General features: G+C 48.0%; 6 protein-coding genes across 11 annotated transcripts; 3 read left to right on the forward strand and 3 right to left on the reverse strand.

Moving 5' to 3' along the window:
- The first annotated feature begins 16,281 nt into the window (after positions 1-16,281).
- Positions 16,282-33,282, forward strand: IL17RA (interleukin 17 receptor A). Of its 2 annotated transcripts, XM_083180873.1 has the most exons (12): positions 16,282-16,586; positions 17,526-17,550; positions 17,889-18,035; positions 18,122-18,246; positions 20,376-20,511; positions 21,060-21,107; positions 21,358-21,521; positions 21,625-21,699; positions 26,452-26,536; positions 26,997-27,095; positions 29,073-29,093; positions 30,051-33,282. In XM_083180873.1, exons 1-12 carry the CDS (start codon positions 16,455-16,457, stop codon positions 31,451-31,453), a joined length of 2,460 nt encoding a protein of 819 aa, XP_083036999.1. In that variant the 5' UTR covers positions 16,282-16,454; the 3' UTR covers positions 31,454-33,282. The 2 variants fall into 2 exon arrangements, with proteins under 2 accessions (XP_083036999.1, XP_083037000.1); XM_083180874.1 differs by lacking the exons at positions 16,282-16,586; positions 17,526-17,550 and having other exon boundaries at positions 17,896-18,035; positions 18,126-18,246.
- A 5,660-nt stretch (positions 33,283-38,942) lies between these two features.
- TMEM121B (transmembrane protein 121B) lies at positions 38,943-40,990 on the reverse strand. Its single transcript, XM_083180875.1, is given in 3 exon segments — positions 38,943-40,042; positions 40,045-40,158; positions 40,161-40,990. Coding segments are annotated over 3 exon segments (993 nt in total). The 5' UTR covers positions 40,648-40,990; the 3' UTR covers positions 38,943-39,650.
- Positions 40,991-43,935: 2,945 nt separating this feature from the next.
- On the reverse strand, positions 43,936-51,349 carry HDHD5 (haloacid dehalogenase like hydrolase domain containing 5). The gene is made up of 8 exons (XM_083180883.1): positions 50,058-51,349; positions 49,723-49,926; positions 49,047-49,159; positions 48,814-48,907; positions 48,625-48,658; positions 47,044-47,218; positions 46,132-46,320; positions 43,936-45,846 (listed from the first exon to the last, which is right to left on the reverse strand). The coding sequence occupies exons 1-8, from the start codon at positions 50,169-50,171 to the stop codon at positions 45,531-45,533; spliced, it is 1,239 nt and encodes a 412-aa protein (XP_083037009.1). The 5' UTR covers positions 50,172-51,349; the 3' UTR covers positions 43,936-45,530.
- An 81-nt stretch (positions 51,350-51,430) lies between these two features.
- Positions 51,431-64,101, forward strand: LOC146073599 (E3 ubiquitin/ISG15 ligase TRIM25-like). Its single transcript, XM_083180878.1, has 3 exons — positions 51,431-51,775; positions 52,453-52,658; positions 61,310-64,101. Exon 3 carries the CDS (start codon positions 61,312-61,314, stop codon positions 62,902-62,904), a length of 1,593 nt encoding a protein of 530 aa, XP_083037004.1. The 5' UTR covers positions 51,431-51,775; positions 52,453-52,658; positions 61,310-61,311; the 3' UTR covers positions 62,905-64,101.
- Positions 64,102-66,574: 2,473 nt separating this feature from the next.
- LOC146073598 (E3 ubiquitin/ISG15 ligase TRIM25-like) lies at positions 66,575-78,422 on the forward strand. Of its 2 annotated transcripts, none has more exons than XM_083180876.1 (2): positions 66,575-66,640; positions 74,001-78,422. In XM_083180876.1, the coding sequence occupies exon 2, from the start codon at positions 74,003-74,005 to the stop codon at positions 75,650-75,652; it is 1,650 nt and encodes a 549-aa protein (XP_083037002.1). In that variant the 5' UTR covers positions 66,575-66,640; positions 74,001-74,002; the 3' UTR covers positions 75,653-78,422. The 2 variants fall into 2 exon arrangements, with proteins under 2 accessions (XP_083037002.1, XP_083037003.1); XM_083180877.1 differs by having other exon boundaries at positions 66,581-66,636.
- Positions 77,573-119,528, reverse strand: ADA2 (adenosine deaminase 2). 4 transcript variants are annotated; one of them, XM_083180880.1, is made up of 11 exons: positions 119,404-119,514; positions 111,345-111,457; positions 95,286-95,590; positions 84,814-85,039; positions 84,515-84,725; positions 84,268-84,395; positions 82,540-82,630; positions 81,753-81,861; positions 81,161-81,318; positions 80,847-81,049; positions 77,573-80,424 (listed from the first exon to the last, which is right to left on the reverse strand). In XM_083180880.1, exons 3-11 carry the CDS (start codon positions 95,581-95,583, stop codon positions 80,313-80,315), a joined length of 1,536 nt encoding a protein of 511 aa, XP_083037006.1. In that variant the 5' UTR covers positions 95,584-95,590; positions 111,345-111,457; positions 119,404-119,514; the 3' UTR covers positions 77,573-80,312. The 4 variants fall into 4 exon arrangements, with proteins under 4 accessions (XP_083037006.1, XP_083037005.1, XP_083037007.1 ...); XM_083180879.1 differs by lacking the exon at positions 111,345-111,457 and having other exon boundaries at positions 119,404-119,528; XM_083180881.1 differs by lacking the exons at positions 111,345-111,457; positions 119,404-119,514 and adding an exon at positions 97,462-97,600.
- Between the last annotated feature and the right edge of the window lie 24,651 nt (positions 119,529-144,179).

Raw genomic sequence — 144,179 nt, forward strand, 5'->3', positions numbered from 1 at the left:
CTCTGTACAGACACCTAGAAGAGAGCCGGTATGCCTCTGTACAGACACCTAGAGCAGAGCCGGTATGCCTCTGTACAGACACCTAGAAGAGAGCCGGTATACCTCTGTACAGACACCTAGAGCAGACACTGCCATTGTAACAATTCAACAAACAGTAAAAAGTTTTATGCAAATTAGTAGTAGCATCCCACCAACCAGTCCCTACAGAAGGAAGTGTGGTGGTTATTTAATTACTTGAAATGTAATAAATTCTTTCTACGGTTGGTTGGATGGGTGGGTGTTGGTGGTATAATAGCCCCTCGGTTTGGAGACAGAGTTGCCCCAGGACACTATCTATTTGCTTCCATTATTCCAGCCGTCCTGACAGGCCCCTAAACGTACCCAGAGACATTTGGGGACATTTAGCTCCTGGGTGGTAAATGTAACACCCCTCCCCCCCTTCCTCTCACCCTCCTTGCACGTGGCATCCAGTCTCCGTCAGAATGGGCTCTGAAATAAAAGATATTTAAAGGTTGATCTTTGGGACAAATGTATATTTATGTAAGATTGCATTTTTACCTAAGGAATGATGTTGTAAAAATGGCTAAGAAATAAAATTTATTTAAAAAATACTGCGTCCTATGTTTCTTGCTCAGCGCATGAATATCATGTGTCTGGCGGTTCCTGATGTCATTGGTAAGAGAGGGAGCCAGTATTAAAGAATATAACACCTATTGTGCATGCACAGGTCTCCAGAAACATAGCGCCAACCATGTTTTGGAGACACTGTGCCGTGGGACACCAGTGTGCCTTGAGGTGTTCTCAAGTGTGCCCCCAGATCTAGAGATGCCCAAACCAGTTTACAGCCACCACCACCAGTTCTACTGTTATTCACTCTTGTGTTCATGTGAGGGACAATGTATTTTTTTTTCCTGTTACCTGTGAGGGCCAGCGTGATTGTTTATCATATGGGGGCCAATGAGTTCGTTTTTTTTCCTGTGAGGGCCATTATTATTTTCCCTGTGGGGGTCTGATGGTGTGCCGTGGCGATTTTAATATCTTGTTTGGTGTGCCAAGAGTTGAAAAAGGTTGAAAAGCATTGCTATAGATCAGGGGTGGGGAACCTCAGGCCCTGGGGCCGTATGCGGCCCCCGTAGCCGGTTTGAGTGGCCCTCCCACCTGTTCCCAGGAGTCAAGTACAGGGGAATTCTCGCAAGAAGTAGGTAGTTATTGCGAGATTCCTCTTAATTAACCGCAGCCAGAGACTGTCAGTCCTATTCAGTGGCAGCCGCCAGAGCGTCAAATGGCTGCAGCAGGACAATTTGTAAGAGAAATTGTCACGACCCTAGTCGGCGATTCCCCAGATACGACAATCTGAGAATCGCGGCCACGTGACACTTCTACTGAGTATCCCAAGCGTGTGCGTATTTCACCACGATTCCGCTTGCCACCAATCAAAGTAAGCTTTTTGGACTTAGTCCGCGACAGCTTTGATTCTGCCGACACACCAAATTATGAGTTACAGGGTAGCGCCCTGGCAAATTCGTCAGAGGCTTGGGCTGGAAAACAGCAGATACCAGAACTAATTATGACTTTTTAATTAAGTGAAAACACTACAAGGCTTACAGTATATTACAGAAAACATAAGTTACAAGATATATGATTAATAGGTAAGTCAAACGTAAAAAACAATTTCAAAATAAAAGAAAATGGGAATAAAGAAACAAACCACTTCAAGGACACACAGCATGAAGCGGGGTTTGGAGTGGAAATCTCTCCGGATATTGGATCATTTCAGAGACAGGTATCGGACCCGTATCATCCCAAGGAAAATGAACGCCATGTCTTGTGAGACACACACTTTTAAGATTTTCAAAACACACACAATCACAGCCCCCACCTCAGGAATTTCCCTGTCCAGGGGTTTCCCTAGGATATAACCAGGGGCTGGCTAATTGACTTCCCTTTTGAAGATGAGCAATGTAGCCATTCAATCACCCCCCTGGGCCTCCTAATTCTTATCTCAAATAAGGTGTCCTTCTAGAGTTATAAGGGAATTGCTTTCCTGACATCTCTCTGGTCTGGGAAGACATTTGCCAGAGACCCTGGACTTCAATACAAGATTTATAGATGCAGGGGGGAAGGAGATAACCTCTTCTTTCCTGTTGAGGTTTCAAACAGATGAGCAAGGGTTGTTGGAATAACCTTTTTACCCACATAAAAATACAGGATGAGTAGATTGCACACCATATCAGAAACAGTATTGTAAACAGAGCATGGACTTCAAAGGAAAGAGATCCCATCTGCCTTCCTGCTTCACCCCCCAGTCCTCCCAACCATCCAGGGCAAAGGCAGGTCACTTTCTCCATTACATTTACAATTAGGGCAGAATGGCGTGGTACAATTACGCTCCTTCTGGCGTAAAAATGGCGGTCGCTCATGACAAGATGGCATCCAATCATGACACCTCCCCCTTTAAAGATCAGCATGGGAGCAGTAGCCAAACCGGCCACAGTATCCCATGCTGAGCCCTGACACTTGTCAGTGCCCTGCCCGACAGACTGCTGCAGTTTCCAGGTTAGGACCAGCGCTATGGGCGGGGTCTCCGAACTACCGGATTCTTGCTCCTCTTCCAGGAGACAGTAAGCTGCGGGCAAACAGGTGTCCCTGCCCAAGCCATCTGTGGGCACACTGATACAGTGGAAGCTGTGTCCCCTTGTGCCATCCTTGCTGGCAAGGACACAGCCCACCCCAGCTGTGCGTTGGACTCCTGGGCATAGATTCTCACCTGCAGCCGGCAGTTCCGTTTGCCATCCTGGGGTCAGAACCAACCTCTTCTGCCACACCCCACACAGACATTCCCCTGAGGTGTAGGCATTCCAGAGCCTCTGCTTGGCTGGGGCAGCCTTAAGAGGACTGTGGGACAATGCTATCAGGTGTTGTAAAGCACCTTGACATGACATGAGGTTAACAACAATAAATATGATACAAATCATATTGGCTATGGCCTTTCCTGTGTTTACCTCAGCACTACATACCATGGGACAGGTAATCCTGTCACCTTCCAAGAATCTCTTGTCCTGCTCTCTTGCCTGAGCTGACTGATCCCCCCTCCCTTTCACTGGGGGGAAAGTACACTCCCTCAAAGCCTTTGTGTGTGTGAATTGTGAAGGGGGGCAGGTTTCTGCAGGGGGGAAAACCAACAGGTCATTGTCCCCTGTGTTGGAAACATCCAATTCCAGCCTTTCAGAGGTTAATGGAGCTGAGTTTATCTGTGCTCCGTGGGCCCTCAGACCCTTCTGGTTACACACAGCACTTGCCACTGGCTCTATTACTGAAGCAACCCTCTCACTATACCCATGTGTATCTTTCACACTTCCCAGGTACGGGGCAGCCGCAGTGGGAGGCGGCTCACCTGGCATTTGCAGGCTTGCAGCCTCCATGGCTGTGGTTTGGTCACAGAATCTCTCCGTGATTGGAGGGGACCCCTTCTGGGTTCCTGTGTTCGTCAATATCTCCCTGGGGAACCATACCCAGGAGAATGTGGGGACAAGGACATCGACCACTTTGTCGGCCCTAATGGATAAAAGGGCTACACCTTCTGGGTAATGGGTGGCGTAATCTACCCCTATTGAAATGTACTCTGTTCTGGAGCTACTGGGCACTGCAAGGGGCCCTAACATATCTACAGCCACCCGCTCAAAGTGTTCTGATACCACAGGGAAAGAAATGAGGGGGGCCTTGCCCACCTCCCCAGGCTTCCCCACTATCTGACAGGTATGGCAGGTCCGACAGTACCAGTCCACCTCTTTCATCATACCTGGCCAGTGGAACTTAGGCAGGCGAGCCCCGGTCTTTTGAACCGTAAGGTGTCCAGAGAGGGGAATTTCATGAGCTACCTTAAGCAGACCCTCCCTATACCTTTGGGGTATGACCAGCTGACGTTCCGTAACTTGCCCTGGTGGAGTGTTGTGGACTCCATACTCTCTATGCAAACAACCATTCTCCCAGTACAGCCTGCGAGTACCCTGGGAGCCATCTGACTCCTGAGCTGCTGCTGCAGCCCTGAGACTCGTTATCAATTCAGTTTTGAAAGATCCACTTTCTATTGAGCCCTCAGGGTGTGCAGGGACCTCCTGCTGTGTGACTGTGTCCTGACAAGAAGAAGGGGGGTCTGTGGGGGAAGCTGCAGCAAGGGACACTCTCTCCCTATTTTGGGAGCGAGTAGTGACTACAGCTGCCCACACAGACCCTCCCCTATCTGACAGGTCTGCAGTGCACCCAGGACCCACCGGGTCACTTATTATACTTGGTACCACATTTCCCACAGTAGTGCAAGACATCACATTGTCAACATTAACATCAATCTCATAACCTGGGAAGGCATCCTGCACTACCTGCAAATTAGCCTGTGCATCTTCCACAACACATGGGACCCATCCTGCTGGCTTACAATTGGCCAGTGGTAAAACCTCTATAGCCTCAGGTCCCTGGGGAAGAATAGGGTTAGCTTCTAGCACCGCAACCTGAATGACATCACCAGCAGCACTCCTACCATTGGTGAGTGAGGGTGTCTCATTCCCAAGTAGATTAGGGCATTCGTTTAACCCCACAAACTGGCAAGGATTACCCACTATATCTGTCTTTAACTCACCCTCCCTTACCTCTACAGAAGGTACGGCACTATCACAGATCATCCCAGGAGTTTCACAAGAAATCACAACATTGCAATGTTCAGCATGGTTACATACTACCTGAGATGCATCATATGGTTCAGAAGGGTTAGCGACAGTGTGGACAATATTGACAGATATGTGTGGAGTGAATAAAAGTCCCACATCAGTAGTCCCACACACATTTGTGTGCATGCAGTCAGAAAGTCCCATTCCTCTTTCCGACATTGTCTCTTCCCTGCATACTTTCACTATGCAGGCAGCCTCTTTTTCCGGCAACAAATCTGGAGCAACGGATGGGAACATGCTGCTCACATCTTCCAGCAGTTTAAACTGGGCCTTGTGATGTGAGGTCTCCTGAGCAGGTTCCATGACGACTGTAGTAGGCAGAGTTACCTTGTCCTGGTAGGGCATTCCTGGTGAGAGCAAGCTGCTGACATCCTCAGCTTCTGCTTCTCCCAGCAGTTTAAACTGGGACTTTGCTTCCAGAGCTGGTAACAGCAGCTGTTCTAGGCGATGCCACTCCGCATCTACCCGGCGGCACTGATCTCTCCAAAATGGGGTATCCAGCTTTCTCCAAGCAGCGACCTCCTGCTGCGCGAATTGGTAACATTCTCCCAGCTCTCTCAGCAGCACCTCAGGAGACGCAGATGGACCCCAGACACGAAATGCTGCACGATACTGGCTGAAGGCATTGCACTCATCGTCCCTTGCCCTGGTGAGCTGCGTGATCATCTCCCCACGAGTATGGTTGTGGCAGGAGATACCTTGCAGCTGGCATTCTTCCGTTAGTTCCTCTGTGCTCATTAGGGTAAACACATCATCATCCTCCTCTGGGTCAATATACCCACTGGACTCCTCCGGTACCATAGGGGATTGGTACTCCGCAGCCTCTGTGACTGCCATGCACCCTCCAGTCTCCCTGGTACTAGCAGAAATGCCAGTCCCCTGAGTAAATTCCAGGTCCAGCTGGTTATCCACAACCAAGCCGGCATTTACTTTGCTCTCCCTGTGTGTTTCAAAGACAGGGAAATCCTTGTGATGCAGTCCATTGAAATTTGCATCCACTGACACAGGCTGCCAGCTGAGCTTAGCTAGTTCCAGCTGAAGCTTGCGATCTGCTGCTTCCTTTGCAGCAGTGGACTCCCTTTTATTAAACTGCATTATCAGTTTCAGCACCACGGCATTATCTGGCTCTTTCACATACTTCAGAGCCTCTTGCATATACAGATCCAAGGCAGAGCAGTAATTGGAGGCATCCAATCCACAGTGTGTGGGGCCTGCAATCTTCATTGTCCGCTTCTCCTCTTCCTCTGTTCTGGAACCAGAATGATTCCCAACCTCAGACCTGGAATTCGCTTGATTCCCCCCAGCTACCTGCTGGTCCGCATCTCTGAGGACTTGGATCATCTGTTCCCTGGTCTGCCCCTTGGCAGGCTCCACTCGGTTGATACCAGAGACCACATCACGATCCAACTTCACACTATTAATTTCCGCAGAAAGTAAAAGTTCTGTACGAAGTCCACCTCTTGCTACCTCAGTAGCCCTGGCTGGTGAACTCTCACGCACAAGTCCGCCATCGTGATGCTCTGTATCTTCCTCCATAGAGTCACAGGTCAATCTCCACTTAATCTGTGCCTCCTTATAAGTAGCTGCCATTCTGCTGCAGTTACTTCTCCAAAATAATAAAACAGGGATGGGGAACAGAAAATGCTTTTACAGTGACTTACACTACTACATAAGCCTTGAGTTTTGGTATCTGGTGAAATGTATTCACTTAAGTTATCCAAATAAAAAAACAAAAATTGCTTTTTGAAATATCCCACCGCTGGCCACCAGTTTGTCACGACCCTAGTCGGCGATTCCCCAGATACGACAATCTGAGAATCGCGGCCACGTGACACTTCTACTGAGTATCCCAAGCGTGTGCGTATTTCACCACGATTCCGCTTGCCACCAATCAAAGTAAGCTTTTTGGACTTAGTCCGCGACAGCTTTGATTCTGCCGACACACCAAATTATGAGTTACAGGGTAGCGCCCTGGCAAATTCGTCAGAGGCTTGGGCTGGAAAACAGCAGATACCAGAACTAATTATGACTTTTTAATTAAGTGAAAACACTACAAGGCTTACAGTATATTACAGAAAACATAAGTTACAAGATATATGATTAATAGGTAAGTCAAACGTAAAAAACAATTTCAAAATAAAAGAAAATGGGAATAAAGAAACAAACCACTTCAAGGACACACAGCATGAAGCGGGGTTTGGAGTGGAAATCTCTCCGGATATTGGATCATTTCAGAGACAGGTATCGGACCCGTATCATCCCAAGGAAAATGAACGCCATGTCTTGTGAGACACACACTTTTAAGATTTTCAAAACACACACAATCACAGCCCCCACCTCAGGAATTTCCCTGTCCAGGGGTTTCCCTAGGATATAACCAGGGGCTGGCTAATTGACTTCCCTTTTGAAGATGAGCAATGTAGCCATTCAATCACCCCCCTGGGCCTCCTAATTCTTATCTCAAATAAGGTGTCCTTCTAGAGTTATAAGGGAATTGCTTTCCTGACATCTCTCTGGTCTGGGAAGACATTTGCCAGAGACCCTGGACTTCAATACAAGATTTATAGATGCAGGGGGGAAGGAGATAACCTCTTCTTTCCTGTTGAGGTTTCAAACAGATGAGCAAGGGTTGTTGGAATAACCTTTTTACCCACATAAAAATACAGGATGAGTAGATTGCACACCATATCAGAAACAGTATTGTAAACAGAGCATGGACTTCAAAGGAAAGAGATCCCATCTGCCTTCCTGCTTCACCCCCCAGTCCTCCCAACCATCCAGGGCAAAGGCAGGTCACTTTCTCCATTACATTTACAATTAGGGCAGAATGGCGTGGTACAATTACGCTCCTTCTGGCGTAAAAATGGCGGTCGCTCATGACAAGATGGCATCCAATCATGACAGAAATTTTTACATATGGCCCCCAAAGGATTTTTTCCCCATACAAACGGCCCTTGGCACAAAAAAGGTTCCTCACCCCTGCTATAGATGGTCTATAGCAGAGGTGGCCAACCTGTGGCTCTTTGCTAAATGAAATGTGGCTCCTGCAGCAGTGGCACTGCTGCTTGCCTCCTCTGATGCTACATTGCTGTGTGCTCGATGTGATGTTATGACATCACGTTGTGGGAGGAGCATGCTATACCCAGCATTAGGGAGAGGGAACAGAGACCACAAGGGTTGAGAGGCTGTTTGCGGCGACTGTGCGGCAGAGAGGTTGCGGTGGCCAGACTGCGGATTAGGTATGCGGCTGCAAATGGGGTGTGGAGGCTGTCTGCTTAATTTTGTGAGTCATTTTTTTAACAATAAAATAAGTGAAATCAAACATTGATCTGTTCTGCAAGGATTACTGCAAGTAGCTTCACATAGAAGCCAGAATTGTAAAAAATTACTGAAAACAGGGATTGTCAAATGTCCCACTAAAAAAAAATTACAGCAATGAGAAAAGGTAATAAAGTTTTTTTTTATTGGGAAGATTACGTAATTGTGTATTTTCAATGTGCTTGTCTAACAAAAAACTGGTTTGACTCAAGGTCATGCTCTTACAAATGTAATTTCAAAGACACAAATATGGGGTATGGCCTTGTGCCAGCTAGGCCACGCCCATTTTCTACATGGTATCGGCTCTTTGTCTTACGATAACATATTTTTTGGCTCAATACCTCTGATTGGTTGGCCACCCCTGGTCTATAGCATAGGCCAGGGGTCTGAAACTATTTTGCTCTGGGACCCCATCAGACAATAAAATAATTACAGGAACCCAGCAAGTTAGTGCAGATGGTCATCACATCACACGTGTAGTCAGCAGACAGCACATACATGCCAGCATTGTGGAGGCACAGAGTGATGGGAGGAGTCTAATATACCATAACCCATCACACGTGTAGTAAGCAGACAGCACATACATGGCAGCATTGTGGAGGCACAGAGTGATGGGAGGAGTCTGATATACCATAACCCTTCACATCACACGTGTAGTCAGCAGGCAGCACATACATGGCAGCATTGTGGAGGCACAGAGTGATGGGAGGAGTCTGATATACCATAACCCATTACATCACATGTGTAGTCAGAAGACACCACATACATGGCAGCACTGTGGAGGCACAGAGTGATGGGAGGAGTCTGATATACCGTAACCCATCACATCACATGTGTAGTCAGCAGACAGCACATACATGGCAGCATTGTGGAGGAACAGAGTGATGGGAGGAGTCTGATATACCATAACCCATCACATCACACGTGTAGTCAGCAGACAGCACATACATGGCAGCATTGTGGAGGAACAGAGTGATGGGAGGAGTCTAATATACCATAACCCATCACACGTGTAGTAAGCAGACAGCACATACATGGCAGCATTGTGGAGGCACAGAGTGATGGGAGGAGTCTGATAAACCATAACAGCACATACATGGCAGCATTGTGGAGGCACAGAGTGATGGGAGGAGCCTGATATACCATAACCCTTCACATCACACGTGTAGTCAGCAGGCAGCACATACATGGCAGCATTGTGGAGGCACAGAGTGATGGGAGGAGTCTAATATACCATAACCCTTAACATCACACGTGTAGTCAGCAGGCAGCACATACATGGCAGCATTGTGGAGGCACAGAGTGATGGGAGGAGTCTGATAAACCATAACAGCACATACATTGCAGCATTGTGGAGGCACAGAGTGATGGGAGGAGCCTGATATACCATAACCCTTCACATCACACGTGTAGTCAGCAGGCAGCACATACATGGCCGCATTGTGGAGGCACAGAGTGATGGGAGGAGTCTAATATACCATAACCCTTCACATCACATGTGTAGTCAGCAGACAGCACACACATGGCAGCATTGTGGAGGCACAGAGTGATGGGAGGAGTCTGATATACCATAACCCATCACACCACACGTGTAGTCAGCAGACAGCACATACATGGCAGCATTGTGGAGGCACAGAGTGATGGGAGGAGTCTGATATACCATAACCCATCATATCGCACATGTGGTCAGCAGACAGCACATACATGGCAGCATTGTGGAGGCACAGAGTGATGGGAGGAGTCTGATATACCATAACACATCACACATGTAGTTATCAGACAGCACATACATGGCCGCATTGTGGAGGCACAGAGTGATGGGAGGAGTCTAATATACCATAACCCTTCACATCACATGTGTAGTCAGCAGACAGCACACACATGGAAGCATTGTGGGGGCACAGAGTGATGGGAGGAGTCTGATATACCATAACCCATCATATCGCACATGTAGTCAGCAGACAGCACGTACATGGCAGCATTGTGGAGGCACAGAGTGATGGGAGGAGTCTGATATACCATAACACATCACACATGTAGTTAGCAGACAGCAAATACATGGCCGCATTGTGGACGCACAGAGTGATGGGAGGAGTCTGATATACCATAACCCTTCACATCACATGTGTAGTCAGCAGACAGCACACACATGGCAGCATTGTGGAGGCACAGAGTGATGGGAGGAGTCTGATATACCATAACCCATCACACCACACGTGTAGTCAGCAGACAGCACATACATGGCAGCATTGTGGAGGCACAGAGTAATGGGAGGAGTCTAATATACCATAACCCATCACATCACAGGTGTAGTCAGCAGACAGCACATACATGGCAGCATTGTGGAGGCACAGAGTAATGGGAGGAGTCTAATATACCATAACCCATCACATCACACGTGTAGTCAGCAGACAGCACACACATGGCAGCATTGTGGAGGCACAGAGTAATGGGAGGAGTCTAATATACCATAACCCATCACATCACAGGTGTAGTCAGCAGACAGCACATACATGGCAGCACTGTGGAGGCACAGAGTGATGGGAGGAGTCTGATATACCATAACCCAGCACATCACATGTGTAGTCAGCAGACAGCACATACATGGCAGCATTGTGGAGGCACAGAGTGATGGGAGGAGTCTGATATACCATAGCCCATTACATCACACGTGTAGTCAGCAGACAGCACATACATGGCCGCATTGTGGAGGCACAGAGCGATGGGAGGAGTCTGATATACCATAACCCATCACATCACATGTGTAGTCAGCAGACAGCACACACATGGCAGCATTGTGGAGGCACAGAGTGATGGGAGGAGTGTAATATACCATAACCCATCACATCACACGTGTAGTCAGCAGACAGCACATACATGGCAGTATTGTGGAGGCACAGAGTGATGGGAGGAGTCTAATATACCATAACCCATCACATCACATGTGTAGTCAGCAGACAGCACATACATGGCAGCATTGTGGAGGCACAGAGTGATGGGAGGAGTGTAATATACCATAACCCATCACATCACACGTGTAGTCAGCAGACAGCACATACATGGCAGCATTGTGGAGGCACAGAGTTATCGGAGGAGTCTGATATACCATAACCCATCATATCGCACATGTAGTCAGCAGACAGCACATACATGGCAGCATTGTGGAGGCACAGAGTGATGGGAGGAGTCTGATATACCATAACCCATCATATCTCACATGTAGTCAGCAGACAGCACATACATGGCAGCATTGTGGAGGCACAGAGTGATGGGAGGAGTCTGATATACCATAACCCATCACATCACATGTGTAGCCAGCAGACAGCACATACATGGCAGCAGTGTGGGGGCACAGATGATGGGAGGAGTCTGATATACCATAACCCATCACATCACACGTGTAGTCAGCAGACAGCACAAACATGGCAGCATTGTGGAGGCACAGAGTGATGGGAGGAGTCTAATATACCATAACCCATCACATCACACGTGTAGTCAGCAGACAGCACATACATGGCAGCATTGTGGGGGCACAGAGTGATGTGAGGAGTCTAATATACCATAACCCATCACATCACAGGTGTAGTCAGCAGACAGCACATACATGGCAGCACTGTGGAGGCACAGAGTGATGGGAGGAGTCTAATATACCATAACCCATCACATCACAGGTGTAGTCAGCAGACAGCACAAACATAGCAGCAATGTGGAGGCACAGAGTGATGGGAGGAGTCTGATATACCATAACCCATCACATCACATGTGTAGTCAGCAGACAGCACATACATGGCAGCATTGTGGAGGCACAGAGTGATGGGAGGAGTCTGATATACCATAACCCATCATATCGCACATGTAGTCAGCAGACAGCACATACATGGCGGCATTGTGGAGGCAGAGTGATGGGAGGAGTCTAATATACCATATCTAGGGTTGCAACCTCTCCCGGATTTCCGTGATTCTCCCGTTTTTGGTGGCAACCCTCCAGGAGGCTTGTCCAGTCTCCCGGATTCCGGGATTCTCCTGGAATACAGGTGTCTAAAAAAGCCTCCAGCGCCTCTCCCCAGTGGCCAGTACCATACTGTCCCGCCCGCCCATGCCTGCCTCCGCTCTGCAGTCTGCCTGAAGCTCGGGAGATGATGTCATCATCTCGCGTCTTCGTTCTGCAGGGGCAGGAAGCATGGCGAGGGCATTGGGGGAGGGGAATGCCTCCCTGTGTGTGTGTGCTAGGTGTATGTGTGCGGGGAGCCGGGGGATGGGATGTGCTCAGTGCTGGGTGTTCTGGTGTCTTTTCCCTGCAGTGTCCACATCATTGCTGGTACATGTGTGTTCTCAGTGTGTTACATGTATCCTTTATGACTGGAGGCAGCATCCCTGTACCCCATTCAGCAATGTGTGCAGCCATTCATTATAGTATGTGTACATATGTGTGGCTTGTACATGTATGTTGGGCTGTAACAGAGATCAGGTACCAGTGGCTGTGCAGGGACTGTGGCACTACAAGTCCCAGATTGCCTTGATCATCTGGCCACCCCTTATACCATCACACTGAGTGCTGCCCACTGCAATGTACAGGGTCACACACTGCTGGTACTGTATAGAGGGATGTATAGGGCACATCCATATTCTGCGTCTACTGACAGTATTGTGATGCTAAGGTGTAACAGTGCAAGGGGTACAAGCCCAAGAGATTGTTCCCCTACACGTCATTTCTGGCTATGGCCGTCTTCCGACTTCCGGGTCCAGGCGTTTTCAGCGGGCGGGGACGGGACACGCTGCAGGATGCATACCTCCCAACTGTCACGATTTTAGAGGGACAGTCCCGATTTTCGGGTCCTGTCCCGCTGTCCCACCCGCGGCAGGCATTGTCCCGCTGCGGGGGGTGGCAGTTGGGAGACCCCCCAATCTAGTAGAATAGACGCTGTGCGCATGCGCACAGCGTCTATTCTCGTATGAAAATGAGGTCGCGGCTAATTAGCATAAGCCGCGCCCTCATTTGCATACGACACGCCCCTTTTCGGGCGCTCGCACGGCTTCACCGCGCGAGTGTCCCTATTTCTTCAGATGAAAAGTTGGGAGGTATGAGGATGGAGGGCACCTTATTTAAGGTAAGGCTACACCATTACACACTGCTGTTTCAACCGGGTTACTGAACGGTTTTCCTGAGGAAAACCGGTCAGCAACCCGGTGGAAACGGCTGTCGAGTCAGCCCTGTTGTATCTTTCTGTGATGACACTTTGAAATACAAAACCTTTTTTTTCACCATACGAGTGCTGGTCTGCTCCTGTCCTAGGTTTTAGGTTGGGTAAGTGCAACTAATAAATATATATATATATATATATATATATATATATATATATACGAGGAAATGAACAACGGCACTCAGAGGTCTTTTTTTCAGGTTTGTATTAGGTGATACAAGCTGCTGACGTTTCGGAGCTCTCGCTCCTTTATCAAAGCATGTACTGTAGGTGAGACAGTGTGTAAGTGAACAATCTTACCTTAAATAGGGTGTCTTCCCGCCTGTGTCCCGTCCAGGTCCCCGCCCGCTGCTCCCGCTGTTTTCCGGAAGTCGGAAGTTAGCTGCGGCCGGATCTCACATGGGGGGAACTGTACAGACTGCTGTGCGTGACCCGCAAGCGTCTTGGTCTCCTAGGTGATTTCCCCAGCATTACTGGTCTACTATGCGTCTCAGCTGGCGGAGGACCTAAAACGGATCCACAGGATTTGAAAAACACTTACATGTGCAAACCAATGTACAAATATACTTTGCAATGAGAATTAAATACTTTTTTGTGCAATAAAAACCGTATTAAAAAACGGCAGACTTTCTCTCCTAAAAATACTGTGGTGCACAAACCAAAACATAAAACGTGACTCCTCTATAGTGAATGAATGTACGGGAGAGTAAATGTCTTCTTTGTGTTATTTACATTTGGTACTTGTTTCCTAGCACGGCCACACCGATTTACATCGGGGTGGTCGTGTCGGAAAAATCGCGTCGATCGCATCGCATGCGATTTGGACGCATGCGATGCGATCGACGCAACCGACCCGATTTTTTGATTGAATGAAATGTAAATCGGGTCCCTGGGACCCGATTTTACATTGGATTCAATGTGAAATATTCCCTAGACCCCCAAATTTTACGCCGTAAACCCCACCCCACGATAGACGCCAACCCGAAGCGTGGCGAGCGCAGCGAGCCCGCGAGGGGCGGCGGTGCGCGTCCTCCGACCTTTTCATTCCCCTACTATCCACGTCGGCGTGGAGTTGAGAATAGAATAGTGTGGCGAGCGGACGCGTATACCGAAGATAGTTTATATGCTCTTCATTTGTTTGCAAACTTTATGTGCAGATTTAATATTAGATCTGTGTTGTGTCCCTGATCTTGGAGGTGTTGGCAAACCTGCATGGATCCAGGATGTCTATCCCTAATGGTTCTACTTGGCATTACTATGTCTCATGTGCTACACATTGGGAGTGTAATCTCTCTAGGTTGTACTTTGTACATCACTACATCAACTATGATAATTCGTTGTAATTCTTGACATCATTCCAACTCATAATAAAGTCCCCAATGGTAGTCTCTCGTTCAATCCATTGGGTTTTGTGGCCTCCAGGCGAAATATCCACTTTGTTTCCAATCTTAATAAATTGCCTCCCCTGTCACCGCCTCTGATGGATTCTGGAACTTGGTCTAGGGCCATGTGTCTCAAGTCACTCTGTTTGTGTTTGAGCAAGGCGAAGTGCTTAGCGACAGGCTGCTCATTGTCCGTGCCCTCCAGGGCTGCCTTTATCGCAGACTTGTGCATGGCCATTCTCTCTCTCTCATGCTCCTGACCGTTTTCCCCCTCCACCACCTATTATACCCTCATTTATATTTCATTTCTTCTTCAGGGTTTTGCTCTCCTCAGCCAAAATATTTTCCGAACTCCAGTGCCAAAACAGTGCCGTAACTAGGCGCAGGCAGCTCCGAGGGCACACCCTCACCCGCCGGAATGGCAGGCACCCCACATTTGGTTGCAACACAATGTTTGCATCGGAATAACCGTTGGTGCAGTGGTTAGCAGTGTAGCCTCATTGGAGTCAATTACCGGTCTATGGGGAGTTTGTATGTTCTCTCCGTGTTCCCGTGTGTACAGCGCTACCACACACGGTGTGTGCTATATAAATAACTGCGGAATAAATACTTGGACACAATTCAGCACAAACCGCGTCATCAAGCATCTGCGAGGCATGGCGGTCAGTGCCACCAGCGCGGAGGTGGGTCTAAATCCAAGCGGGCTAAAGGACATGAGCAGTGGCATAAGTTCGTCCCAGTTGCCCGGAGGCAATAAAGATATTGTTGCCCCCCCCCCCCCCCCACACACACACACACCACCTTAAATAAATACATGTTATGTATATTATGTTTAAAATTAAGACAGTTTGACATCTATGGTCCTGCTAGGTGGGGGAGTAAGCCACTTAACCGTTATCAACGACTTTCAATTAAGTGATTTGAATGTGCAGGGGAGGAGAGGTGCCCCCTTGGGAGCAGGAGCCCGGCGGCAGATGACTCCATTGCCTCCCAGAGTTCTGCCACTGGACATGAGGGGTCCAGGAGACCCACCCGAGATTTGGGAGACTAGACGGGCATGTACTAAACCCAGAGAGCAAGAATGGAGGACGATATTAATAATAATAAGCGACACCAGCCCGGGAACACCGCCACTGACTGAGGCCGAGGCTGCTGTGCTACTTGTGCTGTCAGCTGTAGAGATGGGTCGCCCGCGGACGAAGCGGGTCTTTTGAACGGATCCCATAAAAGACTGAGGGAGTCGCCGATCCCAAAAAGGTGACCCGTCGTTCCTTTACTTTCAGTTTCGTTTTCCATTACAATGCATTTGCCTGAGCTCAGCACTGCCACCTGTGGCAGCTGAGATGTACTACCTCTGGGGACTGACTGAGTTCAGTGCTGCGACTGCAAGTGAGAGAAGGAATAACAAGGCTGCTGCTGCTAGGGATGGCCATCGGTGCAGACGCCATCGATGGTTGCCATCGATGGCGATTCTGCAAACAGCCATCGATCAGGGTTTTACTCGGTCATGTGTGTTCTTATTTGTTCAGCTCACTGTTTGTTGAGCTGTGCCACTGGGCGGGAACTGGAAGCCCTCGCTTATATAGCAGCCCCGCCCATACCCCTGATTTGCATAGCTGCCGATCCGCCCGACACTAGATTTGCATACTTGCGGGATTTCCCCGGCAGCCTGTTCCCGGAATCCCCGCCCTCTCACACGCCCGCTTACCTGGCCTGAGTGGCAAGCTGATTGGTCAGGTTGGCGTGTGTGATTTGCATATCTCCGCCCCCTGGTTGAGAAGGAAGGAAGCGAAGCGGCAGGGAAAGGTGTCACTGCTGCCCGGGATAAGAGCATGGGTCCGGGCAGCCCGGGCTCCGTGTCCCCCCGCCGGGCCCTGCCCTTGCTCCTGCACCTCTCACTGCTGCTGGCGGGAGCCCTGGGGCTCCAGTTCATCACAGAGCCGCCGTACAACTGCTCGCAGCCGGTAAGTGTCCGGGACCGGCGGGGGGTGTAATAGGGGGGAAACTACCTGTTCCCCGAGTGTGCGACCTGTGAGTGACAGCCGCCCCCTGAGTATGTGACATGTGAGTGACAGCCGCCCCCTGAGTGTGTGACATGTGAGTGACAGCCGCCCCCTGAGTGTGTGACATGTGAGTGACAGCCGCCCCCTGAGTGTGTGACATGTGAGTGACAGTCGCCCCCTGAGTGTGTGACATGTGAGTGACAGCCGCCCCCTGAGTGTGTGACATGTGAGTGACAGCCGTCCCCTGAGTGTGTGACTTGTGAGTGACAGCCGCCCCCTGAGTGTGTGACATGTGAGTGACAGCCGCCCCCTGAGTATGTGACCTGTGAGTGACAGCCGCCCCCTGAGTGTGTGACCTGTGAGTGACAGCCGCCCCCTGAGTGTGTGACCTGTGAGTGACAGCCGCCCCCTGAGTGTGTGACATGTGAGTGACAGCCGCCCCCTGAGTGTGTGACATGTGAGTGACAGCCGCCCCCTGAGTGTGTGACATGTGAGTGACAGCCGCCCCCTGAGTGTGCGTCCTGATGTGAGTGACAGCCGCCCCCTGAGTGTGCGTCATGATGTAAGTGACAGCCTCCCCCCATGAGTGTGCGACATGATTTGAGTGACAGCCGCCCCCTGAGTGTATGACATGATGTGAGTGACAGTGGCCCCCAACTGTTTGATATGTGAGTGCCAGCTGCCCCGGAGCATCCCACAGTGACACTGTACGACTGTCAGCGGACATGCTGGGAGTTATAGTTCCCCAGCAGCTGATACTCCCATCATGAATGCGGTGCTGTTTGCGCAGGGCCGTGTGTGTTGGGAATGCACCTGTGTAGCTGCAGGGCAGGTGACGAGGCTGGAGACAGTGACCGAGAGCTAACAATCTACTGACGTTTCTCCCTTCATGTCTTGCAGGGAATGCAGTGCTCCATCCTGGGCAGTAAGTATTGTTACCGGATAACGCAGTGGGCCTGATTCACACTCATACGCCGCGTCTGTGTCAGCGGATTATTTGCTATTGTCTGTGCGTCGGAAACCTGTAGTCACATTCTCCGAATATCTGCAATAGGCTGGTGCACCCAATGGTGGCGTGCAAGGACGCAGTGGCAGTACAAATGCTTACGTTGCCCATACGTACACCAGGGAAGGAATCTTATCGATTTCTGCATTCACCTCTGAATCAGCCCAAAATATATATATGTCCCAGGGGAGCAGGACAGGTGGGGTACAGAGGGTCCGCCAGAATGAGGGGTTTCATCGTCTTGCATCTCCCAATAGGTAACTGCATGGACGAAAGCTGGTTTCAAACGCAGAAATGGACGCCGTCCGGCCCTCTTGACATGGAGGTGACACCCAGCATTTGGTTGAACGTGGAGGGGCAGAAGGTGCCCGTTCTGGACATAACCTGGACAGTAAACATAGACTGTGAGTAGGATAATATCGTAGATATACTGTATATCCACCCCTACCATATAAGGCCCCCAGTACTTACAGCCCCCTCTCTTCCTCAGCCAGTATAAAGAACCTGCGGGGCGCAGAGGTCACCGTCCTGGAGCTGGCCACCAACATGAACCTGTGTGTTCAATTCCAGTTCGGCAACACCTTCACAGAACCGAGCAGCGCTGATGGATCTCCGGTAAGAACACCTTAACCTATCGGTGAGCGGGATGCTGGGACCAGGGCTGCCATCAAGGGGGTGCTGAGGGTGCAGCTGTCCCGGGCTCAACCACTCTGACAGAGAGGGAAAGGCCTGTCCCTTAATGGTAGCAAGAAACCCTTAGCCGCACAAGCCTGCGCCGTGCACAGGACACCCGGCGCACAGGAGATGTGCCTCTACAGGGACAGCTGTGATGGGCCGCAGAGCATGGCTCCGCCTGATGTCAACTCAAGACGCTCGGTCACCTGATATGTGCCCCATGCCACTTGATGTGTGTCCTCTGTCACCCCCTCAGCCGGCTACCCTTACCTCGTGTGGTGCCTGCCCGCCAGCCAGATCGCCGCCGCCTCTTGCTCCCCTTTCGGGGGACATTTCAGTTGGGATACCGGCTGTCAGCCAAAGGGAGCCCGTGGACCGGCAGCCGCAGTTAGCGATTGGCTTCCGGAACGAGAGCTTTGTTGAGCCAGCGCAATATTTGTAATGTCTGCCGAGAGAGGAGCAGTTATGCATTGTGTGCGGGACACTATTGTGGGCATCCTATGTAGGCATTACAGTGTGCGGCACTGGCATAATGTGTAATGGGCATTTATTTTTATTTTTTACTTTATTAATTTATTTTGTGTTTTGAGCCCTTTCTGTCTGGTCAGTCCTCAGACCCACAATTTCTAGTGGCAGCCCTGGCTGGGACCGGTGGTGGAAGCGAGCTTCTAAAAATAAAAATAGGTGATATTGGCCATAGCAACCAACCAACCAACCAACCAACCAACCAGATACTTTCTATTATTTCTCTATGGGCTTCTAGAAAAAGATAGGCAGAATCTGATACCACCTATAAGGACAGTGGACTGTCAGGAAGTCCTATAATACCAAGTCCAGAGTCATCATATTTTTTGACTATTGCAGGTTGACTAGAGCCCCATCTTAAGGCTATATGTGCATTATTGGTACTTATGTATTATCTGGGCTTCCATGTTAAATGCACCCCATTTTTTCATACCCCTACTATCCAACTATGCATGGAGTTGATTTTATATAGTGTGGCGAGCCACCGTGCCCGAAGCGTGGCGAGCGCAGCGAGCCCCGCAAGGGGACGCGGTCTCATAAGAAAAACGGGAGCCCAGATATTACATAAGTACCGCATTATTAATTGTTGTGTTATGTAATTATTATCATTTAATTTATGTGAATATTTTTATATAATCTGATATTAAATGTATTGATTTAATTTTGCTCTCTGAGATGTCTCTCTCCTTCTTCTACTGGTATCTTTTATGTAATTATCAAGGTTACAATTGGGAGCAACACCGTTAATTCCTTTTATAATTGGTCCTAAAGGCCCCCATACACTATGCAATTTGGTCCCGATTTCACCCGATTCAGATGGATCGGGCAGTGAAATCGGGCCAAATCGCAGGTATAGACACCCGGTCCGACCGAGTCAGGAGGTCGGACCGGCTGCACATAAGATTTGCTAAATGTTATGTGCAGCCGGGCAGGGGACACCGAGGCGGCGGACGCCGGCGAGGGAGATGGGCAGGGGGGGCGGCGGACGCCGGCGAAGGAGTCGGGCAGGGGGAGCAGGGAGCTGTCAATGCTCCGTCCGGTGGAGGGAGCGGGGGGGGGGGACGCTTCTAGTAGCGCAGAGGCAGCGGACGCTGCGGGGGACACAGGCGGCAGTAACATAGAGCCGGGCAGGGGGAGCCGGGAGCTGTCAGCGCTGGGGGAAAAAAAAGCCCATACAATGAATGGGCAGCCTGTGATTGGCTGAGCGCTCTCTCAGCCAGTCAGCAATTGGTTGAGAGAGCGCTCAGCCAATCACAGGCTGCCCATTCATTGTAGGGGCTTTTTTTTTTCAGTACTGACAGCTCCTGGCTCCCCCTGCCCGGCTCTATGTTACTGCCGCCTTTGTGTCACTGTCCCCCCACCCCAGTCGCCTCGCAGCGTCCCCCGCCCGCCACCTCGATTTCCGCCGACCCCCTGCTCCCTCCATAATGTATGGGGGCCTTTAGTGTTAATTTAAAAAAAAATGCTCCTGATTTTAGCTTAATCTAACCGTATATAAGAAGCCTTTCTGTATAACGATGTCTCCTTGTCTCTCCCCGTCCTAGTGGCAGTACTCCTACAGTGGGTTCCAGGTGGTGCCCGGAACCGACTACCTGGTGACTGTCCAGCACCTACCCAAGCTGGAAACCAACAGCAAGCAAAAAACCGACAACAGCAGGGAGAAGAAGATCAGTGTGCCAAGTAATAACCCAGACCATCAAACCAAAAGCTGTGGTACCTCTTCTGGCCACTAGTGCCCCCATGGTACCTCTTCTGACCACTACTGCCCCCGTGGTTCTTCTTCTGGCCACTAGTGCTCCCGTGGTACCTCTTCTGGCCACTACTGCCCCCGTGGTTCTTCTTCTGGCCACTAGTGCTCCCGTGGTACCTCTTTTGGCCACTACTGCCCCCGTGGTTCTTCTTCTGGCCACTAGTGCTCCCGTGGTACCTCTTCTGGCCACTAGTGCCCCCCATAGAACCTGTTTTGACCACTGGTAGCCCCGTAGAACCTCCTTTTGGCCACTAGTCCTTGTATTCGTTTGGCGATTGTAACCCCAAGAATGGCCCTTGAAATACTTACATTTGCCACATTGGGTACCCCTGAGCATTCTGCCCGCTCACTCCCACCATTTAGTTTACCAATATACAGTAATAACTTCCCCCAATCCCCCGTACCTCTCTCTTTCCTATTCCATCTATGGCGGGCCAGGTCTGTTGCCACTTGTGACCCTAATGTCTTCTCTCCACAGGTTGCAAAGAGGATTCCATGATGCAGACAGTCGCCTGCTGTGCCCTCGGTACGCACCCCGATTCTTATTCTCGCTCCCAGAATCTGTTGGAGGTTCTAGCGGGGTATTTATTAATGCTCGGAGATAGAGATAAAAGTACTAGCCAATCAGCTTCTGCCTTACTTTTTAAAGGCTGCATTTTAAAAATGGCAGGAACTGCTTGAGAGATAGAGTACCAACCACAATTTTATCTCTCTCCAAGTTTTGCTGAAATTAATTTTTAAAATGAAATCTAAAATCTGTGACTTCGTACTCTTAGGCTACTGCTGGAGCCCGAATATCAGCCTGGAGGTTGGCACAGGCACGTTAACAGTGACCTTCACCCCTCAATCTGACTTCTGGGAATATATGGTACAAGTCACCTTCCCGGAAGGCAAGACCACGACTGAGACCGTCAAGCTCACCTGGAATTTCAGCCGTAATGTGTGTACAATGTGAATATCAGAACCCCGTCTAGCTGACGGCCGGACCTAGGCGGGGAAAGTATCTACTGTACTTTATGGGTGTTTTCTCTTCTGGCCTGCAGGAGGCGCCCTCTGAACGTGTGCAGGTGACCTTCCCCAGCCCTGTGATGCATAAACCATGCAGCTATTACATCTCGGTAAGTTATCTGAGCCCCATATGTGCTTGTTACACATCCCGTTCCAATACCAGCGGCTGTCCAGCCCAGGGGGTTGGGTAGGGGATTTCGGTCATGGGCCCATCGAATCCTTGGGCCCGGGGCGGTGGTGTAATAGGGGGTAATACTGTGTGTGAGGGGACATGGCTGGGCCCGGGGTGGCCGTGTAATAGGGGGGTAATACTGTGTGTGAGGGGACATGGCCGGGCCTGGGGTGGCGGTGTAATAAGGGGGTAATACTGTGTGTGAGGGGAAATGGTCGGGCCCGAGGTGGCGGTGTAATAGGGGGGTAATACTGTGTGTGAGGGGACATGGCCGGGCCCGAGGTGGTGGTGTAATAGGGGGTAATACTGTGTGTGAGGGGACATGGATGGGCCCGGTGTGGTGGTGTAATACTGTGTGTGAGGGGACATGGATGGGCCCGGTGTGGTGGTGTAATACTGTGTGTGAGGGGACATGGCCGGGCCCGGGGTGGCGGTGTAATACTGTGTGTGAGGGGACATGGATGGGCCCGGGGCGGTGGTGTAATACTGTGTGTGAGGGGACATGGATGGGCCCGGGGCGGTGGTGTAATACTGTGTGTGAGGGGACATGGATGGGCCCGGTGTGGTGGTGTAATACTGTGTGTGAGGGGACATGGATGGGCCCGGGGTGGCGGTGTAATAGGGGGTAATACTGTGTGTGAGGGGACATGGATGGGCCCGGTGTGGTGGTGTAATACTGTGTGTGAGGGGACATGGATGGGCCCGGTGTGGTGGTGTAATACTGTGTGTGAGGGGACATGGCCGGGCCCGGGGTGGCGGTGTAATAGGGGGTAATACTGTGTGTGAGGGGACATGGATGGGCCCGGTGTGGTGGTGTAATACTGTGTGTGAGGGGACATGGATGGGCCCGGGGCGGTGGTGTAATACTGTGTGTGAGGGGACATGGATGGGCCCGGTGTGGTGGTGTAATACTGTGTGTGAGGGGACATGGATGGGCCCGGTGTGGTGGTGTAATACTGTGTGTGAGGGGACATGGATGGGCCCGGGGCGGTGGTGTAATACTGTGTGTGAGGGGACATGGATGGGCCCGGGGCGGTGGTGTAATACTGTGTGTGAGGGGACATGGATGGGCCCGGTGTGGTGGTGTAATACTGTGTGTGAGGGGACATGGATGGGCCCGGTGTGGTGGTGTAATACTGTGTGTGAGGGGACATGGATGGGCCCGGTGTGGTGGTGTAATACTGTGTGTGAGGGGACATGGATGGGCCCGGTGTGATGGTGTAATACTGTGTGTGAGGGGACATGGATGGGCCCGGTGTGATGGTGTAATACTGTGTGTGAGGGGACATGGATGGGCCCGGGGCGGTGGTGTAATACTGTGTGTGAGGGGACATGGATGGGCCCGGTGTGGTGGTGTAATACTGTGTGTGAGGGGACATGGATGGGCCCGGTGTGGTGGTGTAATACTGTGTGTGAGGGGACATGGATGGGCCCGGTGTGGTGGTGTAATACTGTGTGTGAGGGGACATGGATGGGCCCGGTGTGGAGGTGTAATACTGTGTGTGAGGGGACATGGATGGGCCCGGTGTGGAGGTGTAATACTGTGTGTGAGGGGACATGGATGGGCCCGGTGTGGCGGTGTAATACTGTGTGTGAGGGGACATGGATGGTCCCGGGGTGGCGGTGTAATAGGGGGTAATACTGTGTGTGAGGGGACATGGATGGGCCCGGTGTGGTGGTGTAATACTGTGTGTGAGGGGACATGGATGGGCCCGGTGTGGTGGGGTAATACTGTGTGTGAGGGGACATGGATGGGCCCGGTGTGGTGGTGTAATACTGTGTGTGAGGGGACATGGATGGGCCCGGTGTGGTGGGGTAATACTGTGTGTGAGGGGACATGGATGGGCCCGGGGTGGTGGTGTAATACTGTGTGTGAGGGGACATGGATGGGCCCGGTGTGGTGGGGTAATACTGTGTGTGAGGGGACATGGATGGGCCCGGGGTGGTGGTGTAATACTGTGTGTGAGGGGACATGGATGGGCCCGGTATGGTGGTGTAATACTGTGTGTGAGGGGACATGGATGGGCCCGGTATGGCGGTGTAATACTGTGTGTGAGGGGACATGGATGGGCCCGGGGTGGTGGTGTAATACTGTGTGAGGGGACATGGCCGGGCCCGGGGTGGCGGTGTAATAGGGGGTAATACTGTGTGTGAGGGGACATGGATGGGCCCGGTGTGGTGGTGTAATACTGTGTGTGAGGGGACATGGATGGGCCCGGTGTGGTGGTGTAATACTGTGTGTGAGGGGACATGGATGGGCCCGGGGCGGTGGTGTAATACTGTGTGTGAGGGGACATGGATGGGCCCGGGGCGGTGGTGTAATACTGTGTGTGAGGGGACATGGATGGGCCCGGTGTGGTGGTGTAATACTGTGTGTGAGGGGACATGGATGGGCCCGGTGTGGTGGTGTAATACTGTGTGTGAGGGGACATGGATGGGCCCGGGGTGGCGGTGTAATAGGGGGTAATACTGTGTGTGAGGGGACATGGATGGGCCCGGTGTGGTGGTGTAATACTGTGTGTGAGGGGACATGGATGGGCCCGGTGTGGTGGTGTAATACTGTGTGTGAGGGGACATGGCCGGGCCCGGGGTGGCGGTGTAATAGGGGGTAATACTGTGTGTGAGGGGACATGGATGGGCCCGGTGTGGTGGTGTAATACTGTGTGTGAGGGGACATGGATGGGCCCGGGGCGGTGGTGTAATACTGTGTGTGAGGGGACATGGATGGGCCCGGTGTGGTGGTGTAATACTGTGTGTGAGGGGACATGGATGGGCCCGGTGTGGTGGTGTAATACTGTGTGTGAGGGGACATGGATGGGCCCGGTGTGGTGGTGTAATACTGTGTGTGAGGGGACATGGATGGGCCCGGTGTGGTGGTGTAATACTGTGTGTGAGGGGACATGGATGGGCCCGGTGTGGTGGTGTAATACTGTGTGTGAGGGGACATGGATGGGCCCGGTGTGGAGGTGTAATACTGTGTGTGAGGGGACATGGATGGGCCCGGTGTGGAGGTGTAATACTGTGTGTGAGGGGACATGGATGGGCCCGGTGTGGCGGTGTAATACTGTGTGTGAGGGGACATGGATGGTCCCGGGGTGGCGGTGTAATAGGGGGTAATACTGTGTGTGAGGGGACATGGATGGGCCCGGTGTGGTGGTGTAATACTGTGTGTGAGGGGACATGGATGGGCCCGGTGTGGTGGGGTAATACTGTGTGTGAGGGGACATGGATGGGCCCGGTGTGGTGGTGTAATACTGTGTGTGAGGGGACATGGATGGGCCCGGTGTGGTGGGGTAATACTGTGTGTGAGGGGACATGGATGGGCCCGGGGTGGTGGTGTAATACTGTGTGTGAGGGGACATGGATGGGCCCGGTGTGGTGGGGTAATACTGTGTGTGAGGGGACATGGATGGGCCCGGTATGGTGGTGTAATACTGTGTGTGAGGGGACATGGATGGGCCCGGTATGGTGGTGTAATACTGTGTGTGAGGGGACATGGATGGGCCCGGTATGGCGGTGTAATACTGTGTGTGAGGGGACATGGATGGGCCCGGGGTGGTGGTGTAATACTGTGTGTGAGGGGACATGGATGGGCCCAGTGTGGCGGTGTAATACTGTGTGTGAGGGGACATGGATGGGCCCGGTGTGGTGGTGTAATACTGTGTGTGAGGGGACATGGATGGGCCCGGTGTGGCGGTGTAATACTGTGTGTGAGGGGACATGGATGGGCCCGGTGTGGCTGTGTAATACTGTGTGTGAGGGGACATGGATGGGCCCGGTGTGGTGGTGTAATACTGTGTGTGAGGGGACATGGCCGGGCCCGGTGTGGTGGTGTAATACTGTGTGTGTGAGGGGACATGGATGGGCCCGGTGTGGTGGTGTAATACTGTGTGTGTGAGGGGACATGGATGGGCCCGGTGTGGTGGTGTAATACTGTGTGTGTGAGGGGACATGGATGGGCCCGGTGTGGTGGTGTAATACTGTGTGTGTGAGGGGACATGGATGGGCCCGGTGTGGTGGTGTAATACTGTGTGTGTGAGGGGACATGGATGGGCCCGGTGTGGTGGTGTAATACTGTGTGTGTGAGGGGACATGGATGGGCCCGGTGTGGCGGTGTAATACTGTGTGTGTGTGAGGGGACATGGATGGGCCCGGTGTGGTGGTGTAATACTGTGTGTGTGAGGGGACATGGATGGGCCCGGTGTGGTGGTGTAATACTGTGTGTGTGAGGGGACATGGATGGGCCCGGTGTGGTGGTGTAATACTGTGTGTGTGAGGGGACATGGATGGGCCCGGTGTGGCGGTGTAATACTGTGTGTGTGTGAGGGGACATGGATGGGCCCGGTGTGGTGGTGTAATACTGTGTGTGTGAGGGGACATGGATGGGCCCGGTGTGGTGGTGTAATACTGTGTGTGTGTGAGGGGACATGGATGGGCCCGGTGTGGTGGTGTAATACTGTGTGTGTGAGGGGACATGGATGGGCCCGGTGTGGCGGTGTAATACTGTGTGTGAGGGGACATGGCCGGGCCCGGTGTGGCGGTGTAATACTGTGTGTGAGGGGACATGGATGGGCCCGGTGTGGTGGTGTAATACTGTGTGTGAGGGGACATGGATGGGACAGCTGTAATGTGCTATCTGGATGTGGAATTGTCGCCATTATTTGCTGACGGATTGTCTTACTGACTCTAGGTTTGGCCTTTGGGGTGCAATAACGATTGTGTGCGGAAGAGCTACACCCCCCCCTGTCTTCCAGCCCCTGTGACGACAGCACCCCGTGAGTATGACGTGTATCCCCCTCATTGTACAGACACACGGCATATGTTAGTGTCATGTAGGAGGAGTACGATCCTAGCTGTCATGTTGCAGGCAGTGTTTGATAAGGGAGAGGTAAATAGACCCACGATCTGATTGTGACTTGGTGAAGCGGAGTAAAGGCCCCCACACCTTAGGCAATTTCCCCCGCAGTTCCCTCGCCGCCTCTCTGCGTCCCCTTGCCGGCTCGCCGTATCCTCTGCGTCCCCGTCCCCCCCACCCTGTTGACCAGAGTCTCAGCTCCCAAAGGAGGAAGCCAGAGATAGAAGTGTATGCAGTCCTGGCTGGAGGGTAAAGTCGCATGAAGGTGAACTGGGCCAGAAGATCCGCGTACAGTGCGCAGTGTGTAATCCCCATTGGAATGTTCTGCTCACAGATGCACTCCTGTCCCGGGTAATAACCATATGTATTATTTATTACAGCTCCTGACCGTCCGGGTCGTTATTACCTGTGGACAATTGCAGCCGCTGTTACACTGACTGCCTTCACCGCGATCGTCGTCCTGTTGTATTGTGTTAACGGTAAGGACAGAGCTGTGTGTGTGCGCGTGTGTGTGTGTCCGTGCGTTCCTCTATAGGGTGTTATTGTACATCGCTGATAGAATGAGCAGGGCTAAGAAACAGAATTAATCATCTCTCCCAACCCTATAGCCGGCAAGTATCACCTCCGCTGTAAGTGGAGGGTGACTCATGGCTCCATCTGCTTGTACTGAAGGCACTGCTGTAGGCGGAGTGTGACTCACAGCACAGTGTCCCTGTCCTAGTGCTTTGCTGTAGGCGGAGTGTGACTCACAGCACCATGTCCCTGTCCTAGTGCATCGCTGTAGGCGGAGTGTGACTCACAGCACCGTGTCCCTGTCCTAGTGCATTGCTGTAGGCGGAGTGTGACTCACAGCACCGTGGCCCTGTCCTAGTGCATCGCTGTAGTTGGAGTGTGAATCACAGCACTGTGTCCCTACCCTAGTGCATTGCTGTAGGTGGAGTGTGACTCACAGCACGTGGCCCTGTCCTAGTGCATCGCTGTAAGCGGAGTGTGACTCACAGCACCGTGCCCCTGTCCTAGTGCACCGCTGTAAGCAGAATGTGACTCACACCGCTGTGTCCCTGTCCTAATGCTTCGCTGTAGGCGAGTGTGACTCACAGCACCGTGGCCCTGTCCTAGTGCATCGCTGTAGGCGGAGTGTGACTCACAGCACAGTGGCCCTGTCCTAGTGCATCGCTGTAGGTGGAGTGTGACTCACAGCACCGTGTCCCTGTCCTAGTGCATTGCTGTAGGCATAATGTGACTCACAGCACCGTGTCCCTGTCCTGATAGCAGTGCTGCAGGCGGAATGTGACTCAGCACCATGTCCCTGTCCTAGTGCATAGCTGTAGGTGGAGTGTGACTCACAGCATTGTGTCCCTGTCCTAGTGCATTGCTGTAAGCGGAGTGTGACTCACAGCACCGTGCCCCTGTCCTAGTGCACCGCTGTAAGCAGAATGTGACTCACAGCACCGTGGCCCTGTCCTAGTGCATCGCTGTAGGCGGAGTGTGACTCACAGCACAGTGGCCCTGTCCTAGTGCATCGCTGTAGGTGGAGTGTGACTCGCAGCACGTGCCCCTGTCCTAGTGCACGGCTGTAAGCAGAATGTGACTCACACCGCTGTGTCCCTGTCCTAATGCTTCGCTGTAGGCGAGTGTGACTCACAGCAGTGTCCCTGTCCTGATAGCAGTGCTGCAGGTGGAATGTGATTCACAGCACCGTGTCCCTGTCATAGATAGCAGTGCTGTAGGCAGAATATGGCTCACAGCAGTGTCCCTGTCCTAGTGCTTTGCTGTAGGAGGAATGTAACTCACAGCACCATGCCCCTATCCTAGTGCATTGCTGTAGGAGGTGTGACTCTCAGCACCATGTCCCTGACCTAGTGCATTGCTGTAGGCGAGTGTGACTCATAGCACCGTGTCCCTGTCATAGATAGCAGTGCTGTAGGCAGAATATGGCTCACAGCAGTGTCCCTGTCCTAGTGCTTTGCTGTAGGCAGAGTGTGACTCTCAGCAGTGTCCCTGTCCTGATAGCAGTGCTGCAGGTGGAATGTGATTCACAGCACAGTGTCCCTGTCCTAGTGCTTTGCTGTAGGAGGAATGTATCTCACAGCACCATGCCCCTATCCTAGTGCATTGCTGTAGGAGTGTGACTCACAGCACCATGCCCCTATCCTAGTGCATTGCTGTAGGAGTGTGACTCACAGCACCATGCCCCTATCCTAGTGCATTGCTGTCGGCAGAGTGTGACTCACAGCACCATGCCCCTATCCTAGTGCATTGCTGTCGGCAGAGTGTGACGCACAGCACCATGTCCCTATCCTAGTGCATTGCTGTCGGCAGAGTGTGACTCACAGCACCGTGTCCCTGTCCTAGTGAATTGCTGTGACTCAGAATAACGATACTCAGGCTGAAATGTTAAGAAAATTGTAATTTGATTTTATTAACTTTTTTATATATCTTTCTATTAATTGCAGAATGCCTCCGCCACCGCACAGGTACGTTTTGAAAGACCGGCAGGTGTGATGTCATTAATAGTTCTACGGAACATGATAGAACCATAGTTTTAGGTTATTCCCCCACCCCACACACTTCTAGGCATTTTGGGGCATATGTATCAAAGCTTTGATACCTCTCTCAATATTTTTTTATTTTTTGAACTCTTTATTTTCTAAGAGAATCAATACAAAGTATAGTCACGTTCGATTTTTTTAACTGTGCTGGTGGTCCCCTTTAATCGATCATGGATCTGTAGCTTCTAGATCAGGGGTGGACAAATCAGTCCTCTAGATCTACCAACGGTCCGCGATCTCCAAACCACCTAGCTGGTGCACAGATATAATCATTACTAAATGTCACATTTCCCATATCACCTAGCTGCTGCACAGGTGCAGTCATTACTAACTGTTATGTCTCCAGACTACCTAGCTGGTGCACAGGTGTAGTCATTACTAACTGTTACGTCTCCAGACCACCTTGCTGGTGCACAGTTGCAGTCATTACTGTCACATTTCCACACCACCTAGCTGGTGCACAGGTATAATCATTACTAAATGTCACATTTCCCAGACCACCTAGCTGGTGCACAGGTGCAGTCATTACTAACTGGCACATTTCCCAGACCACCTAGCTGGTGCACAGGTGCAGTCATTACTAACTGTCACATTTCCCAGACCACCTAGCTGGTGCACAGGTGAAGTCATTACTAACTGTCACATTTCCACACCACCTAGCTGGTGCCCAGGTGCAGTCATTACTAACTGTTACATTGTGTAACAACATGCTGCATTAATTCCTACTATAGACCCACAGGCTGCCTGAGACATGAACTGTTGGTAGATCTTGAGGACCAGTTTGGCCACCCCTGGTGTAAATAAATGGCCTTCACAGTAACGGTCTCCTATCTGTGTTCCCATACCTTTTTGCCACTAACACTCACTTCTCTGTCTGTCCAGATTCCGTCCTAACAAAACCGCAACTGCCCATCCCTAAATCGACCAGACGGAAGGTATGGGTGGTGTACTCCGCCGACCACAAGCTCTACGTCGACGTGGTCCTAAAGTTGTCCGATTTCCTGCGAGTGGCTTGGGGCCTGGATGTAATCCTGGATCGACTTCATGTCCAAGAAATTGGTGTAGCCGGTGCCATGGCCTGGCTGAGCCGTCAGAAGTATGAAATGGAGAAGGAGGACGGCACCATTCTCATTCTCTGTTCTCGAGGGGCCCAAGAAAAATGGAAGGCGCTGCAGAACCGCCAGGAGCCCAGAGTCAATTTGAGGGAGGACTGTGGGCACCAGCTTGGAGACCTTTTTACCCCTGCGCTCACTCTCATCCTCCCTGATTTCCAGAAGGCATTGCCCTGTGATCGTTACGCAGTTGCCTATTTTGGCAAACTCTTTGATCTTGGGCATGTTCCATCGCCCTTGGAATTATGCACAAAGTTTTCCCTCACGGAGAGCCTCCAGCTACTTTACTTCCGAATACAAAGACAAGAAAATCGCCAGCCCAACATGGAAATTACTGTCGTACAAGAAGAGAATCCAAACTACCAGCATTTAATGGAGGCCATTGAGCGGTGCCAGAAGTGGCAGGAGGAACACTTGGACTGGTTTGAGATAGAGTGTTCCTCAGAGCATGGAGCAGATTCTATGAGCACAGAAGGAGAAGATGACGGAGAACAGGTGGTTGACTGTAATATCACACGTAAACTCAAGCCTCTTGTCCGCTGCCCCGAGACTTCAGTCTCTATGGTAGACCCATTGATTAAAATGCCGTATCCTGTCATGGTGACCGACCCTACGATTGTGCTCGGACCTCCGGCCACACATGTGGAGCCTCTTCTGAATGATACCAACCCCACTGTATCCTTTTTACAGCCTTTACTTGCAGCAGAAGACTCCAGAGAAGCTTTCATTATGGAGCCACTCGTGGTTGGCGAAGACACGTCTCTCCCTGAACTCAACATACCTTTACTTGATGGAGACTTACCCATCCAGTCCAACCCTGGATTCCAGTCCATGGATTTTGTGATTGAAGCACAGAAGCGATTTTTCTACCAGAGCTTCTTACAGGGTCCACATTGGTCACCCAACATGGACCTCATTGTACCTCAGCCCAATAATCTTTTTGAGCCGTGCTACCAGGACCAGGCCCTTGTCCCCTATGTAAACTTGGTCAATCCTCAGACCGATCAACTGCCCCAGCAGCCAACGGACCAGGGGTATAATTCCTGGAACCCAAATGATGGGGACCTACAGGCAATAAAGGAGGAATCATTGAAGCTGCTATTGCAGAATGGGGGTTTGCTGGACTTCCAGGTAGTCTATGGGGACCAGTTGGAAACTGAGCCAAACCAGTGAACTACAGCATATATTTCAGCGTAGACCAGTTTTGTGGGCTTGCCCTCCATGCAAGAAATGTACAAGTCAGCCATTATTTGGGCACAAAAACACCTGTGCAGGCAAACACTTATAAATATTGGTCTTAGGTAGGGTGGCCAATCCCTGGATCGGGATTGGCGGGATCCCAGTGTTTGGCCCCTAAAACGCCGGGATTTCTATCCCAGGATTGGAAACTCCAATCCTGCGTGCGCAGTCTAATGCCGGGCAATATCTGAGCGGGTGCTCAGACGCTGCCTGAATTCTCCCGCCAGTGCGGCTCTTCGCAGCGCGACAAAGTCAGAGGTCACGCTGCGCAGTCCCCACAGCCCCGTCCTGGGCGTGCTGCCTGCACTCCCACCCTGACTGCATCGCCAGTCTCCCAGCTCTACTGCCCGCCCTCCCAGATTCCGGGATTGAAAAAATGCCCCGGGATTAGCATCCCTAGTCACAGGAAGCAAGAGGTGTGTGGTCCTAGTGTATGGTCCTCCTGCATTACTGAAAGGGGTGTGTGCTCACCATGGGGGAGCAAGCCACGGTACTCTGTAGTCCTTCCCACTTTCTTGTCTGAATCTGAATAATACCTCATTTTAATTGATGAAAAGAACACAATTTTTGCTGGTTTCTTCAGGGCAGTACGGATGGTGTAATGGTTAGCATTACTGCCTCACAGCACTGAGGTCATGGGTTCCATTCCCACCATGGCCCTAACTGTGTGGAGTTTGTATGTTTTCCCTGTACTTGCATGGGTTTCCTCCCAATACCCAAAATATACTGGTAGGCTAATTGGCTCCAAACAAAATTAACCCGAGAATGTCTGTGTGTGCGTGTACATGTGGTAGGGAATATAGATTGTAAGCTCCACTGGGGCAGGGACTGATGTGAATGTTCAACTATACTCTGTACAGCGCTGCGGAATATGTGTGCACTTTATAATAACTGTTAATAATATTCTGTACAGCGCTGCGGAATATGTGTGCGCTATATAATAACTGGTAATAATATTCTCTGTACAGCGCTGCGGAATATGTGTGCGCTATATAATAACTGGTAATAATATTCTCTGTACAGCGCTGCGGAATATGTGTGCGCTATATAATAACTGGTAATAATATTCTCTGTACAGCGCTGCGGAATATGTGTGCGCTATATAATAACTGGTAATAATATTCTCTGTACAGTGCTGTGGAATATGTGTGCGCTATATAATAACTGGTAATAATAATCTCTGTACAGCGCTGCGGAATATGCGTGCGCTATATAAAAAACTGGTAATAATAGTTTCTGTACAGCGCTGCGGAATATGTATGCGCTATATAAATAACTGGTAATAATAATATCTGTACAGCGCTGCCGAATATGTGTGCGCTATATAATAACTGGTAATAATATTCTCTGTACAGCGCTGCGGAATATGTGTGCGCTATATAATAACTGGTAATAATAGTCTCTGTACAGCGCTGCGGAATATGTGTGCGCTATATAATAACTGGTAATAATAGTCTCTGTACAGCGCTGCAGAATATGTGTGCGCTATATAATAACTGGTAATAATATTCTCTGTACAGCGCTGCGGAATATGTGTGCGCTATATAAATGACTGGTAATAAATGACAGTCCCTGATACTGAGAATATATATATATCTTGTATTTTTGTATTAAGCACATGGACACAAATGTATCTGCATATTGGGAACTTGCCGCAAGCTCGGGGTCACCCAGTGTGCGGGCGTAATGATCACAGCCTCTGTGTAATTTCCTTTCTGTGTGTAATTACCTGTGTGACTTATATAATAAATGTAACAGACAAATGTGTGGACATATTAATTGTGATTTGGAAAACGGTGGAATTTAGTGATCAGACCCTTTCCCGTAGGTACCATCTCTGACTATGTCCTGGGTGTAAGAACTGGCATCTCTGCCTTTGGTGAAAGAGCTCAGTGACCGTTTTACATTTAGGACTTTATTTTTAAAAAAACTTCATTTTTGATAGGATTTTTCCCCACGGTAGGAAGTTTTTTTAAAAACACGGTTTAAAAAAAATATACCCCTTAGCGTGCCATTGTTCTATGGAATATGACACAAAATAAGACGTTCTACCATCCTAGCTCATAGGACAGTGGTGTCAAACTCAAGGCCCTCCAGTTGTTGTGGAACTACACCTCCCATCATGCCCTGCCACAATTTTAGCAATACATTTTATAAAATCTGAGGTAGGGCATGATTGGAGGTGTAGTTCCACAACAGCTGGAGGCCCATGAGTTTGACACCACTGCCACAGGACAACACTGACATATACAGGTAATGACAGCTCGGTAGTTGGGTGCTGGACCAGTAAGATCTACCCTAATTTACATATTCCTCCCTTCTGGTGAAAATAAAGCACTTACTAAAGCTGTTTTCAAAATACCTACAAAGCCTTCAGGAGAGTCTGGAAGAAAAAAAAACTGTAACCATAGGATACCACTGACATATACGGGTAATGACTGCTGTGTAGGTGGCTGCTGGACCGTAACACCCATACTCTCACCCCTCTGGTGAAATAAAGCACTTCCCAAAGCTGTTTTCAAAATACCTACTTGGCAGGCAGGAGAGAACGGCTAAGCTGTATCATTTTGAGTTCGGAAACATCAGTGATCGTTACCTGACCGATGTCGCTGTGCACACCAGGGATACAGCCAATCGCTGCACAAGAACCACAATGACTCCACTTGAGCGTTTATCACCATTTAATCACTGTCCACAGAATACAGTCACTGGGGAGACACGAGCGGTAATACATAGGTGTCCCGTAAAGAGAGATTCCATCTGATTCAGTCCAGGTTGGGGTTCTGATCGTTCATTATCTATCCACAACAACTGTGCAAGTGCCACCAAATGGAATCACTACCTGTACATCCGTACATAGAAGTATAAGGGTAGCTGGGGGGCATTGTACCAGGCAATTGGTCTTTGTTTGTGAGGTTTTGTGTTATTTTGCCACTTAATTAATTGGAATGCATCTTTAATAATCGCCCATAGACCCCTCTGTCGGACTGAACCACACGGAAGCCAACTTTGTACAATATATAGCGTCCACTTCCATTTATCACAAGTGTACAGAACATGACATGCATGGTACAGTATCCGCCATATGTACATCGCTCACCTGGCAGTGTGACCCTGGCGCCGGTCACCGGTATTGTGCTGTGTGAGCCCCTGAGGGAAAGCCCTTGGGTGTTGTTACCCCGTCGCAAAACGAGGACCCTGAGTGCAATGCGGCATTTACAATCGCTGACCGGAAGATATGATTTGTGTCCCTGGCAGAGCAGCCCCTTATGTCACCACGCCGCCCGATAGTGTAGTCACTGTGACCTTACGGTGACCCTGCGCGGGGGTCACGATATCCCAAAGACGAAACAAGCCCGGTATAATTATCAGGTATATGAAATAGTTATGTAAAGTCAGGACCAGAGAATTGTCGCCTTCCCCCGTCAGGACCAGTTGTTAGAAATTGTCCAGTTTAGTTTGTAGTGGGCGGGCGCACACCCCGATTCTCAGAGGTAGTGTAGACCGTCACCAGCCCAGAAGGGATTACACCAGGGAGCAGGTAGGTTCGGCACCTGTCCAGGCTCAGTAATTACGGCATAGATATTACGCACATTAATCAGCGTATACACTAATTGGGTTATCCGCTAGGAAGTAATATTACACAGGGATGGTTATATTCTAACACTCATTATCAGATACTGTTTGTGCGGGAATCCAGATGGCTTATTGGTTAGTGAAAGAAAAAAAATACTATTGTCATGGAAACAGCCACCAACCGTGTACATTTATATCCACTTTAAGATTAGGGGACGCGCATGTCTGTGTGCGATTCTCAGGGGCGGATCTGTCACCACGTGCTATCAGCCACCACAAAGATCTATGGTGGTTGCTAGGATCCCTCCATAGTACATCTGGGGATATTTGTGGTACCCCCTGATAATGGCCTACAGACTAGGAGTTATATAGTGGGAGGAGCAGGGTCTCCAGCAGCACAGAGTATATCAGGAGATGAGGGATGTGTCAGTGAGGACAGGGCTGCATGTGACGGCCAGTGACATGATGTGAGGAGGCAGCAGGAAGCCACAGACTGAGAGATATATATAGTGTGAGGAGCAGGGTCCCCCAGCAGCACAGAGTATATCAGGAGAAGGGTGATGTGTCAGTGAGGACAGGGCTGCATGTGACAGGGACAGTGACATGATGTGAGGAGGGGAATGGAGGCAGCAGGAATCTATAGGATGAGAGTTATATAGTGGGAGGAGCAGGGTCCCCAGCAGCACAGAGTATATCAGGAGATGAGAGATGTGTCAGTGAGGAGAGAGCTGCATGTGACAGGGGCAGTGACCTGATGTGAGGAGGGGAATGGGGCAGCAGGACGCCACAGACTGAGAGTTATACAGCGGGAGGAGCAGGGTCCCCAGCAGCACAGAGTATGTCAGGAGATGAGTGATGTGTCAGTGAGGACAGGGCTGCATGTGACAGGGCAGTGACATGATGTGAGGAGGGGAATGGAGGCAGAAGGGAGCCACAGACTGAGAGTTATATAGTGGGAGGAGCAGGGTCCCCAGCAGCACAGAGTATATCAGGAGATGGGGGATGTGTCAGTGAGGACAGGGCTGCATGTGACAGGGGCAGTGACATGATGTGAGGAGGGAATGGAGGCAGCAGGAAGCCACAGACTGAGTGTTATATAGTGGGAGGAGCAGGGTCCCCAGCAGCACAGAGTATATCAGGAGATGAGTGATGTGTCAGTGAGGACAGGGCTGCATGTGACAGGGGCAGTGACATGATGTGAGGAGGGGAATGGAGGCAGCAGGAAGCCACAGACTGAGAGTTATATAGTGGGAGGAGCAGCGTTCCCCAGCAGCACAGAGTATATCAGGCTCCTGTCACAATGATGCGGGTAGATTTTCCACTATATAGTATCACATTCATATACCCAACTTTTTTTTTTTTAATTATAGTGGAATATATTGGTGATGTTTTTATTTTCAAGTTATCCTTATCAGATCTGAGGAGTTGAGGTTGCAATATAAAAACATCCCATTGGTGTTGCCGCACCACAAATGTCTGGTACGTGGCTGAATAGCGCAAAGGGCGGTGACTTGAAATAAAACCATTCACCTAAAATTCCATTAAAATAAATCACAGCAGTTGGATTTGGATAAACTCTAACTGTATCGCGCGTATCCAGCGTCACCATAGGATCTATCATAACAAAATAAATACAAAATAGATTCTTATCTTTGGCATTTAAACTATTTTTAGGGCCTTTATGTTAACTTAAACTCTGCTAGATACTTTAATAAATCGTTATTATTACATTGTCGCCAGAAGTTCTGACGATCACATTTTAGAGTCTCCGTAATAAATAAGAAATCCACCAAGCAGTCGGCAGGAATTTAAAGTGCAAAACAAGTGAAAATCAAGTTTACTTTTATATATTTTTACCACAGCTCAACCACAGCCCACAGTTATTCCCAATGGGTCATGTGAGGCTCTGCCTGGGGGAACAGGTGGGGGTAATTACTGATCCAGCTATATAGATTAACTCACCTGTGTGCATGGATAAAGAGATCCACAATACATGGCCTGTTGGTATTAACTGAGGACCCGGCTGCTGTGGGGACTACACATCCCAGGATGACCTAATAGCCGACCATGCTGGGTTATGTAGTTCTAAAGAAATTCCAGCTAAACTCTGACATTTATTTTAAAGCGGCAATAAATTACAAGACGTGGTTTTGCCCGACTAACATTCATGAGGCCGGACTAATTTTCATGAGGTCTGACATATATTCATGAGGCATGATTAATATTCATAAGGCATGATTAATATTTATGAGGCTTGACATATATTCATTAGGTACAAGTTACCAGAGACATGCCCAGTATACGCCCAACGCCGTTGAATGTGATTAGAGCGGCTACGCGGAATCCGACGCCGTCGGTAACAGACACGTCACCTAACCTGGCAGATCAGTTTCCTACGTTAGTAACTTCATGGCGAAACATTTTAATGAGGAAATGTTTCTCTTATATTAAAATCTATTTTGTTGGATCATATTACAAATGCATTATCATAACCGGCATCTCCGTTCATTAGAATGGCAGCACCCGATTGCTCAGTACTTATTGCATTTGCCCGCATGTGGTGGAAAACGACTTTGACAATATAAACTACGAGGCAAATATAAATTGGGCATCAACTTTATAATAAAGAACCAAAGTATTGAAAATAAAAACGTCAGGAATAAAATGGATATAACACTGGTACTCGCAAAACCCATTTTACCACAGCGGGTTACCCACTAAAACTGGGAATGTGAAGCACACGCCATAGCAATACTAAATGTACCAGTGCCAATCATATGTATACGTTTCCTCTACCCACCTCTGTGACGCAGCTATAAGTCAGGCATGTCCAAACTATGGCCCTCCAGCTGTTGTAAAACCACAAGTCCCATCATGCCTTGCCACAGTTTTGCTATTAGGGAATGCTAAAACTATTGCAAGGCATGCTGGGATGTGTAGTTTCACAACAGATGGAGGGCCAAGGTTGGACATGCCTGCTTTAGATTATTTACGGGGAGATGTACTAATTATTGGAGAGATATAAAATACCAGCCAATCAGCTCCTGGCTGTCATTTTTCAAACACAGCCACTAACACGTCAATTAGGTTTTGATTGGCTGGTTCTTTATCTGTCCACAAATAGAGTATATCAAGTAATACAGTGCCACCTAGGGGTGTGTGAGAGTATTCTAAACAAAACTGTATCAAATAATGACATGGCTGAAAGGCAGAGACACTCATTGCAGGGAATAAAGACATCTGGTGTTAAAATCAAAGTCTTTGCAATACATTAGCAATACAACAAAGATGACAAAGGTAATTGTAGCACCAACCTCCCTAATCATGGGAATCAGTCTTATATTTCTCCTTTGCAGCACAGGTTCATTCCCGACACAGGTACGGTAACCCCAAAACATTTCTCAACACTGAACACTGGGGGTAATTTCTCAACAGACTTATGGTGGAAATCGAGCACTTGTGGCCCCTGTTTAGAACACATCTGTGTCTAGCGGTACCCAAGGAAGTGGAAAACAAGGACTTTCTCATGACTTTACCAGCTGCCGATGCTGCTATGTCACAGGGGATAGATTTTGGCTCCTAAATTCAATTACAATTATCCCAATGCTGTTGCTGCAGAGAAGATGATAAATATAAATACTTTATTTTATCCATAAGGCAGTAGGGAAATAAATATACTATATTTTATCCATAAGGCAGTAGGGGAATGAACATGTTATTCAAAGAAATGGTCCTGTTTTATGCCATTACTATGAGAATCTGAATATAAATGTGCTCTGTACCAAAAATCCGATATTAAAATAAATGTCTAGGTGTACACTATGGGAGGGGGGGGGGGGGGGTTGGGTTCTTTTGTTGATTTTAATATCCAACAGTTGGGTGGTAAGACCAACAGGGAAAGGCATTAGAGGGGATTTATCATTGGTCAGATTTAGGCCAATGGCATAATCTCTGTATTCCTACTGGCTGGAAATGCCCTCCCAAAATATAACACTTCTAATAACTCTATATAAATATAAATCTACGCTGAAGCCTTGGTCACCACTCTGTTGTTGAACTACAGGTAGCAACACACCCTCATGTGGCTGGTGTCCTTATTCTCCTTAGGCAACTGGCTAGTGGTCTTACCCTTACTCCCATCCCACCAGAATTTCAGTGAGTCCTAATTATGAGTTAAATGCACCGGTCGCCAGTTCTCCGTTAGGCGGTTTTTATCATTTCTCCGTCTCCGACGCCATGTTCCAGCCATCACTCGGATATATCATCCACATTGAGGTTTCCTGGTCCTACATTAAATTCCATGCAGGAAAGGGATACTCCCACTTCAAGCACACAAATTACATACATTAGAACTTGGGGTTTTTTACATCTGGATATCTGAAGTTGGACCCGATTGGTGCAGAATTCAGGGGCGAAATCTTGAGCTGCCGCACGTGACCTGGGGGCAGCCCAGTTCTTGGTATTTTCCATGGCAGTGTTGGCAAGAGAAGAATAGGTTGATCCAAAAGAGAATGCGCCGCCTTCCAGATCCGCAGGTCTTGCGTTGCGCCCGAGCTCACTTCTGCGACGTCACCGCCAGCGTGTTGACGTAGGCGTGGGGCCCCATGTCATTTTCCGACACGCAGTGGCTGAACTGTCCCGGGGGCCGGCCTGCATGGTCAGGGCCTGGAGACCTCAGGAGACAGCACAGCTCCAGGACTTCTAACCAGCGGGAGGCCAAGAAGAAGACGTTCTTCAACATGAAGACGGAGGCCGGTTGGTTGGCCGGACCCAACATCAGGAAGCAGCGAACCGCCAAGAGTGGGCCATCTACCAGGGTTCCGGAGAGGAGGCGCAGGAAGAGTCGGCAGCAGCCTGCAGGGGCTCCGGAGTCCAGTTCGGACAACCAGAGGACTGGAGAGGCCAGGGCCACAAAGTAGACAGCCAGTAAGGGGTATCGGATAAACGGGGTATGGGCAGCTTTCCTTCCAGCATGTGTTGCAGTAGAGCATAGCTGTCCAGCAGGTCCAAGCAGGAGGCAAGGAAGCATCCGTGGCCCTTTGGTGTGGCCATCCCCGTGGATCAATGCTGAGCGAGCGCACTAGGGCCCACAGGAGAGGGACCGATAGAGCCACAGTGAGCCGGAACCCGGTGCTGCCCAACGGTACCAAAGACTCAATCTGGTCCACAATGGGGGTGCAGAGTATCAGCGCCACTTTCGGGGTGAACGCTATGGCGTAGATGAGCCAAGCCAGGTGGCTGTAGGCAAACTGTCCCTTCTTGGGCCGCTGGACTTGGCCATAGCCACCGCTGCTGAGGGAGCCCTGGTAAGTGCCCTGGCCCCTGCTGTTCTTCGAGTAGAAGATGCCCCATCCGGCTACCACTACCAGGTCAGTGGCTATCCAGGAGCACCAATACAAGTCTGTGCCAGCGATGAGGTAGAGGTCCAGCAGGGCACCCTGGGCCAGCAGCAGCAACAACGACAGCGCCTTGTAGCAGCCACGCAATGCGCAGCCCGGGCCCCCCCTCAGCAGCCCCCCCTGACCCCCATGTGGAAACTCCCCAGCTGTCATCCCCAGAGTGGAGGAGGTGGAGGAAGAGTCCAAGGAGGGGGGGCAGGAGGGGGCCACGGGGAGCGGGGACAGTGGAGCGGGCAGGATGACGGGAGGGCAGGTCTACAGGTGGCAGGAAAATGGGGACACTACAGGGCGGCAGGGGATGAAATTATCTGTCCCCAAGGAAGATGCACAGGATCTGGGAGGGGGGGGGATACTGAGCAAGATGAGGGGGTGTGACAGTGCCTGGGGAGAGAACTGCAGAAATGGTGGCGTCAAAGCATACAGAGACGCAGCAGCTGGATGGGGTATAGGGGCAGTTGGTATAAGAGGGCTATAGCTGCGGGGGGGGGGGGGGGGGGGGGGGCTGGGGATTATAGGGGCAGGAGGTATAAGAGGGCTATAGCTGCGGGGGGGGGGGGGCTGGGGATTATAGGGGCAGGAGGTATAAGAGGGCTATAGCTGCGGGTAGGGGGGATTATAGGGGCAGGAGGTATAAGAGGGCTATAGCTGCGGGGGGGGGGGGGGCTGGGGATTATAGGGGCAGGAGGTATAAGAGGGCTATAGCTGCGGGGGGGGGGGGGGGTTATAAGGGCAGGAGGTATAACAGAAGGGGGGTTTATGGTTTGCAGGGGCTATTGCCTGGGGTATATGGCAGCACAGTTGCAGGGAGGTATAGGGGGTATGAGGTCAGGGCAGCACCAGCTGGCAGGAGGTAGGAGGCATCACCCGGCACGGGTCCAGCAGCTCAGTCTGTCGGGCACAGGTGGATGCACTGACCTGGGGGTGCAATGCAGGGTGTGGTAGCCGGCGGGGGCTGCACGGTGCCCGGCAGGGAAGATGTGACATCCCGGAGGCTCTAGCAGGCAACCATTAGTCTGGGGTGATGCAGGATCCGGGGTGCAGAGGCAGCAGCCCCCCAATATCTCCGGGATGCTCAGCAGCAGCTGCAGCCGGGAGCCTCGTCTTCTATGCGGCCGGATCATCAGCTGAGAGCGGCCGCCCCCTAGCGGGGAGAGGAGGCGGCGGCAGGGGGAGGAATGCCAGACTGTGCATACGTGTGTGTGTGTGTGTGTACACATGTGGGTGCCATGCAATACATATGTGTGTGTGTCACTGCCCGGCAATACATATATATGTGTGTGATACACGTGGGTGCCATGCAATACATATGTGTGTGTGTGTGTGTGTACCAAGCAATACATATGTGTGTGTGTGTGTGCCAGGGGATACATATATGCATGTGAACATGTGTTTGTGTGTGCCATGGGTTACATATGTGTGTGTGTTTGTGCCAGGGGATACATATACGTGTGTGTGTGTGTACCAGGGGATACATATATGTGTGTGCATGTGTGTATGTGCCAGGGGATACATATATGTGTGTACATGTGTGTGTGTGTGTGTTTGTGTGTACCAGGGGATACATATATGTGTGTGCATGTGTGTATGTGCCAGGGGATACATACATGTGTGTGTGTGTGTGTGTACCAGGGTGTACACACACACTGATATCCAGGCTTCAGCACAGATGGTTTAATCAGAATCCCTCAGATACTAATTAAGTCTGTTGGTGTGCCTTGAGGACCGTGGTTGGGAATGCCTGGTGTATATTATATACACACACAGCTGCTAATATATGCGTAGTGAATGATAGCACGCTAGCTGCCTTGTAGGGCATGCTGAGTTTTGTAGTTCCACAAATGGGGAGCGGGGAAGGGTAGGTGACTGTGTATATATATGTATATAAATGGCCACACAGCAATAGATGCTGCAGAATGAATCACACACATCACACAAACCTCGCCTGGCTGCACAATAACACTCATCCAGACACATCTGGGTCACACAACCTGTCACTGGGATGTATAGATCACTTGTCACATTGGGGGTCTAGGACCCCCCATCCCTCCTAGTAACCTGCACCCTGTATTATAATATCTAGTGGTCTGCCTTACACATCACATACATGTCACATATATGTCATCGTTATAAAGAGGTGAAATCATATTTTTAGTCCGTTGTGTAGAATTTGCTGCAATAAATCATTTGTGCAGCTATAATGCGTTAGTAGCGAGGGACGGATTAGAGCACCTGTGCACCACGTCCTGCATCTTCCTGGTGATTATAAGGAGGTCACGTGTCACAAACATCAACCTGAAATAACGGGATGCAGTTTAAATCTCGGCGGTCGGGATCCCGGCGTTCAAAATCCCGACCCCGGAATCACGAACGCCGAACTTTCTCCCCCCGTGGGTGTCCACGACACCCTCGGAGGGAGAATAAATTAGTGTGCCAAAACTGATGACGATGGAAACGCTACAATGATTGCAATCCACTACTTCTGTGGGAAGGGTAAACAAATCAACACAGGTAATACAAAATGGCGTCTGTCGCGCTTTGTATGGCGGCGCCCCATTTAATAACTCACGTCGGCGGGTCACTTACAAGGCGATGTGAGGCGATGGTCATTATACACTGGTATTCAGGCAATGTATGCTGCATGGGGGTGAGAATTACCATAGACAACTCAGTAGTTGCCGCGCTGCATCAGTCCGTAGTAGGTGGATTTCCCAGGCCGCAAACCAGTAGTTACTCTGGGCTGTAATTGACCCCAACACTTCATCTTTTATGATATCTAACAACATTAATATAAAACACGCGCCATAGGAACCAGCGAGAGCAGCGATACATTCTCTGCACTTACTGGTGGCCCAGCGTCCAACATTACTCGCACACACCGTGTTCTGTAAACTGCTGGCACCCATGATAGGGTGTATTCAATGCTGCGGCAAGCGGCCAGCCAGGGGGTTAAACAGCGAGGATTGCAGAAAACCAGCGATCCTCGCTGTCTAACCCCCGCGCCGGCCGCTCGCTCTATTCAACGTTCTGGGGAAATCCTCGCCGTCACAGGACGGCGAGAATTCCCCAAAACAGCGGCTAATGCAGGAAACTCGCTGTATTTAGCCGCGAGTCTCGTTGGTTCAGGAGCCGCATACGCCAATTCCCTCTCGCTCAAAAAATGGAACGAGGGGGAATTGGCGTATGAGGGGGCTGCGTTGAATACTGTCAGGGTGAGTGGTGACAGCGAGCAGGAAGCTATGCTCGCTGTCACCACTCGCCCACAGCATTGAATACCTGGCGATGTCGCAGGGGGAAGCTGCTATGTTTGCTTTTGCAGGCCGCAGTGCGTTCAGCATTTGATGATGCAGACGAGAAGCGTATGCTGCAGAGATTTATCTCAGCGTCTGTAATCGTACAACTTCCAAATGTAACTAAATAAATAATAATTCCAAATTCTTATTTCTTAATTATTAACCGTAATAAGAGTGTTTTTATTTTCAAAAAAAATCCAGAAGATAAATCTAGTTTCACACAGACCTCTGGAAACGAAGCAAAAGGAGAGAACGGTGCTGTTTCTGGTGCCATCCAATAAGGCTCCAGCTGTCATTTTAAAGCAGATTAAAACAATGAAAACATACTTCTAATTGGATGCAGGAGTTTTCACACATTTTTGTAAGATTTGGGACATGATTGCAGGGTAAATTTGTTCTCAAAGTGGGCAAAATGATACTGCACTGCAGGTGGGGCAGATGTAACAGGTGCAGAGAGAGTTAGATTTGGGTGAGTTATTTTGTTTCTGTGCAGGGTAAATACTGGCGGCTTTATTCTTACACTGCAATATAGATTTCAGGTAGAACACACCTCACCCAAATCTAACTCTCTCTGCACATAAAACTAAGAAAAAACGGATTTTTTTTTACTTAACTAGCGCTGCTTGTTATTTTCATGATGCAGTAATTCCCAATGTTAACATAAAAGGAAAACAAATATGTATATAGTGAAGTACAGTTACATTTATTCACATCACATATAAAACACATAAGGGACAGCAGCAGAAATTAGTAAAAAGGTAGGAACTGAAAAAGTCTCCAGTTCAAAAGAGCTATGTAAAGTCACTTTGCACATGTTGCATCTGCCCCAGCTGCAGTGCAGTTTTGCCCATGTTGAGAACAATTATCCAGCGACCAGGTCTGGATTAGATCCTTGTGCAGCTAATGTGCATTCAGGGATCACTACATAGCGTCTTGTCGTGAGCTATCGCGCATCAAGAGGAATTTGCCGCAGCACCTACCCACCATAGTTGTGAGTGTTCTATAACATTTATGTCACCAGATGCTGGGACAGGACAGGGCAACTGCACATGCAATATAAATGATTCATTTTCTGTGTATTGTGTTATAATAACATTATTCATGTGGAAAGCGCAGGTCTCCTGAGTCTCCATGGGTGGAGAACACATATAAACTCTAAACATATATATTTTTATAAACTATAATAAGTGCAGTGGTCACAAAATATGTTTTCTTTTTTCTTAAATTAAGGGAGTTTCCCCCCCTCCCCAGCACGTTCAGCTACATAAGGTATACAGTATATACTCCTATTAGCTCCGGGAGGATCAGCGTGAATTCACTATCGCCGTTAGTATCATAATAAGGTGCCCAGCAAATCCTGTAACATGTGAACTGGGGGCACGAGTGCGCCTATTGCTTGGCAAGAATTAAGATTAACAATTGAAGTTGTAATTATTGGGAGGCGCGGCTGCTGCGGCGCAGAATTAGTGGCACTTGCAACGCAAAAGTGGCTTTAAGCTTCCGCACTTTTAGAAGCGACCCCTAATAGTTCCTTGTGATTGGACGGGCCTCATTCTCATGGCTCCCACACAACAAGGCAACTCGTACACTGTATAAGGCTAAAGTCCACACTCTGAAACCATAAATAGAAGAGTCCAACTTTAAAAGAAAAGGTCTCTATATTCCTGAGAGATGGTTGGTAATGAATTCCCTCCCTCGTATGGCGTTATGTGGAAGCGCGCGGTGCTCCGCAATGCACCAGGAAACTTATTTACCAACGCCGGGAGCTGTGACATCGTCGGCCATCCAGCCCTCCTTCTCCAGCACCAGGTCCACCGCTTCCCCCACGTCTCGGACCACATGAGATGCCACCACTAAACTGGGGTCAAGTTTGAAGTCTCGGTGCCCGTGGAAGACGGTCTGCGTTACGCTCTCGTGTGGGTCAGTGGGCATCTCGCCCTGGCTGCCGTACACACCTGTGCACACCAGGATGGATTCACAGCTCTGCGGAGAGTCACCCCGTCGGCTCTGCAGACAGCGGTTGTACAGGTTGGCGCCGTAGATATCAGCCATAGGATTGTCCCTAAAATAGAATATGGAGAACAACAGTCATATGTAACATATGTATCAAATAATGAACACAGTTCCCATACTCCCAATAAGCAGAGAGCTAATGAGACTGGATTATACTGGGCAAATCGAGCAAACAATGACCCCGACTGGCACGTGAGGAGGTGGCGATCGCCTTTATCGTTGTTTAACTCAATTGCTGGACAGCGTCATACAATCCGGCGCTACACGCGTGTGCTCGGAGATGTGCAATATCTGCGGCGCGTTGTATTCTTCCGTTTCAGAGTGACAGACTCACCCAACTGCATAGAGCGTCCGGATGGGGCATTCCCAGCCTCGTTCCCTTGCCTGGCGCAGTATCAGGTGCTCGGCAAAGCTGTAGGTTACCGTGCTGGGCTTCCCGATCAGGGCCTCGTACCGCAGCTGCTGACCAGTCAGTTTATGGTACAAAGTCTCCAAACAGACCAGGAACGTGCCGTGACCAAACCTGGTTACACAAACAGAAAAACTAGTAGCAGACTACTTGCAGATGGGAGGAGTTGAGTGGGCTGATGGGAGGGGTTAAGCGGGCTGATGGGAGGGGTTTGGCGGGTTATGGAGCTGAGATTGCTTATGGGAGGGGTTGGGCAGGCTGAAGAGGAGTTGAGTGGGCTGATGGTTAGGATGGCTTATTGGAGGTGTTGGGAGGGGTTGGGCAGGCTGATGGGAGGAGTTGGGTGGGCTGATGGTTAGGATGGCTTATTGGAGGTGTTGGGAGGGCTGATGGGAGGAGTTGGGACAAACTTATGGAAGGAGTTTGGAAGGTTATGGAGTTGGCTGGGCCAGCCAATGGGAAGGGCTGGGCCGGTGGATGGGAGGGCTAGGTCGGTTGAAGAGAGGGATTTACCGGCTGAGGGCATGCAGTATAGGTACACAGAAGTTTGCAGAGTGACAGAGGGCTGATGTATCAAACTGTCAACATAGAAGTGGACAAGTAGAAAGTGATCGGATGATTTTGGCTTCTCCACTCTTTTGAATGATTGATAAATCAAACCCAAGGTTACTAAATGAATAATTGGCTGTAAATGCAGCAATTTCAGAGTGTTCCCTCGCTGTGTACTCCACAAGGGCTGGTACACTCCTGAACAGCGCCCCTAGTGGGAAATGACAAAATAACAGATACAGAAATAATCTAATTTCACTTGCAGAAGTTCATCTGATAAATACTGACCTGGGCATTTTGGCTTCAGCCATCCAGAGGAGATCCATATTACAGGCTATAACTGGTATGTGCGGACTGGGTACCAGAGCCTGCCACTCTACAGGCCGCCCCGCACTCAGCAATACATCCAGGATCAGCTGCAGACTAGTCTCCCAACGCACTGGCTCCCCCAACAGGACAATGGCTGCAATGCAGGCAGAGGGGTTACATAGAAACATAAACATAGAAAAGAAGGGTTATTACAAGTCTTGCTCAATACAAACAGTTTATAATCCACAATGTTATTACATTACTTTAACATATACACTATGTGCTGCTGAGGACCCTGCTCCTCCCATTAAATAACTCAGTCTGTGGCTTCCTGCTGCCTCCATTCCCCTCCTCACATCATGGCACTGCCCCTGTCACATGCTGCCCTGTCCTTATTGACACATTACTCATCTCCTGATATACTCTGTGCTGCTGGGGACCCTGCTCCTCCCACTATATAACTCTGTCTGTGGCTTCCTGCTGCCTCCATTCCCCTCCTCATATCGGGGGAAATTTACTAATGGAAATTTGTAAAAAATAGGTGTATTTGTATCCAGAAATACACTTATTTTTGACATTTACTATCCCGAAAATACGGCCATTCGTATTTGTATTGATAGCACATCAATACGACTACAAATTGCCGTATTTTCGGGATAGTAAATGTCAAAAATAAGTGTATTTCTGGATACAAATACACCTATTTTTTACAAATTTCCTTTAGTAAATTCCCCCCATCATGTCACTGCCCCTGTCACATGCAGCCCTGTCCTCACTGACACATCACTCATCTCCTGATATACTCTGTGCTGCTGGGGCCCCGGCTTCTCCCACTATATAACTCCCAGCCTGTGGCTTCCTGCTGCCTCCATTCCCCTCCTCACATCATGTCACTGCCCCTGTCACATGCAGCCCTGTCCTCACTGACACATCACTCATCTCCTGATATACTCTGTGTTGCTGGGGACCCTGCTCCTCCCATTATATAACTATCTGCTGCCTCCATTTCCCTCCTCACATCAGATCACTGCCCCTGTCACATGCAGCCCTGTCCTCACTGACACATCACTCATCTCCTGATATACTCTGTGCTGCTGGGGACCCTGCTCCTCTCACTATATAACTCTCAGTCTGTGGCTTCCTGCTGCCTCCATTCCCCTCCTCACATCATGTCACTGCCCCTGTCACATGCAGCCCTGTCCTCACTGACACATCCCTCATCTCCTGACATACTCTGTGCTGCTGGGGATCCTGCTCCTCCCACTATATAACTCTCAGTCTGTGGCTTCCTGCTGCCCCCATTCCTCTCCTCACATCATGTCACTGCCCCTGTCACATGCAGCCCTGTCCTCACTGACACATCACTCATCTCCTGATATACTCTGTGCTGCTGGGGACCCTGCTCCTCACACTATATAACTCTGTCTCTGATTGTTATACCTGTGACTCTCTCCCCAGTTCCTGTCATATGACCATTATTACATAGACAGTACACGAGCAGACACGAGGGATCGTGTCTCATACACAGTGAAGACCGGACACAAGTTCTATGGTTCTCACCTTCTATGGCAGGAAAGTGGCAGCTGGTGGAGACCTGGGGAAGACAGAACATACAGGACTGATGGTTGTGCTGAGGATATATACCAGACGTGTCCTGACCAGTGGATAACACCGTCACCCGTGGTATGGGGAACAAGTCCGCGGTAGGGCACCCAGGTCACAATGATGGCTGCTGTCTATTATACATACCGGATTAGTAGGCCTCCGACTCTCATCCACCATATCTAGTAATGGGTACGCCTTCCTCAGAGCCTCAATCGTGACCACGTTCTTGAAGCCCAGGCTGCAGAGTGTCAAGGGCAAACAACACAAAGGCAATACTCCCCAAACCACAGTGACCCGGAGGCCTGCCTGGCTCACTACCATAAGTGAATGTAACCCGGGAGAAGTGGCCGGAATCTCCCCAGCAATACAAAGGATACTCTGAGGAAATCTCCTCCACCAGACCCTGACCGGTCACCAGCACGCACTTGTTGTGGAACTGGTGGAAGAGGCGCAGGGGGCTGTGAGACAGGATGACCTGGTCGGGGGACACCTGCGGAGATACACACATTGCTCCGTGTAAAGCATGACAATGGGCCTGATTCACGTACATTTTGCTAACGGACAAAACCATGCTGCACTGCAGGTGGGGCAGATGTAACAGGTGCAGAGAGAGTTAGATTTGGGGGAGCGATTTCCTGTGCAGGGTAAATAATGACTGCTTTATTTTTACACTGCAATATAGATTTCTGCGTGAAATACACACCACACCCAAGTCTAACTCTCTTTGCACCTGTTACATCTGCCCCACCTGCAGTTCACCATGGTTTTGTCCATTAGTAAAACAAATGTGCTTTGCGAGCAGACCTGAATCACCCACAATAGGCGGATACAAGCTTTGGGGACTGCGTATATAAGAAACCTCAGTGGACGATATCGTTCCTAAGAGGAAACCGAAAGCTTTGGGGGAAGATTACGGAAGTCCGGGTTTACAAAAGGAAAGCGAATGCCCAGTGTCCAATGAGATATGTAGAAAATGTTACATGAATTTGATTGGTTGCTAGGAGCAACTCCTCTACTGGCACTTAATCAATATTTCCCTATGAGACAACTCACCAGGAACCCGAGCAGTTTACTTAGTTCGGCTGCCCTCTCCTGGCGCAGACAATTCCCGGCGTTGGTCACAAACACCACGGGCACTGCCAACTTTCCACTTCGGTCCAGCAGCTTCCCGAAAGCTTCAGCCGCCCCGGGAATGGGGTTCCTGCCCCTTACCAAAACCCCATCTATGTCGAACAATAGTCCAAAGTTCGGAGGTGACTGAAAGACATGAATTCTCACCTTTAACCCTCCTGCCAATGACGGGGTGCCAGGAACATAATGTGCCAGGGACCAGTGTGTCTGTTACATAGTACAAGGTCCCGGGTACAATGTGCGCTATGGATACTTACATGAGGAGGGGGCACAGAGAATCTCCTGCACGCTGGCAGCAGCCCAGGTGGGGAAACGCCTTGTAACCCTGGTAACCTCACCATCCTAGAGAATATCCGATGCCAACCAGCCATGGCGACTGTCCTAACTGGGGAATAAAGCAGCCTTCAGGTCGCCTGGCACTACCAGACGCCACACTGTATTATACCCGGTACTACTCAATGCTAAACTCTACCATACCATATATGAAGCATGGCACTGCCCAGTAACACTCCGCACACTGCCCTGTAGATCCTTTGTGAGACTGTGACTGCCTGTGATACTCAGTCTTGTTTTATTACTGCATTTATCCCCAATTGTATACACTGCGGAGATGTTAATAACACTCTACAGAAATAATGAATTACCCCACACACATCCTGGCACTATAGAACAGTTCTCTGTGTAATACCCTACTCCGAGTGTGGCACTGCCCAACACAGATCTATAGAAAACCCAAGACTGGTATTACACTATACCAGATGTCACTCTACATAAAGCCTGGCATTGTCCAATACCATTAATATACCCTATATACAAGCTGGCACTGCTCAATACCTAGTGTACTATACTGGGCATTTAGCCTGGCACTGCCTAATGCCATATGCAGGACAAATAACCTGGCACTGCCTAATTCCCTGAGTACTACACTGGGCATATAGCCTGGCACTGCTTAATGGCATATATACTACGCCGGGCAGAAAACCTGCCACTGCTTATACCCCGAGTACTATGCTGGGCATATAGCCTGGCACTTCCTAATGCCTACGCTGGGCAGAAAACCTGGCACAGCTTATACCCAGAGTACTACGCTGGGCAGATAGCCTGGCACTGCTTATACCCAGAGTACTACGCTGGGCAGATAGCCTGGCACTGCCTAATGGCATATATACTACGCTGGGCAGAAAACCTGGCACTGCTTATACCCCGAGTACTATGCTGGGCAGATAGCCTGGCAATGCCCAATATCCCAAGTACCATGCAGAGCAGATAGCCTGGCACTGCCCAATACCCTGGTCTTTGCTGGGCAGACAATGCCCAATACCCGATGATGTACTTTACAAAGAAAAGAGCCTGGCACTGCCCAATACCCGATGTACTATGCTGGGCAGACAGACTGGCACAGCTCTATCGCTCCCCCTCTCTGCTAGACTGGCACTGCCATGCACTGGCTCCAGCACTACCAGAGCTCACAGACCCTCCACCTGCTTCCAAGGTCTCACACAGCCAGGAACCACTCGACTTCCCTTCCCAGTCACTCACGCCAATAACAAACTACATCTCCCGGCATGCACCTGTAGCTAATCCACCCTGAAACACACGCTAGGTATGCTGGGATATGTAGTCCAGGCTTAGCCATAATAACTCCTCCTCAGAACTCAATAAAAATGAATATTAACAATCAGCGCTGTACAAATCTCCCATCAGGATTCGCAATAGTGGAAACCGGGACTGTAATTACTCCGGAACCCATAAATCGCCGTATTCTTTCATAGTTTCCTCAAGCCGCGGCGGCCATTTCTCTGGAGACCAACAATTCGATTAAAAGGGCAATGAACGGGCTCCAGAAACATGGCTCCTGTAGAGGAGACAAGAACCTGCAGGGCAAAGGTGCTGTGGTCTATGTGATCGAAACTAAAGGCGACGAGAAAAATCGTCCAGGGGGGGACTTCTGGAGCTCTGGGCTGCTGAGTGAGAGGTCAGTATCTTGTTACATTGCCTCCTCTGTGTGATACATGGAATTATACAGTGGCTGACCAAAATGCTGATTGTCATTTGCCCCCCATACAGTACCAGATTTTCAGTCCAACCAACTAGTTGGATGAATGTTGGTCTAGTCGCAGGCATGTCCAAACTGTGGCCCTCCAGCTGTTGTGGAACTACACATTCCAGTGAGCATTGCCATAGTTTCAGCATTCCCCAATAGCAAAAATGTGGCAAGGCATGGTGGGACTTGTAGTTTCACAACAGCTGGAGGGCCATGGTTTGGACATGCTTGGTCTAGTATTCAATGCAATCTGGGTGGGATCTTACCTGCAATATGCGATCCTAGCAGCTATATAGAGGAACATTGGGGTAGATTTATTAAGCTTGGTGAAGTGATAACTTGTCTGGTTTTTATCACCGGCCAATCAGCTCCTACCTGTCATTTTTCAAACCAAGCCTGTAACTTCACAGTTAGAAGCTGATTGGCCGGTGATAAAAACCAGACAAGTTAACACTTCACAGCTTAATAAATCTGCCCCATTGTATCTGGAAATCACAGTGCTCCTCTTTAGCCTGGCGCTTGGCCCCTCCCCTCCTCTGACAAGGTTTAGCCAACTCCAGCTGAATAACTATCACAGATCAACTGTCTTAACCAGCATTAATCCACAGCACCGCATTCAACAGAAAATCGGCCGGTGTCACGTCTTTCACATCACCCCCCGGCGGGAACATTGCCAACCCAGAAGTGTCCACTAAAGCCTAGGAGACACAGAAAATCTCCCCACACCCACTCCACACAGGGAACGCCGGGGACGCCATCCCTACTCCGTATCACTGGCAGGTCTGTGGATCAAAGGCGTGTATCAGCAGAGACGGTAAGCAGCCACTAGCGCGACACCACGGTCCGGATGTGTTTAACTCATTGATTTATTTAAATGTATCTTATGCAAAACTCAACACTTGCGGCTTCCCGCCCAGAATAGGCGGATATAAATGTGTATATGTGCATGTGTTGTATGTGAGAACTCGCTGCTTGCCAGCTCCGCCTGCAGCCATTCAGCAATGCAAAAGGTAGAATGGTGTATAAATGGCGCCTAGGTGATGTTTTCAAAGAAAATAGGAAATAATAAAGGTTTTTGCGCACAATATACACATGGGGTACAGGAATTTTTATCCAAAGACAAATCAAGCTAAAGTAGATTGTCCTAATTTAATGAACACAAAATCGCCACCATAGTGCAATATATTAACCCCTTACCGCCGCAGCCTGTTTTATCCTTTCTGACAGAGCCCTTTTTTTCAAATCTGACATGTATCACTTAAGTGGGGATAACTTTTTTTTGCTTTTACTTATCCCAGTGATTTTGAGATTGTTTTCTCGTGACACATTGTACTTCAAGTTAGTGGTAAATTGGTCGATACAGTCTGTGTTTTTTTGTGAAAAATACCAAAATTTCGTAAAAAAATTGAAAATTTAGCAATTTTAAAAATGTTAAATTTTCTGCTTGTGAGACAAATAATCATACCACTCAAAATAGTTAATAACTAACATAGACCATATGTCTACTTTATGTTTCCATCATTATTTCAACCTCCTTTTAATTTTTTTGGTCACTAGGAGGCTTAAAATATGAATAGCAAATTCTCAAATTTTCAAGAAAATTTCAAACACTGATTTTTTTAGGGTTCAGTTCTGATGTGACTTTGAGGGACTTGTATGTGAGACACCCCCATAAATGATGCCACTTCAAAAACTGCACCCCTCACAGTATTCAAAACAGCATTTTGGAAGTTTGTTAACCCTTTAGGTGTTTCACAGGAATTAAAACAAAGTGTAGGTGAAATTTCAAAATTTCATTTTTTTTGCAGATTTTCAATTTTAATACATTTTTCTAAGGAACACAGTAGATTTTACTAGAGAAATGTGACTAAAGATTGATTCCCCCAATTCTTTTGTTTTCATAAATATCCTATATGTGGCCCTAGTGTGCACGTTGACCAAACCACAGGCTTCATAATAGAAGGAGCACCTACTTGATTTTGGAGCCTCCTTTTTATGAGATTATTTTTTAGGCACCATGTAGGTTTCTCGGCACAATAAGATGCTAAAAGTTAGGAAACCCCCCACAAGTGACACCATTTTGCAAACTACACCCCTCAAGGAATTCATCTAGGGGTATAGTGTACATTTCAAACCCCCAGGGGTTTCACCAATTTTGGTACAACTGGGCTGTGAAAATGAAAAATTACATTTTTTTACACAAAAATGCAGTTCTGGCTCAAAATTTTTCATTTTCACAAGGAATGAAGGAGACAAAGCACCCCAAAATCTGTGCCGCAATTTCTCCCGAGTACGGCAATGCCTCATATGTGACCAAAAAATACCATTTGGGTGCATAGCAGGACTTAGAAGGGAAGGAGTGATATTTGGATTTTGCAGCACACATTTTGGTGGAATGAATGGTGGGTGCTCTGTCGCATTAGCAAGACTCCCGAAGCACCAATACAGTGGAACCCCCCCACAAGTGACCCCATTTTGCAAACTACACCCCTCAGGGAATTCATCTAGGGGTATAGTGTACATTTCAAACCCCCAGGGGTTTCACCAATTGTGGTACAACTGGGCTGTGAAAATGAAAAATTACATTTTTTACACAAAAATGCAGTTCTGGCTCAAAATTTTTCATTTTCACAAGGAATGAAGGAGACAAAGCACCCCAAAATCTGTGCCGCAATTTCTCCCGAGTACGGCAATGCCTCATATGTGACCAAAAAATACCATTTGGGTGCATGGCAGGACTCAGAAGGGAAGGAGTGATATTTGGATTTTGCAGCACAGATTCTGGTGGAATGAATGGTGGGTGCTATGTCGCATTAGCAAGACCCCCGAAGCACCAATACAGTGGAACCCCCCCACAAGTGACCCCATTTTGCAAACTACACCCCTCAGGGAATTCATCTAGGGGTATAGTGTACATTTCAAACCCCCAGGGGTTTCACCAATTTTGGTACAACTGGGCTGTGAAAATGAAAAATTACATTTTTTTACACAAAAATGCAGTTCTGGCTCAAAGTTTTTCATTTTCACAAGGAATGAAGGAGACAAAGCACCCCAAAATCTGTGCCGCAATTTCTCCCGAGTACGGCAATGCCTCATATGTGACCAAAAAATACCATTTGGGTGCATGGCAGGACTCAGAAGGGAAGGAGTGATATTTGGATTTTGCAGCACACATTCTGGTGGAATGAATGGTGGGTGCTATGTCGCATTAGCAAGACCCCCGAAGCACCAATACAGTGGAACCCCCCACAAGTGACCCCATTTTGCAAACTACACCCCTCAGGGAATTCATCTAGGGGTATAGTGTACATTTCAAACCCCCAGGGGTTTCACCAATTGTGGTACAACTGGGCTGTGAAAATGAAAAATTAAATTTTTTTACACAAAAATGCAGTTCTGGCTCAAAATTTTTCATTTTCACAAGGAATGAAGGAGACAAAGCACCCCAAAATCTGTGCCGCAATTTCTTCCGAGTACGGCAATGCCTTATATGTGACCAAAAAATACCATTTGGGTGCATGGCAGGACTCAGAAGGGAAGGAGTGATATTTGGATTTTGCAGCACACATTCTGGTGGAATGAATGGTGGGTGCTATGTTGCATTAGCAAGACCCCCGAAGCACCAATACAGTGGAACCCCCCCACAAGTGACCCCATTTTGCAAACTACACCCCTCAGGGAATTCATCTAGGGGCATAGTGTACATTTCAAACCCCCAGGGGTTTCACCAATTGTGGTACAACTGGGCTGTGAAAATGAAAAATTAAATTTTTTTACACAAAAATGCAGTTCTGGCTCAAAATTTTTCATTTTCACAAGGAATGAAGGAGACAAAGCACCCCAAAATCTGTGCCGCAATTTCTCCTGAGTACGGCAATGCCTCATATGTGACCAAAAAATACCATTTGGGTGCATGGCAGGACTCAGAAGGGAAGGAGTGATATTTGGATTTTGCAGCACAGATTCTGGTGGAATGAATGGTGGGTGCTATGTCGCATTAGCAAGACCCCCGAAGCACCAATACAGTGGAACCCCCCCACAAGTGACCCCATTTTGCAAACTACACCCCTCAGGGAATTCATCTAGGGGTATAGTGTACATTTCAAACCCCCAGAGGTTTCACCAATTGTGGTACAACTGGGCTGTGAAAATGAAAAATTACATTTTTTTACACAAAAATGCAGTTTTGGCTCAAAATTTTTCATTTTCACAAGGAATGAAGGAGACAAAGCACCCCAAAATCTGTGCCGCAATTTCTCCCGAGTACGGCAATGCCTCATATGTGACCAAAAAATGGCAGGACTCAGAAGGGAAGGAGTGATATTTGGATTTTGCAGCACAGATTCTGATGGAATGAATGGTGGGTGCTATGTCGCATTAGCAAGACCCCCGAAGCACCAATACAGTGGAACCCCCCCACAAGTGACCCCATTTTGCAAACTACACCCCTCAGGGAATTCATCTAGGGGTATAGTGTACATTTCAAACCCCCAGGGGTTTCACCAATTGTGGTACAACTGGGCTGTGAAAATGAAAAATTACATTTTTTTTACACAAAAATGCAGTTCTGGCTCAAAGTTTTTCATTTTCACAAGGAATGAAGGAGACAAAGCACCCCAAAATCTGTGCCGCAATTTCTCCCGAGTACGGCAATGCCTCATATGTGACCAAAAAATACCATTTGGGTGCATGGCAGGACTCAGAAGGGAAGGAGTGATATTTGGATTTTGCAGCACAGATTCTGGTGGAATGAATGGTGGGTGCTATGTCGCATTAGCAAGACCCCCGAAGCACCAATACAGTGGAACCCCCCCACAAGTGACCCCATTTTGCAAACTACACCCCTCAGGGAATTCATCTAGGGGTATAGTGTACATTTCAAACCCCCAGGGGTTTCACCAATTGTGGTACAACTGGGCTGTGAAAATGAAAAATTACATTTTTTTTACACAAAAATGCAGTTCTGGCTCAAAGTTTTTCATTTTCACAAGGAATGAAGGAGACAAAGCACCCCAAAATCTGTGCCGCAATTTCTCCCGAGTACGGCAATGCCTTATATGTGACCAAAAAATACCATTTGGGTGCATGGCAGGACTCAGAAGGTGAGGAGTGATATTTGGATTTTGCAGCACAGATTCTGGTGGAATGAATGGTGGGTGCTATGTCGCATTAGCAAGACCCCCGAAGCACGGTGAAATGATGAACCTAATAATCCATAGATGTGTGGTATATTTTAAAGCACTCCTTCATACATAGGCCGGGTTTGTCGGGGCAAGTTTCACAGTGGAAAATAGTTTGCTTTCGTATTCCCTTTTTATAGCAAACTTTGCACCTTTTTTGTGTCCTGCCCTTTTTTCCAGTGGAGGGGATTTCGTTAGGAAAATGCTGTCCTGATACAATACGGGGGCCAGTACTAGAAGTACTGGGGCCAGTACTAGAAGTACTGGGGCCCTCTGCCTGCTGGTTCCCAAATATTAGGCCCTTTATGACTTCCTCTTGAAAGTGCATAAATGTCCCTGTCTGGCTGGTAGAACGGAATAGTACGTAAGCGTTATACAGTGCCATCTGGATGATATACACGGCCAGCTTCTTATACCATATTTTTGTTTTCCGCAGGGCACTGTACGGCTTCAGTACCTGATCTGAAAGATCCACTCCGCCCATGTACTTATTGTAATCTAGGATACAAATAGGTTTTGAGGTGTGGGTACTGGTACCTCGTACAGGGACGGAGGTGGTACTGTCTCCGTGAATTGTTGTCAGTATAAGGACAGCCCTCTTGTCCTTATATTTGACCAACAACATATTTTCGGTGCATATTGCCCTGCTTTCACCCTTTCTCAGTAATTGGGCAACGTGCGTTTTTGGGAGGCCTCTTTGGTTCTTGCGCACAGTACCGCAAGCTGCTGTACCTCTTGAACCAAGGGCCTTAAACAGGGGGATGCTGGTGTAAAAGTTATCCACATAGAGGTGATAACCCTTATCCAGGAAGGGGTGCACTAAATCCCAGACAATCTTTCCACTAACACCTACGAGGGAGGGGGGGCATTCTGGCGGTTCAATTCTTGTGTCCTTCCCTTCATATACCCTAAACCTGTGGGTGTACCCTGAGGTACTTTCGCACAGCTTATACATTTTTATGCCATACCTTGCCCTCTTATTGGGAAGGTACTGGCGGAATTTAACCCTTCCTTTAAAATGTATAAGTGACTCGTCTACACAAATGAATTTTTGGGGGATGTACATCTCAGCAAATTTGGCGCTGAAATGATCAATGACCGGCCTGACTTTGAATAGCCGGTCAAAGGTGGGATCATCTCTGGGTGGGCACTGTGCATTATCGTTGTAATGCAAAAATTTAAGGATCGTCTCAAAACGAGTCCGGGTCATGGCCATACGATGAAGTGGGGTGCTGTACAGAACATCTGTACTCCAATATTGCCTAATTTCTGGCTTTTTAACTATGCCCATATGTAACACCAGACCCCAAAACGTCATCATCTCTACTGCATCTACAGGGGTCCACCTAGCAAATGATGACGTGGGGTTTTGGGCAATAAACTGCTGGGCATATAAATTACTTTGGTCCACCATTAAATTTATAAAATCATCAGAGAAAAAGACTTTGAAAAAGTCAATTTCTTTGAGGCCTGTAGTATCAAATTGGATTCCTGGGTTGGCCAAAAACTCAGGAACCTGGGGCTCAAAATTGTCTGGTGGTGGGGTCCATACGAGATCAATCATTGGGGGGGGGTCTCAGCTGCTCTACGGGGGCGTCTTTGAGGGGGTCCCTCATCACTAGAGGAGGAAGAGGAGCTTAAGACAAATGCCAATTCATCGCTTACTTCACTGGCTGTGTCAGTGTCAGAGGCAAGAAGGGCATATGCCTCCTCCGCTGAAAACAGTCTTTGGGATGATTGGGACATTTTTATTATTTTTAAGTGTAGTGTTTCAACACGTGTATAGTGTAGGGGGGGGTACAAACTTTATTTTAACACGGGGGGTATGTAGTGTGTATGTAGTGCTTTAACACGTGTAAGTTAAAAGAAAAAAAAAAAAGCTCCTGCGCCAAAAATTGAGCACAGATGTTGGTCAGTAACATCCGTCACTGATCAGCGCTCAGCCGGCACAGGACACCCACAAAAGCACCGTGGGTGTAAAAACAATTTAAAAAAAAACACCACAGCACTCTCCAAAAAAATAAAATAAAAAAAAACTGCTGAGTCAAAGGCAACAGAAATTTGATAAAATAAAAAAAAAAATTAGATCAACCCTGTGCCAAAAATGCTGATCAGTGATGTACATCACTGATCAGCGCTCAGCAGCCACAGGACACCCACAAAAGCACCGTGGGTGTAAAAACTATTTAAAAAAAAAACCCCACAGCACTCTCCAAAAAAAAAAAAAAAAATGCTGAGTCAAAGGCAATAGAAATTTGATAAAAAAAAAAAAAATTAGATCAACCCTGTGCCAAAAATGCTGATCAGTGATGTACGTCACTGATCAGCGCTCAGCGGCCACAGGACACCCACAAAAGCACCGTGGGTGTAAAAACAATTTAAAAAAAAAACCCACAGCACTCTCCAAAAAAAAAAAACTGCTGATCAGTGATGCAACACTGATTAGCAGTGAGGGGCAGCAGGCACACAACTGTGGGTGCAACCTGACAGGGTATATATATAAAAAAAAAAAACCTGCACCCCAAAAAAGGTGCTGATCAGTTAGTTTATACTGATCAGCACAAAAGGGGGGCAGCAGGGGGCAGCAGATACAAAATTATATCACACAATATATATATCTCTGACACAATGACGCTGCAGCAGCAGCACAAGCAGACAGGAAGCAAGAGCAACCAGGAAGCACCAGTAGCTGGCAGCACGGATGCCACCAACGCTGATCAGGTCAGTATAGGGCACATATGGGCACGGAGACCGCTCTGCACGCTGTTCCTGACCGGAATTGCGGCTGCAGGGCTGTCTGCGTTATCTTATTTGAGGTGTAATGGCTGTGATTGGTCCGTCGGTCCGACGGACCAATCACAGCCTTTGGGGGCAGGTGGGGTGACCACCAGTGACACCCTTACACCCGGTGATGATTGGTGCTGTACTTAAACAGCACCAATCACCACCGATCCCTGTGTCACCGGCGAACGTTATTCGCCGGTACACAGAAAACGCTGTAATTGGCTGTTCACATTGAACAGCCAATCACAGCGATCGCCGATGGGCGGGGGCATCGCTGCCCCCCCCTGGGCAATGAGGGAAGATGTCTGCTGTCAGGGACAGCAGACATCGTCCCTCTGTCAGCGCGTCTATAGACACCATGCCATAATGCCCATTACACGTTATGCCATACGCCATAATGCCCATTACACGTTATGCCACACGCCGTTATGCCCATTACACGGTATGCCACACGCCGTAATGCCCATTACATATGCGACTTACCTACATACTCGTTGCCATGGGATCCTTGCCTGGGGGAGGGGGGGGGGGGTTAAATGCATGTTGCCAGGGGGAATTTACATGCTTGGTGCCTAGAGGTAGCTGGACAACTGCCCGATTGTGGTGGCGGGAGCTGCCTGGGGGCGGCCTGTCGGGACACACAGCTCCCGGCTGCCGCGTACACACACTGACATGAGCCGGTGCTGATGCAGAAGTCCACCTCCAGCCAGTTCATACATATATTATATATATTCACACTCACCCTCTTGTAGAAAGAGAAGTTAAAGAACCGGCACTCCAAATTTAAAGATCCAACACAATTTTATTCAAGGCATAAAGAAAAATACACACACAGCCCGACAGCTGTTTCTATCTATCTCTCTCTCATCGGTGCTGCGAGCTGGCACTCCCTGTATAGTAGGCAAGTACCCGGGTGCCTTTACTTGAATGAATAGATGGCCAGTGGACACTTGTTGGTGGAATCCACTGCACCTCACTCTGGGATTTTAAATCAATGCAAATTTATTACGACGTTTCAGGGGTACTAGCCCCGTCCTCAGGTAACTGAACAACACTTTACAACGAATCACCTCCCCTTATACCTGCAGTACTAAATTCATTATTTACATCTTATTCTGTCCATACGGTCCGTCGGCATGTCAACCCGACCGTTCAAAGAGAGAATGGGCCTCCACAGGTCGTCCATAAAGGCAGCTCTGGAGAGCAAGCCCACGGACCAACCTATGGCGTCACATTAAAAAAGCAAAACATGGAATTGCATTTTCCTCTTTAAAAATACATGATTGTGGACCATGTTCCCCCTTTATCGCCTGGTGGAGATCGACAAAAAATATTGTTGAAACTGTAAGCTAATGCAAATCTTTCTGTATGATGTCCCCTTATGTATTAGCTGCATCCTATAGTATTACTATAGATATAACTAAGATGACAACTTAGCCTTGTCCTGTGTATAATGCACCAACTGATTTCAGATATTTTTCATTTCTCCCTCCCGCTGCAGCGATGGCGTCTGCTGATCTGAGACAGGAGCTGGACTGTTCCATCTGCCTGAGCATTTATACAGATCCTGTAACCCTGAGATGTGGCCACAACTTCTGCCGGGTCTGTATTGATCGTGTGCTGGATACACAGGAGGGGGCTGGAGTTTATAGCTGTCCTGACTGCAGAGCAGAGTGTCAGGAGCGGCCTGCACTGCAGAGGAACATAACGCTGTGTAACATAGTGGGGAGGTTAATGTCTACTCGGCCAGATCAGGAGAAGACTGAGATCTGCTGCACTTACTGTGTGGACTCTCTTGTACCTGCTGCTAAGTCCTGTCTGCTGTGTGAGGCTTCTCTGTGTGATAAACACTTGAGAGTACACAGCAAGTCAGCAGAACACGTCTTATGTGACCCCACCACTGCCCTGGGGAACAGGAAATGCTCCGTCCATAAGGAGATCTTTAGGTATTACTGCACTGAGGATGCTGCCTGTATCTGTGTGTCCTGCTGCCTGATTGGGGAACACAGAGGACATCAGATGGAGTCTCTAGATGAGGCCTCTGAGAAGAAGAAGGAGAAGCTGAGAGATGTTCTGCAGAAACTGACCACAAAGAGAGCGGAGACTGAGAAAAGAGTCCAAAGTCTGCAGGAGCGCAGGAGAGAGGATCAGGGAAAAGCAGCGGCTGTAACAGAGACAGTCACTGCCCTGTTTAGAGACATCAGGAGACAGCTGGAAGACCTGGAGAAGAGAGTCCTGAGTGAGATCTCCAGGCAGGAACAGCGCGTTTCACTCCCTGTCTCTGATCTGATCCAGCAGCTGGAAATAAAGAAGGATGAGCTGTCCGGGAAGATGCGTCACATTGAGGAGCTGTGTAACATGTCTGACCCAGTGACTGTCTTACAGGAACCGGACACAGGGGACTTGTGTGATAGCAGAGACAGAAAGAGACGGTATACACAGGTCCATGATGCAGGAGATGTGGATGAGGGTCTCATCTCAGGGGCAGGAGATCTGGATGTGGGACTCATCTCCCGGACATTACACATATTATCTGCTATAATAACAGGGATAAATACAGGGATCTATGTGCAGGAAGCTACAATAATTCTAAAACTAGATGTAACCACAGCTGCTAATGCGATACATATATCCAGTGACGGGAAAACTGCATCATCGTCACCAAATCAGAAATATCCAGAAACACCAGAGAGATTTAAGTGTTGGCAGGTAATGAGCACCAGTGGATTCTCCTCAGGGCGACATTACTGGGAGGTGGATGTCAGTAAGTCAGGTATCTGGAGGGTGGGGATGTGTTATCCCAGTATAGACAGGAAAGGACGCCAGATATACATTGGGGATAATAACAAGTCCTGGTGTCTGCATACAAATGTTTTTAGAGAGTACGTAGTTAGACATGACCAATCAGAGATCCCGGTAGCTAAGCTTATACCCTGTGATAGAGTGAGGATATACCTGGATTATGAGGCAGGACTTTTGTCCTTTTATGCTCTGTGTGACCCCATCAGACACTTACACACCTACACTGCCACCTTCACCGAGCCCCTCCATGCTGCATTATGGCTAATGGGAGGTTGTTTGACTATATCTGGGTGAGTCAGGAGATGTCCAACAGAAATCTGCCCACAGGCTGGTGACATCACAGTGAGGGGAATCCGATTGGTTGGGCAGCAACAAACTTCTGAGCAACTTCAAGGTCGCTCAGAATGGCCTTCAGAACTAAGACACCAGAGTCTTTCCTCCATTTGAGTCTTCACCCCCACAGGTCTAGTGTCCTAAATAGGGTTGGTTAAGGATAATACTAAATTCCTTTTCCTTTCCTGCCACTGATCTTATCCTGGATATAACATTTGATGCTTGGATAATTCCGATCGTACATTCCTTATGTGACTTTGCATCGAGGGGTATTTTGATATCTTATACTCCGCTTCAGCCGCAATATTTACTCTCTTCCAGAGAATTTTTATAGGTTTCTGAAGCTTCTCCTTTGGCTGATTTAATGTTACGCAATCTCTCCACAGAATTTCAAAATGTTGGTGTTCAGTGTTTCCGACATGTTTTCAGATATCCAAATGTATTTCCCACATAGAAAAATATTAAACACTTCTCAATAGATTATATGTAGCACAGATCCAGATGCACCACACGGTCGGCCACTTCCAATGTTTGTTGGCATAATTAGGATTATGTTGGCTCCACGTTTTTTCATCCTATCCGTAATTTCAATTCTATAGACCTCCGTTTTTAGTCAAGTCTCAACAGTTGTTAATATTTCCATAACCCATAAATAGCTGTTTCCTTAAATCATGGAGATGACTCCGCTAATGATCGTTCGGTAATATGTTATATTCTTATAACCACTAAGCTCCCCACAGCACAATATTGACGTTCATCCTTTTGCCCCAGGTACAGGGTTTATTAAAACGAATGTCCGCTGAAATGACTGTTCCCTTATCCATCCTCTGCCTCCGACCCTCTTATACGCAGGTTTCCCGAGAGTGATTACAGGGCACAAAAGATGCTCTGAGTATGGGATGATCCTTCCCCCTCCTCTTCACCACCAGGTCCTTTGTTCTGACATAGTTGGACCCATTGGTAACAATTTTTGGAATACCATGCTTCGTTCATGCTTAGTTAGGTGTACTACCTCCTAAATTTTGTTTTGGTTCAATCTGTTGAAGGTTTACTACAATGCAGTGTTTATTCTTTGTACATTTCATAATTTGTGTACCTACCCCTCTCCCACCCCCCTTTTTTCTTTCTGTACCCTATCCACATGTTACTTATATTCAATAAAACAGTGATGGTAATTCTTTTTCCTCCGCTTTATTGATCTCCAACTCTGGAAAACAGCCCAGCACCAAACAGGTGAAAATAAATTGTGTGGTGAGTTAGAATATTTATAAATAGGCCAATATAATTACGTACAGGTTAATGAGCGATCCACCCAGTTTCCTGTTGTTGGCCTGTCTTCAGAAGGCAAACTGTAATCGCCAACAGGTTTTGTTTAGCCCAAACTTCATCAGGTTCTCGTTTACTGAGTGCATTATCACGCCTCTCTGTGCTGTGCGTAATCACACCTGTCTTTGCTGTGCTTAGTGCAGATCACTGAGTGCCTTATCACGCCTGTAGTGTACGATCACTGAGTGGGTTATCATGCCTGTCTGTGCTGTGCTTAGTGCAGATCACTGAGTGCGTTCTCACGCCTGTCTGTGCTGTGCTTAGTGCAGATCACTGAGTGCGTTATCACACCTGTACTGTACGATCACTGAGTGGATTATCACGCCTGTCTGTGCTTAGTGCAGATCACTGAGTGCATTATCACGCCTGTAGTGTACGGTCACTGTGTGGGTTATCACGTCTGTCTGTGCTTAGTGCAGATCACTGAGTGCGTTCTCACGCCTGTCTGTGCTGTGCTTAGTGCAGATCACTGAGTGCGTTCTCACGCCTGTAGTGTACGATCACTGAGTGGATTATCACGCCTGTCTGTGCTTAGTGCAGATCACTGAGTGCGTTATCACACCTGTAGTGTACGATCACTGAGTGGATTATCACGCCTGTCTGTGCTTAGTGCAGATCACTGAGTGCGTTATCACACCTGTAGTGTACGATCACTGAGCGGATTATCACGCCTGTCTGTGCTTAGTGCAGATCACTGAGTGCGTTATCACACCTGTAGTGTACGGTCACTGAGTGCTTTATCACACCTGTCTGTGTTGTGTTAGTGCGCAGTCACGCCTGTCTGTGTTGTGTTAGTGCAGGTCACTGAGTGCGTTATCACAGTTGTAGTGTACGGTCACTGAATGCATTATCTTGGCTTTATGTGATGAGTTAGTGTGCGGTCGCTGAATGCATTATAACGCCTGTAAGTGCGGTGTTAGTGCAGGTCACTGAGTGCAGCGTTATCACGCCAATAGTGTACGGTCGCTGAGTGCATTATCATCCCTGTATGTGCTGCTTTCGTGCAGTGACTGAGAGCATTATCACGCCTGTATGTGCTGCGTTAGTGCAGTCACTGAGTGTGTTATCACACCTGTATGTGCTGCTTTAGTGCGTGGTCACTGAGTGTGTTATCGTGGTCACTGAGTGTGTTGTGATAGTGCAGTGTTAGCACAGTTGGGGAAACACCTTGTACCCAACCAGATAACCTCCTCTCCACCAGCCTGGAGAATATCCGATGCCAAGCAGCCATGGCAACTGTCCTAACCTAGGAATAAAGCAGCCTACAGGTTGCCTGGCACTACCAGATGCCAAACTGTGTTATACCTGGTACTATTCAATGCAAATTTGTACCATACCATATATAAACATGGCACTGCGCAGTAGCACGCCGCACACTGCCCTGTAGGTTGCAAATTTGCAAAGCACTGCAGAGATATTAATAACAACACTCTACAGAAATAATGAATTACCCCCCACACATCCTGGCACTATAGAACAGTTCTCTCTGGGTTATCCCCTGCTCGAAGTGTGGCACTGCCCAACACAGATCTATAGAAAACCCAAGACTGGTATTACACTATACAAGATGTCACTCTACATAAAGCCTGGCATTGTCCAATACAATTAATATACCCTATATGCAAGCTGGCACTGCCCAATACCTAGTGTACTGCACTGGGCATATAGCCTGGCACTGCCTCATGCCATATATATGATGCAGGACAGATAACCTGGCACTGCCTAATACCCAGTGTACTCTACTGGGCATATAGCCTGGCATTACCTAAAATGCCATATATATATTACTACGCTGGGCAGAAATCCAGCCAATGCCCAATAACAATACCCGATGTGCTATGCTGGGCAGATAGATAGACTGGCACAGCATAATCACTCCTGCTCTCTGCTAGACTGGCACTGCCAGCTCCAGCACTATTAGAGCTCACAGACCCGGCGTCCATCCGCCCCGGGCGGTTCAAGTTCTCACACAAAACAAACTCTTTTGGCTTCACTCACTCACGCCAACAAACTACAACTCCCAGCATGCACCTGTAGTTAATCTACCCCGAAATACGGGCTCAGCATGCTGGGATGTGTAGTCCAGGTTTCGCCTTAGTAACTCCTCCTCGCCGGTCAATAGAAAACATGTTCAAAATCAGCCGGACTCCATATATCTCCTCATTTTCCTAAAGGTTCTTACATTAACAGCGGCCATTTCTCTGAAGACCAACATTAAAATGCAACGGACGGGCTCCAAAAACATGGCGCCTGCGGAGGAGACAAAAACGTGCAGTGCACTTTGGTCTCTAAAAATTGTTCGAAATTGGCGGCAAAGTATCCGGGTGGTCACTGGTCACTTCCAGACGGCTGCTGGATGCGTGAGAGGTCGGTAAGTGGTTCCATGGTTTCCTCTGCGTGTTACATGGAGTTATACAGTCACTGCCAGAGCCGGGCTGCTGCCTTATCTGAAATTAAAGATACATGTATGTATATACAGCAGGGTTGCCTAACTGACCCTCTCCATGAGGGACACAGTGACACAATGCTCTGTTCCTGCACTTCCCTGGTAATGTATGATTGCCAGCACCTGTGGTGAGCTAGGTCATTGATAAGAAAGGTGTCACCACAGGTGCTGGCAATCATACATTACAAGGGAAGCCCAGGAGCAGAGCATTGTGTCCTCCTGGAGAGGGGCATGCTGGGAGGTATGGATAATGTATGATTGCCAGCACCTGTGGGGAGCTAGGTAACTGATAAGAAAGGTGTCACCACAGGTGCTGGTAATCATACATTACCAGGGAAGCCCAGGTACAGAGCATTGTGTCCTCCTGGAGAGGGGCATGCTGGGAGGTATGGATAATGTATGATTGCCAGCACCTGTGGGGAGCTAGGTAACTGATAAGAAAGGTGTCACCACAGGTGCTGGCAATCATACATTACCAGGGAAGCCCAGGAGCAGAGCATTGTGTCCTCCTGGAGAGGGGCATGCTGGGAGGTATGGATAATGTATGATTGCCAGCACCTGTGGGGAGCTAGGTAACTGATAAGAAAGGTATCACCACAGGTGCTGGCAATCATACATTACCAGGGAAGCCCAGGAACAGAGCATTGTGTCCTCCTGGAGAGGGGCATGCTGGGAGGTATGGATAATAATGTAGGATTGCCAGCACCTGTGGGGAGCTAGGTAACTGATAAGAAAGGTGTCACCACAGGTGCTGGCAATCATACATTACCAGGGAAGCCCAGGAACAGAGTATTGTGTCCTCCTGGAGACTGGCATGCTGGGAGGTATGGATAATGTAGGATTGCCAGCACCTGTGGGGAGCTAGGTAACTGATAAGAAAGGTGTCACCACAGGTGCTGGCAATCCTACATTACCAGGGAAGCCCAGGAACAGAGCATTGTGTCCTCCTGGAGAGGGGCATGCTGGGAGGTATGTATAATGTATGATTGCCAGCACCTGTGGGGAGCTAGGTAACTGATAAGAAAGGTGTCACCACAGGTGCTGGCAATCATACATTATCAGGGAAGGCCAGGAACAGAGCATTGTGTCCTCCTGGAGAGGGGCATGCTGGGAGGTATGGATAATGTAGGATTGCCAGCACCTGTGGGGAGCTAGGTAACTGATAAGAAAGGTGTCACCACAGGTGCTGGTGGCAATCATACATTACCAGGGAAGCCCAGGAGCAGAGCATTGTGTCCTCCTGGAGAGGGGCATGCTGGGAGGTATGGATAATGTAGGATTGCCAGCACCTGTGGGGAGCTAGGTAACTGATAAGAAAGCTGTCACCACAGGTGATGGCAATCATACATTACCAGGGAAGCCCAGGAACAGAGCATTGTGTCCTCCTGGAGAGGGGCATGCTGGGAGGTATGTATAATGTATGATTGCCAGCACCTGTGGGGAGCTAGGTAACTGATAAGAAAGGTGTCACCACAGGTGCTGGCAATCCTACATTACCAGGGAAGCCCAGGAACAGAGCATTGTGTCCTCCTGGAGAGGGGCATGCTGGGAGGTATGGATAATGTAGGATTACCAGCACCTGTGGTGAGCTAGGTCATTGATAAGAAAGGTGTCGGCACAGGTGATGGCAATCATACATTACCAGGGAAGCCCAGGAGCAGAGCATGTTCTCCCTCATGGAGAGGGTCAGGTAGGCAACCCTGATATTCAGTGGTGTTTCTATACTGGGTGCAGTACGCAAGGGTCCAGGAGGCCTGCACACAGTTTTTTCAGCACTTACCTCCCCGGGGGTCGCATCCCATGCAGCTGTGCTATACTGCATAGGACACAGACTGGCATTTTGCACAAGTGCAATAAGAACAACACTGGGAAAAGGTTGTGCCATTTTCCTGGAGCCCTACACAATAGTCCGTTTGCTCCTAGTGCTCACAGTCAGTCTTCTGTCTGCATGACTGAGAGGAGGGCCCCTCCCCTCTCCAATACGACCGTGTGTATATATTATGAATGATGCAGCACTCCCTTATCTTTTTGGTAGTGCTCCTGGTGCCCCCCGGTGACATAAAGACACTGTAGGTAGTAGCTGGACGAAGCGGCACTCTGTAGTGTTGTTGCAGTAGAACAGTGGTGGCCAACCTGTGGCTCTTGAGCCTCATGCGGCTCTTTCTCTTGTAAAGTGCGGCTCCTGCTGCCCACCGTCTGTCCCAGTCCCCCCTGCTGCCGGTTCCCTGAATCCCTTCTCCTTCTGAGGGGAGGAGAGCGCGCATCACGCATCTCTCCTACCCCTTACTATGCATCCTTGTGACTGGGCCGTCCCCCAATCAGAGCTCGTGGGCCAGCAGCAAATCAGGAGCTGGCCAGTGAGCTTTGATTGGTGGGCGGCCCAGTCACAGGGAAGTGAGGGGGAAGGAGACGCGCGGTGTGCTGTGCTCTCCTCCCATCGGTGACATGACAGGAGGACTGCAGGGGGACACCAGACTGTCCTCTCCCCGCCTGGCAGCAGCAGCAACAATGGTGAGTGCTGCTGCTGGGAAATTTGCACTGTGGGGGCATAGCAGTTTGTGGCACTGTGGGGGCATAGCAGTTTGTGGCACTGTGGGGGCATAGCAGTTTGTGGCACTGTGGGGGCATAGCAGTTTGTGGCACTGTGGGGGCATAGCAGTTTGTGGCACTGTGGGGGCATAGCAGCTTTTTGGCACTGTGGGGGCATACCCGGCACTGTGGGGGGCATATGTGTATCTGGCACTATTGGGGGCATATGTATATATGGCACTGCACTATTGGAGGCATATTTGTATCACACCCACCCAAGGGGTCAAAATAGACTACCCCTGCAGTAGAACAACTTTATTCAAAGTGTCATGGCTTCTACTGCAACAAGTCTTTAGAGTGCCGCTTCATCCAGCTTATATCCCCAGCACTCTGTTGCCCCTGGTGCCCTCCAAATATGGTACTGTTACCACTGCATATACTTGTTGCTGGTGGCACTCGGGACCCAAGAGACAGTTTAACTTAGGTGAACTAAATGTTTCACCTAAGTTAAACTGTCTCTTTGGTCCCTGACTGCTGCCAGCAACAAGGAGGATATGCAGGGGTAACAGTACCATAGCTGGAAGGCACCCAGGCAAGACACCCCTACCTGGGGCAACAGAGTGCTGGGGACAAGACACAATAAATGTGTTGATATATCGCCGGTAAACACTGGACAATGGTACAGCTATATAGATATATCAACTTGAATGGGCAATATATTGGGCAGCGTGTATGCAGCATTACAAGCAGAGAGTCTAACTCAGGGCTGTATGCCACGCTGATATTTGCGTTGATCAGCGATTATTTTCCCCTGCTTTTGCGCAAACACTTCCGAAGACCTACGGTGCACGCGTTACACAGTGCGTATTCTGCTGCAACTGGGACAGAAGGCATCAGGAATGTGGTGGGACAGTGAGTTCCTGCGAAGTAGCTTGTAGTAGGGATGAGATATCAAGAAAACATCAGTTAAATTGTATGTTTTTTAACATTGGTTACAAAACATTGTTTTTCAATAAACCGGCTACCTAAGCATATAATACACTAATATACTTCTGAAATGATATACAAGGTGTGTCTATCAAATTCCAGGACTGGGGCTAATACGACGGAATGAATAATAAAAAACAAACATACGTTTAATAGTCCTCAAAATAATCACCTCCGGCACTCACGCACTTTTGTGCACGGCGGTACAAATTATGGAAACACGCTTCGTAGTCCTCTGAAGATATGCTTCGAAGTTGAGCGGTTACGTTTTTCTTTCTGTCCTCTACGTCCTGAAATCCATGCCCTTTCAGAGCAGTCTTAAGTTTTCGGAACAAGTAAAAGTCAGGTGACAAATCAGGAGAATATGGAGGAGGATTAACCTCTACGATGTCATGTTTTGCCAAAAAGCACTTCACATTGAGAGCACAGTGGGGCCTCGCGTTGTCGTGCAGTAGTAGCCAGCTGCCTTTTATCCATATGCAATTTTCAGTAACTCGTAGGTTTCACTCTGTGTTTTCCCAATTTTGAAACAAAACTTGATATTCACTCTATGCTCCATCACCGATCGTGACAATCGCTCTAATGAACCACCTGCGTTTACCTACTCCAAACCGGGAATTTGTTCCACCTTCCTGCCTCACTGGTTACGCTATCACATACGCATGATGATGTGTTCCTGCACATTTTCATTCATTAACTACACGTACAGTCCTGGAATTTAATACACACCTTGTATAATCTTTCTATTAAAGGGCCCTACACACTGATTGATTTTGCCCAGCATGTATGGACAGCGATGATCGCTGGGTTGAAAATCGCTCAGTGCATAAGTTTTAATGGGCAGACTAGATGGTTCTTATCTGCCATCAAATTCTATCTCAAATTCTATGTTTTCTTTCCAGTGATTTTCACCACTGTGAATATTCCATAGCAGGCCACTATGGAATGCCATTCACTCTGCTGGCAAAACCAGCAGGCTAATAGCAGATGCCGTCGGTGATGTGGGGAGCGCGCATTAGCACTCATCGCCCGGCCCTACACACTGGGCAGCTTTTCAGCTGAATCTTGTTGGTTTACAGACACATTGGATATATGATGCATGTAAATTTGTTACTGAAGGGAAAAAAAACATGAAGCATTAACTAGCAAACATCTCCCTGCGGCTCCCACACTGCTATTTTTTTTATATTTTTAACTTCATTTATAACAGCAAAAGGCTAATAACTTAAGCTAAACATATATTATAAAGAGGAAAAAAAAGTATTGAAAGCTGCACACGGTGACACACAAAAGAAAAAAATTTGAAAAAATGTCGGAAGAAACATTGGATCCTTAACATTGTAGGATTACATTTTTAAACATTTTAACCAAATATCCGATGTTACAGATGAAACCTCAAATGATTCCCATCCCTAGCTTGTAGTGCAGTCAAATTGGGATGTTCAAAAAAAGGTATAGAAAAGTCCCAAGGCGCAGTCACGGAGTCCCTGCTGCCACAATATTGATGGAGATTCACTGCAGTTTTTTCTCCTTTGGTCAATTTTGGAAAGAAATAATATTGAAGGCGCTTGACTCCGATGATAATGGATTCAATGGGGGAAAAAATATACAGAACAAATTGTCAGTGGATTCTTGTTCAGAACCGTAATTTTGTCAATCCGTAAGACAAGTGATAAAGATGCGTACTTTTTACTCACAATTGGAGTGGTATGTGTACTCCTATCTGGGTTTCTTTATTACAGGACATATGATTGGAGTTTGTCCCTGTCAAGGTGTCCCTCGTTGTGAGTATCATGCAAATTCAATGGAAAAAAGAAGAACCGTGAGTGAATGGTCGCTATTACAAATCGGATGGAGGATAGCGGGAACCAATATTGCGTACCCGACTTACTCAGAAACATATATTCACGTGTGCATAAAGGTTTCTTTTATATGGGATCACCAAAGTTTGTGAGGATCTGCCAATAATATGTATGCGTACCGTACTTACGGTGCATAACACGGTGGTACTCCTATCTGGGTTTCTTTTTAAAACGATCCCCTCTATGTATTCTTAGCAGCAGGCTTTTGATCTCAAGCAGTGCATGCAAACAAAGGATGGAGACCGTCTTAATGTAGAATAGTGCTTTTATTGCTAAAAAGCCAATTTGAGCACAGTTGAAAAGAATAAAATAAAATACCTGAAAGATGTCCTTATGGCAATAAGGACATAAAGAATGATGGGGCTCAGTCACTCTGCTTTCCAACGCGTTTCGACAGACTCAGCTGTCTTTTTCAAGGCTACAGAGTGACTGACGCTGTGCCTGGTTTTATACTGTACTAGGTGAATAGCTTGATGACGCACTTCCGGTATGGACATAGTGCGTGAATTTAGTAATTCAACATAAGTTATGCTTAGCTTTTTAGGTTGATTAGCGTAGCGCTAATACAAGGAATCCACCAAGTTTATTTGTGGTCCCTTTAGCAGAGCGCTAAGAGCTGAGTCTGTCGAAACGCGTTGGCAAGCAGAGTGACTGAGCCCCATCATTCTTTATGTCCTTATTGCCATAAGGACATCTTTCAGGTATTTTATTTTATTCTTTTCAACTGTGCTCAAATTGGCTTTTTAGCAATAAAAGCACTATTCTACATTAAGACGGTCTCCATCCTTTGTTTGCATGCACTGCTTGAGATCAAAAGCCTGCTGCTAAGAATACATAGAGGGGATCGTTTTAAAAAGAAACCCAGATAGGAGTACCACCGTGTTATGCACCGTAAGTACGGTACGCATACATATTATTGGCAGATCCTCACAAACTTTGGTGATCCCATATAAAAGAAACCTTTATGCACACGTGAATATATGTTTCTGAGTAAGTCGGGTACGCAATATTGGTTCCCGCTATCCTCCATCCGATTTGTAATAGCGACCATTCACTCACGGTTCTTCTTTTTTCCATTGAATTTGCATGATACTCACAACGAGGGACACCTTGACAGGGACAAACTCCAATCATATGTCCTGTCATAAAGAAACCCAGATAGGAGTACACATACCACTCCAATTGTGAGTAAAAAGTACGCATCTTTATCACTTGTCTTACGGATTGACAAAATTACGGTTCTGAACAAGAATCCACTGACAATTTGTTCTGTATATTTTTTCCCCCATTGAATCCATTATCATCGGAGTCAAGCGCCTTCAATATTATTTCTTTCCAAAATTGGGATGTTCAGTGAGTGTGTTATTGTAGTGTCTGGGATGTGTCCAATCTATTGGTAATACAGCGTGTACGAACGCTGAGATTTGGCGTCTCAACGTCGTTGACTGCACGGATCTATACCGGACTCCTTAGCAGCTTTTGCAAAATGTCATAGTGGAGTGAGCGCCAATAGCTGCTTCTTTGTGCGGCTTTGCATACATTTGTGTAACAGAAGCAGAGGGCAATCTGCGCCCCTAGGAGGCAATTTAATTACTCTAGGTGCGAATTCTGTTGTTGAACTCAATTTTACATCAAACATACTTCACGGATTTTCATTTAATCCCATAGAGGGCTTCACAAGATTCTGTAAATGGCTAATATATGCCGACTTAACCTAGTTGACTCCATAGTGTTTTATAAAACAATGCACCTCTTTCTGCATGATGTCCCTTTATGTATTAACTGCGTCCTAGAGATTTACTGAGTCTATGAATATAACCAAGATAACAACTTAACCTTGTCCTGTGAGGTACATATATAATGCACCAACTGATTTCAGACATTTTCATTTCTCCCTCCTGCTGCAGCGATGGCGTCTGCTGAACTGAGACAGGAGCTGGACTGTTCCATCTGCCTGAGCATTTATACAGATCCTGTAACCCTGAGATGTGGCCACAACTTCTGCCGGCCCTGTATTATTCGTGTGCTGGATACACAGGAGGGGGCTGGAGTTTATACCTGTCCTCAGTGCAGAGCAGTGTGTCGGGAGCGTCCTGCACTGATACGGAGCATAACGCTGTGTAACATAGTGGGGAGGTTCCTGTCTGCTCGGCCAGATCAGGAGGAGACCGGGATCTGCTGCACTTACTGTGTGGACTCTCCTGTACCCGCTGCTAAGTCCTGTCTGCATTGTGAGGCTTCTCTGTGTGATAAACACCTGAGAGTACACAGCAAGTCAGCAGAACACGTCTTATGTGACCCCACCACTGCCCTGGGGAACAGGAAATGCTCCGTCCATAAGAAGGTCCTGGAGTATTACTGCACTGAGGATGCTGCCTGTATCTGTGTGTCCTGCTGCCTGATTGGGGAGCACCGAGGACATCAGATGGAATCTCTGGATGAGGCCTCAGAGAAGAAGAAGGAGAAACTGAGGAATGTTCTGCAGAAACTGACCACAAAGAGAGCGGAGACTGAGAACAGAGTCCAGAGACTGCAGGAGCGCAGGAGAGAGGATCAGGGAAAAGCAGCGGGTGTAACAGAGACAGTCACTGCCCTGTTTAGAGACATCAGGAGACAGCTTTTAGACCTGGAGAAGAGAGTCCTGAGTGAGATCTCCAGGCAGGAACAGCGCGTTTCACTCTCAGTCTCTGATCTGATCCAGCAGCTGGAAATTAAGAAGGACGAGCTGTCCGGGAAGATCCATCACATTGAGGAACTGTGTAACCTGTCTGATCCAGTGACTATCATACAGGAACCAGACACAGGGGACTTGTGTGATAGTAGAGACAGAAAGAGACGCTATACACAGGTCCATGATGAAGGAGATCTGGATGTGGGTCTTATCTCAGGGACATTACACACGTTATCTGATATAATAACCGGTATAAATAAAGGGATCTATGTGCCGGAAGCTACAAATGTATTACAGGATGTAACCACAGCTGGTAATACAGAGTCTGATATACTAACAGGTATAAATACACTGTTCTATGTGCAGGAAGCTACAGAAATTATAATACTGGATGCAACCACAGCTGCTAATAATATACATATATCCCGTGACGGGAAAACTGCATCATGGTCACCAAAGCAGAAATATCCAGTAACACCAGAGAGATTTCAGTGTCGGCAGGTAATAAGCACCAGGGGATTCTCCTTTGGGGCACATTACTGGGAGGTGGATGTCAGTAAATCAGGGCTCTGGAGGGTGGGGATGTGTTATCCCAGTATAGTCAGGAATGGACACCATTCATACATTGGATATAATAACAAGTCTTGGTGCCTTTGTAGAGGGTATGGTAATCGGTACTCAGTATTACATGACAGGACAGAGATCCGGGTAGCTGACAATATCCCCTGTGCCAGAGTGAGGATATACCTGGATTATGAAGCAGGACTTTTGTCCTTTTATTCTCTGTGTGACCCCATCAGACACTTACACACCTACACTGCTAACTTCACCGAGCCCCTCCATGCTGCATTATGGGTAATTGGAGGTTGTCTAACTATATCTGGGTGAGTCTGGAGATTTCCATCAGAAATCTGCCCACAGGCTGGTGACATCACAGTGAGGGGACTCTGGTGTGGCAGCATCAAACCTCTGAACAGCTTCATGGTCGCTCAGAATGGCCTTCAGAACTAAGACACCAGAGTCTTTCCAACCACGTGCGGGATCGCAGTTGCAGGTATTTTATTACATTATACTCTATTTCAGATGCAATATTTACTCTCTTCCAGAGAATTTTATACGTTTCTGTAGCATTCTTCCCACAGAATTTCGATATAACCTTGATATGTTCACAATATGCTTAATAAAGCAAATCACAGAGGGGGTATAACCTCCCTCACAGCCACTTCAGTTCTCCTTGGTGCAGGGAGAAGGCATATCCGCAATCCCACCCGCAGACAGATTGCCAATTCATATTCGGTGGACTTACCACTATTCACACCAGCATTGGGCAGACCACACGGACCCAAGTGGACGATGCATATACCCTATTAAGGGTGGTAGCTATCTCTGTATCCATATTCTCTTTATTATACAGGGGTATTATAGGAACGGACCCTCCGGCACATCAAATTATCTTTGTGGGTGTCGTTGTTATTTTTTATATATATATATATATATATATATATTGTATTTTTATTAACTTTTTATTATGTTTTATTAAGTTTTGTGTAGATCCATTCTCTAATTTTTTTATCTTCAACTTGGTCTGCGCTGCTGTTCCTCCTTTTTCTTTTCTGCCAGGGATAACCTGCTCGTTGCCAATGGGTTACATGCTCTGCCAGGGGTTAACCTGCTCGTTGCTAAGGGGTAAATGGTAGCCTCTTCCTGCACGCCAGACCGAGCGGTCATCATTCCCCTGTATAAGAGCAGGTCGTTGCTGCTATTTTTTTAAATCTCGCGCCAGATCGTGACCCATTCAGAGCTCAGTCCGACAGACTATAAGAAGCCAAGATACCACTGCCGATCCTGATTGGCTCCCAAACCGCAAACTCCAATTGGCTCTTAATATTTCCATAACCCCACACCCATAATTAGCTGTTTCCTGTATATCATGGAGATCTCTCCGCTAATGATCGATAAATAATGGGTCATATTTTTATAATCGCTAAGCTCCTTATATCTCATCATGTTCATTCATCCTTTATACTAGGTACAGAGGTTATCGCAACCAATGTTCAGTTTCATTATGTATTTGAAATGTCTGGACCCCCTTATACGACCCTTCGACTCCCTTTTATTCGTTTCCCTGGAGTGAGTCTTGCACATAAGGTGCCCGTTCTTTTCTCCGCCGACTTAGTGAGGGGTTCGATCTCCCTAGATTTTATTTTGACAGTTGAAGTTTTCCTACAATGAAGTGTTATTCTTTGTATATTTCATAATTATGTACCTATCCCGTCCCCATGTTACTTATATTCAATAAAAATGTAATGGTCATTTTTTGATCCGCTTTAATGACCTCCAAATCTGGAAAACAGCCCAGCACCAAACAGACTGAATTTTTATAAATAAGCCTATGCAATTATATACAGTAGAAGTATTTGATAATCGGTGAACAAATAGGACCTCCAAGCCATTTCATTTAGACCAAACTTCCTATTTATGCGTAGTCATTGAGTGTGTTATCATGCCTGTCTGTGTTGTGCACTGTCTTACACCACTACATCTTTGGACGCAGCCCTTGGATCGTAGATGCGGCAGAAGGTGTCCTCTTCCTACAGCCACCTGCCACAACATTTGCATTGTGCTTCACGCCCATCACGCCCATGTGGTAACATGCTAATACAATATCTTCTAGGATAAGATCCAGGCACACAAGCCGCACACCGTTATCTTCGCACAGACCTATCCAAGCACACTCACTTACACGTAGTGTTTATTGGAACCACACAGTGCAAACCACGTTCCATACAAGTAAACGCAACACTAAGAGAAAGGAAAAAATGCCTTTAATAAGGTCTATCCTAACATAATTATAATACACAATTTATCTTAATATATGTATAAACTCCTATAAATAAAGTCTGTCTAATCAGTGATCGCTGTCATGTCACTTATTGCTGGGAAACTGCAGTATTACGAGAAACACTGCACCCCAAGGTATAGGTCAGTGGTTCTCAAGCTCGTTGCTCAAGGAACCCCAACAGTGCATGTTTTCCAGTTCACCTGGCAGGTGCACAGATGCATTCATTATTCACTGATACATTTTAAAAGATCCACAGGTGGAGCTAATTATTTAACCTGTGATTCTGGGTGGAGACCTGGAAAATGTGCGCTGTTTGGAGTCCTTGAGGACTGAGGTTGAGAACTACTGGCATAGGATATCAGAAGACGCCTCGGGCTTGTGTGATGACTGTAAGCAGCTCCCCTGTGACTACTTATAGTCCCGGTATCCCCATCTCGTGTCATGTGCTACACAACTAGACCTGTGCTATTACTGCTCATTCTCTACACAGACCTCTGTTATGTTATTACATAGAAATAGATTTGTAACACTTTTTTTTTTTTGTCTCTGCCTCAGGATAAATTTTAATAAAAACTTCTCTACACTATTTGGTATATATCGGGGGATGGAATAGGCTGTATATGTCAAACCATTACAGGATCCTATAGACACTCATGCCGTCCATGTGGATGCATAGTTCTGTGTCATGGGCGCATTGGGACATCAAAGAAGATGCAGGTGAGCAGCGCAATTATGCGCATATAGTCATGTGGAGGCCTCTACATGCGTCCAGCGCAAAACTGCAAACACGCTTCAATTAAATGAAAAAAAAAACAACACTTTGGTTTCTTATTTAGAAATGTTTGTAAGCTCATCGTCCGCAGGCCAAACAGACATTTCGGGTAAGTGCTGCAAATAGAAGAAATGTCAATTATGTGCTGTGAGCTGGAGGCTCTCACAACAGTCCCCGCGCCTTCCTCCCCTGCACAATCTTCCTGGTGCTCACACCTTCCTCCCCTGTGCTATCTTCCCAGCACTCGCACCTTCCTTCCCTGCGCCATCCTCCCGACACTCGCACCTTCCATCCTTGCATTATTCTCCCGACACTCGTACCTTCCATCCTTGCGTTATTCTCCCGGCACCCGATAAAGGCCCTCAGCACTCGCACCAGCTTCACAGCACCTGCACCAACAGCAGGCCCCCACAACAGCAGTACTTGCACCAGCTCTCGCATCAAGCACTGCACCTTCCTTCTAGACCCTCATACTGGAACCTCAGCACTCGCATAAGTCTCCCAAGTGATGCACCAGGATCCCAGCACTCGCACCATGCTACAGGCCCTCCACACTCACACCTGCAAGATCTTCCTAGCCCCACAGCGCCTGTACCATCCTCCCGGCACTTGCACCAGTAATTGTACCCGTTCCAGCTTTCCAACACCCTCACCAGTTACTGCACCAGTACTCACAAGAGCAAACCCAGCATTCGCACCAGTTGGCCCAGTATCTGAACCAGTACTCATAAGAGAGACCCAAGCACTTGCACCAGCCTTCCAGGACCTGCACCATCACTGCAGATTCTGCACCAGCACCCACACCAGGAGCCATTTGGATAATGCACTTGCACTGTATGGAAATATGTATCTTAAGGGAAAAACAATAGATGGACGTCGAACTCTAAGGACCCCAAAAGGTGCTATTTTGTTACCATATAAACTCAATACTATATACAGATGTATTCATCAGTGACCTGTCCCGTGTCTGTCATGCACACGACCCAGTTTAGTGAGAGAGACCGAGCCATCGAGGAGAACCCTGCAGCATGGGCCCAGCACAGAGTCACATCCGTCTTACCAGTGCTAATATGTGTCCCAAGCTGGCATGACTATCATATGGAGAGGGGCGAGCAAGATAGATTTACCAGTATAATACCGCAGACTGGGCCTGATTCTCATTTGGAAGTGAAGCCCCAAAAAATAAAAGTTAAAAGGCTAATAACTGTGTACCTGGGTAAACCTTGCTGCACTGCAGGTGGGGCAGATGTAACGTGCAGAGAAAGTTACATTTGGGTGAGGTGAAATCTAAACTGCAGTGCACAAATAAAGCAGACCATATTTACCCTGCGCAGAAAAAAAAAAAGCTATCTGCACGTGTTACATCTGCCCCATCTGTAGTGCAGCATGGTTTTGCCCATTAGAGAGAGATTTTGCTTCCTAACTGAATAGTATAGAAAATATAGAATAGATTTGTCATACAGATCACCCAGCATTATGCTTCTTGCTGTTATTTGGCAGTATTCATTAATAATATCCAGTAAACTGAGGTAGTTCCTTAATTATTATTGCCATGATTTTAAGTCTATTAATTAAACCTTCAGACATTGGTCCATTACTGAGATCATATAATAAAGTGAAAAATGGTGAATGAAATTGCAATATTTATATTCCACACCCAGGTACACAATGGCTTTCCCAATCTCTAGTGCCCCCCCCCTCCCCCCCCCCCCCCCTCTTACTGCTTTCATGGCCTCTATGTTTCTCCTGGCATCCGGTCTTCATTCGCTCTACTCATTCTCGCTTCCCCATTCACTCACATTCACTCTCTGCGACTCTTATTCACTATTGTGCGTAAAGTTTTTTTCCCCCTCCTAGAAATTAACTTTCCACACTCCAGAAGATTCACATGATGCCGATTAACGGGTTTTGTGTCAAATGTGCGTCCTCATCCTCTATTCTTTCTCCACCCAAGTACCCTTGGCCAAATCTTCAATGAATTTGTCCCATTTCTTCTGCCAAATATCCGTGACTCTCTCCTTCCCCTCAGGAGTCAAAGAACTGTAACTGAACGGAGGAAACATGATATAGTCATACAATATGTAAAACAGAATACATGATATTGTCATACAAAATGTAATACAAGGTAATAGCGTATACCAGCTGTGCAAAAGCACTATGGGAATATAGGGATTAATGATTTTTGTCATATAACAGTAATGACAATAAGAGTAACCCAAGAAACTTGAGGATCTGGATAGGTTGACCATACATTCTGCACAAATCAGAGAGGCTAAGCAATCGCTCAGTCACCGCGGGGCTGTGTAACATGATGGAAGTTGTAGTCAGTAAATACTGGAGGACATGCAAAAAAAATCTGTAGGTTGAAATTAACTTAGTTTTCTAATAGTTAAACAGAATAGTAAAGTATGTGCAATAACTAATTGGGCTATGAACATTAAGCCAGCCTTCAGGTTTGTGTCACTTACTTGATTGAATTCATTGCCAGTTGTTTCAGAGTCTTCAGATCTGCTTTCAAGCCACCAATTCCCATGAACACCTCATAGAAATCATAAGACACCCCTTGGGCACCAAAAATAGATGGATCATCAGAGCTGACTACTAGAGGGTGACCATCAGCCAAAAGTGCAGCTGCAGGATGATTGCGAAGGTCCGACACCAATAGGAGAACCTGAGGGAGAGACAGAGAAGACAATTAGGGCAGAAAAAGGCTACACATGAGCACATAAATGCTCTGGGGCTACTTTGTCGCACCCATCGTGGTACCACATCTTTTTGTCACCTGGTTGGACACCGGACATATCTCTAGAGGGACATTCATTTTCAAGGACATCTCCCTAGCCACTGGGTGCTTGAGGAGGGCGTATCCATGGCCAATTCTGGAGGTGTTAAGCAGTAAAGCATCCAGGACATTTTCATCCACAGCCATGCCTTGCCAGCCTGAATAAATTCACAAAACAAACCTATAAAAATCAAGCATAACTAAACAGTTCTGATAAACCTCACTAAACATTATAAAAAGCAATAAATCCTAGACAGTGTTGCTGAATATCCGTTAAACAAGTGTGATTGCTGATGCCTGAAATTTAAGAAGGTTTGTGCTCCATGAGAATTTGTAGCTATTTGGTGCTTCATCAGGAAGACCTGTCATTTAAAGCTTGTTAAAATATTTGTTTAACCCGATTTTTTACATTTCTTTAATTGTGCTAAAACACTACTTATTGTGAGAACAATAGGTGTCTGATTTCACAAACCGTTACTGGCTGGTTACAGTTCGGAGCCATCATACAGTATATTTAGATTTCAACCATTGCTCTACGTCTATAAGGTTAGGGCTCGCAGGCCTCTTCTCTCCCTCATTCAACGTTGCTTACTAGTTTCTCCAGCATGGAAGAAGTAGGGCAGTGAAACTCCCCTCTTGCTGGGGATGCTGAGGACATCTTGCAGCTGGTACAGCGAGTTCCCAGCATCCTCCTGGCCGACCTGGAATTACAGAAACACCAATTGTTGGTTTGAATGTCTTGCATGGGTACTTATGTAATATCTGGGCTCCCGTTTTTCTTATGAGACCGCGTCCCCTTGCGGGGCTCGCTGCGCTCGCCACGCTTCGGGCACGGTGGCTCGCTGCGCTCGCCACACTATATAAAATCAACTCCATGCGTAATTGGATAGTAGGGGTATGAAAAAATGGGGTGCATTTAACATGGGAGCCCAGATAATACATAAGTACCGCTCTAAATATTACTCCACTGGTTTTGTTTTGCCACTGTGTTGAGTTTCCAAATCGGCCGAGGCCACACTGAGAATACCATCAACCCTTGTACAAGCAGAAAGACACCCATATTATTCAGCCGTCAACCTTCACCATCTAGTGGTGGCCACTCCAGTATAGAAGCAGCATTTGCACAGTGTTTGGTCTACCATTTTTTTTCTCCATTAAAATAACAGTCTCAGCGGCTTTTCTGGGGCTAAACAGAGCATTCTGCTTACAGATTCTGCAAATGCCAAAGTGGCTGGGTCTGTATCATGTAGTATAAGGGCTAAGTAAGTCCCACCTAGGGACTGTGGCGAAGATCTGATCGTGATGACGCACTGGGATTATGTTGCTCTCTGTTACACACCACCATTTCCCAGTACTTATAGAAAGACTGAGTTAATTACCAAGTCAAAGCCTGCTACAGTGTCAGGGAAGTCATCCATCATCTGCATGGCGACTTCAATGGCTTCTTTCACCTTAGAGACATCCTCATGTCTGGAAAATTAAAAAGGCCCCAATGGTCAGCATTGGTTGTGTTTCCAGTAAAACTTCCATAACATTGTTAGTGCACAGCTTCCACAAACCACCATTCAACACCTAGCACCACTGCACTTCAAGTATCCAAACCAGCGGTAGCTGGAGATTAGGGGACTTGTCCATGGAGCTGACATGGTGTTCTGTGAATGGCTTTACCTGATTGGGCGTATTGCTCTGGCCATCCAATCAGATGCATCCTTTCATGACGCACTGTTCCAAAACCCCAACAAGAAAGGTCCTCTTGTTTTAGGATTGGTCCAGGAGTGTGTAACTTGGGCAGATGTAGGCCTCTCCTGCAGGGCCATAACTAGAATGGCGCAGTATGTGCCCCTGCACAGGTCACCACAAGGCAGGAGGTGCTGTTCTGCAGCATCTGTCAATTTTCTGTTTTACTATAGCTCACTTGCAACTTCCTCCTCTGTAATCCCCAGCATCACTTGGCCTACCCCTCAGATCCTTAAGCACCTTCATTCAACCACTTCTTAATTTAAGGCATACATATAGAAAAAATACTCTAATACTTTAAACACAAGAACAAATAGCTCCATGAGAAAGGTGGGAGACCGCAATATGGAAGGTCATGGGTTTGAATCCTTTTTTAAATGTGTTCTTTAAATAAGGGAGGCTGTGACTAAAGGTCTTGGGTGTGACTGCTTAAAAATGTGTGATTTAAAATAAAGACAATGTAACTAAATAGCAAATAACTGAAATTAGGTGTTTGAATGATGGGTACTTGTGTATTTTGGCGGCGCCCATCGCATCGCATACCATAACGCATACGATGGTATGCGATGCGACGTGATATTGCAGCGAGCCACCGAGCCCGAAGCGTGGCGAGCGCAGTGAGCTCCACGAGGGGACGCGGATACCTGTGAAGCCCGCGAAGGGACGCGTTTACCTGTGAAGATATCCGCGTCCCCTCGCGGGGCTCGCCGCGCTTCGGGCTCGCTGCGCTCGCCACACTATTCTATTCTCAAATCCACGCCGACGTGGATAGTGGGGGTATGAAAAGGTCGTAGGACGCGTACCGCCGCCCCTCGCGCGCTCGCCACGCTTCGGGTTCACGTTTATAGTGGGGGTGCATTTAACATTGTAAGCACCCATTTGGGTGCTCAAAAGCACCCTTTAGGGTGCTTATACGATTTTTGGTCGTATAGGGGGTCCAAATCGCGTCGCATCGGGTGCATGGCATGCGATGCGATCTGTTCGTCGTACGACGGACATCGGGGGCGCCGCCAAAATACACAAGTACCGAATGATGGATTGGTGTCCAAATCGATGTTCTTGGAAATGTGTATATATATATCATATGGGAGTGGTTCTCCCCACACAGTTCACGTTTTCCATGTCGCTCGGCAGGTGTATTCATTCCTCAATTACACATTTTAAAACATCCACATTCACTTTTGATTCGAAATGGCGACCTGTAGGGTCCTGAGGACCAAGTTTGAGAATCTGTGTGATATGGGGATGAGCATCCTAGCAAGTGCTTTCACTGAGCACCAGGGCTCAACTTATGTCCCTGTGTGAAAGGTGTGGGGGGACATCAATGCTTTTTTTGGCTCAGGACACCAGAATGTCTGGTTAAGACTCACCTGTGCACAGTATAAATGATTTTAAGCCCCATGAAATCTGGATGGTCTTCCATAAACTGCTTGGCCACATCTCTGTATGTACTCACTGACCAGTACCGATCATGGGTGCTGCCATCCAGCTCATAGACCTTGGAGGAGGAGAAGACGACAAATGATCTGTGTATTGATACCATAAATCGGGCGCCGAGATGTCATCTGTGCCCCTGAGATCCAGGATACAGTAAGAAGTATGTAGCACGCTACTCACTGGGGGTAACATGGCTCTCAGCTCAATGTACTGGATGTTATCAAGGTACAGTTCCCTGAGACCCTCGTAGATGTAGGCCCTAAAGACTGGGGCGTAGCAGATGATGCCAGATCCACCAATGAAAGCCCCTTCAAAGCGGCGCCAGATGATGTCCTGCGTTGGGTAATCGTGCTCCGGATTGTCCGTCAGCAGGGTGAGGTTCCGTATCAGGCTGAAGCACGCAGAGAACAGGGAAAACATGGATTTCTGCTACAGCCCCCAGATTCTAATCCCTTAACATCAGAATCCCATTGACTGACCTGTTATCAAACTCCGTGACGCTGGCCAGCTTCTTCCTGTAAGTGTCCAGGAGGATCCACTCTGAGCAGCCGGGGGGCAGCTGTCCCGCCGGGGCCGGTCTGGAAAACACAAACCTGGTATACCCAGCCTGGGTAAAGCAGATGTAACAGTCTGGCAGATAGGTGGCATTTTTTACCAGCCAGTCCACGCTCAGGATGGCAAAATCGTGTAGGTGGAGTGCACCTCCTGCAGGGGGGACAGGGTTCTGCAGTTAGTGACCAAGTAATTTTATGTGCCAATTTGGCTAATGACAGCATTCACAGCGTAGACTACGGATGGGGCAGATTGGGACAATGCTGTTTAATAGTTTTACAAAAATTATAAATATATTTAAAAGAAAATGAAATGTATCTAACAATATAGAATGTATATAACATTGGGAATATAAGTATTGTTACAGCACAGCCAATTACGGGTTTGGTTAATTAGGTCGCCTTGTACAAGGTCGACAGTAAAAAGGTCAACACAAGCAAAATGTCGACATGGAAATGATTGACACATGCAAAGGTCAACATGATTTTTTTCTTGTACCACATGGGCCCCCGTCCCTTCACATGGTGAGTGATTATCGAATGAATGCACATGTGGACAGATCATAGCAGGCAGGAACAAGCTCAAATAACAACAGAAAATGCGTACGAATCATTGGCGTAACAACGGGTCCGCAGATCCCATGGCAGCTTGGGGGAGCCAATGCCGGCGGAGTCTTTGGGGAGCGCCAGGTCCGGGATTCTTGCTGCACTGACAGGCAGGCCCAGAAACAGAGGGGGGGGGGGGGAATCAAGGCACATGCCCATCTGTCATTTTGGAATTTGTACATTTGCCAGAACAGGAGGCAAACATCCGGCAGATCTGAGAATTGTACAGCCGCCCATTGTTTGCCGGGTGCCCGCATGTCACTTGTGGAGCACCCAGCTAAATTAATTCATCCCGTGGGCGGGGCAACAGCTGAAGGATGGACTGGAGAAGTGTGAGTTTCAGACATTGAAGGAGGACACAAAGCCTCAGCAGCATAGCCGTGCAGGTAAGGGTAACCTTGTACTTACTTTAATACATTTGAAATTTGCTGAAGTGTTGGGCCTGAGTCTCTTGTGTAATGAACATTACGGTGTGGGGCATAATGTGTAATGAGCATTATGATGTGGGGCATATTGTGTAATGAGCATTACAGTGTGTGGCATAATGTGTAATGAGCATTACGGCATGTGGCATAATGTGTAATGAGCATTACGGCGTGTGGCATAATGTTTAATGAGCATTACTGCGTGTGGCATAATGTGTAATGAGCATTACGGCGTGTGGCATAATGTGTAATGAGCATTACGGCGTGTGGCATAATGTGTAATGAGCATTACGGCGTGTGGCATAATATGTAATGAGCATTACGGCGTGTGGCATAATGTGTAATGAGCATTACGGTGTGTGGCATAATGTGTAATGAGCATTACGGTGTGGGGCATAATGTGTAATGAGCATTACGGTGTGGGGCATAATGTGTAATGAGCATTATGGTGTATGGCATAATTTGTAATGAGCATTACGGTGTGGGGCATAACGTGTAATTAGCATTACGGTGTGGGGCATAATGTGTAATGAGCATTATGGTGTGTAGCGAGGCTGCGTCCTTGCAGTGAGGCCACACACTCTTTAATAAATGGGCGCCATAGAGGTATATGCAAATTATTTATTTTACTTCCGAAATGGGGCGGTGGGGCGCCAGAAACTTTTTTTGGCATGGGGGAGCAAAATTTCTACTTACACCACTGGTACGGTGTAATGTGGTCGGAAGTTGACTGACAGGAAGTGCCGCAACTGGGTCTACCTAGATGATGTAACCAGTCACTGCTGCCCTCCTGATGGCCACCCCCAAGTCTGGAGTCAGGGGCGGATTGGGAACTAAAAGTGGCCCTGGAAAATTTCTGAAAGTGGCCTCATGTGGGCGGCAACAAATCAATAAGGGGTGGAGCCAACATTACATCAGGCGGGATTATTACATCACTATACTTAGATAAATTGTTGACAGGCAAAACGAATGCCACACCCCGTAATGCACATTACACATCATGTCAGGGCTTTACTCATTTTTGTAAAGTAGGGACAACTGGGATAGTGCGCGCCGCAGGCGCTCCCCAAAAAAATCACACCATAATGCCTATGACACGTCACACACCCATTACATAGTATACCACATGCAACAATGGCCTGCCAGGCTTGCTGGTGCCAGGCCCCCAGACCCCCCAACTAACAACTACACTACGGCACTATGGCTAGTGCCGTACAAGAACCGTTGTTAGTGTTACCGATGATTTTCATGCTAGTCCACAAAACAACTTACTGCAGACTTTTTTTTAACCGTAATCCTGTATTAAAACATACATCGCTCTCATACATACTCCGCCACTATTGACCATACATACATACACCGCCACTCTCATACATACATACACCGCCACTCTCATACAGACATACATACATACATACACCACCACTCTCATACATACATACACCGTTCTAATACATACACTGCCACTCTCATACACACACCAATCTCATACATAAACCGCTGTCTTACATACAACACCGCAACTCTCATACATACATACACCGTTCTACTACATACACTGCCACTCTCATACACACACCAATCTCATACATAAACCGCTGTCTTACATACAACACCGCAACTCTCATACATACATACACCGTTCTACTACATACACTGCCACTCTCATACACACACCAATCTCATACATAAACCGATGTCTTACATACAACACCGCAACTCTCATACATACATACACCGTTCTACTACATACACTGCCACTCTCATACACACACCAATCTCATACATACACCGATGTCTTATATACAACACCGCAACTCTCATACATACATACACCGTTCTAATACATACACTGCCACTCTCATACACACACCAATCTCATACATAAACCGCTGTCTTACATACAACACCGCAACTCTCATAGATACATACATACATACATGCATGCATACACTGTTCCTATTGATCCCATCCCTCCCTCATGCTAGTGCACAGTTAGTTGATGCCACAGCCATTGGACTGCTGAGAGCAGTCTTCTGCTGCTGTGAGCGGACTCAGGGGAGTAGGAGCCACAACTGAGGACTCCAACTGCTGCGCAACACAGGCTTCTTCCGTTCTGAACCTCCCACCCTGCCCCAGCACAGTTTGCGCCTCTTGTAATGTGCGCGGTGACGTCATGACGTCCCAACACACATACAATCACAGACTCAGAGTGAGACTGTCACTCCAGAGTCCGCTGCCCTGCCTCCTCCCAGTGCACTCCCCGGCGAACAGTGCCCTGCCTGCTACTGGATGCGGCCTCTCTCCAAGCGGCTACTGTCCTGCCTCCTCTCCAGGCCATGTATGTTATATAAAATAAAATAAAAATGAGTCCCCGGCCATTGCCGATCAGCAGCCGTCCACGCCGCATGCAGCAGCGCTATCCACTGCACTGGTCCCCACAGAGGCGGAACAAGCGAGTTGTGGGCCCAGGTTCAAAAATATGGTTTGGGCCCCCAAACACACACAAAAAAAACACATTGTGGCTTGTTTTGTTTACTTCAAATTTAAAGCCCATTACACACTAGTGCCCATTATACATTCACACACTGTAATGCTCATTACACATTCACACACCATGATTCCCATTACACATTACACCGCACACTGTAATGCTATTACACATTATACCACACACAAAAATGCCCCTTACAAATGATACAACATGCCATAATGCCCATTACACATTATACCATACACTGTAATGCTCATCACATACATAAATACATGCCCAATATTAGGGGCTACATATGCAATGTCAGGGGTTGCATGCTTGTTGCCAGGATATACATCCTCATTCCCAGGGGATTACATGATTGAAGTCAGGGGATTTATACTCCTTGCCATGGGGGGGGGGGGGTGTGTTACATGCTTGTTGCCCAGGGGGATTACAGCTCTGGGGTCTGAGCTTGGTGTTCTGCGGTGGAGACTGGATATAGGAGGGTGGTGGCTGTTGCTCAGTGCCTGAAGACAGACTGACTCCACAAAGGCACATGGGAGTAGAAGTTGCTGCGGCTCGCCATACGCTGCAGCCCTCCTCTATGACCAGCAGACATTTTTGGAAGCGGCAGCTCAAGGCCGTAACCAGAACTTTTTCGGGCCCCATAGCAAGGTTTTGAAGGGGCCCCCATCTGCAGAGACAGGATATATAGGGCATATAGGTATTTTGCACTCTCCTCTGACTCTAACACCCACAGTAATGATAATTGGCCCAGGCCCTATCAAAGGAAAACATTTTGGAATATACAGTATGAGTGAGGAACCTTTGGCACTCCAGCTGTTGTTGAACTACACCTTCCAGCATGCCTTGCAACAGTTTTAATAGCAAAACTGACATGTTGTTAAGTGTATTTCAACAACAGCTTGAGTGCCAAAAGTTCTTCGTCCCATATTATTGAATATGCCACTTCCAAGAACATATTTAAAAAATGGTAAATAAATGAAATAAAAATATTGGGACGTGCAGCACACTTATTTATTATCACTAATTTAGTGCTGCAGAGCATCAGAGCAGACACTGATGCTGTGTACTGCTGCAGCGCTGCTTACTTACAAGGTAAAGGCAGTGGCAAACAGGATTTTAAAAGGGGGGTTTCAAAATAATTGGTTACAGACCAATGAAAAAAAATATTGAGCAGAATAAATGTCCAATATACAATTTATTGTGTAACAATAAATAATATGAAATAACATTTGGGCATATACTTATACACGTAACGCACACAGTAGTAACAACGCTTATACACATAACACCCGCAGTAGTAACGATACTTATACACATAATGCCCACAGTAGAAACTACGCTTATACACATAACGCCAGCAGTAGTAACAATGCTTATACAGGTAACGCCCACAGTAGTAACAACGCTTATACACATAACACCCGCAGTAGTAACGATACTTATACACATAATGCCCGCAGTAGTAACAATGCTTATACACATAATGCCAGCAGTAGTAACGATACTTATACACATAACGCCCACAGTAGTAACAATACTTATACACATAACACCCGCAGTAGTAACGATACTTATACACATAACGCCCGCAGTAGTAACGATACTTATACACATAACGCCCACAGTAGTAACAATACTTATACACGTAATGCCCACAGTAGTAACGATACTTATACACATAACACCCGCAGTAGTAACGATACTTATACACATAATGCCCGCAGTAGTAACAATGCTTATACACATAACGCCAGCAGAAGTAACGATACTTATACACATAACACCCGCAGTAGTAACGATACTTATACACATAACACCCGCAGTAGTAACGATACTTATACACGTAATGCCCACAGTAGTAACGATACTTATACACATAATGCCCACAGTAGTAACGATACTTATACACATAATGCCCACAGTAGTAACGATACTTATACACATAATGCCCACAGTAGTAACGACGCTTGTACACATAACGCCCACAGTAGTAACGATACTTATACACATAACGCCCACAGTAGTAACGATACTTATACACATAACGCCCACAGTAGTAACAACACTTATACACGTAATGCCCGCAGTAGTAACGATACTTATACACATAACACCCGCAGTAGTAACGATACTTATACACATAACACCCGCAGTAGTAACGATACTTATACACGTAATGCCCACAGTAGTAACGATACTTATACACATAATGCCCACAGTAGTAACGATACTTATACACATAATGCCCACAGTAGTAACGATACTTATACACATAATGCCCACAGTAGTAACGACGCTTGTACACATAACGCCCACAGTATTAACGATACTTATACACATAACGCCAGCAGTAGTAACGATACTTATACACATAACGCCCACAGTAGTAACAACACTTATACACGTAATGCCCGCAGTAGTAACGATACTTATACACATAACACCCGCAGTAGTAACGATACTTATACACATAACGCCCGCAGTAGTAATGATACTTATACACATAATGCCCACAGTAGTAACGATACTTATACACATAACGCCAGCAGTAGTAACGATACTTATACACGTAATGCCCACAGTAGTAACACTACTTATACACATAATGCCCACAGTAGTAACAATACTTATACACATAACGCCAGCAGTAGTAACGATGGTACTCTTTACCTAGAACGGCGCCCGCGATCAGAATCGCGGGCGTCGGGGGTAAAAAATCGCGGTCATCGCGGGCATCGCGGGTAAATCGCGGGTACATCAAAATCGGGTACCCGCGATTACCGCGATTTTCCCATAGGGAACAATGTTAAAAAGCCTGATTGGCCGCGATTTTACTTTAAAATGCCTCAATGCCCGCGATTTTCACATAGGAATCAATGTTAAATGGGCTACAGAGCCCAAATAGCCCCAATTAACCCTTAAATGTCACCCCAATTTTTGTACGCCACCCCACGATCCACGCCAACCCGAAGCGTGGCGAGCGCAGCGAGCCCGCGAGGGGCGGCGGTACGCGTCCTCCGACCTTTTCATGCCCTACTATCCACGTCGGCGTGGAGTTGAGAATAGAATAGTGTGGCGAGCGCAGCGCGCCACCGAGCCCGAAGCGTGGCGAGCGCAGCGAGCCCCGCGAGGGGACGCGGATACCTTCACAGGTAAACGCGTCCCTTCGCGGGCTTCACAGGTGTCCGCGTCGCCACGGACACCTGTGAAGTCCGCGAGGGGACGCGTATAACTGTGAAGGTATCCGCGTCCCCTCGCGGGGCTCGCTGCGCTCGCCACGCTTCGGGCTCGGTGGCTCGCTGCGCTCGCCACACTATTCTATTCTCAACTCCACGCCGACGTGGATAGTAGGGCATGAAAAGGTCGGAGGACGCGTACCGCCGCCCCTCGCGGGCTCGCTGCGCTCGCCACGCTTCGGGTTGGCGTGGATCGTGGGGTGGCGTACAAAAATTTGGGTGACATTTAAGGGTTAATTGGGGCTATTTGGGCTCTGTAGCCCATTTAACATTGATTCCTATGGTAAAATCGCGGGCATTGAGGCATTGAATGCAAAATCGCGGTCAATTATGCTTTTTAACATTGTTCCCTATGGGAAAATCGGGTGATCGCGGGCATCGCGTCGCGGCCGTTTATGTACTGCCCGCGATGTCGCGATCACCGCGATGGGCGCCGTTCTAGGTAAAGAGTACCGTAACGATACTTATACACATAACGCCCACAGTAGTAACAACACTTATACACGTAATGCCCGCAGTAGTAACGATACTTATACACATAACGCCCGCAGTAGTAACGATACTTATACACATAATGCCAGCAGTAGTAATGATACTTATACACATAATGCCCAAAGTAGTAACGATACTTATACACATAACGCCCGCAGTAGTAACGATACTTATACACATAATGCCAGCAGTAGTAATGATACTTATACACATAATGCCCACAGTAGTAACAATACTTATACACATAACGCCCGCAGTAGTAATGATACTTATATACATAATGCCAGCAGTAGTAATGATACTTATACACATAATGCCCACAGTAGTAACGATACTTATACACATAACGCCCGCAGTAGTAACACTACTTATACACATAACGCCCACAGTAGTAACGATACTTATAGACATAACGCCCGCAGTAGTAACACTACTTATACACATAATGCCCGCAGTAGTAATGACGCCTATACATGTAATGCCCACAGTGTGGCTGGGTTGTGGGTGAAGGAACTTGCACGGCAGGAGGGTTGAGTGGGCGGTCGGCTGAGTAGGGTGCTGTGTAGGCGGCTGAGTGCATCATCGCCGCAGCCATGCTTTGGGGCCCCTGAGAACGCAGGGGCCTAGGTCAGCTGTACCCTTGGACCGTGCCTGTTGCCGGGCCTGAGTACATCCCTCACCCCCATAGGCAGACATGTCACATAATCAGATCCCCCTCCAGCACAGCCCCCCACCCCCCCACAAATATGCAGACTCACATATTCACATGCCACAGGCCCTCCAGCACAGCCCCCACCCCCACCCCATAGGCAGACATGTCACATACCCCTCCAGCACAGCCCCTATAGACAGACATGTCACATCCCTCCAGCACAGCACAGCTCATTCTCCCCCCACCCCATAGGCAGACATTTTATGTCTGATATGCCTATGGGGGGGGGGGTCTGAATATGTCACATGTCTGCCTATGGGGGGGCTGAGCTGGAGGGGGATCTGAGTTGTCACAGTGAGTCTGTCTGCCCTAATGCAGACAGCAGGCAGTCACAGACCCCCCTTCCTCCCATATGCAGGCATGGCACATATACACAGAATCTCTCTCCCCTCCCTCCCTGCCCCCCACCCCCGGCGGCCCCCACCACCAGTGTACTTTGACCACCAGTGTACTTTGATCATTGCCTAACAGGGTTGCCAACCAGTGTTGGCATCCCCAGGGCCAGAGCCCACAGTGTGACTTACATGATTCTTTCCGAATGCTGCAGCCCGGCCACAGCGCTGCTGCTCTTCGTCTCTCTCCCCTCTCAGGCTGACGTCATCAGTCTGAGAGGTGCTCCCCCTGCCTGTCAGTGGCTGTATCTGCAGCTCAATGCAGCTGCAGCAGCTCACTGAACTCTGCTCTGTCGCGGCCATCGGAAACAGCATTCGATATATCGGGCGGGGGGGGGAGGCGGGCCACCATCTATGACGGACGGCAGCCACCCACCAATGAGGATGTCGGCCCACACCGTGGGCGAAGCCTCCTGCCGCAGAGCGGCTGAACAGCCCCGGCCTCAGTCACAGGCTGTCACTCTAAATTCGTGACTGTGAGTGTGCGCATGCGCACCTTTCAGCAGCGGCGGCCTCTCTGTAGTGTCGGCCTCCCGGGAAAGTTCCCGGTAGATACAATGGCCAATCCGCCCCTGTCTGGAGTCCTTCAGAAGGGCTAGACACGCCCCTGTGTGAAATTACCACTCCACTTGCACGGCGGCCAACCCCCTACCAGGACACAGACACACCCCTTGGGGTCTACTTCTTATTTAGTACCGTCTCTAGAAGAAAATAGGGTACTCTTTACCTAGCACGGCGCCCATCGCGGGTACATTTATGTGTGCCCGCGACGCGACCGACGCGATGCTCACGATTTCCCATTGAAACCCATGTTAAACATGGACATCGTGTCGGTCGCGTCGCGGCCGGCTATAAATGTGCACACGATGGCCCCGACGCGATGCCCACGATTTGCCATAGGAATTAATGTTAAAAGACCCGATGGACACGATTTTAATGTTAAATGGCTCAATGGACCCGATTTTAGCATAGGAAACAATGTTAAATGGGCCTTAGAGCCCAAATACTTACCCTGAACTCAGAAATGGCCCCCCCAATTTTTTACGCCACCCCACGATCAACGTGAACCCGAAGCGTGGCGAGCGGCGGCGGTACGCGTCCTCCGACCTTTTCATACCCCCACTATCCACGTCGGCGTGGAGTTGAGAATAGAATAGTGTGGCGAGCGTAGCGAGCCACCGAGCCCAAAGCGTGGCGAGCGGACGCGGATACCTTCACAGCTAGACGCGTCCCCTCGCGGGCTTCACAGGTGTCCGTGGCGACGCGGACACCTGTGAAGCCCGCGAGGGGACGCATTTACCTGTGAAGGTATCCGCGTCCCCTCGCGGGGCTCGCTGCGCTCGCCACGCTTCGGGCTCGGTGGCTCGCTGCGCTCGCCACACTATTCTATTCTCAACTCCACGCCGACGTGGATAGTGGGGGTATGAAAAGGTCGGAGAACGCGTACCGCCGCCCCTCGCGGGCTCGCTGCGCTCGCCACGCTTCGGGTTGACGTTGATCGTGGGGTGGCGTACAAAATTGGGGGGGCCATTTCAGAGTTCAGGGTAATTATTTGGGCTCTAAGGCCCATTTAACATTGTTTCCTATGCTAAAATCGGGTGCATTGAGCCATTTAACATTAAAATCGTGTCCATCGGGTCTTTTAACATTAATTCCTATGGCAAATCGTGGGCATCGCGTCGGGGCCATCGTGTGCACATTTATAGCCGGCCGCGACGCGACCGACACGATGTCCATGTTTAACATGGGTTTCAATGGGAAATCGTGAGCATCGCGTCGCGTGCGGGCATGTTTAGCCCGCATACGACGCGACCGACACGATTTTTTACCTCACGATGCCCACGATCAAGATCGTGGGCGCCGTGCTAGGTAAAGAGTACCGAAAATAGATTCATGCATGCATTTAAATGAAAATAAACAATTGATCATGGAAAAATACAATACTATAACTGTGCACTAAACCTATAATACAAGTTAATTAAAAAAAAAAATTCACAAAAACATTTACGCTGTATAATATCGTAGCAGCCTCACCTTTTGGCATCTCCCTCAGGATACTGAACACTTTGCTTTGTTGGATGAGCCCACGTGCCTTAAAGAAGTGCATGCTGGGGGGAAAGACCCCGGTGATCGCCGCCTGACTAATTTCCGCCTCTTTTACACTCATCAGATTCTCATTGGCCTTCGCTTCTCTCACCCCCAACACGAGGCTGCCCCCCGCTCTCTGGAAATTCTCCCTATTCATTAGAGCGTCCCGGTCTTCCCTCAGCGGCAAGCAGCGGCCAAGGCTGACTGCGCAGAAAAGCAGGATCCATGTTGGCGAGTTCTTCATCCTATTGCTGGAAGCGAGAGAGAAGCAGAGATGTGAAGCTGTTTATACTACAAGGATGCTGCTGATTCTGTCTCCTCTTTTTTTTTTTTACTATTACCCTTTATTTATATGGGGCCACAAGGGATCCGCAGCACCCAGTTACCTGATCATTTTGACTTGCGCCCATCAATCAAAAAGCTAATTTTTCTTTAGTGAGGTTTACACAAATTGTCGCGGGAAACGGACGTTATCGCCGGCAGTAGTGACTTTGTTCTGTACATTGCTGGGTTATTGCTGGTGATGGTAGTGGTAACCACCATTAGTGATACTTTCCCCATTGCGGCTACATTACGTCTTCCATTATCGTCATCGCAGGAGGTAGAAAGTCTTCCAAATCATTAAAAAAATCTAAATATATCAATTTAGTTTTTTTTTCTACTAATTTTTGAGCAAGCCGGGCAGCAGGGTGGCCCATGCTCACTTTTCCCAGAGACTTTTTCTAAGTTAACCCTTACAGCTCCGGGCCAGTGTCGATACTCAGCTAACTCTGCTTGATAAATCTCGGCTTATAACCTAGTATTGATAATGGCCCTGATGCCGTCACTGAAATGTTTTAAATATATTCAGATTTTGACACACCGGAGTTTATCAGAACCTGTCACGCAGTAACCAGAAGCATTTACCAGCCAGACCGGCAGTTGTGCTGGTTCACCAGGATCCTCAGACTCTCACTGGAACCCGCAGTATAAATCCCAGGTTCTGCTTCCTGGAACCTCGCCCAAGGTACCTTGTTTTCCTGGTAACATAAACTGTAATCTGTAGCGGGCAGTCAGATGGGGCCTAATATTTTTTTGCATTCGGTTCTATGTAAACATTGCATGAAGCATATAAAATAATGGCTTAAAGTGTTGTTATACCCGAGGTATGATAACATAATAATATGAACAGCGGGCAGCGTCTAGAGGCTATATACGCATTTCTACGGCGACAACACATCACGCGACATAAGAGACATATGCTGAGATGACCATATAACTGGGGCCTTCACACATTGGGTGGGGGTGCGCTGGCACAATCACGGTTTACACAGAGTAAGCGCCGTATCCCCGGTTTCCAGGTATAACTTTTCCGCCAAGTATAGGGTGATATCAGTGCACACCGATGAATAGAATCAACCCAAATGTACAGATAGAGGTTGAATACTAACTTTGCATAAGGGCATAGATATTAATATTTATTTTGTATCGTGCTGCCATGCACGCAATGGGTAGTATTTAATGCCGCTCACCGCGGCCGTCGAGGGGGTTAAACAGCGAGGATCGCAGAAAACCAGTGATCCTCACTGTTTAACCCCCTCGCCGGCCGCTCGCCCTATTCAACGTTCCTGTGACGGCGAGGATTCCCCCAAACAGAGAGACCCTCGGCTAATGCAGCGAACGCGCTGTATTTAGCAGCGAGTCTCGCTGCTTCTGCAGCCGCAAACACAGCTTCCCCCTCGCTCAAAAAAACGGAGCGAGGGGGAATTGGCATATGAGGGGGGTGAGTTGAATACTGACAGGGCGAGTGGTGACAGCAAGCAGGAAGCCCTGCTCGCTGTCGCCGCTCGCCCACGGCATTGAATACACCCCAAAGTGGGAGCAGGTGCACCGTCCAATTATTCCTCTCCCTGCATACACAACACCCCCTTCTTCACAGTCCCCCCTATACAGCAGTCCGTTCTTGAATCTACCCCTCTCCCCCTCTTCTTCCACCCCATGGTCTGATTCCAGTTCCTGTCTCTCCCTGCAAGTGGTGGCAATTCTGGGGTCAGCACAACACCAGCACCTGCACAGTAGCCGCCTCCACCCATCCAGGGCCCCTAGTATATATAATTTACACCCAATAACTGGACTGTCCTACCTTTATCAGCGCAGACCCTTGAGTGTGATATCTGTGGTTACACCAGGGATTTATGGCCAGACCTGCAAGCTCAGCAAATACCCGGTTTGTGCACGAGTGACGGGTTTTGTGTGACAAAGAAATCCGACAGAAACTGCTGCGGTCTGTGCTGGGACGTTGCAGTAAACACTTCCTCTATCTCTGTCTCTCAGAGATCTCTGTAGGTGTCTGGGGTAAAGAGACTGCAAGATGTCACTGTCACCCTTCACTGACTAAACTGCCATATTATTATTATTACTGTATTATAATGCACCAGCTAGGCTGAATTATAGTAACACAGTGAGTTCCGATGTTATCGCATATGGCAATTCCATTCCAGACGATGGAATATCGCCACAACGTACACCTGCTCACATTTCTCCATATCACCGTAGCTCATCGCTGACTTTCCTGCCGACTCTATACGCTTTCAAGTAATGTTGCCAGAGGCGATGTACCATTCCGTACGGAACAATGCGTTATCGTAGATAACTGAATCACTCTCCAGGGTGTTCAGTAGGCAAAAGAGTACATGATGAGGAATTATAATGTACGGTAGATTATTACAGAGATGAGAAGTCGCCTAGGATTCCCGTGATCTGTACCAGCGGGTCTTCCTCCTCCTGAAACCAGGAATACCGGTCCCTTATCTCTCACATAGGGCGGTATGTCCTATGCCTCGCTTCCTCCATGCGGTGCATCCCACTACTTACTGCCTATATACTAATCACATATTTACTAACACACAATTAGTATCGCAATAGAGAGATCACCTGATAATAGCTGTCCTTTGATATCGGTGGCCGTTCCGCACCCAGAAGTCACTCTGCGCAGATGCGGTTGGATGCGGCAGCTGCAGTGTGTGCTGGGAGGGATACGATTGAATTTTCTTTCAATAGGGCAATTGGCAGCAAAAGCTGCTATTACCCACTACATCCAAGCCCCGTAATGCAACCCAATCCGGTGCTTTGTACATATAGCAAATGTGGATAAATCTGGAGTTTTGGGGGTTTGCCAGGATTTTCCGTTTAGTACATTCTGTCAAGTGTGGAGGGGCTCCCGGGGCCGAAACCCATGGATCGCCAGGGTTAACGCTTATCGGGAGAGCTGTCCTCACATAATAACCGCGTATGTTAGCACATTAGAAAGTGGCAGGCTTACCGCATTGCAGAAGCGGTGCTTAGCACATCCCACCTATACTGTTCCTCGCATTTAGAAGTGGCTGTACGAGGTCTCTGTCAGCTGGTATGACACTCGCTGTAATGTAGAAGTATCGGGGATTACTGCAGACCATCACTACCTCTAATGCTGGGTACACACCAGGAGGACTTGGGCCCGATCCCCTCAATCTAGATCCAATTCCGACCAATTGGATGTAGATTGTGTGCTGATTGGGCCCTTTTCTGTCCTGGTGTGGACCGATCCGATGCGCGGTCCCGCGGGTCGGTCGTTATTGAGATCCTACCTGCTGCAGGTAGGATCTCAATGACGACCATACAGCCGGGTGCGGGTCGTCATCGGATCGGACCCGCTCACGGTGCACATCGTGAGTGGGTCGTGCCCCCCGCGTCACCGTGAGCGGGTCGGACGAGCCACTGACGACCCGCTCACGATGTGCATCATGAGCGGGTCATCCTGGTGTGTACCCTACATAAGATCACACTTACTTAATGGTTATATATCTCAAGTGCTGATAACTGCAGAAATTCTTCTGCACTGTGGGAAGTAGCGCTCACCCACAGCCCACTACATGTATCTTTATATATCCTGCGTCGTTCTTCCGCCTACACTTCCCCACTCTGATTTATTATAGGTGCTGTCATTGCGGTATATCATTGCAGCTGATTGTGCACTATTACGTTGTAACCCTTCAGGAGCACAAGGGAGATTCTATTGCTGCCACACAGGAGCACAATCTGTAACTGCACCTTGTTGTGTTTATTTATTACCGGTTACTTATATAGTGCACCCATATTCCGCAGCGCTGTATAGAGAATACTTAAATACATCAGTCCCTGCCCCAGTGGAGCTAACAATCTATATTCCCTACCACATGTACACACAGACATTCTAGGGGTAATTTTGTTGGGTGACAATGAACCTACTAGTATATTGGATTGTGAGAGGAAACCGGAGTACCCGGAGAAAACCCACCCAAACACGTGGAGAATATGCAAACTGCACAGTTAGGGCCATGGTGGGAATGGAACCCATGACCACAGTGCTGTGAGGCAGTAATGGTAACCATTACACTGTCCATACTGCCCTGTATATATAACACATGGTGGGGATAGAACCCATGACCTCAGCGCTGTGAGGCAGTAATGTAACCATTACACCGTCCGTACTGCCCCGTATATATAACACATGGTAAGGATAGAACCCATGACCTCAGCGCTGTGAGGCAGTAATGTAACCATTACACCGTCCGTACTGCCCCATATATATAGCACATGGTGGCGATAGAACCCATGATCTCAGCGCTGTGAGGCAGTAATGCTAACCATTACACCATCCGTACTGTCCCGTATATATATATAACACATGGTGGGAATAGAACCCATGACCTCAGTGCTGTGAGGCAGTAATGTAACCATTACACCGTCCGTACTGCCCCATATATATATAACACATGGTGGGTATAGAGCCCATGACCTCAGTGCTGTGAGGGAGTAATGCTAACCATTACACCGTCCGTACTGCCCCGTATATATAACACATGGTGGGGATAGAACCCATGGCCTCCGTGCTGTGAGGCAGTAATGCTAACCATTACACCGTCCGTACTGCCCATCTACTGTGTTATTAGAAGAGGCAAATGTGAAGGTCTATGGGGCCCATTTATCAAACCATATTTGCGGCTAAATCCCCGAAAACACACGTTTTCGTGGTATAGCCGCAAATATTAAGTATCCCCTAAATGTATCGTAGGGGGAACGCAGCACGAATCTCCGATCCCTGCTGCGATCCTCCCTGCAGCGTCGCCGGCCGCATCCCCCATAGGTTTCTATGGGGGATGCGCAGCTGCCCGATGTATCAACATCGGGCAGCCCGGCTTCGCACCCCTGGGCTATCGCCATTCTGATACGGCGATAGCCCATTGTAGCCTATGGCTACACATCGCACTGCCCGAGCAGGCAATATGTAGCCCCCCCCCCCCCGGGAAGGTGGGCAAGTCTCCGACTTGCTGCCCATAACCCCCGCACCCCCTTTTCCAGCTGATTCAATCACCGGAATTGGTGTGTCCGCAGAGGGGGGGCGGGGCTAAAATGATACAAGTAGCATAATTTTGCGTCTTTTAAGCCATGCCCTCTCTCCGTGGGCCCACAAATCGTGCAATTTTGTGGGCATGAGAACGGGGCCTAGTGATGTCAGCTCCCCCCCACACATGTTGCCTCTCAGGGCTTCTCCAGCAGAGGTGACAATAAAAGCAGGCAAGTATGGTTCATGGGGAGGGTCGCAGTGTTCCTCGCAGCCTGAGGACATCTTGTGTGTTGGTTTTCCCTATTGGTTAGCATTACTGTCTCACACCACTGAGGTCATGTGTTCGATTCCCGCTATGGCCCTAACTCAGGGTTGCCTACCCTCCCAAAATGGCCGGGAGTGTCCAGGAAATTCGGTACTCCTCCCGACCCCCCGGAAAGGGTGGACACCCTCCCGTAGAGGCACCTGGCTCCCGCGACCCCCCCCCCCCCCCTGCAGGGAGGTCTGTGGGTCAAATTACGCAAATTGTCATTTTAGCCCTGCCCACTGCAGTGCAATGCCTGAAATAATGGCATGGCTAAAACAATGCTAGCACTCTGGCCACGCCCCCCAAACAAGTGGTTTCTCCTGTGACCCCGCCCCCTCATCACCACTTTTGCTCCCAGTGGCCCCTGCCCCCTGAGCTGGCTGCTTTCTCCGAGAGAAGATGCCATAACTTTGTGGAGTTTGTATATTCTCCCCGTGCTATGTGTTGCGCTATATAAATAACTGGTAATAATAATCTCTACAGCGCTGCGGAATATGTGTGCGCTATATAAATAACTGGTAATAATTGTAGATGCATGCGGTGCATCTTGGTACTTGTAGTCTCCAGGTGTGACTCACTTCCGGTCAGGCGGCCGGACGGTCAGTCAGTGTTAGCCGGAGCTGAATAAAGACGCACCTGATTCAAGCTGCACAGGTGTTCGTGAGTTGATTGATACGCACATCTACATGGTGTCAGAAGCGGGATCAACATGGCACATGGGCTGAGGAAGATTGACCCGCTGGTCTTCGACAAACACATCGCTGACAACTGGCTCAGATTCAAGAGAGAATGGCACATGTACTGCATCGCGGGCTTATCAGACAAGTCAAAGAAGGTACAGGCATACACGCTGCTGAACCTCGCAGGCACAGACGCTGTGGACAAATCAGAGGCATTCATCTACGCAGACGCAGAGAGGTTCCTGAGGTCCTGCTCACCAAATTTGAAGAGATCTGCATGCCGGTGAAAAAAGTCATTAAGGACAGCACAAATCAAAAGGGCGACGATACAGTGCAATCATACGCCTCCACACTAAAGCTACTGGCCAAGAGGTCTAACTTTGGGACACTCACAGATGAACTCATCCGTGACAAAATCGTGTGTGGCATTAGAAATGACAAGGTACGTGCACAGCTACTAAGGGAGAAGGGCCTCACGCTAGAAACCGCCATAACCTCTGCATGCTCTATGAGCAGGCAGAAAAGGGCACAAGGGAGTTGAAGAGGGACGCTGAAGTCTGTGTCATGGCGGCCACCGCACCCCGGTCACCCTCATGTGGGAACTGCGCAACACAGCACCCCCAGGCAAGTCTGCCCCGCATATGATTAACGCTGCAATGCATGTGGCAAATGGAATCACTTTGCCAGGTGTTGTCGCTCTAAAGACCAGACACCCACAAAACAGCAAACTGAGCCCTGTTACAGCCGGACACCCAGGCAGGTCAGACCTGGTGCATGACACAGCCCGCACAACAGTCTGTGACAGTGTCGACCACACAGAAGAGAGGGGTGAGATATTTATCAAGCTCAAGACTAAATACACCAACAGAGTGACCACAGTCAAGATGGACTCAGGGGCCAAGTGCAACGTCATGTCACGCAGACAACTACGCGAACTAGACCCTGCTGCACAAATCAACCCACAGGACAAAATAAACTTAATAGCATATGGAGGCCAGGTCATCACCACACTTGGCACCACAAGAATACAGTTCACCCGTGCTGAGTTGCTCTTCCACATTGTGGACCAACAAGTCCCGGACAGTATGACACTAGGCCTGTTGACACTGGGGCCTGATGTACACGCCATTCAAATGACTGTTCCAGAAATGAAAGACTTCCAAGATTTGTTTGATCGCAAAACACTGGGAAAACTACCGATCACGTACCACATGAGGCTGGATGACTCCATTGCTCCCACTGTTTGTGCTCCCCGCAGGGTCCCTATTGCCATGATGGACAAGGTCATCCAAGAGCTACACAGAATGACGCAGCTGGGTGTCAATGCACCGATTAAAGAGGCAACGCAATGGGTGTCTGCAATTGTAGCTGCAGCTAAAAGGGATGGGACTGTACGGTTATGCATTGACCCGGTACACTTAAACAAAGCACTTCTACGCCCATACCATCCGCTCCGCACCATTGAGCAGGTGATTGCTGACATGCCAGGTGCAACCGTCTTCAGCACCCTGGATGCCAAGTGCGGGTACTGGCAGATCCCTCTGGACAGAGCCTCTTCACTACTCACTGCCTTCATGCCCCCCATCGGGCGCTATGTCTTCCTCCGCATGCCCTATGGCATCACCATGGGCAGCGAGGTCTTCCAGCGCTGCATGGAGCAACTGTTTGCTGGCTATCCCTGTGACATCATCATTGACGACATCCTCATCTGGGGCCGCACCATGGAGGAGAATGATCAGCGCCTACACCAGGTACTTCAGCGGGCTCACGCCCTTAATCTCAAGCTCAACCCTGACAAATGCAGATTCAGAGTTACGGAGGTGGCATATGTGGTCCACGTTCTCACCAACAAGGGTGTCCTGCCTGACCCAAACAAGGTCTCTGCCATCTTGCAGATGCCCCTCCCGGCAGATAAACTGGCACTCCAGCGCTTCCTGGGGATGACCAACTACCTATCCAAGTTCCTCCCGCAGTACAGCGAAACCACTGCACCCCTGCGGCAGCTTTTGCACCAGGACTCTGAATGGTGTTGGCTGGACACACACACTGCTGCTGTCCACCAACTAAAGACCATGCTTACGAACCCGACAGTCCTGCAGTATTTCAATGTGCATGATCCAGTCGTCCTTGCTGCTGATGCTTCACAGCATGACCTTGGGGTCGTGTGCCTCCAACACCGCAGACCAGTAGCGTTTGCATCCAGAGCCCTCACTGACACAGAGACCAGGTATGCACAGATTGAAAAAGAACTGTTGGCCCTTGTCTTTGCATGCAACCAATTCCATGACTTTATCTATGGCCGTACTGTTACGATTGAAACAGACCATCAGCTGTTAATCACTATTCTGAAGAAGCCCATTCACTCTGCCTCATCCCGCATACAGAGCATGATGCTCAAACTCCAAAGGTACAACCTGGACGTTATTTACAAACCTGGCAAGGAAATGTATGTTGCTGACGCACTGTCCAGAGCATTCCTGCCCTCCACTGACTCAGGCAGCTCTGAGGACGATTTTGAAGTTATGGCTGTGGAAGTCCTTCCCACCAAGCGGATGGAGGAGCTGCGTGCAGCCACCCGCACAGACGAGTCTCCCAACGTCTTGCTGCCGTCCTTCTCGATAGCTGGCCACCCTCATCCAGAGACTTGCCACACTGCCTGCGCCCTTTTTATTGCATGAGGGATGAACTCACCATATCTGACGGCATCATTATGCGAGGTCACAGCTTTGTGATCCCAGCTGCACTACAGTCATCCTACACACAGCACATGCACCATGGTCATGCAGGCCTAGAGGCCACAAAGCGCAGGGCCCGGGAAACTGCATTCTGGCCCTCTATGTACGGTGATATCGAACGGGCTGTGTCACTCTGTGCCCCCTGCAATGCCCTGCGCCCACATCAGCCCCGAGAGCCCATGCTGCTCCACGACGTCCCAGACCTACCTTGGTCCATCCTTGCGGCAGATTTGTTTGAATGGAGGGGGAAGGAGTACATGGTGCTTGTTGACTCTTACTCAGGCTGGTTCGAAATTTACTACCTAACAACCACCACAAGCCTGATGGTAATCTCCAAACTAAAAAGGCACTTTGCAGCACATGGCACTCCACAGCAGCTAATCACTGATAATGCCATGCAATTTAAGGGCAGAGAGTTCACAGAGTTTGCGAATACTTGGGACTTTCAGCATATCCCCAGCAGCCCTCACTGTCCGCAGTCCAACGGGTTGGCAGAGCGGGCAGTCCGTTCTGCAAAGCACGTGATGGAAAAATGTGCACGAGATGGCTAGGATATATATTTAGCCTTGCTGAACCTGAGAAATACGCCCAGAGATGGACTACCCTCCCCTGCACAGTGTCTGTTGGCACGACGCACCCGCGCAGTACTTCCAATGGCAAAGCAGCTTCTACAACCCAGAGTGGAATCCCAGGTGCGTGACTGCATCAACAGGCGCAGAGCAGGTTCCAAGGCATCATATGACAGGTCGGCACATCGCCTGCCACCACTCTCCGCAGGCCGTTCTGTCCGCATACAGACTGAACAGGGTTTCGACAGAGTAGCAGTGGTGCAGCGACCTGCAGAACATCCAAACAGCTATGTGGTGCAATCTGACAATGCCCTATACAAACGCAACCGCCGACACCTGCTGAGTGTGGCTGAGGAGAACTCTGCACAGCCGGGTCCATCAGTTCCCACCACTGCTGCAACCAATGCTAGTGATGATTCACATCATTTGGACGATCCCATCCCAGAGACCATACTGGTGGCAGAACCCTCCCAAGTTGCTGAGGACAATTCCATGGGTTCTCAACACACCATCACTAGGTCTGGGCGTGTGTCCAACCCCAATCCCAAGTTCCAGGACTTTATTGTTTAGTCTTTCTCACATCTTTATCTTTGTTTTGCATCATTGCCTCTGTTCATGCATATTGTGTCCTTCCAGTTAAAAGGGGATGTAGATGCATGCAGTGCATCTTGGTACATGTAGTCTCCAGGTGACTCACTTCCGGTCAGGCAGCCGGACAGTCAGACAGTGTTAGCCGGAGCTGAATATAGACGCACCTGATTCAAGCTGCACAGATGTCCGTGAGTTCATTGATACACACACATCTACAATAACAGTCTCTGTACATCGCTGTGGAATATGTGTGCTATATAATAACTGGTAATAATATTCTCTGTACAGCGCTGCCGAATATGTGTGCGCTATATAAATAAGTGGTAATAATATTCTCTGTACAGCGCTGCGGAATATGTGTGCTATATAATAACTGGTAATAATATTCTCTGTACAGCACTGCCGAATATGTGTGTGCTATATAAATAACTGGTAATAATATTCTCTGTACAGCGCTGCGGAATATGTGTGCGCTATATAAATAACTGGTAATAATATTCTCTGTACAGCGCTGTGGAATATGTGTGCGCTACATAAATAACTGGTAATAATACTCAGTACAGCGTTGCGGAATATGTGTGCGCTATATAAATAACTGGTAATAATATTCTCTGTACAGCGCTGCAGAATATGTGTGCGATATATAAATAACTGGTAATAATATTCTCTGTACAGCGCTGCGGAATATGTGTGCGCTATATAAATAACTGGTAATGATATTCTATGTACAGCGCTGTGGAATATGTGTGCGCTATATTATAACTGGTGATAATATTCTATGTACAGCGCTGTGGAATATGTGTGCGCTATATAAATAACTTGTAATAATAGTCTCTGTACAGCGCTGTGGAATATGTGTGCGCTATATAAATAACTGGTAATAATATTCTCTGTACAGCGCTGCGGAATATGTGTGCACTATATAATAACTGGTAATAATATTCTCTGTACAGCGCTGTGGAATGTGTGTGCACTATATAATAACTGGTAATAATATTCTCTGTACAGCGCTGTGGAATATGTGTGCGCTATATAAATAACTGGTAATAATAGGCCCTGCAGCGCTGCGGAATATGTGTGCACTATATAATAACTGGTGATAATATTCTATGTACAGCGCTGCGGAATATGTGTGCGCTATATAATAACTGGTAATAATAGTCTCTGTACAGCGCTGCGGAATATGTGTGCGCTATATAATAACTGGTAATAATAGTCTCTGTACAGCGCTGTGGAATATGTGTGCGCTATATTATATCTGGTGATAATATTCTATGTACAGCGCTGTGGAATATGTGTGCGCTATATAAATAACTTGTAATAATAGTCTCTGTACAGCGCTGTGGAATATGTGTGCGCTATATAAATAACTGGTAATAATATTCTCTGTACAGCGCTGCGGAATATGTGTGCACTATATAATAACTGGTAATAATATTCTCTGTACAGCGCTGTGGAATGTGTGTGCACTATATAATAACTGGTAATAATATTCTCTGTACAGCGCTGTGGAATATGTGTGCGCTATATAAATAACTGGTAATAATAGGCCCTGCAGCGCTGCGGAATATGTGTGCACTATATAATAACTGGTGATAATATTCTATGTACAGCGCTGCGGAATATGTGTGCGCTATATAATAACTGGTAATAATAGTCTCTGTACAGCGCTGCGGAATATGTGTGCGCTATATAATAACTGGTAATAATAGTCTCTGTACAGCGCTGTGGAATATGTGTGCGCTATATAATAACTGGTAATAATATTCTATGTACAGCGCTGCGGAATATGTGTGCACTATATAATAACTGGTAATAATAGTCTCTGTACAGCGCTGCGGAATATGTGTGCACTATATAATAACTGGTGATAATATTCTATGTACAGCGCTGCGGAATATGTGTGCGCTATATAAATAACTGGTAATGATAGTCTCTGTACAGCGCTGTGGAATATGTGTGCGCTATATAATAACTGGTAATAATATTCTATGTACAGCGCTGTGGAATATGTGTGCGCTCTATAAATAACTGGTAATAATAGTCTCTGTACAGCGCTGCGGAATATGTGTGCGCTATATAATAACTGGTAATAATAATCTCTGTACAGCGCTGCAGAATATGTGTGCTCTATATAATAACTGGTAATAATATTCTCTGTACAGCGCTGCGGAATATGTGTGCGCTATATAATAACTGGTAATAATAATCTCTGTACAGCGCTGCAGAATATGTGTGCTCTATATAATAACTGGTAATAATATTCTCTGTACAGCGCTGCGGAATATGTGTGCGCTATATAATAACTGGTAATAATAATCTCTGTACAGCGCTGTGGAATATGTGTGCGCTATATAAATAACTGGTAATAATAGTCTCTGTACAGCGCTGTGGAATATGTGTGCGCTGTATAATAACTGGTAATAATAGTCTCTGTACAGCGCTGCGGAATATGTGTGCGCTATATAATAACTGGTAATAATATTCTCTGTACGGCGCTGTGGAATATGTGTGCGCTATATAATAACTGGTAATAATAATCTCTGTACAGCGCTGCGGAATATGTGTGCGCTATTTAATAACTGGTAATATTCTCTGTACAGTGCTGCGGAATATGTGTGCGCTATATAATAACTGGTAATAATATTCTCTGTACAGCGCTGCAGAATATGTGTGCGCTATATAATAACTGGTAATAATATTCTCTGTACAGTGCTGTGGAATATGTGTGCGTTATATAATAACTGGTAATAATAATCTCTATACAGCGCTGCAGAATATGTGTGCGCTATATAATAACTGGTAATAATAATCTCTGTACAGCGCTGCGGAATATGTGTGCGCTATATAATAACTGGTAATATTCTCTGTACAGTGCTGCGGAATATGTGTGCGCTATATAATAACTGGTAATAATAATCTCTGTACAGCGCTGCAGAATATGTGTGCGCTATATAATAACTGGTAATAATATTCTCTGTACAGTGCTGTGGAATATGTGTGCACTATATAACTGGATGGGATGCGGTCATTTGGTCTACTGCATTATGGTCGACAGTCATTAGGTCGAATCCATTAGGTCGACATGCTAAAAGGTCGACATGACTCTAGGTCGACATGGGAAAAGGTCGACATGATTCTAGTTCGAAAGGTCATTAGTTCGACAGGTCATTAGTTCGACAAGGTCATTAGTTCGACATTGTCTATGTCGACATTCACAAGGTCGACATGGAGTTTTTCACTGTTTTTTGAGCCAACATGTGCCGACAGGCGGTATTTCATGCCCTACCATCCACTAGGGCGTGGTGGGAGAATAAAATAGTGTGCCGAGCATAGCGAGGCACCGTGCCCGACGAATCGCGAGCGCAGCGAGCGATGCGAGGGGATGCAGTGCACTTTAAACTGTGTCCATGTCGACTGTGTTGACATTCAGGTAAAAAAACAGTGAAAAACCCCATGTCGACCTTGTGAATGTCGACATAGACAATGTCGAACTAATGACCTTGTCGAACTAATGACCTGTCGAACTAATGACCTTTCGACCTAGAATCATGTCGACATTTTCCCATGTCGACCTAGAGTCATGTCGACCTTTTAGCATGTCGACCTAATGGATTCGACCTAATGACTTTCGACCATAATGCAATAGACCAAATGATCCCAACCCGTACAGCGCTGTGGAATATGTGTGCGTTATATAATAACTGGTAATAGTCTCTGTACAGCGCTGCGGAATATGTGTGCGCTATATAATAACTGGTAATAATAGTCTCTGTACAGCGCTGCGGAATATGTGTGCGCTATATAATAACTGGTAATAATCTCTGTACAGCGCTGCAGAATATGTGTGCGCTATATAATAACTGGTAATAATATTCTCTGTACAGTGCTGTGGAATATGTGTGCACTATATAACTGGTAATAATATTCTCTGTACAGCGCTGCGGAATATGTGTGCGCCATATAATAACTGGTAATAATATTCTCTGTACAGCGCTGTGGAATATGTGTGCGCTATATAATAACTGGTAATAGTCTCTGTACAGCGCTGCGGAATATGTGTGCGCTATATAATAACTGGTAATAATAGTCTCTGTACAGCGCTGCGGAATATGTGTGCACTATATAACTGGTAATAATATTCTCTGTACAGCGCTGCGGAATATGTGTGCGCCATATAATAACTGGTAATAATATTCTCTGTACAGCGCTGTGGAATATGTGTGCGCTATATAATAACTGGTAATAATATTCTCTGTACAGCGCTGCGGAATATGTGTGCGCCATATAATAACTGGTAATAATATTCTCTGTACAGCGCTGTGGAATATGTGTGCGCTATATAATAACTGGTAATAATATTCTCTGTACAGCGCTGCGTAATATGTGTGCGCTATATAATAACTGGTAATAATATTCTCTGTACAGCGCTGCGGAATATGTGTGCGCTATATAAATAACTGGTAATAATATTCTCTGTACAGCGCTGCGGAATATGTGTGCGCTATATAATAACTGGTAATAATAGTCTCTGTACAGCACTGCGGAATATGTGTGCGCTATATAATAACTGGTAATAATATTCTCTGTACAGCACTGTGGAATATGTGTGCGCTATATAATAACTGGTAATAATATTCTCTGTACACCGCTGCGGAATATGTGTGCGCTATATAATAACTGGTAATAATAGTCTCTGTACAGCGCTGCGGAATATGTGTGCGCCATATAATAACTGGTAATAATATTCTCTGTACAGCGCTGTGGAATATGTGTGCGCTATATAATAACTGGTAATAATAGTCTCTGTACAGCGCTGCGGAATATGTGTGCGCTATATAATAACTGGTAATAATAGTCTCTGTACAGCGCTGCGGAATATGTGTGCGCCATATAATAACTGGTAATAATATTCTCTGTACAGCGCTGCAGAATATGTGTGCGCTATATAATAACTGGTAATAATAGTCTCTGTACAGCGCTGCGGAATATGTGTGCGCCATATAATAACTGGTAATAATATTCTCTGTACAGCGCTGTGGAATATGTGTGCGCTATATAATAACTGGTAATAATAGTCTCTGTACAGCGCTGCGGAATATGTGTGCGCTATATAATAACTGGTAATAATATTCTCTGTACAGCGCTGCGGAATATGTGTGCTATATAATAACTGGTAATAATAGTCTCTGTACAGCGCTGCGGAATATGTGTGCTCTATATAATAACTGGTGATAATATTCTATGTACAGCGCTGTGGAATATGTGTGCGCTATATAAGTAACTAGTAATAAATAATATGGCTAATTAGCTGTGGTTATAATGAATACATAAAAGGTATATACAGGTATAGGCAGAATGCTGCGGACCTGAGAGTCCCTTGTCCCCTATTGTCCTTCCTGTTACCGTCTGGGTGCACCTCTGCTACCTGCATAATGTACAACTACAGTATATTTACATAGACGTATGTGCGCCGTATCCAAGGGCAACACTGACAAACATTTCTACCTGACGGTTTTCTCTGTACAGAGGATGTTTGTAGTTCTTATCAGTCGCTTATTGTCGCTTGCAGTATAATCTCGCCGGTGTGCAAGACGAGTGCGCACAGACACACAAGGGTTAATATATGTGAGGCCTTAGCCTACCAGTGTGTGTGTTATGTTTGTGTTTTAGAGGAAACCTGAAACCCTCAAGGGAGAGATCAAACACACGTCACCCAGTGAGGGCCGCAACTGAAAGTGAACTCACAACCTCAGTGCTGTTAGTCAGTAATGCTTACCACTGTGCCACTGTGCTGCTGCTGACATTGCTGAAAACAGCAGGAAGAAGTCAGAAGGACGAGGCAATGCAATGAGTACAAGTACCATGTACACACCATTAAATGAAGGTCACCTGAAAATGTAATACCCCGTTAGAGATCTACACACTAAGAAGCTTTGGAGATAGCAGTTAGGAGCTGGTTAATACTTTATCTCTATTTTTCAAACCCAGGCTGGTACATGGTAGTTAGGAGCTGATTGATTGGTACTTTATCTCTCTCTCCAAATGATATCTCCCCAAGGTTTAGTACAACTCCCCTAGAGCCTGCAACATGGCAGTTAGGAGCTGCTGGTTACACTGGGGCAGATGTATTAAGCCTGGAGAAGAGATAAACTGGAGATAAATTGGAAGAGTTAGCGCACCAGCCAATCAGCTGTGTTTGAAATATGACAGTTGGGATCTGATTGGCTGGTAGGTTATCTCCTTCCACTTTATCTCCAGTTTATCTCTTCACCAGGCTTAATACATCTGCCCCATTATCTCTCTCCAAGGTTAGTACAACTCCCCTAGAGCCTGTAACATGACAGTTAGGAGCTGATGGTTACATTATCTCTCTCCAAGGTTAGTACAACTCCCCTAGAGCCTGTAACATGGCAGTTACTGGCTTCTTGACTGGCACTTTATTTCTCCAAGGTGTAGTACACCCCCCAGATCCTGTAACAGGAGCTGATTGGCTGGTATTTTATCTCTCTCCAAGGTTTAGTACAACTCACCTAGGAGCAGATTTATTAAGCTCGGTGAAGTGATAAACTGTATGGTTTTTATCACCAGCCAATCAGCTCTTACCTGTCATTTTTCAAACCAAGCCTTTAGCTTCACAGGTAAGAGCTGATTGGTCGGTGATAAAAACCAGACAGTTTATCATTTCTCTGAGCTTAATAAATCTGCCCCCTAGAGCCTGTAACGGGACAGTTAAGAGCTGATTGGTTGGTACTTTGGGCCAGATGTATCTAGATTTAAAAAGTGATAAAGTGGAGAGTGATAAACAACCAGCCAATCAGCTCTAAACTGTTATTTGTCAAACTCAGCCTTTAAAATGCCAGTTAGGGGGCTGATTGGCTGGCTGATTACCACTCTCCATTTTATCACTTTTTGAAGCTTGATACTTCTGGCCCTTTTTTATCTCTCCAAGGTTGATTACAACTCCCCTAGAACCTGTAACATGCCAGTTAGGAGCTGTATGACTGATATTTTATATCTCCAAGGTTTAGTACACCCCCTAGATCCTGTAACAAGACATTTAGGAGCTGATTGACTGGTACTTTATCTTTCTCTCCAAGTTATCTCTCTCCAGGGCTTGGTACATCTCTTCTAGAGCCTGTAACCTGGCAGTTAGGGGCTGATTGGCGTGCTCTTTATTTCTCCACTTTATCTCTCTCTGGGGCTCAGTAAACGGAATCCTAAATTTGAATGAATAAGAGACTGTATATGCTTCCCATAGGCCACACAGAGGCGCCTTTGTGTTATTACGCAGCACACGAGCTGGCAGGTCAGTAATGAGATTCGCTGCACGCGGTCCGTGCGCACTTCTGCATTGATAAACGATTGCTGTGACAGCGGGAGCGAGGTTACGTTACATTAAGTCATGGAATTTAGTGGCCGAAACTTTCATTCCCCCGGGGCTTAGGCTTCTGTCCTGGATTTACGCTGAGAGAGAACAGCGCAAACTCTGCATGACCCCGTTACATAATCATTGCAGCCCTGACTGACGGGAGCCGAGCGGTGGGGTGAGGTCAGGTTGGAGGCAATGAATCGGTAATATTAGGCTGATGTTGACACACCGCCGACGCAGTTTTCACACTGCGCAGGTGCATCGCCTTCCCGATTTATACCATCATCTTCCCTAACTGCCAAATGGGATAATTCATTGATATAATACATTGGGGATAAGCGGTATCGGTGCTGACCCGTCATACATTTACCCCATAGTACCAACCAATCAGCTCCTAGCTGTCATGTTATAGGCAGTTTACAAATGACTGTTAGGAGTGGGGTTTTCTCTCTCTACTTTATCTCTCTCCAATGATTTAATGCTGGGGAAGGCAGCGGGTCTACAGGGATTGTGTAAACTGGTTATCAGAAGAGAGAATACCTGATTTTCTTGCAGACTCAGTAAAGGCCCCCATACACTATGCGATTTTGGGACGATTTCATCCGATTTCGGCACTTTGGGCCGATAACCGGGTGAAATCGGCCCAAAATCGCAGGTGTGTGATATCTGATCCGATCCGATGCGCGGTCCCGTGCGCATCAGACCGGAACAGGGAGGTCGGAGGGTCAGTACATACGATCATGTCCGACCTCCCTGTATGCATGCATATGCCTGCCCACCTGTCAAATGACTGGCCGTTCTCTGATTGGCTGACTCTCAGCCAATCAGAGAACGGCCAGTCATTTGACAGGTATTTTAAAAATCTAATACCCGCCACTGCGCGTCCCACTCCCATCCCGCAGCGCTGCTGAATGAGAGACTGATCATCACACCGCCCCGGCCAGGTCAGCACTCGCCGGCAGCTAAGCGCTCAGGGACCCGCTGCCCGCCCCACTGCTCCCCCTGATGAGGATCACAGCGGCACCCCCCCCCCCCCTGCACCTCACCGCCCGCCCCCTGCTCCCCGACATGTGATAAATCGCAAGCGATTTATCACATGTCAAATTTGGCTCATCAAGTGCCAAATTGTATGTGAGATTCCCGGGGAGCTCCCGGGCGGCTCACAGGAGAATTGGGTCCGACTTGTCCTGAGGACAAGTCGGCCTAATGTATGGGGGCCTTTACTTTCATTCAGGAGATAGAAGAGGAACCTTTCTGTGTTATCTATAATCCCATAATTCAGGATGTAGGGACTGACAGATGTGTTACCGTGCCGTGGTTCAGCGCCATGCATCCAACAGTCATATACTTAAACCTGACTGAAATGTAACCCTGACATGTCTACTCTCCCGAAAATTGAGGGACACTCCTGGACCGAAAAAGTGGACAAGTCCCCCCCGTGCGCCATTCTCCCACAATAACCCTTACAAATAACTGCACCAGGTGGAAAAGGTAGCATCATTGTAGCCCCGCCCAATGCTGGTAATATGGCCTCCCAGGGCCGTAACTAGGTGTGTGCCAGCGGTGCCTTGCCCACAGCGCATCTGCCCTATGGACGCATCCACTGGTACAATAATAGTCTGGAGAGCGGGGAGGCACCAGGCAGGAGAGGCACGCTGCTGCCTGGCGGGAAAAAGCTGTGGCTGGCTTTCGGACAATCAATTGACTTCAATGGAACTTTTGAAATCTCCAGCCCGCCCGCACTACTGACACAGCCCCCCGCACTAAGGTTACCTCCTGCACTCTCGACACAGTTGTCTTCCTCAAACTGAGGGCGCCGCCACCACCACCACCCTCGAACTGAATACACCACCGGCACATCTGTCCTGCGACACAGCTGGTTCTTCTGCACTACCACTACCCCACTGTGAGCACCAGCAAGCCTACCCTGACGACACTCCCTGTCACAGTAATTGTACTATTGGTGTATCCGACCCATACTGCATCCGACCTGCACTATATCCAACCCAACTGTGTGCCACATGTATCTGACCCACACTGTATCCCACATTATCTGCGAACGATAATTATCCAACCTGTACTGTATCCTACACATTATCCAACCTGCATTGTATCCAACCAATACTATATCTGACCAGCACTGTATCCGACCCACACCGATTCAGACCCATTCGCAGGGCTGCAAATTAGTTCATTATCGAATAAACGTGCATGCCAATGGTGCGCATGTGTGGGGTCCCCTTGCAATGTCAGGGAATGTTACCTAAAAATGCAGAGGGGCCCGGCCTGGGGTCAGCGGTCTCCATCTATGGTGATCACATCTGCGAACGGGGGGAAATCCGTTTGATGGTGGGTGATTGCACGTGACTTTCTCCAAACAAATTCACAGGGGCGGGGAGACAGGCTGGCGTGGGGCTTGCAGCCCAATGACCGGATCTGAATCGGGCCCTGTATCTGACGCACACTGAAACCGACACTCTGTCTGACCCGCACTGTGGCCCTGATTCACTAAGGCTCGTTGAGCAGCAAAAGATTCGCTGCCCGCCCCACGCACGAACATCCCCGCCGCAGTGTGAACATCCATCCGCACGGGAGTGTATGGGGCAAAAATATTTTGATGGATGTCGACCATCGAATTATTTTTCGCCTGTTCGCAAATATAAGTAGGCGTTGACCCGACCTATAATTGCGGCATGCGGCTCTGAGAACGGGCGCCCACCCCCAGCAGGCATCTGCCCATCTTCGTTCGCATTGGGGACACCCAGCATTTTCCTGGGCACACCCACCGTTTTTTGTGGGCACGCCCAGGAAACGCTGGATGCCCCCATGTGCCTGCCCCCCCCCCCGCCGATGATTGGGAACAGTATAAATAGCTCACACCTACGGGCCCGCACCCAGCGTTTCATGTTCGTGCCCACACAAAGGGTGTGTGCGCCTATGGAAATGCTGGGCGGGCCTGTCAGAATGCAGTCACATGATGTCAGTGCCCGCCCCCAATTCTACATACGTGCACACGGGGAAAATCGCTCACCATTGAATGAATATCCCCTGCGTTATGTAAGCCAGGACTCACTCGGTGCCGCGATGGCCGTGGGGAGGAGGACGCTGATGAAGTCAGCAGCCATTCCTCGCCACACTCAGGGAACACCTGTCTTCCCCACAAACGGCCGCCCGGTTTGCGATGCCAGGCGTTCGGAGCCTGTGATCGCACAGAGGGCATGCGCACTGAGGACTGTACGCATGCACAGTCCTCCGATGATTGCCAGTACTGTGAAATCGGGCCATATATCTGAGACGCATTGTAACCCTGTGTTTGCTGGTGCCGTGTGGTGTAACCTTGTGTGTGCCAGTACAATGTGTGCAGCTGCAGTGGAATGTGTCCACTTTGCACTGTGTGGTGTAATGTGAATAATAGACAGTACTGTGTGGTAACGGAATCTGCTGCGCTATATAAGACACTGTAACGGAATCTGCTGCGCTATATAAGACACTGTAACGGAATCTGCTGCGCTATATAAGACGCTGTAACGGAATCTGCTGCGCTATATAAGACACTGTAACGGAATCTGCTGCGCTATATAAGACACTGTAACGGAATCTGCTGCGCTATATAAGACGCTGTAACGGAATCTGCTGCGCTATATAAGACACTGTAACGGAATCTGCTGCGCTATATAAGACACTGTAAAGGAATCTGCTGCGCTATATAAGACACTGTAACGGAATCTGCTGCGCTATATAAGACACTGTCACGGAATCTGCTGCGCTATATAAGACGCTGTAACGGAATCTGCTGCGCTATATAAGACACTGTAACGGAATCTGCTGCGCTATATAAGTCACTGTAACGGAATCTGCTGCGCTATATAAGACGCTGTAACGAAATCTGCTGCGCTATATAAGACACTATAACGGAATCTGCTGCACTCTATAAGACACTGTAACGGAATCTGCTGCGCTATATAAGTCACTGTAACGGAATCTGCTGCGCTATATAAGACGCTGTAACGGAATCTGCTGAGCTATATAAGACACTGTAACGGAATCTGCTGCTCTATATAAGACACTGTAACGGAATCTGCTGCTCTATATAAGACACTGTAACGGAATCTGCTGCGCTATATAAGACACTGTAACGGAATCTGCTGCGCTATATAAGACGCTGTAACGGAATCTGCTGCGCTATATAAGACACTATAACGGAATCTGCTGCACTCTATAAGACACTGTAACGGAATCTGCTGCGCTATATAAGACGCTGTAACGGAATCTGCTGCGCTATATAAGACGCTGTAATGGAATCTGCAGCGCTATATAAAACACCGTAACGGAATCTGCGGCGCTATATAAGACACTGTAACGGAATCTGCTGCGCTATATAAGACACTGTAACGGAATCTGCTGCGCTATATAAGACACTGTAACGGAATCTGCTGCGCTATATAAGACACTGTAGCGGAATCTGCTGCGCTATATAAGACACTGTAACGGAATCTGCTGCGCTATATAAGACGCTGTAACGGAATCTGCTGTGCTATATAAGACACTGTAACGGAATCTGCTGCGCTATATAAGACGCTGTAACGGAATCTGCTGCGCTATATAAGACACTGTAACTGAATCTGCTGTGCTATATAAGACACTGTAACGGAAGCTGCTGCGCTATATAACACACTGTAACGGACTCTGCTGCACTATATAAGACACTGTAATGGAATCTGCTGCGCTATATAAGACACAGTAACGGAATCTGCTGCGCTATATAAGACACTGTAACGGACTCTGCTGCACTATATAAGACACTGTAATGGAATCTGCTGCGCTATATAAGACACAGTAACGGAATCTGCTGCGCTATATAACACACTGTAACGGACTCTGCTGCGCTATATAAGACACTGTAACGGAAGCTGCTGCGCTATATAAGACACTGTAACGGAAGCTGCTGCGCTATATAAGACACTGTAACGGAAACTGCTGCGCAAATATAAGACACTGTAACGGAATCTGCTGCGCTATATAAGACACTGTAACGGAATCTGCTGCGCTATATAAGACACTGTAACAGAATCTGCTGCGCTATATAAGACACTAACAGAATCTGCTGCGCTATATAAGACACTGTGACGTAAGCTGCTGCGCTATATAAGACACTGTAACGGAATCTGCTGCGCTATATAAGACACTGTAACGGAATCTGCTGCGCTATATAAGACGCTGTAACGGAATCTGCTGTACTATATAAGACACTGTAACGGAATCTGCTGCGCTGTATAAGACACTGTAACGGAATCTGCTGCGCTATATAAGACACTGTAACGGAATCTGCTGCGCTATATAAGACCCTGTAACGGAATCTGCTGCACTATATAAGACACTGTAACGGAATCTGCTGCGCTATATAAGAAACTGTAACGGAATCTGCTGCGCTATATAAGAAACTGTAACGGAATCTGCTGCGCTATATAATACACTGTAACGGAATCTGCTGCGCTATATAAGACACTGTAACGGAAGCTGCTGCGCTATATAAGACACTGTAACGGAATCTGCTGCGCTATATAAGACACTGTAACGGAAGCTGCTGCGCTATATAAGACGCTGTAACGGAATCTGCTACGCTATATAAGACACTGTAACGGAAGCTGCTGCGCTATATAAGACGCTGTAACGGAATCTGCTGCGCTATATAAGACACTGTAACGGAATCTGCTGCGTTATATAAGACACTGCAACGGAATCTGCTGCGCTATATAAGACACTGTAACGGAATCTGCTGCGCTATATAATACACTGTAACGGAATCTGCTGCGCTATATAAGACAAGTAACGGAATCTGCTGCGCTATATAAGACACTGTAACGGAATCTGCTGCGCTATATAAGACACTAACGGAATCTGCTGCGATATATAAGACGCTGTAAATAAATAAATAAATAAATTAGCGACTATGCACATGCACAGTGGCCACCATCTCCGGAGGGGCCGAATTCGGACCCGTACAGGTGTGAATCGGCCCAACTGTACGGATGGTGGTCAGATAACATGAAATATAATTTTTAGCTTAGAAAAAAAAAGTGTCAACCATCTGTATATCGATCTTAGCCTCTGTCGACCTTCCATCTGCCAATGCATGTTGACCTTTGGTGTCTACCTGATGATGTTGACCAATCTCTGCTGACATACTGACATAGAGCCGAATGCAGGTGACATCACAGATACAGTGCTGTAAATGGGGGCTATTCCCTCCGGACTGCTGGTGTCCCCGGGTCCCTGCGTGATTGCTGCGCTATATAAGAACCTGTTAATAAATAATAAATCTGATTGGAACCTAACTGACCTCAGAGCTGACACTGGGCACTGATGAGATTACCCTTCCATAGGCGGTGGGGCTCAGCCGTGGGGGGTACGATGGGTACCCCTCATGTAGAAGGAAGTGTTAGGGTAGGGGGCAGAGTAAACAGACCTGGGGGTTTCTCCGCTGGATCCTGATTCTTCCTGATCCTCCTCCTGTGACTTCTCCAACAGCTGAGCGAGCAGCAGACACTGAACACAGCTGCGATCTGCTTCTGCCCTCCCCTAGGGCCAGCGTCACTGCAGGTTCCAGGGTCCACCAATAGGCAGCAGCCCAGGGCACGCCCACAATCTGTCCCTCTGTGTAAGGGACAGTAAAGTCCAGCGCAGAGACCCGTGCAGCCCCCCTCTGGCCTGACACACTGATATAAAGTACTGGAAGTGATATCCAGCTCAGGATACAGCTGCCACAAAATAAGTACACGAATACAGTAGCAGCAGACTTTGTTACTAAGCCTCGGAGAGTGACAACGTGGAGGGAGATAAAACTGCCATATTAAAGGGTGTGTTTGAAAAATGACAGTTGTGAGTACAGGTTGGTACATTGGGCGGGATGCAGTAACATCCGCAGCCACACCTCGCCGGCTCCCGCATAGATAATATGGCATATGCACTAACATCGCACAGGACTGCTCTCGTGTGAGGAGCTGCCCTTTTTATTTAGCTACATTCCATCTTAGTAAATTTCTCATGTGGGTCGCGTTGCTTTATCTGCGTCTGTCCGCCATCTCGGTGCAGTGCCGGCGGCTGCTGTAAGTCACACGGGTGTTAGGTGGATGACTCACAGCAGTCACTAGTACTGTATGGAGACAGCGGACAGACATGGGGGCATATGTAGGGATGGCCATCGATGATTCGAAATCATCGATGGTTCATGGCCGATGTCGAATACTTTTGCCATTGATGGGGGAGAGATGGTTTGATGATGCTTTGCTTTTTTTTCTTTCTTCAAAGTGCCGGGACACGTAGCATAGCTCCGCCCCCGACACCCGCAGCATAGCTCCGCCCCCGACACCAGCGAAGCCCTGCCCCCGTGTTTTTATAGGTCCATAGGCCAATCAATCAAACACAATCGGTGACCATCGATATGTAAAAACATCGATGGTCAGCCATTGCATGCTTTAGCACTATCCATGGCCAGTTGCAGAATTGCCATCGATGGTAGCCATCGATGGCAACAATGGCCATCCCTAGGCATATTTGTCAAATCTTGCAGAGAGATAAAGTAGCAGCCAATCAGCAAAATGGCAGCAGCTGATTGGTTGGTAGTTCTGCAAGCTGTGATACCCCCCTTCCCCCACAGGCAGATAGGTCCCCCCACAGGCAGATAGGTCCCCCCACAGGCAGATAGGTCCCCCCACAGGCAGATAGGTCTGCATGTTTTCCTGGTAGGCTTAAATCAAAATAACTGAGGGATTGAATAAGGGCATAAATGTATTATTCTCCGTTATGGATGAGAAGCGTTAACCGCGCACGTTCTGTACACTGATACCGCATCTCCTGTCTATGTCGGCAATGTAAGAGTGGTCAGTGGCACTGCCTGCTCCAACATCTGCAGCTATCGGTATAGACAGCAGCCGGTGCCGTTGCTCCATACGCAGCTACCCTTGCTAGTTTCTGGCCCATGAGGCATTCCTCTGCATACACAGCCAATCAGCATAACTGGGGTCGGATAACGGTTTACATTGCCCAGTTGCCCGCCCTCCCCCGTTTTCACCGCCGTGGGGGCATGAATAGACACTGTGCGCAGCATCCATTCATCGGGTGATGGAGGGGACTCCCAACTGTCACCCCCCACCGCGAGACACTGCCGGTCCTGGGCGGCACCATCCCCCAACAGGACGTTCCTGCAGATAGGGTGACAGTTGGGAGGTACGATATTAGTATAAATCCTACATTTAAAAATGTAAAATATCTGTTGGTGCATTGTGCATTATGTCCAGCAGATGGTGGCCTGAGACTATATTGGAGGCATGTATTACCTTTTATCTGGCTGCATCAAGCCTCAAAAATTCAGCTTAAAATTCTTCCTAAACTATGACCCTAACCTTCCCCTTCCCCGCAACCTAACCTTAACCTTCCCCTCCCCGCAGCCTAACCATAACCTTCCCCACCCCGCAACCTAACCTTAACCTTCTCCTCCCTGCAACCTGACCCTAACCTTCCCCTCCCCGCACCCTGATCCTAACCTTCCCATCCATGCAGCCTAACCCTAACCTACCCTCCCTGCAACCTAACCTTAACATTCCCCTCCCTACAACCTGACCCTAACCTTCCCCTCCCCGCACCCTGATCCTAACCTTCCCCTCCATGCAGCCTAACCCTAACCTTCCCTCCCTGCAACCTAACCTTAACATTCCCCTCCCTACAACCTGACCCTAACCTTCCCCTACCTGCAACCTGACCCTGACCTTCCCCTCCCCGCAGCATGACCTTCCCTCCCTGCAACCTGACCCTAACCTTCCCCTCCCCGCAGCCTAACCCTAACCTTCCCCTCCCCGCAGCCTAACCCTAACCTTCCCTGCAGCCTAACCTTCCCAAACTTAACCTTCCCCTACCCACAGCCTAACCCTGCGTTACCTGAGCCTAACGTTCCACTCTCCACAGCCTAACCATAACCTTCCCTCCCCGCAGCCTGACCCTAACCTTCCCCTCCCCTCTGCCTAGCCCTAACCTTCCCCTCACTGAAGTCTAACCCTAACCTTCCCCACCCCGCAGCTTTAACTTAGCCTTCCCCTAGCCGCAGCATAACCCTAACATTCTCTCCCTACAGCCTGACCCTTTTCTTTCCCTCTTTGCAGCCTGACCCTTTTATTTCCCTCCCCGCAGCCTGACCCTAACCTTCCCCTCCCCGAAGCCTGGCCCTAACCTTACCCTCCCCACAGCCTGGCCCTAACCTTACCCTTCCCGCAGCCTGACCCTAACCTTCCCCTCCCCGCAGCCTAACCCTCCCAGTACCCTAACCTTCCCCTCCCGGCAGCCTAACCCTAACCTTCCCTCCCCGTAGCCCAGGGCTGGGCAACACCGGCCCTCCAGATGTTGATAAACTACACATCCCAGCATGCCTTGCATCAGTTTCAGCATGGCCACATAGCAAAACTAATGCAAAGCATCCTGGGATGTGTAGTTAATTAACATCTGGAGGGCCGGTGTTGCCCAGCACTGCCGTAGCCTAACCCTAACCTTACCTGCAGCCTAGCCATAACCTTCCCCTCCCTGCAGCCTAACCCTAACCTTCCCCTCCCTGTAGCCTGACCCTAACCATCCCCTCCCTGCAGCCTAACCTTAACCTTCACCTCTCTGCAGCCTAACCCTAACCTTCCCCTCCATGCAGCCTGAACCTATCCTTCCCCTCCTTGCAGCCTAACCCTAACCTTCCCCTCCTTGCAGCCTGACCCTAACCTTCCCCTCCATGCAGCCTGACCCTATCCTTCCCCTCCTTGCAGCCTAACCCTAACCTTCCCCTCCTTGCAGCCTGACCCTAACCTTCCCCTCCCAGCAGCCTGACCCTAACCTTCCCCTCCTTGCAGCCTAACCCTAACCTTCCCCTCCTTGCAGCCTGACCCTAACCTTCCCCTCCTTGCAGCCTGACCCTAACCTTCCCCTCCATGCAGCCTGACCCTATCCTTACCCTCCTTGCAGCCTAACCCTAACCTTCCCCTCCCAGCAGCCTGACCCTAACCTTCCCTCCCCGCAGCCTGACCCTAACCTCCCCATAGCCTAACCCTAACCTTCCCTCCCTGCTGCCTAACCCTAACCTCCCCACAGCCTAACCCTAACCTTCCCTCTCCACAGCCTAACCCTAACCTTCCCTCTCTGCAGCCTGACCCTAACCTTCCCTCCCAGCAGCCTGACCCTAACCTTCCCTCCCAGCAGCCTGACCCTAACCTTCCCCTCCCAGCAGCATATCCCTAACCTTCCCTCTCTGCAGCCTAACCTTCCCCTCCCCATACCCTAACCTTCCCCTCCCCGTGCCCTAACCTTCCCCTCCCTGCCTCCTAACCTTCCCTCCCTGCCTCCTAACCTTCCCATCCCGCAGCCTGACTAGTTTGGGGCCTTCCTCCCTCCAATAATCCCTATCACTATATTATTGCTGCTGATTGCAGGCGGCAGTGATAGTTACCTTGGCGCGTTCAGTCTCCCGATAATTGCTCTGCTGTGTGCCCATCGGCATTGCATACAGATCTGAATCAGGCTCTAGGTCTCTGGATGTAGCTCAATGCCTGCGTCCCATATACAGTAACCTGACCGCCCACATACAGTGTGGTGTGATGTCCTTGGCGGTAGATTGTGCAGTGGTCTACAGATATGTACATCAGCCACTGCGAGGGGGTACGCCAGCCCCCGAACAGAGCAAACAAAACAATGGGGGTGTTTCAGACCAGCTCGTAGCGGGCCAAATCCGGTCCCCCGGCCAATGGTAGCGATCTGCGTATGTGAATATGCGTATGTGCAAACTGTTTAGCGACTTCCTCAGGAGGTATGAGGAAGCCGCTGAACAGGTTTTTAGGTAGAGAAACGCATAGAGGACTGGGGACACAAGCTGCCAACATCCCAATCTCAGATAGGACCGCGTTTAAAAGTGCATTGGCGGTCGGAGAGGTTCATTTGGGGACTGCAAGCTGGATCCCTGTTGTTTCATCCGGATGCTCACTTAAGGCCCCCATACATTAGGCTGACTTGTCCTTAGGACAAGTCGGACCCAATTCTCCTGTGAGCCGCCCGGCAGCTCCCCGGGTGGCTCACATACAATTTGGCGCTTGATGAGCCAAATTTTACATGTGATAAATCGTTTGCGATTTATCACATGACGGAGAGCTGCAGGAGGTGGGCGTGAGGATCAGGGGGGGGGGGGCGGCGGTGATCCTCATCAGGAGCTGGCAGCGCCGGCGGGTATTAGATTTTTAAAATACCTGTCAAATGACTGGCCGTTTTCTGATTGGCTGAAAGCTCTCAGCCAATCAGAGAACGGACAGTCATTTGACAGGTATTTTAAAAATCTAATACCCGCCACTGCTCTGCCCGTCCCGCAGCGCTGCTGATATCTGTGATCGCCCGGCCAGGTCAGCACTCGCCGGCGCTGCCAGCTAAGCGCTCAGGGACCCGCTGCCCGCCCCACTGCTCCCCCGGTCAGTCTGCATGCATATGCCTGTCAGGTGGGCAGGCATATGCATACAGGGAGGTCGGACGTGATCTTATGTGCTGACTGTGGAAGTCTAGTTACACACACGCCATTTTTGGATAGTATGGCCGCCATTTTGGTTCGCAGAGTTGCGCAAATAAAGTTTCCATACCCGAGTATGTGTGACAAAGTGGACCAGAAGAGTAGCCATACTATCACACATAAATTCATAATAACATACTTACACTAAATGAAATATAGTTAAAGGTTTAGAACGCCACACATAGCTTAGTTAGCCCTGCACGCATCTGTCTGTATCATGTTTAGTACCGTTCCGTTCCGTTCATTATGCGCAGTATTCCGGTCATTGCGAATATTTCGCAATATACACGGCCCGATAGTTATGGACATAATCCATATTCCAGAGACAGTTTCTGTTGAAAGTATGTAACAAAGGAACCTAGATGAAACTGTTTTTTATCACTGCTGACGCCGAAACCATCAAACAAAGGACTCTTAAAATTCACTCCCCTGCACCTAGTCAAACCAGGTGTATCATCTTACCCCCCAATCACAATGGACCTGACATACGATCTCTGACCAATAGGAATGGCCTTTGACCTCCCCCTTCTGACCCTATAAGAAAGGTGACCCAGGGCTGCCTTGGTCACTTCGGCACATCTACCTTTCCCTGACTTTCTACCGGGCTATAGTTCATCCTTGAACGATAGCGAGCTCTGACCGGACTGCGCTTCGCATATTTGATGAGACGGGTAACGGTTGCATTAACGGTATTTATTCTTATTGTATTGTTGGCTGATTGTGTCTTGTATCTGTATTCTTTCCCCCTAGCAGAGCCTGTTTAGTATTCATTGTTAGTATATTGTATCACTTGTTATACCTGTTTATTCTTATTTCTGTAACCCCCCTTTTGTCCATTAGGGACTTAAATACAACCTTTTTACGGAGTTCTTATCTCCTTATTTCTATACAGTGGTCGTGTCTGTTTATTCGCATAATAGCGATAAGGTATATTACGGACACTGTCCTTTAAGGTATATTCGCAGATTAGAGACAAAGTACTGCGAAGGAATCTCTTATTAAGGTATTGGTTCTTGGTGTACAAAATACAATAAAAGGTACGCTACGCTGCGCTACGTTTTGTTCGCACGTAGTTAGGTATAAAGGGTACGCAGGTTGCGGACTTATTACGTAACCTGCGCTTTTCATTTATTGTCTCTCTGGTCATATTTAATAGCGCCATTAACAATTGGGGGCATCGTCCGTCCGCTCCACATTCCAGAACTCAGTACCAGGCGTGCGACCTGACCTATACCAGCAAAAGGGTGGAAGTATTATCCATTGCTGGATAGGCCAGGTCCGCGGCGGTGCGGAGTTTGGGAAGTGCTAGCGTTGAACCCGGAGCACAATAAGTGAAAACCACGTGTTTAAAGCATATATTAAGTATTTAGTAAACTGTACTTCTGCCTGCCACAAGTAGTTTAACGGGGTATAGTGTCTTGAGTTGCTTGTTCATTACAGTATATGTACCACGTGCGATAAGGTTCGCACACGTGGAGTCTGTGTTTATTATAGTACATAGAGGATCCCCTCTGTGCAAAACTATAACTTTTATTGTTAGTTACTGCAAAACCAGGGACTCCGCCACGTGGCGATAAGTCCTGGGCCTTTTGCAGTAACGTAAAGCGTCTATTGTGTATTACGCAAGGTGCGCGCGCACGTGCCCACATCGGGAAAGTTTCGCATCTTTGTACGTGATTTACGGATTAAGTGCGGGATTTATTTCGCATCTTGATACGTAACTTTCGGACGGAGTTAAGGGATTTATTCCACATTTAGGCGCAATTACTGCGTATAGCGAAACCCGAGCGCAACCTTGCAAATACACTATAGAACACGTGGGTGGCCGATTCATCGGCGGCCTGTGAACAACGCACGTACACACGTGGCTGTTCATTGGTACTGCACATGCAGCACACATAGGAACTCAAAGGTGAACAGTATTAAACCACTAGTTTTATTTAAACAGTATAGTAATATACTGCGAATAAGGAGGTGATTAATAAAAGAAAATAAGTTTTTTCTTTTTGTTCATTTTTTTTTTTTAAACAAGCAACTCAAGCATTATTTTAATAGATTCCTATAGCGTATTATAAGGGATTTATACCTGCATAAGTATCTAGTGAAAAGCTACCGGCCTGGGAAGATTTTCTGTACAGAAATATTTAAAAAAAAAATAAGCATAAGACCATAAGATGTATAGCGCCCAGTGTGAAACATAACTGAGGCGAACGGGTGTGTGACGGCACGACTCAGCGCAGTGTAGTCCAGTGTAGGACAGTCCAGTTAGGACAGGGTGTACGTGCCGACGTACACATAGGAACTGCCCCTTCAGTGGAATTGATCCGCTAGGAGGGTACAAGAAGATACATCGGAACGCACTTGTTTCCGATTAGCTACTTTAGAAATCCAGTTTCTGGGGGCACAGGAAAACAAGTTTGTTGTGCCCTGGAGAGACTGGCCGCGCCTTGCAAGTTGACTAGTAGTTCGCTACTAGTTGAAAGACTTGGCGATTGAGTACATTACCTCGCATTGTGGGCTTCACGCTTGATTGCGGAATAGTGCCACTGTGTGGAGAAGTGAGTGGTTGGGGAGCTCTCAACTTAAATAACCCACCGGTATCTATTAAGCTGTGAACGTTTATTCCTGTAATTATGGGTAATAACGGGTCACGCTGTGATAACGTGCATGTTAGGGAGGAAGCAAGCCGGCCAAAAGGATCGGCGGCTTTTATTATGTGCAGGAAGCACGGTGAACTCGCAGTTGTTTACCAAAAGAAATGAAAAAGGAATACACAGGCAGCAAGTTAGAATTTCCCAGTGTTGGTAGCTTCGATCCAGAAATCTTATCAGCAGTAAAAGATGAAATATGCCTACTCTCCAGTCGTAAGGAGAGAGTGAAGCATATAGATATTCTTAAATTGTGGCAGAAGGAAGGACAGGAACAATGGGGAATCAGAGGTCTGACAATACCAGATGCAATCAGCCACAATAAAAATGCAACCGCTGCCACAATAGAATCAGCTCCCCCACCCCCATATGTGCCGAAGGGGTTAATGACTCATAAGAAAGACATGAGTAATAATGTATCCATTGCTAACTTGTACCCTGTTTTTACCCCCTATAAGCAAGATACAGATCCACAAGGGAGATTCCTGACATCAGCCATCCCTTGCGAAGCTAGCAGAAAGGAAAGAGAGGCTGAGACAGCCCAAGCTGCTGCTGCCATTCTGGTCGAGGAGATGGCTGATGCCAGGAACACGATTGGAGACACAGGTAAGTACACACAACACAACACAGAGATAGTTGCTCCTGAGATGTTGTCCAATGGTGCAGGGGGGATACAGATCCACCCTCTGCACACAGTGGAACCTCCTTGTGGACGGGGAGACGGGGATGAGGTAATGCCTGTAAAGGATAGTGACATGCACAATACATGGACACGATTGGAACGTCATTCAATCATCAAAAATTTCCCTGATCCCAGCAAAGATCTGGCAAAGTGTCAGAAATTTGTAAGGGAGCGAGGAAATTCAGATGAGCCCACCAATAAGGATTGGCGATACATGTTGAGAGCTTGCCTCCCTTCACACATAGATGTCCAGAAGTTCATTCGAGACAGTGGTGTGGAGGGCGATAAGATTTTAACTGAACAGGGCAACCAGGAAAATATACGCCTAATAAATATACAATTGGGTGTATATTTCCCTGCGACAGTTGAAAATACCCTAGGGTTCACCATCACACAGAAAGATGGTGAGTCCACCAGCGGATATTTCAACCGTGCTTTACAGGCGTTGCCAGAACACTCTGGTATCCCCAGCCCCAGGGACAGCATACATCTTAAGGGAGGGATTGTCTCTGTGCTGATACAAGGTCTTAGGGAAAATCTGAGAACCAACACAGAAACCATTCACCCCAACTGCAGACAGATGTCAATACACACTTTAAAGAAAACTGCTGTTGATCTGGACAAACGATTTATGACAGAAAGACAAAACCAAATGGTATGTTTCAAATGTGGAAACAAAGGACACATAGCCAGACATTGCAGGGTAAGTAACCATAGGAAACATAACACATATGTAAGTAACTGGGAGACACAATGGGAGAAGACAGGTAGGTCTCAACACATAGCCATAGCCCCACCTAGTAGCCAACGCCGCCCTAAGCATGACACATATATGCAAACAGGGAGTAGGACACACATACACCCCACATCCAGGTAACATAAGACAATATCTGAGGGAGGAGCCTCAGATATGGGTAAGTGGAATAGTTTAAATGTAAAGTTTTTTTTTGCATCAAACCCGTTAACAACATTCCCTCCTGGTCTAGGTTGTGCCAAGCAATTAGTAGCAGCAATTGGGGTAACAGGAAAAATACAGCATTACCCACTGACGAAACCAGCAGATGTTACAAGCGGGCCTCTGCATACCAAACAATCTTTTCTGTTGGCTGCAGCGGCCCCGACTAACCTCCTGGGTAGAGATTTACTATGTAAAATGGGATGTGTCATCTACTGCACCCCTGATGGGGTATTTCTGGACACTCCTAGAAATCTTACACAAGAAGTGCAAGATATGCTGGACAGTCCTCAGAGGCTAATGTTGTATTCCACTGTTATAGAGTCAAATCCATCTAAGGTAGCTAAAAACTACAGCACAAATACCGAGTTCCCTTTGAACTAAAGATGGGAAGGACACAGGATCAATGGCAACCATAGCTTCAATAGAAACCCTGTTAAAAACAGAAAGTATAGCGCCCCAAAGTACAGCTTCACCATTTGAAATCTGAGGTTGAGCTGGAAAAATACCCAGTGAAATAACAAGGTTCCCAAAAGAGAACTTTTAACTAAATACCCCTAGACACAGCCCATAGTCACAACCACACTGGGAAACAGAAAGAGGGCTTACAAATCAGAACAGGAGTTGAACAGGGTAAGAACCAAATAGTTGAGAGCCAATTCCCCCATAGTGCTAAATCCTGGTGTCATAAAAAAAAAAAAAAAAGGTAAAAGAAAAATTTCCAGTTGAAAATAAATGTACACATTACTGTCATAAATATTTTCTAGTTTTTGAGTTTTTCTTTCTCTCTTTTTCCAATTTTTTTCCTTCCCCTACTCTTCTGTTCCAGAAACCCACAAATCATAGAAAAATAGTTCGAAGAATCTGTCGCACTCCCAGCAGAGAAATACAATTGTGAATATGCGGTACCCCGTAAAGCAAGTAGTCACAATATAGAGATTTTTCAGTAAATCTTGAACAAAGTCCCAGTAACTTTAAGCATTGCTCCTAATGTTACCCAGGGCAACCACAGCCACCATCTTGTGAAAAGCAGTCCAAGTAATGCACAAAGCATTCCCCTTCTACAAAGAATGAAAAGGGTTGTAAAACGCATTTACATATAAATAGGTACAATCGCAAAACCCATGTCTTCACAGACAAATGTGGATAGTAAAGAAGAAGAAACAGGCCTGATTACAGCTTTTTGCCATGGGTAAAACTGACACAAGAGATCATGTGACTTAGAATATTAGACCTGCTGAGGGGGCGACAGATATAGTGACGTAAGAAACCTGGTGATGCCAGCCTGACCAATGTCGTACTGCAGTGTACAATTAAACCCTATTATTTGAGCACTTCCTACGTGTCTACACAGTGTAGTTGCCATAGCACTACCGGTAAACAAAACTGAGAATGTGGTGTTGGGGTGTGTTTTAACTGTTTGTGCTCCTCATATAGTCTGGACATTCCTAAAATTCTGCCTAAACATGTGAAAAATATTCATCAGCCAAGTCCACTAAATGGGAACTTGCATTGATGTTACCAGTAAAACGGGTAATATTGTAATCCCAGCAACACTCCTACCAGGTGTGCCCTCCAAGGCACAAAGGGTGGAGTGGTGCTGAGGTTGCTGGAATGGTGGAGTTTAGGGGGAGCCGAGACGAATATGATTGCATGACATGTTTGAATCAGACCTTTGCAGCATGCCCCCAAAGGGTGGTAACAACCCATTGGAAGAGGAAAATCATTTTTCTTTCCACAACACAGAGAGGGGAAAATTGTACACTGGCTATACCGTAATAGATGGAAAAGGCATAGTAGAGGCTGAACCCATTGGACGTCTCACTCAGCAACAGCAGTCTCATTAGTAGTACTGCGGGCTGAGAGAAAAAAACAGCCAATATTCATGCCGACTCCAAGTACGTTTGTTGGGGTAATACAGAAGATCTTAGGCCCTATGGCGCCTCAGATGTTTTGTTTCAGTAACTGGCACTCCAGTGGCGCAAGCGTTGTAAGTTTAAAAGATTTCTGACAGTCACACAGCTGCCGGACAGAGTGGCTGTTATCAAGTGTAAAGCCCACATCTTCGATGAGGATTCAGTGTCACTTGATAATGAACATGCTGGCAAGGCAGCTGGGTGAGCCATGCGCTCTGCGGATAATGTTTGTGTTCCCCCTGTAAATGTCAGTATATTCACATAGAAATACAAGATTTGTGTCCCCTGCAGGAGAAGCAGTCTGGAACCCGAAGGGATGTGGACAGGAATAGAAAGATGGACAAGGAAAACCAGTGACTCTGAGAACATGCCAAACTGTCAGGACAGAGATAGCCCATGGCCTGACTTGTCTTGACAGGGAAGGTATGTGGAAAAATTAGTCCGAAATTACTAGTGTGCCCACAGACAGGTAAGACGACAGGATCATGCCTTACTTGTCTGGGGGAAAGAAACTGCAACGGCTGTTCCCACAGAGCCATCTCCACATCCCTCCTCCAACAGGATCCTCTGCAGGTAATACAAAATTGGCTTTGTACAGTCCACTCTAGAAGCATTTAAGTTATTTTTTTTTTTATATATATATATATATATATATATATATGTTGACATTTGTGTGTATAGATATGGCAGCCCAGAAGCACCCTTGAGTATGCAAATATATATATGAAAGGTTTAAGTCATGTGTGAACCTTTAGGGACTGATGGTACACCCCATAATCTCTTTTTGTAGTAGTAGAATCACTCTCAGAACTCCACCTCATTTGTCCTCATCGAAACATTGCTTGGCGGGCAGCCACAGGTTATGGTAATCCCACAAGGAGATCCTAGACCACAAATGCAAGTGATGTATCCACACCTGGAAAACTGCAGCAAAAGGACTTTGTTGACACCTGTTGTGAACTGTCATAACCATGAACCAGGAGATGTTGTTGTTTCCCCTGCTTTGCCATATACAGGTTGCTTGATAGACCTTTGGAAAGAACCACCCCAAATCTTGTTGACCAGCACTACCTCAATAACAAAGTCGCAGAGAGAGATTCGGGTACGTTCGTCCTACTGCCAAAGGAACAGAAAGCCAGAAGGTCCTTACACTCGAGGGCGAAAGAAAGAAATCGCTAAGAGGCACCATTTCGGGATGACTGGAGAGCAGCTAAGGTCAAGCAACCTGTACAAGCTACAAAAGGGACTGTGACACACCCCACTGGTAACAGGTTGGAAGGATCACTAACAAAATGTTTTCCTTTCTCAGTTTTCTCTATTGTTGTGGGTCCTATTCTTGTCTCCCCCCCACACTATCCGTTACCGCCGCCGCACTGCTGCCAGGCATTGGACGGACGATACAGAGTTCTGAGAGTGTGTTACCCGTCCCAGTTTAGGTCAAGGTAGAATCTATAAACTTGACACATTACCCAGGACCGGATGTTTGATAGTGATAATACCATCATACTTAAAAGCATACCAAAAAGAGAGACAACAAAGAGTTTAAGGGTCTGTTGTCACAAACAATACCTACCAAAGGATGCCATATCTGAAAAACGTGTATATGTTGTAACCACCCCTGTTTTTATTTTTATCCCAAAACTGTACATTATCCTTCGTGACCCTGAGTAGATTGTTCGATAAATGCGGCCCATCGTTTATCCGTGATCCTGGATCGGCCAAGAGCAGATGGTTTACTCCCCTTATATGTTTAATTCATGGATCCCAATTTCTTTGTTAGGATTATGAATTTCTGTATTGTCGTGTAAAATGTTTTGTATTGTAACAGTTTTATATTTACTGTTAAAGGGTGGACTGTGGAAGTCTAGTTACACACACGCCATTTTTGGATAGTATGGCCGCCATTTTGGTTCGCAGAGTTGCGCAAATAAAGTTTCCATACCCGAGTATGTGTGACAAAGTGGACCAGAAGAGTAGCCATACTATCACACATAAATTCATAATAACATACTTACACTAAATGAAATATAGTTAAAGGTTTAGAATGCCACACATAGCTTAGTTAGCCCTGCACGCATCTGTCTGTATCATGTTTAGTACCGTTCCGTTCCGTTCATTATGCGCAGTATTCCGGTCATTGCGAATATTTCGCAATATACACGGCCCGATAGTTATGGACATAATCCATATTCCAGAGACAGTTTCTGTTGAAAGTATGTAACAAAGGGACCTAGATGAAACTGGTTTTTATCACTGCTGACGCCGAAACCATCAAACAAAGGACTCTTAAAATTCACTCCCCTGCACCTAGTCAAACCAGGTGTATCATCTTACCCCCCAATCACAATGGACCTGACATACGATCTCTGACCAATAGGAATGGCCTTTGACCTCCCCCTTCTGACCCTATAAGAAAGGTGACCCAGGGCTGCCTTGGTCACTTCGGCACATCTACCTTTCCCTGACTTTCTACCGGGCTATAGTTCATCCTTGAACGATAGCGAGCTCTGACCGGACTGCGCTTTGCATATTTGATGAGACGGGTAACGGTTGCATTCACGGTATTTATTCTTATTGTATTGTTGGCTGATTGTGTCTTGTATCTGTATTCTTTCCCCCTAGCAGAGCCTGTTTAGTATTCATTGTTAGTATATTGTATCACTTGTTATACCTGTTTATTCTTATTTCTGTAACCCCCCTTTTGTCCATTAGGGACTTAAATACAACCTTTTTACGGAGTTCTTATCTCCTTATTTCTATACAGTGGTCGTGTCTGTTTATTCGCATAATAGCGATAAGGTATATTACGGACACTGTCCTTTAAGGTATATTCGCAGATTAGAGACAAAGTACTGCGAAGGAATCTCTTATTAAGGTATTGGTTCTTGGTGTACAAAATACAATAAAAGGTACGCTACGCTGCGCTACGTTTTGTTCGCACGTAGTTAGGTATAAAGGGTACGCAGGTTGCGGACTTATTACGTAACCTGCGCTTTTCACTTATTGTCTCTCTGGTCATATTTAATAGCGCCATTAACACTGACCGTCCGACCTCCCTGATCCGATCCGATGCGCACGGGACCGAGCATCGGATCAGATGTCAAACACCTGCGATTTTGGGCCTATTTCACCCGGTTATCGGCCCAAAGTGCCGAAATCGGATTAAATCGTCCCAAAATCGCATAGTGTATGGGGGCCTTTTTTTTAATAAAGTTTTTTTATTTTGCAGGTCATAAATACAGAACAAAACAGCGAATCAGACATTAAGCATGTGAATCAGCCGATCCAAATCAATCAAAAAAGTATCAGAATGTACATTGTGTTCACATATAATATCATCATTGTACAAAAATATCAAAGTTCAATAAAATACATCGCCATCCTGTTCTGACTGAGTAGCAATATTGATTTTTTCTGGTTTTGAATTATATAATTAAGAGAACAAACGATAGAAGAGAAGAAGAAAAAGATAAATAGAAAGAAGTAGATAGAGGATAGAGAAACTTTAGTCACTAATGAGTGCACATATTGGGGGTTCAGTCCCACTCAGGGTGGCAGATCGGTATGCATCATAGGTTAGATGGTTCTTAGATGGGTGTTAGCGTTATGATTATCAGCGTCCACTTCCAGCACCGTACAATGGCCCTGTATCATCAAGCGTGTGCGGAGTGCGGAGACTCCAGCCACCTGCCCCATATCTTGTCAAATTTAGGAAGAGTGCCCCGAGACATGTATACATATTTTTCATGCTGTACTGTGGTGTTAACTAGAGCCCTCCATTCCACCACCGTGGGTCCCAGGCTAGCCATCCAATGCCTAGCTATGACAACTTTAGCAAGGGAGCATAAGTTGATCACGTACTGTCCCTCAATGTTATTTAGTGAAGTATTTGCTTTACTACCCAGAATACACATCTTGGGGGTCAGGGCCTGCCCAGATATTCCAGTAGATGTTATGACCGACTTAACCGTCACCCAAAATGAGTTAACCAGGGGGCATTCCCAGAGGAGATGCCACAGATTCCCCTGCATGGAACCACACTTTGGGCAGGCCGACGAGGCCCGTCCACCGAATTTAACCAGAGTAGACGGAGTCAGATACGTTCTGTGTGTAATAAATATCTGGACTTGTTGAAATCTCGCGGAGACTGTGGCATATCGTGACGATGCCAGTGCCTCCTCCCACTCCTCTTCCTCAAAGGCACCCACATCATTCTCCCACTTGGCCTTTAGGGCGGGAAGCGAGTCCTTATGCAAAAAGGATAATAGGAATGAATAGGCCAGAGAGATGGTTTTGACCCGTCCGAGATTAGCCAGGAATATTTTTGCCGGGGAGGCTAGTAGCTCAGGGGGGCAGTTGTTAAACTGGGTATTTAGGGCATGGCGTAGCTGCAGGTACCTAAAGAAGTGCACCCGGGGCAATCCAAACTCCTCCCTTAACTGCTGGAAGGACTTCAACACGGCTGTCTCATATATTTGTCCGATCGTCACCACTCCCCCAGACAACCACAGACTCCTACCCGACAAGCAGGCAAGTTCAGGTAATTTGGTAGAATGCCAGAGAGGAGCTCCAGGATCTATGGCCTTGTATCCCATCAAGGATTGGGCTTCCTGCCATATCTTGATGGCCTGGACCACCAGAGGAGGGGCACCCCGGGGTATCCTCCCACCCAGCAGTAGCTGTGTGGGTGTGATGTCGGGACATATTTGGTGTAAAAATGTGGTCGGGAGTGAACTCTGATCAGTGTCCTGCGTCCAGTGCCTAAGGTGTGAGAACTGGCCAGCGTAGTAGTATAGTCTGAATTGTGGCAGAGCCAGGCCCCCATCTGTCCGTGGCCTAGTAAGGGTGCTGATACTGATTCTGGGGCGTTTACTGGCCCATATCAATGAAGACAGTAAACTGTTTAAGTGTCTGAAAAAGGAAGCAGGCACGTACACCGGGGACTGATTTAGGACATATGTTATTTTGGGCTGCAGGATCATTTTAACCAGGTTGACTCTGCCAATGACGTTTAGGGGCAGCTTGGTCCATACCGACAGTTTGTCTTTGACCATGGTCAGCAGTGGGTTTAGGTTTCTGGGTATAAAGTCCTGACTAGTATTAGTGATAATAATCCCCAGATACTTAAAGTGAGAGACCCAGCTAAGTGGAAGAGGGGCGCCCAGGGCCACCGGCGGTGGGCCCCGCAGGGGCATCATGGAGGATTTGGACCAGTTCACCGTAAGTCCGGAGAAACCGCCAAAATCCTCCATCAGTTGCAGGGCAGTCGGTACAGACAGTCTATAGTCTTTCAAAAAAAGAAGTAGGTCGTCAGCATAAAGTGCCACTGTGTCCGTTTTCTGGCCCAGTTGGAGCCCAACTATATCTCTGTGTGTCCTAAGAATACAGGCAAGCGGTTCGATAGCTATGGCGAAAAGACCAGGAGAAAGGGGGCATCCCTGTCTAGTACCCCTTCCTAGCGCGAAGGGAGGTGAGACATGGCTATTGACGGAGACCCTGGCCATCGGGCGGACGTATAACAACTGGACCCACTTCAAGTATTGTGGACCGAAGCCCATACGTTTCATTACCTGCCATAGATAAGGCCACTCAACAGAGTCGAATGCCTTATTTGCGTCAAATGAAACAATGGCTGAGTAAGTTTCCTCAGTATGGGTGGCCTGAATATGTGTATATAGCCGTCTTAAATTTATGCTAGTGGACATACCCGGCATGAAGCCAGTTTGATCCGGGTGAATAATGGACAGTATTACACTATTTAGCCGAATAGCCAGAACCTTCGCCAGAATCTTTACATCTGTGGTAATCAGGGAGATAGGTCTGTATGAGTCGGGGTGTTCAGGGTCTTTCCCGGGTTTGGGTATGACCACTATAACAGCCTCGGACATAGAGTCCGGTAGCACATTACAGTCAAAAAGATCGTTAAATAGTTTCAAAAGCTTAGGGGCAAACGAGTCCAGGTGCGCCCTGTACAGTTCCACTGGGACCCCATCTACTCCCGGGGCCTTACCCCCGGGGAATGACCGGATCGCAGTCTCTATCTCAGTAATTGTGATAGGTGCCTCGAGGGAAGATTTAGCCTCCTCAGACAGTGTGGGTAAGTCAATACGATCTAGGTATTCAGTGAGTTCTTCCTGCGGGCATATTAGGCGTGAACGATACAGCTCCCTATAAAAGTCTAGAAATACATCCGCTATTTCATTGGGGGATGTCCTCAGTACCCCGTCAGAGTCAAAAATTTGGGCCACAGAGTTTGCAGGGCGGTCCAGGTGTACCAGGTGAGCCAGGAGGCTACCTGTTTTGTCAGCACTCATGTACAGTTTGTGGGATTTAAATAGCAGACTACGAGCATTGCGCTCCTCCAAGTGGGAGACCCAGGTATTTTGTGCTAGCTCCCATTTTACCCTGGACTCCTCTGATCCCTCCTCCAAGTGAGCAATCTCTGTGCTCCGACATTCATCCTCCAATTCAATACCCTTTGCTTTGTGTGTACGTTTAATTGTGGCAATTTTAGATATGAGGGTGCCCCGCAGGTAAGCCTTGAATGCCTCCCACACTATCGGGGCAGGGGCTGTGCCTGTGTTTATGTCAAAGTACCCGTCCCACAAGGACTGGAGGTCCGAGGATTCCCCAAGTTGCAGTAACCAGGAGGGGTGTAGCTTCCAAAAGGACTGTCCTCTCTGGCATTCCATCTCCACCGTCAGCAACAGGGGAGAGTGGTCTGATACGCCCCTCGCTTTATAGCAGATGTTTTGGAGTCTGGGCAGTACTGAGGGAGTGACGAGGGCCAGGTCAATACGCGAAAAGGAGTGGTGAGTCTTAGAAAAGCAGGAGTACTGGGTTACCGCAGGGTGCTTTAGTCGCCATGCATCCCTGTAGCCAATGGACTCTACGTATTTAGCAAAGCCTGTGGGACGGTCTTCAGTGGGGACGGAGTCAGGGGGCCACCATCTGTCTAGCCTTTGATTCATTAGTTTATTAAAATCCCCAAGGCATATGACTGGCGTGTCAGGGGATTGGGCCACATAGGCAGCCGCTTGTTTTAGAACATCATAGTTAAAGGGGGGTGGGACGTAGACCGCAAGGATAAAAAAGGGCTGGGAGTATAGTTTACATTGGAGAAAGACGTACCTGCCCAGTGGGTCAGTCTTCACATCTAGCAGCATAAATTGTACAGATTTATTTATTAGTACTGAGACCCCTCTAGAGTGAGTAGAATGTGAGCTATGGTATGCCCATCCCACCCAAGGTCTGCGTAGTGACATTAGTTTATTTCCCTCAAGATGGGTCTCAATCAGGCAGGTGATGTCAGATCCATACTGCTTAACCATTTTGAGAACTAGAGAGCGTTTAATTCTATCATTTAACCCCCGGACATTCCAGGCTAAAATATTAAGTTGCGTCATATTGGAGTACATGATGTGGGCTGCACGGATTTGTAGTAGTGGCACCGCCACCATGTGGGCTTGAGTGAACCACAGCTAACACCTGAATAAACCTCGGACCTCCCAATTGTATGCATAATAATTCAAAATATTTAGTATGACTAATAGAAAGAGAAGAAGAAAAAGAGCAAGAAAACATAGAGAGAACAATCCCAACAAAATACACCCCCTCCCTGTATACCTCCCCCAACCTAGGCATACTTGTATCCCTAAACCTAATACCTGAAAAAGACAACTACCAAACTAAGGGGAGCAGTCAGTTAATAGCTACCAATGCAAGCTCCGGGGCCCCCTGGCCGTATATTGCCTACACTTGCCTATAACAACATTTGAACAAAAAAACAAAAAAGCACAGTATTTATCAACATGCCCCCCCCCACCCCCCCCTCCCGCCCCCCTTCCCCGCATATGACATAATACGTTAAATCAATTGTACTACTGCTCTAATCATATTCACGGTAGTCAGCAACATCAGCTCCACTCGGATGGCTTGTGATCTCCTGAAGGGGTCATATGAAGTGAAAGGAAGTGACCAAGTAAGTGAGGATCAAGTCCTGCTTCAGGCTGCTGCGGATTATCAGGCCGGGGCCAGCTGGCGGGCACCAGGTGCAAATCTATCAAGCCATGCTGCAGCCTCACGAGGGCTGTTGAAGAATTTAGTCTCTCCCTCCGCCACCACCCGCAGCCGGGCCGGGAACAGCATGGAGTACGAAAGGTCCAGTTCGCGCAGTCTGCGCTTCACGGGGACAAAGGAGGCCCTCTCCTTCTGTACTTCGATGGCAAAGTCGGGAAATGTGGAAATGGTGGCACCATTTCTAATCATAGGGCCTTTGGTGCGGTTCAGGCGCAGGATCGTGTCCCGGTCCTTATAATGTAGGAGTTTGGCTATAAGGGTTCTGGGTGGAGCACCCGGAGGGAGTGGACGGGTGGGGATTCTGTGTGCCCTCTCGACAGCAAATTGGGAGGTGAAGGATTCTCTGCCAAATGTCTCGATAAGCCAGGCCTCCAAAAATGCCTCTGGCGTCGTGCCCTCCTCCTTTTCCGGCAGGCCTACGAAGCGGACATTTTTTCTCCTCAAACGGCCCTCCATATCCATTAATTTATTTTGAATGTTTGTGACCTGTTGTGTCAATGTAGATACTGTGGTTTTCATAGGGCCAATTGCGTCTTCAACTGTTGAGACCCGGGTCTCCACCTCCCCCACCCGCTCCCTGATGCGCTGTACATCCTGCCTAAGGAGGGATAGGTCACACTGTACCTTCTCCATTTTGTCGGATAGACGTTTCTCAGTGCCAGCAATGGCCTCCAGGATTTGTTGGAGAGAGGGGGATGCAGGTGAAGCGTCACCAGGGGGGGCTTTAGAGTCAGCTGGGTTGCCAGAGTTCTGCCCGGAGTCCCCCGGGGGTGCCTGCGGGCCCTGCGCCTCTTGTCCTCTTGCAAATTTGGCCAGCTTTGCTGCAGAAGTACTATGATTCTGTTTCACCATGATTGACTGGTGTCAGGCTGGTGAGCCCCCTTCCCAGCTGAGGCTGCTTCTGTTGGTGCAGATTATAGTACTTGCTCAGTGAGTGGGGTATGAGGAGTTATATGCTTCACTCACCAGGGAATGCAGTGCAGGGCAATGGGAGTCTTGTGGTGGTGTGCGCAGGGCAGTTCAGCAGGGGTAAGATATGAAGCTCCACTCAGGGGTTACTGCACGCTTGTGTCCCTGTGTGCTGTGTGAGCACTGCTTATCATAAAATGGCGCCCGCAGCACAGGGCCCAGCCAACTTTGGGATGGTGGAAGCAGGCTGTTTCCCCCGCAGGAGACACCGCTTCAGGTGAGGGGCGTCTGCTGGTGTGCGTTGTCCCCAACAGGGCATATAGTACATGGTAAAAGCAGGGTATGGCAACGTTCTCTGGGCAGGTGCAGCGAGCTGGGGGTGCGGAGTCACGCTGGAGGGGTTACTGTGGGCTGTGCGCTGTAGGCGCTGCTGCGTCCAAAATGGCGCCCGCAGCACGGGACTCACCAGGCTCCGGGCAGGCAGACAGACCAAGGATGCGCTGTGGGCGCCGCTGTCCGGTGGACGCTGCCGGCAGACGGGTGTTCCAGGGGGATCTCCCCCGCGACGCCGCCTCAGCAGCAGGCGTACAGGCGGACGTGGACTGTATGGCGGGGAGAGGTAGGCCGCAGTCCTCACTTCGGTCCGGCGGGCTGACAACGGCGCCGGGACCAGATCTTTCAGGCGGGCGGCTCGTGTGGGGTGAGGTGAGGTCACCGGGCAGTCGCTGGCGGTGGTGTCGGGTGAAATATTAGGCGCAGGATGGGTAAACGGATGGGCAGCCAGGGAGCTCCGTCCTGACACGTCTTACCCGCTCACCGCCGTAGCCACGCCCCCGTATGGGGGCCTTTAAGTATTAACCCAGTAATGTGCACATGAAAAGGGGACTGTCATTTACAAATAACTGTGGTAGCAAAGGCTAATCCAACTAACTGCATGCTGCTACTAATCCTCTAACATTGACATTACTTTAAAGGAGCTATTTAATTGGAGAAATTGTATTAATCTGTGTTTGTAAGTCTTGTCTGTCTTAATGTTGGCCACTTTATTTAATGCATAAAATGTATAAATTGTTATAAAAAAAAATTGTATTATTAAGCACAGCGCTGTACCACTTTGTTTTTTTCTTATTGTCCAATTATTAAGGGTTTTTTGGTAATCCTCCTTAGGTAACAGCTGCAGTGGTTAATACCAATCAGCTCTCAGTATCACCTTGTTTATTTCTTTGAATCATTTATTTGTCCTGTCTACCGCATACTTGCCTACCGTCCCGCATCATGCATGAGGATCCTGTTCCAGCCATAGATCTCCTGCTGCCACGCATTTTACGCCTAATCTCCCGGATCCTTCAGATTCTGCCAGGGGTGCCACTGAGGAGTTTATTTGCAAAGACATTGATTTGCTGTAATCAATGTGATTGGCCGTAGGTGCTCTTATTATCTCCCCTTGTGGGAACCCCTGGTAGAAGCGAGAGACACAGCGCATGATAACACATGTTCTTATCTGTGCTAGTGTCAGAGCCGGCCCTAGCCTAAATGACGCCCTAGGCAAGATTTTGGCTGGTGCCCCCTAGCACCGCCACTAGTTCCGCCTCTGACCCTGCTCCCCTTTCCCAGCACCATCAACCCTCATCATAGCAGTCATCATTTTGGTGCTCCTACCTGCAATATTTTAAATAGAAACAGTGCACACTTTCGGTGCGCAACCCAAACAGGGGTGTGTTCTTGCTCGGACGGGGCATGGCCACCCAATAGTACCCCCAATTCAAATGATGCCACACAGTAGTGCAACTTTATTCACATTACATCACACAGTAGTACCACTTTACCTTATGTACATTACTCTTCACATTATTCACATTATACCCTTAGAAAAAAATCCTGAGAAAATATTGTATTTTAAGCACCTCCATGGCCACACTGCAACCCAGCACAAAGCAGTGCATGCTGGGCAGAGGAGAAGAGCTGCAGCTGCTGCTGTCACTTAAGGGGAGGGGGGGTAATTTGTACCCCCTACCCCTTTCTCTCGGCACCCCTGATAATACCACACAGTAATGCCCCTTACACATGACACACATTATTAATGTCCTTATAACCATAATTCCCCTTACACGCTATGCCAACCTTTATTAATGCCCTTCATACACATAATGACACATATAATGCCCCTTACACATATGTTGCACATTATTAATGCCCTTATACACATGACACACATAATGCCCCTTACACATATGTTGCACATTATTAATGCCCTTATACACATGACACACATAATTCCCATTACACATATGTTGCACATTATTAATGCCCTTATACACATGACACACATAATGCCTGTTACACATATGTCGCACATTATTATTGCATTTATACATGACACACATAATGCCCCTTACACATATGCCGAACACTATTGCACAACCAACCCACCCACAGACAGCACTCGCACAGCCGCTAACACTGTGACCTCTGCCTCTGCTTGGATACAGATGTTTCCTCATACATCTTGCCTCAATAGGCCATGCAGCTCCTGGCCAGTTCTGCTAACGTTGGGTGCCTTTTTTGCTGAAAATTCGTCTTATTTGCATTGTTATGACCAGCACACACAAGGAGCTTCCGATGATTAAAATGATATGTGGCATGCCTATATTCTGTGTGCAACTGGGGCTGTACCTGCATACAGAATGCTGTGTTACAGTGATTTCCATAAATACACTATTTCATATGCAGATACAGCCTCACTCACACACAGAATATAGGCATGCTGCATATCATTTTAATCAGCAGAAGCTGCTGATGTCCCTAGGCATTCCAAATGCCCTAGGCCAGGGGTGTCAAACACAAGGCCCGCGGGCCAAATCCGGACCGCCAGACCTCTTCATGTGGCCCGTGCAGCCGCCGCCAGCCTTCACCTTTTATTCTCGATTTTTTTTTTTAAACTAGAAAGCCGCCTCTTCAGCGCATGCGCGGCAGCCTACAAGCCAGAGAACGTCTGCCCTCTAGCGCAGTGCCGCCGGTCGTCAACCCCTCCTCCACTCCCACCTGCTGTATAGGAGCCAGAGAGAGGAAAGTGCAGGTCCGTCGTGGTGAATGGTGCTGCTGCTGTGCGCTCCAGGTCACTTACTGCTGAGTGTGCACTGCACAGTGACCGGGAGCACGCTGCCCCCCACTCCTGGATAGATAGTGTGAGGAGCGCTACTTCAGGAGGGAGGGGGAAATGTGCCTGTGTGAGAGCGCAGCTGTGTCCTTGGTGGTGGAGCAGCTCAGACTGGAGTCGACGCATCAGAGCGGGTAAGTGTCAAACTCTCTGCCTATGTGTGTGTGTGTGCACTGGGACATTGCAGCCCATCATTAATCGCTGTGTCCCATGATAATAAGCAGGACATATGCCCTAAGACTGAGTGCTGCCCCCCTGTGCAGGCAGCGTGTGCCCTAATGCACTGCAGTTCACAGCAATAGCAGGAGGAAAATGCTACTGCTGAGTATACAATAATTGAATGCAGTGACAATAATTTATGATAATAAAGAGTGGACACATAGTCCTACAGATACAACCGGCCCTTTGAGGGTGACCAAACTGCTGATGCGGTCCCCGATGAATTTGAGTTTGACACCCCTGCCCTAGGCAATTGCCTAGTTTGCCTATGCCTAAAGCCGGCTCTGGCTAGTGTGCAGTCATCAATAGCATGCAGCGGCTGTTAATGAGCTTTGATTTAGGGAAATCATCGTTTTTTAAGTAAGTTTATTTGTTTAATGAGAGTAACTGGTGTGCGTACTGATTTGGCTAATGCGATATTCGTATGGAAAACAGAACATCCAATATAGCAGTACTTGCAGTTCAGTGTTCACAAGAAAACAACATCTAATACACTGAAAACATTGTTATATGCATAGGGATGACTTCACACAAGGTCAAATTGCATATGGAATTTATTGCACAGGCGTCACATTTATCATGTATACAGTGCAGAGGTAGAAGAAAATAAATATCACACTGAATATATAATTGCAAACAAGAAACCCCATATTGCAGGTAGCAACGCTAGTATCAATACCTGCAGAACCTCCCAAAATATACTGTTACTAATGTTATATAGAAATATCTGGCATCAACAAGCATTTAAGCATAGACACGCCCATATGTGCAGCTAGACACTCCCTCTGGGTAAGTATGACACGCCCCCTCGATGGCACAGCGCATAGTACTATGATGTACCTGATTCTAGTTTGGGCCTGCCTTATCTTTGCTTCTTTTCCCCAGTGCACCACGCTGCTGGAGCAATGTATAATAATACAGGGCCGAAACTAGGGGGGGTAACCAAATGACCGCCTTGCCCCTGGCGCCGGAGGGGGTCCGGGGACAGTCAGCGGGGTTCCGGGGACTGGTGTAGCCGCTGTAGCGGCAGCTTACTTTTACTCCGTCTCCTACTAGCGCTATTTGCCTGGCGGCGGGAAGCGCTGATGACTTTGAAAAG

The sequence above is a fragment of the Crinia signifera genome, chromosome 4 (assembly GCF_055691185.1).
Source record: "Crinia signifera chromosome 4, ASM5569118v1, whole genome shotgun sequence".
Taxonomy (NCBI): domain Eukaryota; kingdom Metazoa; phylum Chordata; class Amphibia; order Anura; family Myobatrachidae; genus Crinia; species Crinia signifera.

Coding starts and splice junctions, on each gene's coding strand:
- IL17RA (XM_083180873.1), top strand. CDS start 16,455: ATGGGTCCGGGCAGCCCGGGCTCCGTGTCCCCCCGCCGGGCCCTGCCC. Junction 17,551..17,888: donor GCAGTGCTCCATCCTGGGCA/GTAAGTATTGTT, acceptor ATCTCCCAATAG/GTAACTGCATGGACGAAAGC. Junction 18,036..18,121: donor CTGGACAGTAAACATAGACT/GTGAGTAGGATA, acceptor TCTCTTCCTCAG/CCAGTATAAAGAACCTGCGG.
- HDHD5 (XM_083180883.1), bottom strand. CDS start 50,171: ATGGCTGGTTGGCATCGGATATTCTCTAGGATGGTGAGGTTACCAGGG. Junction 47,219..48,624: donor CCACTTTCCTGCCATAGAAG/GTGAGAACCATA, acceptor CCTGCATTGCAG/CCATTGTCCTGTTGGGGGAG. Junction 46,321..47,043: donor GCTGAAGCCAAAATGCCCAG/GTCAGTATTTAT, acceptor TTGTGTAACCAG/GTTTGGTCACGGCACGTTCC.
- LOC146073599 (XM_083180878.1), top strand. CDS start 61,312: ATGGCGTCTGCTGATCTGAGACAGGAGCTGGACTGTTCCATCTGCCTG.
- LOC146073598 (XM_083180876.1), top strand. CDS start 74,003: ATGGCGTCTGCTGAACTGAGACAGGAGCTGGACTGTTCCATCTGCCTG.
- ADA2 (XM_083180879.1), bottom strand. CDS start 95,583: ATGAAGAACTCGCCAACATGGATCCTGCTTTTCTGCGCAGTCAGCCTT. Junction 85,040..95,285: donor CCTGAGGGAGATGCCAAAAG/GTGAGGCTGCTA, acceptor TCCCCCCTGCAG/GAGGTGCACTCCACCTACAC. Junction 81,319..81,752: donor CTTCCATGCTGGAGAAACTA/GTAAGCAACGTT, acceptor GAATTTATTCAG/GCTGGCAAGGCATGGCTGTG.